Source organism: Rhinatrema bivittatum, chromosome 15, assembly GCF_901001135.1.
Source record: "Rhinatrema bivittatum chromosome 15, aRhiBiv1.1, whole genome shotgun sequence".
NCBI lineage: Eukaryota > Metazoa > Chordata > Amphibia > Gymnophiona > Rhinatrematidae > Rhinatrema > Rhinatrema bivittatum.
In genome coordinates this window covers 30,179,039-30,301,418 of record NC_042629.1, presented here as the reverse complement: position 1 = coordinate 30,301,418, position 122,380 = coordinate 30,179,039, and the positions used below count along the sequence as shown (strand labels likewise).

Genomic DNA, 122,380 nt, shown 5'->3' with positions numbered 1-122,380 from the left:
TTTCGAGTGTTGGCCCAGAGACCCGGCAATTCGTTCCAGAGTTCCAGAGCCTCCAGGCCAAATCCGGACTGTTGCCAGGTATGGCCGCTAACCCAGCAAGATACTAAAAATAGGGGAGTCAAGATGGCCACAGGAACAGACACACACACACACACACACACACTTTGGTGCTAGATGTTTCTTTTCCTTTGTCTTTCCTTATGGCCCCTAAGAGGAAAGGACAAGTTCGGGTTTACCCTTCCGAGCTTCCCTCCTTCATGAGATGGCTTACCTTCGATGAAGTTCCATTGACAGAGCTGGACTTGAGCACCATTGTTGCCGCGGGTGGAAACGAGCCATCTTTGAGCCCGTTCGACAGTCGTCTTCCTCTGGCTCAACGTGAGTGGGACCCCACCGAAGCAATCGGGACCCCGAGTGATGATCTCATTCGAAGCAACCCAACGGAAGGTGCACCTGGCGCGGTGCCCGTGTTGTAAGAGGAGGCTGGCTGTGGGTCTGATCTCAGCATTCCTGACCCACGGGAGAGAGAATTTCTTGCCCCTCACTTACCATCGGAGCAGTTACTGGATGAATTGGGGTGGTATCCTTCTGGTCCCTCTGCTGGGTGTTATGAAATCTTATTTCTGCAATTTGAATGTTAACTTCCTGGGCCAACTGGTCAGGATATATCCTGATCTGGCTAGGTCCACTTATAAGAAAAAAGGAGAAGCTTCCTGGCTTTGCACCATGCGGTGTGGCTCTAGGAGCCTCCTTTTTAGTAAGATATCCATGTAAGTGTATTGTAAAGACTAGATCTGAATGCTATATCTTTTTTGTTCCTGAGCAATTTAAACATTTCTTAGAAAGAAGGACACTTGTTGCTCCATCTGTATCTGCACTCAGGGGTAGACTGTATTATGAGGTTTTGGAATGAGTACTCTTTTGTGCTGTTTCTTACTTTTTTTCTCCTCTTTCCTCTCCTCTCCTTCTACGGTTGGAAGGACTTAAATCAGGAGAGAGTGTTTTCTTTATTATGAAATTGCGGTTTCTCTTGCATATTTTTTTCGGAATATTTCTCTTTGCTGTTTCTGCGCAAAATTGGTCTTTCTATGATTATTTGAAAATGATAAAAGTCTTAAAAAAAATAAAATACTAACAATAGTTCCTCAGTCTCTGAAATCTAACTCAAACTGACCACACATGTTAAGCTCCTAGCCCTCCCAAATACACTGGGATCACCAATCACAGCCAACCTCGGGAGAGGGGCTGTAAAGGACTGAGGTCTCCCACTATGCTGGAAAATCAATGGGCAGGGATCTAGGGCCATCTAGTGGCTGACCAGGGGGTTTGCCACATGTGAAATCAGGGACGTAATGAAGGAATAAACAAAACCCATAACTGCTCAGGAAGAGAAGGAATTGCCTGCCTTACTTTTATCTCCCCGTGCCTTAGTTCTAATCCTGGCTGTGCCACTGATTGTTTGTGTGACCCTGGATAAGTCCATTTGGGCCCCGTGTAAGCATGTTTTCCATAAACACAAAATGGGAGAAAACCTTTAGACCCCTTTATCTCCCTCGGCTTCAACTATTTACACAACTGTGGGACAAAACAATAATAACATTGTTTTCTCTGGCCTTTGGAACCGTTCATGTAGTTCAGGCATTAGAAATGTGCTGCTAATGAATCCACACGAGAGATGGCTGCACACCTGTATCTAATGTGTTAACCTGGAAAGCCCATTCTGATCCTTCCTACATGAAAAGTGCTCATGAGTAAGGCTTGTAATGCAGGGAAGAAGTCCCTATCTACCAACGAGGGTGGGTCACTGTGAATCCTATAAGCATGCCCGTTCTGATGGCTAACAGCATGGAAACACCCTGGTCTACATCATCTGACACTTACAGGAAGATTTTAAAACATTGCTCGGGCAATGCAAATATTAAGAAGCCGCGATGTATGTGAGGGGGTGGAAAAGAGGCGTGGCCAAGAGTTACGTAATTCTGAATTTTAGGAAAGCTGAGCATGGAGTGCCCCAGTCTGTTATTCGCGTAACTTTACTGCTAGTCCTGATGAGGAGCAAGTCTGGAGATCTCAAGTTTTAGGGATTTTCAAGACTGCTGAACTACCATATATACTCAGAGGGGGAGGGGGAATGAGAGAGAGAATGACTATGACACTATATATATCTACCACTGTAAGAGGGGCACTTTCAGCTCAGGATGGGTTTGAATCATAAGAGCCTTATCCAAACCTTTTTTAAACCCACTTACACTAACTGCCATAATCACATCCTCTGGCATTGAATTCCAGAGCTTAATTATGTAATGAGTGAAAAAGAATTTTCTCCGATTTGTTTTAAATGAGCTACTTCCTAACTTCATGGAGTGCCCCACAGTCCTTCTATTGTGTGAGAGAGTAAATAACCGATTTACATTTACCTGTCCAAGTCCTTCGTTCCCTCCCCCCATGGCCAGAGTGCAAGGATCTGTAGCGCACCAATGTAACATTGCTCCCCACCAAAAAAAAACCCACCCTGAGTTGAAAGTGCCCCTCTTACAGTGGTAGATATATATATAGTGTCATATTCTCTCTGTCTTCCCCTTCTGTGAGCAAAGGCGCGTAAAAGCCGCTAAAGCTCCGATGACAATAAGTGCTGGACATTTAACTGAGACACCTTTTCAGATTACGCGCAGAAGGGGTATTTTAAATGATGCGCGCACAATATAAAATTGCAGCATATCCCTGCTCACGTGCTGATTCGCACAGGCATTCTTTCGAAAATGAGCCGGTCAGTAAGAAGAGTGGGAGAAGCTTTCCTACCATTCCACAGGCTTCTCTCACCTGCGGGATAAAACAGAAGCCTGAAGATCACAGCCAAGGAGGGCTTTTGCTCATTTTGTCCTTCCTGGTGATAGGAGGCTTTTAACAATACCGGAATAAAAAAAAAAAGATCAGGTGCCAGCTGCAGCTCACTTCCTGCCAGACTTGGGTGTGTAGTGCAGGTGTGGGAAAAAAAAAAGAAAAGCTGGTTCTGACAAAGCCATTGTTCCCATCTAAACACAATCCCGAGCCTTCACCTCCAGGTCTCTCCTCCCACCTGTGCACTCTTAGCCAGTACTGATGATAGCAGCACCTGCTAAAACGCTTCACTAAGAATAACACGCCCCTTTTACTCTCAGTTGTTTCTCCGGCTTCAACATTAGTGTTAACGCTCCTCCTATATAAGCCTTCCCACCATTCTGAAGCTAAGCGCATCATTGGCGCTGCTGTGCTGATCATCATCAGAACCACCCCCTTTCAACTCGCCAACTGAAATGGGAACCCTGAGAAGCTGGTATCTTTAGGGGCAACTTTCAGACTGTGCACAGAAGTCTGCGGGCACGTTTACCCGCAGACATGATGCACATTTTCATAGGGAAATGGACGCTGGGAGGTCAGTTTTGTTGATCTGTTAGACGTGTCTTCTGCTTTCGACTCAGTGGACCACGTGATGATGCTGAACCAGGTGCATGAAGTTGGTATTGGGGATAACGTGCTGTGCTGGCTTCAGTCTTTCGTAGAGGGTTGATTTTTTTTCAGGTGTACCAAGGGAAAGATAATTCAGGGTGTAAGAGCAACCCAGTGGGGGTACATCAGGCTCAGCTTGTTCACCAGTTTTGTTTAATTTCTTTTTGCAACCTCTTGGTACCAGGCTGAGAGCAGGGGGAGGGTGGGTCATGATCAAATATGTACGGATGATGTGCAATTCATGGCCCAGTGTTCTCAGACTGGACCAGTGCATTGGAAGGGTTAACATCTGGTTTGCAGGCAGTGGATGGATGGTTTACCCCCAGGAATCTCTTTCTTAATGTTGGACAGAGATTCTTTCTTATTTTCATTTCGATTATTAAACTTTAAATACCGCCTCTCAGACAGGTTACACAGGCAGTTTACAAAATAAACATGCAAATATTCAAATGCAAAGCACGTTAACAAACATCAACTGACAAGCCTGAAATAATCTGCATACAATAAAATACAGACAGCGCATCACTGACTTGCTAGCAGTAAAAGCAAAGCTAATTCCGTATTCTTAAAGGTCCATCTGCAATTGTTATAGTTAAGAGCTGCGATTCTGGCCACTATGCGGCCTCCTCTTCACCAGGGGACCCCAGTGATCTCGGTTCCGAACTATTCTCCAGGCTCCCTGCCAGCAGGGGGACCTCCAGGAGCTCTCTTCCCTGGCTATCCCAGCCCCCCTTGCCTGTCTGCACCACCACCCAGACTCCCGCCCTACTTAATCCAGTCTGTCTTTCCCATCCCACTGAGGCCAAACCTTGCTCAGGCCACTGAGCAAGGTTTGGAACAGAAGGCCGGATGGCCACAAGGCAAGACAAAGGCAAGCTGGGGTCAGAAGGCCCAGAAACCACGAGACAAAGCCAGGATTGACTTGAGGAAGCCGCAAGGCAGAGAGGGCCAGAGCAGGGAGCCAAGGACTCGATGCCGAAGCACTGAGGGGATCGAGTCCTTGGCTCCCTGCTCTGGCCTTCTCTGCCTTGCGGCTTCCTCAAGTCAATCCTGGCTTTGTCTCGTGGTTTCTGGGCCTTCTGACCCCAGCTTGCCTTTGTCTTGCCTTGTGGCCATCCGGCCTTCTGTTCCAAACCTTGCTCAGTGGCCTGCGGCCTTCTGACCCTTCCATGCCTTGTGACCTACCATAGACCTCTCTGTTCCCTGACTTGGCCTAGCCCTGAGACTCCCTAGGCCTCTCCCTGTTTCTAGGCCTCTCTCTGCCTTGCCCTCGGGGCCTTCTTCTTTGCCTTTGGGCATTCTATGTTCCATGTTCTGTGTACTCCTTGTCTTGGTTTGTTCTGTCTTGCCCTAGTCCCTACCTCCAGAGTCCCACGTCCACGCATACCTGCACTCAGGTCCAGTCTGTTCCTGCTGTTCCAGTCCACGCTTACCTGCACTCAGATCCTGTCTGTTCCTGCTGTTCCAGTCCACACTTACCTGCATTCACGCCACTCGTACTGCACTCAGATCCTGTCTGTTCCAGCGTTCCAGTTCCCCGTATACCTGCATTCACGCCACTCGTACTGCACCCAGATGCAGTCTGTTCCTGCTGTTTCTGTCCACGCTTACCTGCACTCAGATCCTGTCTGTTCCAGCGTTCAGTTCCAGCCTGTTCCTGTGGTTACCTGCCCTCTGCTTCAGAGCTCCATTCCAGCCTCACTGGATCACCCACACCTAGCCTCCAGCCTTGCCACTCTGCACTGCTCCAGAAGGTGGTGTCCACCATACCTCCTCTACAGGTGCCCTTCACAACAAAAAGCCTGTGAAAATTAGCCAGGTCTTTATTGCTTTTCGAAATTTCAGATAATTACTTTCTGTCCTTATGGCAATCAGTAGAACATTCTTTGGGTCATGCGAAGGGGTTGCCTTGAGGATACCCACAGGTAAGGTTTCAAGGTATAGATGCTAAAATCATTACAGAAGTGCAGAATCTCGGTGTCAGAGAAGGGTAAGGAAGGTACATGTGAAAGTGTGCTGCTGTGGAACTGAAGGAGGTGAAAAGAGAGCTTTGTCTAAAGATTCTTGGATCTCTTAAATCAATCCTCAGGCTCCCTCCTTATTCTGGATTAGAATCCTCTGGGGATGGAACAGCTCCCCTGTGAGGAAAGGCTGAAGAGGTTAGGGCTGTTCAGCTTGGAGAAGAGATGGCTGAGGGGGGATATGATAGAGATGTTTAAGATCATGAGAGGTCTTGAACGAGTAGATGTGAATCGGTTATTTAGACTTTTGAATAATAGAAGGACTTGGGGGCACTCCATGAAGTTAGCAAGTAGCACATTTAAGACTAATTGGATAAATTTCTTTTTCACTCAATGCACAATTAAACTCTGGAATTTGTTGCCAGAGGATGTGGTTAGTGCAGTTAGTGTAGCTGGGTTCTAAAAAGGTTTGGATAAGTTTTTGGAGGAGAAGTCCATTAACTGCTTTTAATCAAGTTGATTTGGGGAATAGCCACTGCTATTAATTGCATCAGTAGCATGGGATCTTCTTAGTGTTTGGGTAATTGCCAGGCTCTTATGGCCTGGATTGGCCACTGTTGGAAACAGGACGCTGGGCTTGATGGACCCTTGGTCTGACCCAGCATGGCAATTTCTTATGATCTTATGTTACTATAAATAGTGGGTTGACTTCCTAATTTATTAAAAAAATTATTTTATTTAAAATTATTTATTGCCTTCCTGATCACAATCTCCCACAGTGATAATTTAAACATCTTGAATTTGTCTACTTCTTCATTTCCCTTCTCCTGATTCCAAGGAAAGGAGAAAATCCTAGGGCGTAGGTGGTGAATATCTCTGGCGAGTGCCTCAGACTCTCCTGTCTTTTTCTCCACCGCTCACATTGGATTCTGGACAAGTATCCTACCTCCTCCAATACTTCTGCGGCACTGGCACTGGCGCTGACCCTCCCGGGTCGAAGGGACCAGATGGGAAAAGATGTCAAAGTCACAAAACGAAGGGTGGAAAACGTCCCTTCCACTGAGATTCCAATCGGGGACATAATCTTCCCTAACCTCCAAGAGATAAATCAATTGGGAAAATCTCTTACATCTCAAAAAAAAAAGTTTTTTCCACACTGACTGGGCCCTATGAGTTTCAATGAAGAGGAACTGAAAAGAAACACATCACTCCCTCTCTGACTTTCCACCCAAAGATCCCCCCCGGGGTTTCTGTCTTACATAGAGGCAGGAAATAACCATTGCAGCACCTCATGTGGGGGAACCATGGCACAGACGGCAGCTTCCTCTCTCCTCCGCATGCCCAGGCCACAATGTCATCGGGACCCCCCAATGGCGCCCTAAAATGAGAATGGAAACAGAGACTCACACGCCCTCCCACCCACACTGAACACACGTTGTGCCTTCTGAGCCTTCTGAGCATATTCTTCAGATCCTTAACCTGCCTTCATGTCTTTTTCTCCGAGTACAAATGGTCGTAGACCCGTTCTGCTCTTCTCTCCTGCCGATTTGTGGAAAACGGTCATGGCCATCTCACGTGATTGCACTCATGACCTAAAGTCCCTTTAGGACTGCAGCAGCGGCACCTTCCTGTCTCATCGTAAGAGGCCCTAACGCCGTGTCCCTCTCTCCAACAGATGCCGGGTCACAGAACACGAGAGGTCCTGGTTTAACATCCTCCTCAGTAGCTTTGCCAGTCTGTTCTGGAAGGGGGCGAGGAGAGTTTAAACTATGATCATTGGGGGTGAGTGGAAAAAAAAAGCCCTGGTAAGTAAAACATTAAAGCCCTCTCCCAGTGCTGCCTCTCACTTTCTGGACTGGTCCAGCCCCTTGGGAGTGCCGGGATTCATCCGGCGGGAGGAAGGAAAACCTCCAGGGCCCCTGGTACGAGAGGAGTCTTTTTGGGGTACCCACAGTCTCACCCTCTCTCTCTCTCTGCTCCACTTGGATGCAGGGATCCCCGTACTCACGTCTGATGATCACCTTCGGCGATGGACCTTTTCAAAGGCCACAGGACACAGAAGATGGCGTTCAACGAAAATCTTTACTGAAGTTTAAAAAATAACATCCAAGCCAATGTGGCAAAAATCATCATAAGAATAAGGAAGATCAAAACCAGAAAGACAGCGGTGTCCTTGTCCGTGCTGCGCTCCTTTCTCCACCTAGGTGGCACTTCTGCATCAGGGTCCATAATTCCCTCTCCTCCGAGGGTTCGGAAATCATCTTCTGTATCCGGCACTAGCTAGTAGGGACCCGTTCTCCAAAAAACAGACCCTGAAACTTTGCTCTTTCTTGTCCTCTGCCAAAATTCACAAAAACAGGCCAAAGTCCTCCCCATTTCAACTGTTTGTAGGGCAGACCCTCACCTGAATCCAGTCCTGTCAGCGAGGGAGATACTTACCCTCCTTCCAGGTTTCTGATCCAAAAAAATCTGAGAAACTCCGCTAATCCCTCCAAAAACGTCTTCCCTCCCACTGTGAAGCAGGAAACACTGCCACACCTCCTGGTCTGTCTGCTGTGGAGCAGGCAAGACCTGTGCTCATGCTCAGAGGGTCAAAATATATCCCCTGAACCAGCCCATCCCCAGAGAGGGATGGGTAAAGCTAGGGGCAGGACCCCAATATGTAAAGCATCCCTCACATGCTGGGGACTAGGTACCTTGCTAGCAGGTGCTACACACTTGCATAGAAATGGGATAAAAGGGCAACATCTGGAAAGCTGTGCACACAACGCTCATAGTATGGGAAATAAAGTCCCGGATCTAGAAGCAGTCAAGGAAGAGGCAACCTGGGATGTAGTGGCTGTCACGAAGAAATGGAACAAGGAAACCTGCAACTGGGATAATAACCTCTTCAGGAAGGCCAGGATTAAGGAGTGACAGACAACAGGTTTACAAGGTAAGGAAGAGGCACTGTGGACTGATCTGGAGAGCGGGATGGAGCATTTATTTGTACGGGTCTGACATACAGACCTCCAGCGCAGGGAGAAGAAAGGGATTGGGATTTAATTGAGGATTATCACTAAATTGCTAGGACGTTGCTATTGCTAGGTGGTTTCGGCCTCCCGGGTGTAGATTGGGACGTCCTGGCTGCCGGGTCTCCTAGAGGCAGGGAGCTCCTGGATTCTCTGCAGGGAGAACTGTTCCAAACGGGAGGGGGTGATGTTGGACCTGGTGCCCATCGATGGGGAAAGTGCTTCGTAGTGAATGCAAGAAACGGCAGAAGGGAGCTTGAGAGCCCGGGCATCTGAAAGGCAGATGAAATCTAATGTGGGAAAAGGGCAAAGTGCTGCACACCAGGAAAAATAATCCCAACTAGGGGCAGCGGAACACCTTTTTGGATGGGAGGGGGGACAAGCAAATCAGCCCAAGCTCCGCCCCCAGCTCCCATTGCTATTTATTTATTTATTTAAGAAATGTATAGGCAGCTTTGTCAGCATTATAGGCAGTTTACACGCATAAATTCACAATTAAAACCAGATAGACGTAAAAAGAAAACCAAAAACATCAATACACATATACTCATAAATAAAACCAACATAAAACAAATATTTACAGTTAATGTCACTGAGGTCAGTATTCAGCACCACTCAGCTGAGTATGGTCCGATTTATGCGGCGGCATCAGAATATCTGGCTGCGTTCAGCGGCCGCTATGAAGTAGTTAGCCAGCTACGTGATGATTGGGAGGGGGTAACTGGCAGGAGCAGCTTATTTGCATGGGGGGGGGGAATCTTCTGGTATATTTATTCTGACAGGCTTACTTTTGATTTTATTTCTCTGTTTTTAATAAAAATTATTTGTCTTCTTCACTTTATGTTTTCAATGTTTTTACCCATTTTATTTTCTGAATTTTCAGTACATTATATTATGCGTATTTATTTTATTTTAAGCATTTTGTATGGCATGCTGGTTCATTATTTAAGTCATTTTCATCATTATTACGTGTGTATTTAGCTGTGCATTGCTTAGAGCTCACATTGCATGAGCGATTAATAGATCCTTAATAAAGATAAAGATATTACATGATAGTGATGCGATATTTTATGCATGGTACATGCTGTTTAACTTGCAATTTCACTTTATTGCGGCTTAGTAAATCTAGGCCTTAGCCGGATAAGTAGCAATATTTAGATTTAGCTGGATAAGTTAGACCTGCTATTGAGCATGTCTAAAGTTAGCCAGATAAATGTATCTGGCTAACTAAAACATTATTCGGGTATATTCAACAGAGTGGTTGCACTGCTGAATATCCTGGATAAATTAGCAAGATATGTTTATCGAGTTAACTTCTCTAGCCAGACAGCCTCACTATCCCCCCAGCAAGCAGCCAGCCTTGACCTCCCCTCACCCCATCCTCAGACTCCCAGCCCCAGCTCCCAGTCAGACATGGATTCCCACCCTCAGCCGGCCTTGTACCCTTCCCCAGTCAGCCTCAGACCTCCAGCCTTAGATTTCCCTAGTTAGTCTCAGACTTTCAGCTCCCAATCTGCCTCCAATTTTGGATCCCTGTCCCATCAGACCTCATATTCCCCAGGCCCCAGCCTCAGACCCACAGCCCCCAGGCAGCTTCCAGCCTCAGCCCCCAACCCCCAGCTCACCTTCAGTCTCTGAACCCCATTCTGGAGACTGCACCTTCAAAAGGATATAAATAGGATGGAGTCAGTCCAGAGGGTGGCTACTAAAATGGTCAGTGGGCTTTCTTCTAAAGCCTATGGGAAAAGACTTAACGATCTAAACATGTATAGGCTAGAGGAAAGGCGAGATAGGGGAGAAATGATTGAGACATTTTAAATATCTGAAAGGCTTCTGTGCACAGTAGACGGGTGTCTTTGAACAAAAAAGAGGCACTAGAACAAGGGGTCATGAGATGAGGGTGGAAGGGGGTAGACTCAGGAGTATTCTTAGGAAATATTTCTTTACAGAGAGTGTTGTGAGTGAACTGTTTAGTGGACCCTTGGGCCGACCTGTGAGAGACTGGGGAGAGGTGTACTATAGTCTCTGGTGCGTAACAGGTCGGGAGGCAGATACCAGGCAGGAGTTGGATGAGAGCTTCACTCTGAAAGCCGGAACTCTCCCGGGAGGAGCCCATAGGAGCCCGGCCGCTGGGATCACGGAAACTGGAGCAGGCAGGCAGGGATCAGGAGATAGGCAGGAACTGAAGCAAGCAGGAACTGAGGCAGGACTGGCTACTGGAACCAGGCAGGAACTGAAGCAGGACTGGCTACTGGAACCAGGCAGGAGCTGAAGCAGGACTGGCTACTGGAACCAGACAGGAGCTGAAGCAGGACTGGCTACTGGAACCAGGCAGGAACTGAGACAGGACTGGCTACTGGAACCAGGCAGGAACTGAAGCAGGACTGGCTGCTGGAACCAGGCAGGAGCTGAAGCAGGACTGGCTACTGGAACCAGACAGGAGCTGAAGCAGGACTGGCTACTGGAACCAGGCAGGAACTGAGACAGGACTGGCTACTGGAACCAGGCAGGAGCTGAAGCAGGACTGGCTACTGGAACTAGGCAGGAACTGAAGCAGGACTGGCTACTGGAACCAGGCAGGAACAGAGACAGGACTGGCTACTGGAACCAGGCAGGAACTGAAGCAGGACTGGCTACTGGAACCAGGCAGGAGCTGAAGCAGGACTGGCTACTGGAACCAGACAGGAGCTGAAGCAGGACTGGCTACTGGAACCTGGAACCAAGCTGGAAGTGAAGCAGAGCAGGTTACAACAAGCAAGCCAGACAAGAGCAAGACTTGGGCACGGAGCGAAGCAAGTCTCAGGCAGGAACGGAGTCACTAACGCAATAGCGCACTCCGGGGCACGGCGCAACAGAGAACCACAAGGAACTCCATTGCAAGGCAAAGTCCTGGGCTCCGTGGCGGCCTTACATAGGCCGCAGCGGCTGATGTCATCGATAGGGCGGAGCTTCCAATAGCGGGAAATGGCCTTCATAAGCGCGGGTTGCGCGCGCATAGGGAGAAGGCGTCCAGGCAGGGCTTCTCGGTGGCGTCCCCCCTGCGGGGATGCCGCGAAACAGGCCGCAGACCCTCGGAGATGGGCCGGGACCAAGGAGGTAAGGGCCTAGTCGCGGCTGCCGCGACTGGGACCGCAACAGAGAGAGTAGTAAATGCCTAGAGCAGTGATGGGATTTGTAAAACTAAATTAATTGGATGGATGGGCAGACTGGGTGGGCCATATAGTCTTTTTCTGCAGTCAATTTTCCAATCCCTAGTCCCTCCTACCAGCATTGGTTCTCAGATTAGCAGTGCTGTTTCAGTACAGATGAATATCAGTAGGCAGGTCCAGAGCTACCAGCTCCTGCACATGGCAGTGACTTCCCCTTCCCCACACACCTGCGAGTCTGGCCGTCTTGATTGTTGGAATTTCTAGGAGACATTTATCTTGTGAACGTAATTGACGTGATGGTTGGTATAATCTTAGGGTGGATCAGAGCCATATAGAAGAAGGATTGTAAATCAGATTGTGGATGACTGACAACACTTTAAGGAGAATACATTGTTTTATTTATAGCCAGTGTAGAGTTTGGAAGATGGGAGTAATATGATCTCTGTGAGTTGTGTTAGAAATGAAACGGGCGGTAGTATTTTGGACTAATTGTAGCAGACAGAGTGCAATATTGGGGAGACCTAGAAAAAGGGAATTACAGTAGTTGAGTCCGGTTAAGATCAATGATTGAAGAACTGGATGGGCAGACTGGATGGATGGGCAGGCTGGATAGGCAGACTGGATTGAAGAACTGGATGGCAGACTGGATGGGCCGTTTGGTCTTCTTCTGCCATCATTTCTATATGTTTCTATATGTAACTGTGTGAAAGTCAGTTGGGAATAAAAAGGGTTTTAGTTTCTTTAGCATATGTACGGACATGATTTGCAATAGGTAGTTTCTGCGTAGGGATTTACAACAACTTGGCTTTAATCTGTTTTCCTAAAAGGAAGTGTATTGGTGTTTAGGGCCTGATGTAATATTTTCAGTATTGCTTTTTCATAGGTTGAGTGCTGGCAATTATGATATGGTAGGCTTACTATTTTGGAATTGTAGTTCAGTTTATTCCTGGCTTTCTGTGGGCCAAATCCACACTTTGCCTGAGCCAGTCCTAGTTGTACCATAGGCCTAATACCATATGGAATCCAGTAAACCTCTTTGATTACTATGAGAAAGGTACTTTATTAAGTCTATTAAACTATTATTATTGAAAGTGTGGTTTTTTGCAGTGTGGTTTTTTGCAGTGTATGCCGATATAATATATATGTTGTGATATTTTTACTTCAGAAGACTGTACTTTAAATGTCTATTTCCCATATGCAATCTGCCTTTTTAGGTTGGGAAAGTTAATACATTTTTAAATACAGGGTGGCCCATGGAAAAGTAGCCCACCTCCAATGCCAGTGACAGGCAGGGAGGCTACTTTTCCATGGGCCACCCTGTGGAAAAGAATGCATATGTTTTAATTATGTGGGGAGAGGAGGAAAGGGGAATGAAAGGCTATAAGGTTTGTGTAGGGCATCTAATACCCTTGTATCAGCCCTGAAAGAGAGTGTATCACACACACAGATTCCCACTATTCACCAACCTCTCATACCCACCCCCGGGGGCAGATCCTGGAGAAAGGTGGGAGGCAGGCAAAAGGGAATGGAGGAGTCCTATTTCTAGACCCAGGAGGTGGGCTAGTGTGGATGCCGAAGACTGAGAACAAGCAGATTGTGATAAATTGCAGGAAGACCTTGTGAGACTGGAAAATTGGGCATCCAAATGGCAGATGAAATTTAATGTGGATAAGTGCAAGGTGATGCATATAGGGAAAAATAACCCATGCTATAATTACACAATGTTGGGTTCCATATTAGGTGCTACAACCCAAGAAAGAGATCTAGGTGTCATAGTGGATAACACATTGAAATCATCGGTTCAGTGTGCTGCGGCAGTCAAAAAAGCAAACAGAATGTTGGGAATTATTAGAAAGGGAATGGTGAATAAAACGGAAAATGTCATAATGCCTCTGTATCGCTCCACGGTGAGACCGCACCTTGAATACTGTGTACAATTCTGGTCGCCGCATCTCAAAAAAGATATAATTGCGATGGAGAAGGTACAGAGAAGGGCTACCAAAATGATAAGGGGAATGGAACAGCTCCCCTATGAGGAAAGACTAAAGAGGTTAGGACTTTTCAGCTTGGAGAAGAGACGACTGAGGGGGGATATGATAGAGGTGTTTAAAATCATGAGAGGTCTAGAACGGGTAGATGTGAATCGGTTATTTACTCTTTCGGATAGTAGAAAGACTAGGGGGCACTCCATGAAGTTAGCATGGGGCACATTTAAAACTAATCGGAGAAAGTTCTTTTTTACTCAATGCACAATTAAACTCTGGAATTTGTTGCCAGAGGATGTGGTTCGTGCAGTTAGTATAGCTGTGTTTAAAAAAGGATTGGATACGTTCTTGGAGGAGAAGTCCATTACCTGCTATTAAGTTCACTTAGAGAATAGCCACTGCCATTAGCAATGGTTACATGGAATAGACTTAGTGTTTGGGTACTTGCCAGGTTCTTATGGCCTGGATTGGCCACTGTTGGAAACAGGATGCTGGGCTTCATGGACCCTTGGTCTGACCCAGTATGGCATGTTCTTATGTTCTTAACAAAAAAAAAATACGCCCCAAAACTCAATGGTTAGAGCAATGGGCTGCAAACAAGGGAAGCCAGGGTTCAAATCCTATTGCCATTCCTTGTGACCTTGGGCAAGTCACTTCATCCTCCACCGCCTTCCTTTCCTTGGTGATTCACCTGCACCAGGCCATTGGGGGGGAGGTGGGGGGGAGCTGAGTGCCATTTCATCCTTTGCCTCAAGCAGCAGATTGCCTTGAGCCACCCCTGAACTCAAACATCCATTTCCTAAAGTGCATGGTGGAGGCATTTTTTACAAGCGCATCTGTGTAGTTTAAAGAAAACAACAATATTTTACATCCATTCATTCATTCGTTTTCCAGATTATGAAACTGCCAGATCATTCCCCCCAGCTCAGCGCAGCTCAGATCCGCTAAACAGGTTTTGCGAGCGAGAGGGAGCCGCGCGCGGGTGGGGGAGGAGGGAGGGCCCAGTAACCCACATGGAAAAACAAGAGCACGTTTAGCTGCACGAAGAAAACTCCGCCCCCTCGCCCAGCCCTCGTCCAATCCTGGCGCCGGACCGGCGTGACGCGGCCCCCGAGCTTCCCTCCAGTGCGGGGCTGCTGGAGCTTGGCGAGCAGCGCGGCTGAGCCCACCCCGGCAGTCCTGCGTTCGCAGCGGCAGAGGCGGCAGCACAGGTGCCGGGGGATGGCGTGTCTGGCTGCTGCTTTCACCGTCGGCTCCCCCGTGGTAAGCCCAGGGGTTCGCTCTCAAGGGGCGCGGTGTAAGCGGGGGGGGGGGTAGATCGGGGTGCAGGGCCGAGGTGTCAAACGTGGCTAGCGCGGATGTGAAGCCCGGGGAAACTGGCAAAGTGAAGGCAAGCCGCCCTCATCCGAGCTGGGGAATAATAAGCAGCAGTCTCGATCCTCTTCGGCAAAAGTGGGTGCCTTGTTTCCAGAGGATCTCTCTTTCTCTCTGTCTCGCATGAGTGACCACAGACAATTTTCGGGGGGGGGGGAACGCATAATAAAAAATATAGGGATGTATGAATGTAAAATCAAAGAAATGTTTACAAAAACAGTCATTCGAATTCAGGGGAGGACAAATGACCCCCTTTCCCCCTGTGTGAGCACAAGCTATCTCTCTGTTTATCTGTCGGCAGGTTTTTTGCTGACCGTGTGCCTGTTCGTCTGTGTACCCCTCTTCACTTTGTCAAACGTTGCTGTTTGCATTTATGCAGTATCCTCGTCACAGAATCCATGATGATACTGGATATTTATCTCTGAACAGGCTACATACAGGATGTCAGGGACAATAATAGATAAAGTGGCAAGGAAGATTTCATTCATAAAAAAATAAACAAACAAAAAAAAAACCAAACAAAACAAGGGCAAAAGGAGGGCATGCAGAAAAACTGCTTCCAAATCGCGTGAGGTAATGTCTCACCCCAGTTGGGTTTTGGACTCATTGTTTGGTGATGCAGGTAGCAGAGTAATCAGCTAACCCAGGAGCGATCCCAGGCAATCAAATGTTTTTGTAAGCAAATTAGTTCCTAGTTTTGGGAGGCTTATGTTTCAAGGTGGTAAGGCTGGTTGTGTGTGTTGTGTGTGTGTGTGTGTGCAGCAGAGGGATAAGTATTGTTTTTGATCCTGTTTTCCCTGTTTAGCAGCATTATGCATTTTGGGACAGAAGCCTTGCTTGCTTTGACCGACAGTTACCTCTTGCCTTGAAAAAAAAAAAAAAGATGCCAGGCTTAGATTTTCGGAGCATGCTCAGTCGTTCCTGTGATGTGACAGCATCTTTGCTGGGTAACAGAGAACCCCTGAAGCTGGATTATCTCATGGATTTGCGGAAAGGAACAAAACAAAGATTTTGACACTGATGAGCAAAGGAAGGTGCAAAGATCTCGGAGGAGAAAACATGTCGCTCATCTGAATTCCTGAATAAACAGTATGAGTTCTCTGTGCATGTTATCCTCTCCAGAAAATGAAATGAAGATATGTCAGACATAGGAAAGTCAGAATCAAAGCTATAAGATTTTATTTCTCATCGGTACGTTATGCATAATGATGGAATAGCGTGTAGGAGCCAGTCCTGGTTGTACATCACTGCATTTCTAGATCTGGCCAGGTCGGGAAGGTTCCTACCTCAGATATTGACTCTCTTCTGGTGTAGGCATACCTCTTTCCATGTAACTCGTACACTGCGGTGAAGTGGCAGTACCCTGAAGGGATTCCACTGGGTCACTGTCTTGTGGCTGGTGCTGCCTCTGTCACCACTCAGCCTGACTTTGTCTTGACAGACCTGTTGGAGGGGTTTGGGGGGATTTTGCCAGAGATCTGGGTTTTCTGGCGACCCGGGTACTGTAGATGGGAGCTAAGCTGGTGGAAATGTTGGAAATGTTGGAATTGCAGCAAACTGTAGAACTCACGGATGAAAAGACTGCAGATTCCAGCAAAAGATCCAAGGCTTGGAGGGTCTGGGGACATTTTTATTCTTAGGCCAGTTCTGCAAGGAAGACTTGAGGCTCTCAAATGTTCCTTGGACTATATTGGTACTCTCGTCGGCCACATTTTTACTAAAGGCAGTTTCCTTCCAGCCTTGGCATGTAAGCTTGTGTTGTACCCATGCACATGAAAGGACCAGAGCTCTCCAGGATTACAAGTGTTGAGCTCTGGATGTCACTAAAAGTTTCTGCGTCATCCCGGCATGTAAAGAAGCATTTCAGGTGGTACTTGCCCCCAAAACTGTACTGGGATGAAAAGGGAGTATAGCGCTACTCAAAACAACTGTTAAATTAATAAGACAGACCTTGCAGGGACTTAGAGCACCTCTGAGAAGTGATAAAATGTTGTTTTGCCATGTGCCAAGCCTAGTGTTGCACAGAAAATATTCATAATTTAAAGTTGTTTTTTTTCCTCCTTTCGAAGGTGCGTAGTGCTGCATGTTAGTGCTACATGATCTTGGGTGGCATTTCAAATTATTTGATGCTTTGACTTGGCAAGGTTGCAATGCCTCTTTACTGAAAGTGGCGCCCAGGGAGTGCACTGTGCTGCAGAGCTCCCAGAGTTTGCCAAGACTACTCTGTTGGAGATGCTTTTTAATCATTAATGCGGTGTGAAAGTTAGCAGCAGAGGTACAGATCCTTTCGTTTTTAATCGAAGAAAACATGGGTGTCATGGGATAGAGGAGTCAGTGGCTTTGATATGCTGTGCTGCCCCAATGCATGATTTCTACTGGTATTTCAGTTTTTTTCTAATTGTACCTAAAGGGATCAAGTTTAACAGAATGTACTGGGACTTAGGGATGGGCTGCGGAGGCCTCATAATACCCAGGTCACAGCTAAACTGGTTTGCTCATCTGAATTTGGATAGGACAAATAATCTGGTTATGTTCGGATATGACCCAGTTCTCCTCCAGCCTGACATTTTTTTTAGGGTGGAAGATGAATAAATCTTTTCATTAACAATTTATCTGAAATGCTAACTTTCTTGTGAATGCAGTGCCCTCGTTTGCCATCTGATCCCCTGCCAGGCGTGCCAGGAAACTGCTGTCATGCAGGCCGTCTGTAGCTTGGAGGGCACCAGCAGGGACTCAATAAGAATTGGCTCGGTGTAGGTCAAGTCCCAAATTATAGAAAAATATATATTTTTTTCTCAATCTTAGAATGTTTGGGTTAGTGTAAGAACCTGTGTCTGAGGGAGCAAATTCAAGCTGGAGCCGGTCCAGGGGGTGGCTACTAAAATGGACAGTGGTCTTTGTTCTAAAGCCTATGGGGATAAGACTTAAAGATCTAAACATGTACACCCTGGAGAGAAAAAGCGAGATAGGGAGAGATATGAGAGAGACTGGGTGACTGGGTGACTCGCCAGAATGATGGCTACTGCCTGGAGTCAATACCCTTATTAAATAAACATACACAGGCTTACGGTGACTCCAACATCGCTCTAAGCTTCAACAGCAAGAGGAAATGTGGAAAAAAGGATTCACACTCACAAAGAGGGGAGTAGCTGGCTTGTTACGGCGGTTACTACCCCAAATCAAATAAGCCTGATACTTCACTTTCAATGCATATACAGCAAAGTTCTCTGATTCAACGGCAGGGGAGAAGAAAAACTGATACTTCACACATCCAGCAGAGCTCTCTGCTTCAACGGCAGGGGAGAAGAAAAACTGATACTTCACGCATATCCAGCATAGCTCTCTGCTTCAACGGCAGGGGAGAAGAAAAGAGGGTTCGCACTCACAAAGCGGGGAGTAGCTGGCTTGTTACGGCGGTTACTACCCCAAACCAAATGTGCCTGATACTTCACTTTCGATGCACATCCAGCATGGCTCTCTGCTTCAACGGCATGGGAGAAGACTTATACGTCACACATATCCAGCATAGCTCCCTGCTTCAACGGCAGGGGAGAAGAAAAACAACCAATAAGGGCTAATAACATAGTCTGGGTAAAACAAATAAGCATGGGTGCAGCTTGCTTATTGCGGCGGCTACTACCCCTAACGAATCAAGCTAGATATTTCACTTGGATGCAGCTCCATCACTGCTCTCTACATTAAAGGTGGGGGTGGAAGGGAAATAGAACCAAGAGCTAAGAGAAACAGATAAGTATGAGAGAAAATATGTGTGAAGCTTGCTGGGCAGACTAGATGGGCCATTTGGTCTTCTTCTGCCGTCATTTCTATGTTTCTATGTTTCTATGTTAAGGTTTCCTTGCACAGGAGGAAAGGAGGCTCTAGGACAAAGGGGTCATGGGATGAGGGGTGAAACGGGGTAAACTCAGGCATCATGTTTACGGAGATGCATGGAACGGCCTCCCAGTGTAGGTAGTGGGGGCAAAAAAACGGTATCCGAATCCAAGATAGCTTGGGTTAAATACAGGGGATCGCGGAGGGAGTGATGGGGATTGTAAAGCTCAATTAGTTGGAGGGATGAGCGGACTAGATAGGCCATACGGTCTTTTTCTGCCGATTATAGGTAATAGGGTAAGGAGCAGTATTGAGTGACGGCTGACCATTCTTGGCAGGGTGAGGTGGCGTCTTCTGATCACTGGTGACCTGTACGAGAGGGGGGGATGGCTAATTACTGGTGATTCCAAGTGTAACACCTTACTACCTTTCACCAACATGTACACAATTTATATTTAATTTAGAAAAATTGTTTAAATGCTTTTTTTATCATTAAACTCTTTTTTTTTTCACTTCACCGCACTTAAGCAGTGAAAAAGGGGGAAAACCCTCGGCGCGCCCCTATGAAATGTCATGTGGTGCTCGGCCATCACAGGGAATGGAAACCCTTTCATAAATGTTGACATTAATAAATGTTATCAGTTTTAAAGACATTTTTCAAAATGGCCCGAAGAAAGGAACTTATCTCTTCAAAAGCTCTTCACAAACGTTTTTGAGGACATTTTGAATAATTTCTTTAAAACTGATAGCATTATAAAGCAATGTCAAAATTTATAAAAGGGTTTTTATTTTTTTCCTGTGATGGCAGCTTAAACAGCTGAGCAACAAATGAATAGTTTAATTTTTTATAGGGATTGCTGTCTGAGGGTTTTTTCCCCTCCTTTTTCATTGCTTAAGTGTGAGCCAAGTGAAAAAGAGTTTGAATAATGATCACAAAATAATAATAAAAAAATGTTTTCTAAATGAAATATAGATGTTGTAAATTTTGGTGTAAGGTGTTTTCCTTGGAATCATGTTGTGTTGTCACATCTTTGGAGTCACATTGGAGAAGGCTGATTGCTGGTGACATGGGTGAGGTGCAGAGTGAGGCGGTGGCTGATCGATAGTAGTGTGGATAAGGGGCAATATGGCATGATGGCTGATCAGTAGTTACGTGGACGAGGGCTCGTGGCTGATCACTGGTGGACTCTGATCACTGGCAGCATGAGCGAGGGGCACTGTGGAGCAGTGGTTGATCACTGGTGACATGGGCGAGGAGAGGCAGTGTGGGGTGATGGCTGATCAGTAGTTACGTGGACAAGGGCTCGTGGCTGATCACTGGTGGACTCTGATCACTGGCAGCATGAGCGAGGGGCACTGTGGAGCAGTGGTTGATCACTGGTGACATGGGCGAGGAGGGGCAGTGTGGGGTGATGGCTGATCAGTAGTTACATGGACGAGGGCTCGTGGCTGATCACTGGTGGACTCTGATCACTGGCAGCATGAGCGAGGGGCACTGTGGAGCAGTGGTTGATCACTGGTGACATGGGCGAGGAGAGGCAGTGTGGGGTGATGGCTGATCAGTAGTTACGTGGACAAGGGCTCGTGGCTGATCACTGGTGGACTCTGATCACTGGCAGCATGAGCGAGGGGCACTGTGGAGCAGTGGTTGATCACTGGTGACATGGGCGAGGGGGGGGGCAGTGTGGGGTGATGGCTGATCAGCAGTAACGTGGACGAGGGCTCGTGGCTGATCACTGGTGGACTCTGGTCACTGGCAGCATGAGCGAGGGGCACTGTGGAGCAGTGGTTGATCACTGGTGACATGGGCGAGGAGGGGCAGTGTTGGGTGATGGCTGATCACTGCAAGGGTGAGTGAGGCATAGTGTGGGATACCAGCTGTTCCTTGTTGGTGTACCCTACTGATAGAGCAGGGGATGAGCAGTGCGCTGGCTGAAAAGCATCCCCAGACTACCACGTTTTCTGGCAAGATCTGGAGGTAGGGAAGAGGGATGTGTCTGTCGTGACAGGGGTTGCATTACAGTGATACGAGCTGAGAGGAAGATGAGTGGTTAGTGTTGAGAAGAGAGGGACTTGTGCTGGGCTTGGACTCGATACAAAGTGTAATGGGTGAACTGCATCTTGGGACGCACCCCCTCATTCTGCTAAATGTCTTTTGTTTTTTTCTGGCCTGCGGAAAGTTCTAGACCATTGCCTTTAGGTATGGATTTATGACATCCCCCATTCTCATCACGCCTGTCCCAAAACGTCCTTCATGATAGCCTTTCGCCGCTGTCTGTTGAGATAGAAGGCGGGGAAGGGCAGTGGAGAGTTTCAGCTGCTTCTGAGGGAAATATTAAGCCCAGGCTCACCGCACAGGAACATTCTCCGGCTGTCTCCTAGAGACAAGTAAGGCAGATTTGAAATTATTTCCTTTTGATGATGCTGGTATTTGCTGGGGTCCCAGGATACAAGAAGAGGCAAATTAAGCCCATCTGCTTCTTATCTTTCATGTCCTCCAGGTCTTTAGTATGTAGCTAGGGTCTCCTGCCTTTATCCCCTCTGCAATTTGCCTTTTTCAGGGGTTGCCAACATTTCCAGCTCTTGAGAAACCCTGCAGCGTGTGTATGTGTTCAGCAAAAGTGAGCTGAAATCCAGAGGGATCTCTGCCAGCCCCGAGAGTCTGATCCTGTTAGCCCAGGGGATAAAGAATCCCTCTCGGTTACAGATGTCAGACTTTGAGAATTTGATGCCTGCCCTTGGAAATAATAAGGGTAAATAACCATTCCCTATTTAGCCATTCCACCCCACTCATGCGCCGTTTCCAAACTGGCGATAGAGATGAGGATACCTCTTAGCCCTGTTACAATGGTTGTTGCTGCCTGGCGTGGAGAGGTGTGTGCAGGAACACTGCATGCCCATCCTGAATATATTTCCATGAGACTGCCTGAATGCAGCACCACCCTCTCCCTTGTGAGCAGGAGTCACTGCTCCTTATGGAAAAATGCTGACTGGACACCCAATGAGGCACGTAAAAGAATCCTATCCGAGCAGCTTGCATTGGTTTCTGTGTGGGCAGAGTCACTAACATATGTGTGCGCCATGGTATGGCAAGTGAAGGTTTTTGTAATTATTATTATTGTAAAAAACAGTAATAATTATTGCGTATGATATGCATTTGAACTGTGGTAAATTGGGCCTAATCAGTGTTAGCAGTGAAGTGTGTGCTTCTTTTGTAAATGCCCTCTAACCTTCCGAAAAAAACTCGACATGGCTCTTCCTCCAAGCCTTCCCCTAACTTGCATATCCAACAATTTTTCTCCACCAGACCGGACAAGGACTCCTAACTAAACCCCCCTCCAAGTTTAGGCATTATATTTATGCCTCTCTTCTTTATATTATTGTATTATCTAATTTATTCAGTTATGCTGTCCTATATCTCCGGCTATCCTAGCCCTCCAAGTTAAAACCTCCTTGTTATATGTATGTTTCGCCTCTTGTTATATGGTTGATTAAGTTATACCCCTTGTTACATGTAAACCGATCTGATATGAATTTTTTTCATGAAGGTCGGTATACAAAAATGTTAAATAAATAAATAAATCAGCGACTTTTCAGCATAGTGTGCGCTCATTTTGTAAATCAGTGACTTTCAGTGTTAGCGGTACAGTGCGAGCTCCTTTGGTAAATCAGTGACTTTTCAGTGTTAGCGGTACAGTGCGAGCTCCTTTGGTAAATCAGTGACTTTCAGTGTTAGCGGTACAGTGTGAGCTCCTTTGGTAAATCAGTGACTTTCAGTGTTAGCGGTACAGTGCGAGCTCCTTTGGTAAATCAGTGACTTTTCAGTGTTAGCGGTACAGTGCGAGCTCCTTTGGTAAAGCAGTGACTTTCAGTGTTAGCGGTACAGTGCGAGCTCCTTTGGTAAAGCAGTGACTTTCAGTGTTAGCGGTACAGTGCGAGCTCCTTTGGTAAATCAGTGACTTTCAGTGTTAGCGGTACAGTGCGAGCTCCTTTGGTAAAGCAGTGACTTTCAGTGTTAGCGGTACAGTGCGAGCTCCTTTGGTAAATCAGTGACTTTCAGTGTTAGCGGTACAGTGCGAGCTCCTTTGGTAAATCAGTGACTTTTCAGTGTTAGCGGTACAGTGCGAGCTCCTTTGGTAAATCAGTGACTTTCAGTGTTAGCGGTACAGTGCGAGCTCCTTTGGTAAATCAGTGACTTTTCAGTGTTAGCGGTACAGTGCGAGCTCCTTTGGTAAATCAGTGACTTTTCAGTGTTAGCGGTACAGTGCGAGCTCCTTTGGTAAAGCAGTGACTTTCAGTGTTAGCGGTACAGTGCGAGCTCCTTTGGTAAAGCAGTGACTTTCAGTGTTAGCGGTACAGTGCGAGCTCCTTTGGTAAAGCAGTGACTTTCAGTGTTAGCGGTACAGTGCGAGCTCCTTTGGTAAAGCAGTGACTTTCAGTGTTAGCGGTACAGTGCGAGCTCCTTTGGTAAAGCAGTGACTTTCAGTGTTAGCGGTACAGTGCGAGCTCCTTTGGTAAATCAGTGACTTTTCAGTGTTAGCGGTACAGTGCGAGCTCCTTTGGTAAAGCAGTGACTTTTCAGTGTTAGCGGTACAGTGCGAGCTCCTTTGGTAAAGCAGTGACTTTCAGTGTTAGCGGTACAGTGCGAGCTCCTTTGGTAAGGCAGTGACTTTCAGTGTTAGCGGTACAGTGCGAGCTCCTTTGGTAAAGCAGTGACTTTCAGTGTTAGCGGTACAGTGCGAGCTCCTTTGGTAAAGCAGTGACTTTCAGTGTTAGCGGTACAGTGCGAGCTCCTTTGGTAAAGCAGTGACTTTCAGTGTTAGCGGTACAGTGCGAGCTCCTTTGGTAAAGCAGTGACTTTCAGTGTTAGCGGTACAGTGCGAGCTCCTTTGGTAAAGCAGTGACTTTTCAGTGTTAGCGGTACAGTGCGAGCTCCTTTGGTAAAGCAGTGACTTTTCAGTGTTAGCGGTACAGTGCGAGCTCCTTTGGTAAAGCAGTGACTTTCAGTGTTAGCGGTACAGTGCGAGCTCCTTTGGTAAAGCAGTGACTTTCAGTGTTAGCGGTACAGTGCGAGCTCCTTTGGTAAAGCAGTGACTTTCAGTGTTAGCGGTACAGTGCGAGCTCCTTTGGTAAAGCAGTGACTTTCAGTGTTAGCGGTACAGTGCGAGCTCCTTTGGTAAAGCAGTGACTTTCAGTGTTAGCGGTACAGTGCGAGCTCCTTTGGTAAAGCAGTGACTTTCAGTGTTAGCGGTACAGTGCGAGCTCCTTTGGTAAATCAGTGACTTTTCAGTGTTAGCGGTACAGAGCGAGCTCCTTTGGTAAATCAGTGACTTTTCAGTGTTAGCGGTACAGTGTGAGCTCCTTTGGTAAATCAGTGACTTTTCAGTGTTAGCGGAACAGTGTGAATGACTTTGATAAATCACAGACTTTTCACTGCTATCAGTGCAATATGTGCTCCTTTTCGTTGTAGTGTGACTGCAGTTCTGTTTTAGTGCAAAAAAATGACAGTGAAAAATGGCAGTGCAGCACTGCACCGACAGCAAATGGCGCACCCCTGGTTTCCGCACGTGCTGGTGCAAGGTTGCTAAAACTCATGAGTCTGTCCTGGATAAGCATATGCAGTGCAAATCCGGTCGAGTTTTCGGGATATGCACAATGAATATTCAGATATTTGCAAGGGTTTGACCTAAACACATCTGGTTACTTTGCACATTTTGGTTATCCTGAAATATAGACCAGGTGGTGACCCTCAGACTGAAGATCTGCTCCCTGACCGTAGCATATAGGAACATTTTTACTTCATTTTGTAAAGTGTCCTCACAAATGTCTGGCGTTAGTCCAATAAGAAGGTATTATAACTTGTTTGCTGGCCTTTATTTCTGCAAAATTTGGCAGATGTTACCTCATATTTGCATAACTGTTTGCCATAAGGTTTTAGTGTGAAAATTTCTGCCCAAAATGCAGAAAGAGACGAAATGCATAGCTCAGTAATATTTTGCTGTTTAAAAAAAATACATAACGAAGACAAAAACTAAATTTAGGAATAGCAAAAGCAGCAAATGGTTTTTTTTTGGATTTTTCCAGGTCTGCCAGTTTTGGCAACATTTTCTCCATTTTAAATTTTATGCGTGTGTTGTGTGTGTGTGAATTTTTCCCAAAGGCGAATAAAGTCCGCTTTGTGCTTTTATGTGGTTTCGCTGCAAAGCTTTCCACACGTCTGCAGCCGTGTGTCGGGTGTGTCCCTGCAGGATTCCGGGGGTGACCTTTCTCCTCTCTTGTGCTTTTTCACTCAGAACACCAGCTGCCCTCTCGCCGCTATGATGGAGCCGAAGTCGGTGTGCGTGTCTGTGGACGAGGTGGTCTCCGGCGGGGCGGGGAACCCGGAGAACCCCCTGCTTAACGGGCACCTGAAGAAGGTGGAGAATAGCTTGCTGGAGGCCCAGCGCTTCTCTTCCCTGCTGCGCAGGCCGGCTGTCAACATCGAGTTCCAGGATCTGTCCTTCTCCATTCCAGAGGGGCCCTGGTGGAGGAAGAAAGGTGAGGAGCATGGCGGCAGGAGCCGGGAAGTTGGGGGGGGGGGGGGGGCAACGCAGAGTCTCTCCGTTCCAGCCTGAAAGCCTCGGCCTTTTTTTTTTTTGGAGCAGGTTTTGGGTTCAGGCTTAGCGAGGGGCGGAGGAAGTGTAGGCCCCGTATCGTGTTCATTGTCTGCAGAAAATGTTGGGGTTTAGAGTCTTTTATTCCTGACCCTGCAGGTCTGAACGGGAAAGGGGGTGGTTAGCCCTGAATTTGTTTTGGGAACAGGTGTGGGCGTTCTTTTTTTTTTTTATTGGGGAGGGGGTGGAATTACTATATTTGCTACTGGGGAAAGGTTTTCGTATTTCCCACTTGTATGACCATTAGGGGTTGTGGCACCGCTTGGCAGTTTTTTCGGCAGCTTCGTATCTTTCCTGCAGTCCTGCCGAGGTCATCGCCTGAGTATTGATTTGGGTGGAAATAAAATAATCCCAGTGCTGCCGGGTCTCTTATGGTCCTTTTTTTAAATTTTGAGATTATAAATTCTGTTCCTGAGCTGCAGTGTAAAGGCCGGGAATTGGCTCAGATAGAGCTGCCTGTGCATCCACTGCCGTTCTCGGGGCTTGCATGTACTACAGTCCAAAACCTCGTTCCCCCCGCTCGGGGATATGTGGCAGGACTTGGTTTCAGGTACATAACTCAAATTTTACATTTGTGGGCCTTCCAGTCCGTGCATACATTTAAACTACTCATTAAAAAAAAAAGGTGCAAATTACAGGGTAGTTCTAACTTCCTACGTCGTTATATTTTAAGAAACAGTTGGAAAGAAGATAATTAGGGACTCTGCCATGGAAAGAACTCTGATGTCTGTGCCAGGGAGAGGATTTGTGAGGGTGCAGCATAGAATGTTCCGGCTTCTTCTTTCATCAGGGCCATGATCTTTCAGTGATCAAAGAGCACTGGATGGAGGACATTTGGAGTGAAGCTTGCCCTGGTTCTGACATAATGCTGAATCTGGTTTCCCTTTTCCCACTTATGACACCAGGGAGGTTAGAGCACTGATTCAAGAACATCGCTGGGACTTATGAGTTCTAACCTCACTCTGCCACCAACTGTCTGCATAATCTTGAGCAAATCTATCTACTTGTTTCTTGGTTTTAATTCAGGATTTTCCACCGACTCTCTGGAACTCTTGGCATTTGTTAGTCATTTTTCTGACTTCATATTTTTGGCTTGCAAACTGCTTGTATAGATCTGTCCTCATCCTGCCCAGCCTAACTCATCTATTTCACATATTATTGGCTACATGCAGATTCCCATTTTAGTTGAAGGATGTCCCTTTGAGTGCCACCACTGTTAACTCAGGAGAATCTGGTGCAATGGATGCAAGTGCAGTTGACAAAGGTGTGTCCAGTAACCATGAATGCAAAAACATCTGATGCCATCGATGTGAGTGCCATTGATGCAAGAGCATTGGGTGCCATCGACTCAGGAGTGTCTGGCACCATTGACGCTTGTGCCATCAATGTAGGCATGTCTGGCGCTGTTGATGTGGGCTAGTGCAGGAGCATTTGGCACTGCCAACATGGGTGCTGTTGATAGAGGAGCGTCTAGCACCATCAATACAAGCACGTCTGGTGCCATCGACATGCATAGCATGTTTAATGCAGCAGAGTCTGAAGCCGTCAAGATATGAATGTCTGTCAACGAAGACTCCATCGGTGCAGGAGCGTCCTGACACAAGTGCTTAAGATCTAATGCATCTATACCATCGATGCATCTACCTCATCGGTATATCATTGATGCATCTGTACCATCAGTGCATCATTGGTGTGTCTGCATCATGGGAGCACTTGATGCATCTGCATCATCAGTGCATCTGTTGTGACCGTCGCTGCCCGACGTCTTCACTACGCCCACCTTACCTCTTTGGCGACTCCTTCTTTGCCTGTTGGAAGTTTGGCTGCCGCGGCGTCATTTTGCCATTCCCCTCCGGCGTCCCCGGACCGGCTGGACGCTGCACATCGCCATGTTTCCCAGCAGCCTAAGGGCGCGCGTGCAGCGCAGCCCCGACTCAAGTACCAGCAGTGGCGTGAACCTCAGGGGCGTCTTCCTGAGGTGACGTCACCCTCACTGGATATTTAAGGTCTCAGAAATCTCTAACGAATCGAGTTAGCAAGGGCTTTCCCCCAGGTATCAATGGATGGGATTCGCTCTCCACATACCTTGCTACTCTGCCTCCTCGGACTTACCAGGGGTACCCGCTCCTCGGGGGCCTCGCTTTCTCTTTGCTTTTCAGATTGCAGTCTGGAATCGGTACTCACTCCTCGAGTGCCCTCGTTCCGGACTTGCTACTGAATACCACTTCTGCCAGGAAGTCATCGCTGCCTACAACACCAGTGAGTTACCATCGCTCTCTCAGAGCTTTCCCTGGAACCAGGTACTCGCTCCTCGAGGGCCTAAACCTTTCCAGCTCCTGGGCTGCTCATGAGACATTGTGTGAGAGTTACCATCAAGGTTCTGTTCCTGAACTCTGCATACTCTGCCTACTCACTATATTCAATTTCTCTACAGCTCAGCCTCCAGGGATCGCTGTTCCAGTATCTGAGGGACTACAGCCCAGCCGGGCATTCCAGCTCACTACTGCCACCTCTGGTGGTTCAGTATACTGTCTAATAAAAGAACTAGTGTGTGTCTGTCTCCACATTCTGAGCCTGACCGGTGGTCCCTCTCGGGATCTTCCCCCGGGGGCGTGGCCATCTGCCACCGGCCCAAGGATCCACCCACAACTACCACGAACACTAACAGCATCTATGCCATTTGTGCATCTGCACTATTGGTGAACTCAATGCCTCTGCTTCATAGATGCTCTTGATACACTATGCATTCTGTCAGCACAGAAGTCATGGATTCCCAATCTGAGAATTCCTCTCTACATCTGGAAACACTGGAACTTATTTCTTGCTTTTGGCAAACACAAGTGGTCCAGATGGCAACTCCTGCATGGAGCCCAGTTCAGGCATTTCAGGATGATTTCTTTCTCAAAAAATGCACAGGTTCATTGCAGTAGAAGGCTGCATTGAATCCTACCACAGTGGGGTGTTCAATTGCGTGCGTTTGGCAGAACCCCATCAATTTCATCTTCTTGACATTCTACGTCCAGGGCATCCTAACTAAAAGGCTCAGCATCATTACAAGATGACAGGCTTATTTCCAGGGGATTCTGACATCAGCAAGGTCCTGGTCTCACTTACCATCTTCTTTGGAGTCATGATTCCCCCTGTATCCCTGACAAACTAAAGAGTAGCTGTTGTGTCCGTCGGTTCCCTCTCTCTGCCCTCCTTACCTCTTTGGCGCCTCCCTCTTCATCCGCGGGAAGATTGGCTGCTGCGGTGTTGTTCAGCCGAAGTCCTCCGGCGTCCCCGGATCGGCTAGACGCTGCCAACCGCCATGTTTCCTGGAGGCCTAGGGGCGCGCGGCGTGGCCCCGACTGAAGTACCGGCGATGGCGCGAACCTCGGGTGCGACCCCGAAGATGACGTCACCAGCAACGGATATATAAGGTCTTGGAATTTGCTAACAGATTGAGTTAGCAAGGGTTGGGTTACACTACCTAAGCTACTCTGCCTCCTTGGACTTACTAGGGGTACCCGCTCCTCGGGGGCCTTGATCTCTCCTTTGTTTTTCAGATGACAGTCTGGAACCGGTACTCGCTCCTCGAGGGCCCTCGTTCTCAGACTTACTCAGTACTCTCTTCTGCCTGGAAGTCATCACTGCCATCTACATCCGTGAGTTACCATCGCTCTCTCAGAGCTTTCCCTGGAACCAGGTACTCGCTCCTCGAGGGCCTATACTTTCCAGCTCCTGGGCTTCTATGAGACATTGAGTGAGTGTTACCATCTGGTTCAGTTCATGAACTCTGCATACCCTGCCTACTCACTATATTTCAGTTTCTCTACAGCTCAGCCTCCAGGGATCGCTGTTCCAGTATCTGAGGGACTGCAGCCCAGCCGGGCATTCCAGCTCACTACTGCCACCTCTGGTGGTTCAGTATACTGTCTAATGAAAGAACTAGTGTGTGTCTGTCTCCATTCTCTGAGCCTGACCGGTGGTCCCTCTCGGGATCTTCCCTCCCTGGGGGCGTGGTCATCTGCCACCGGTCCAAGGATCCACTCACAACTCTCCTAAATAACTACAGATTGCTAATTCCTTGCAACAAATAACTACAGTAGCAAATCACCTGGACCAGATGGTATACATTCCAGAGTGTTGAAAGAACTGAGAAATGAAATTGCAGACCTGCTAATGGAAATATGTAAACTATCAGTAACATCATCTATGGTACCTGAAGACTGGAAGGTTGCCAATGTAATGCCAATTTTTGGAAAGAGATCAAGGGGTGATCCAGGAAATCACAGACCAGTGAGTCTGATGTCTGTGCCAGGCAAAATGGTAGAAGCTGTCATAAAGAACAACATTTCTGAATATATATAGATAGGCATAGTTTAATAGGACAAAGCCATCATGGATTTAGCCAAGGGAAGTCTTGCCTCTCAAATTTGCTACATTTTTTGAGGGCGTAAATAAACATGTGAGCCAGTTGATATAGTGTATCTGGATTTCCAGAAAGTATTTGACAAAGTCCCTCATGAGAGACTTCTTAGGGAATTAAAAAGTCATGGGATAGGGGACAGTGGCCTTATTGTGGATTGAACAACAAAGGGACTACCTTACACCGTGGAAGTATTTTATTAAGAGTGCCCGACTCAAGCTGAGTTTCGCCAAAAAGGCTGCATCAGGGGCTAAAATGGGACCGCCTTCCGATTTGTTTTATTGGACCTTATGGTGGATTGTCAACTGGTTAAAAGAAAGAAAACAGAGAGTAGGGCTAAAGGGTAGATTTTCCCAAGGGAAAAAGGTGAATAGTGGAGTGCCCCAGGGATCTGTTTTGGGACCTCTACTTTTTAATATATTTATAAACAACCTGGAAGTGGAAGCAACAAGTGAGGTGATCAAATTTGCAGATGTCACAAAATTATTCAAATTTGTTAAATTAGAAGAGAATTGTGAGAAATTGAAAGTCGACCTTGCAGAACTGGGAGAGTGAGCATGCAAATGGCAAATAAGATTTTATGTGGACAAGTGCAAAGTATTGCACTTAGGGAAGAGTAACCCAAATTATAGGTACATAATGCAAGGTTCCACATTAGGAGTCACCACTCAGGAAAAGGATCTAGGTGTCAACGTTGAAAATACGTTGAAATCTTCTGCTCAGTGTGCAGCAGCAGCCAAGAAAGCAAATAGACTGCTAGGGATTATTAGGAAAGGAATGGAGAATAAAACGGAGAATATCATAATGTCTCTGTATCGCTCCGTAGTATGATCTCATCTTGAGTGCAGTTCTGATCAGTTCTGATCACCACATCTCAAAAAAGATATAGCAGAATTAGGAATGTTACAGAGAAGGGTGACTAAAATTATAAGGGGGATGGAACAATTCCCCTATGAAGAAAGGCTAAAGAGGTTAGGACTCTTCAGCTTGGTGAAGAGACAGCTGAGGGGAGATATGATAGAGGTCTATAAATTGAGTAGAATGGAACGAGTAAACATTAATCAGTTGTTAACTCTTTCAAAAAGTACAAAAGACCAGGGGACACACAATGAAATTACTAGTTAAGATATTTAAAACTAGTAAGAGAAAATATTTTTTTCACTCAACGCATAATTAAGCTTTGGAATCCCTTGCCAGAGGATGTGGTGAAAGCTGTTAGTGTAGCTGCATTTAAAAAAGGTTTGGACAAGTTCCTGGAGGAAAAGTCCATTAACCTACAAAACCGTACTCGCTGCAGTCACCCTGCTGCGCTCTCCTGAGACATTTGGGGTACTCCCTTTTTCATCTGGGACCTGGGACAAAGCCATTCCTCCTCACCAGCCACAGGCTTTCCCCGCATGTCCCAACACACTAACCAGTCTAAACAAGCCCAACCCATGCAAACAAATCTTTACCCAAACTCCCGGAAGAATATAGTCAGACTCTCAGAAATACCAAAGCGTCCCCCCCCTGATCTCCCTCTTTGACAGGCCCGTTTGCTTGCTCCTGCGTTGTAGTGCCTGACTCAGAGCGGGGCCGGCCTGAAAACGCACATAAAGGGAGTTTACAAGACTCACAGGGTCTCTGAGCCTTTTTAAATGTAGGGTGTGGTTAGTTTTGTTTGCCAAACTCCGCAAATAACTTTCTGCTGGACCTTTGTCCATGTCCCAGCTTTTGGGTGGATCAGACTTTGTGGAAAGCAAAGACCTGTGAAAAGTCCATTACTTCTGCCCTCCTGTTCTCAGCCCTCCTCCCCTGGCTTCCCGAGCTGAGCCCCGGGCCTCCTCAGATAGTCCCAGTGCACAGGCCTAGGCTCTGGGCTTCTGCTCCTTTCATTGTCTCCTGGCAGGCTGGTTTTTACATACATTTGTAGTCCTGCTTTTCATCGGGAAGTCAGAACTACAAATCCATGCATGCAGTGGGGTAAAACCAGGACTGGACTAGCAGCCTGGTCATTGCTGGCCACATTGAATTTTTAATGGTTTTCCTTTTGCCGGCCCTTGAAGTGCTGGAGCCTGCTATGTCTGCCAGCATGAACGTCTACCTGTGTGCTCTTTTGCACCGGGTAACAGCACTGCAGCAGGTGCGCTAGCGTGTGCAGTTGGGGGAGGGATGAACTTCCCACTGAGCAACACTGGAATTATGGATAGGGCAGAATTCTGGGACAGAGTGCGGAAAACCTATTGAATACGAATTAAGGAGAAAACACATTAACTGGCTAATGTTGTACTTGGGGCTTGATGAAACAAATCACAGGCTACACATCAGCCTTCTATAGCAATTTATTTTCACCATTTAAATGCTGCAAATATTGCAAAACCTAGGAGTCTGTCGTTTTATTTGTATATTGTGGTTTGTGGTCGCTCCTGGGTGAGCCCAGGATGCAGTGGATGTGTCCTCAGCAGGCAGCTTTCGCTCTGTTTAAGTACTGCCTCCGCCCGGGAAAGCTGAATGGTGCTGATTGTGATGCACGAGGAAATAAATTGAACCAGTGCTGTAGAACATGGAGCTTAGGCAGATAAGCACCAGGGTGGCAAAAGAAATAAAGGTTTAAAGCGGATTACTGGAAGAATAGAGAGATAAAACGTTATGGTGACACACCAGCAGGCCTGACCTTTGCAACCAGTAGTAAGCATTCAGTTTTCTTTATTCTGATCCCTTTCTGAAGTTTGCATTGTAATAGTAAATGATGGCAGAAAAAGACCAGATTGCGCCATCCAGTCAGCCCAGTTATGATTCTTCCCCTTTGGGTAGATGAGCCCGTACATTTCCATGCTCAAGCCTACTTCAGGTACCCACCCTCCATATCTGTGTCGAGGGGACTATTGGGGCTTGCTTTTGTTGCAGTCTTGTGAAGCAAGTCAAATAACACCCAGCCGAAAGTGAGGTGTAACCCTTTGGCCTAGTCTTCCCATCACCAAGAGCCTTTCTTATGCTATTCTGATGGCGGCCTTACGCACTGCTTGGTGCGGGGAGCTCGCCCATGGCGTAGAGGAAAAGTTGGCTGTGCGTGTCTCCGGAGGTGTTTGAGCAGCCTGGACGGGCGTGTCGGGCTGCTAGGACTGCAGTGTAGGCATGGTGTAGCTGGGGTACTCTTTCGTCACGGTGGAGGTGCATCTCAGGAGGTAGCTGACTGCTGGTGCCTGTGGGTTCTGGGCTCCTTGCTAGGGTCCCTCGCAGTGCCTTCTGCTGCTTGCATTTTGAAGTCTGACAAGGGTGATGGGAAATTTGGGAGTCTTTGGCTCAGGAAGATAATGTTCTGCTTCCCTTTCCACACAGCAAGCTGGGTCACAGCAGGCTTAAATTGTTACTTTTATAGTTTCCTGTTCAGACCTTTTAAAAAGTCTTCTGCATCTGCTTTACGAAATTTCTTGATTCATTGCGTGCAAAACTCAACTACTTTTTCAGTATAATTTTGAGGTCCGAATATCAGATTTCTGAAAACCAAGAACTGGGATGCTGCAGTTTAAAATTCCCCTTGTCTAAGACTTTCAGGATTCTTGCTCAGCCTCATTCTTTGTCAGGGCCTCTGAGCAGCCCAGTTGTACCTGGGGAGCATCTCAACTAAACAGACTCTATTCATTCTTCCCCTCCAGTGTTCCTTCAAGTCTATGGAGGTGAATGACCTGATTAGGAGAGGGATGCCTTTGAAATCTGTGTCAGTGAGTGTTAGGGTTGTGGATCCTTGTGTTGGGGTGAGATCAACTCAAAAATAAGAACATAAGAACATGCCATACTGGGTCAGAGCAAGGGTCCATCAAGCCCAGCATCCTGTCTCCAACAGTGGCCAATCCAGATTACAAGTACTTGGCAAGTTCCCAAACACAACCTATAGAGAAGGCCTTATTGGTCCTCACCGCCAACTGGCGGAGCAGACGGTGCAAAAACTGGACGGGAGCTTTGCCTGTACCAACCCCTTTCCCCTCGGGTTGAGCTTTTGGGTTCTGGGGGCCGGCAGTTCTTAGGTGGCAGCCTCTGGAACGCAGGCTGAAGAGTTGATCTGGGGTCAGGCTGAGGTCAGAGGCAGGCGGTAGGCAAGGATAATGAGAGTCCAGACTGGTAATCCATCCAAAGCTAGGAATGTGGTAGCTAGGTAGAACTGGAGGGACTAAGGCCAGGCTGGAGAAGAAGAGACGAAGGCAAGGCTGGGAAGGAGCAGGATCAGAACTCTGGAGCAGCAGTTCGCACTGCAGTAAGTGTAGTCGACCCATTGCTGAGGCGAACCTGTGTTGCATGGCCTGGGTTGAAATACCCAGCCATGTGATGTCATCAGGGAGCTCCCGAGGAATCTGTTCCTGTCATGGGGCCTCTACAGGGTGGTGCGGGCCTAGGGGAAGGCCCAAAGGCGATGGCGGCATCGTTCCTGGATGCGCAGAGTGGCGGTGCCAGCACTGCTTGGCAGCGCTGGGTGAGTGTGCCGACTCACGGGGGACTGATTAGGAGGGGGATGCCTTTTGTAATCTATGGAGGTGAATGACATAGTTAGGAGGGGGATGCTATTGAAGTTTCATGGTTGAGAGGAGATGACTGAGGGGGGGATATGATAGAGGTCTTTTTAAATCATGAGACATCTAGAACGGGTAGATGTGAATCGGTTATTTACTCTTTCAGATAATAGGAGCACTAGGGGACAATCCATGAAGTTAGCGTGTGGCACATTTAAAACTAATCGGAGAAAGTTCTTTTTCACTCAACACACAATTAAGCTCTGGAATTCATTGCCAGAGGATGTGGTTAATGCAATTAGTGTAAGTGGGTTTAAAAAAGGTTTGGATGTTCCTAGAGAATAAATCCATAAAATGCTATGACAGTAATTAATAAGCAATAGTAGCTTGTGATGTATCTAATGTTTTGGTACTTGCCAGGTACTTGTGACTTGGATTGGTCACTGTTGGAAACAGGATACTGGGCTTGATGAGCTCTTGGTCTGACCCAGTATGGAAATTTCTTATGTAAAGAAGACAAGGACTTTCTTAAGAATATATAAAAATTATGCTTGCACTATTTCAATTTAAATCAAAAGTGAAATTTCACAGTTAAAAGTTTGTAATTTATGTCTTATCTTGATAAATTGTTGATTTTTATACTTGGTACATTTTTTATTTCTATATAATTTAATTATTGTTTAAAAACAAACAATATGAAATGTTTTCAATAAAAAAAAATGTACCTTTTTTTCATAGTTCAAGGTGTGAAACTTTATGCAAACTTATGCAAATTTGGCACATAATTGCCACAGAATTTTGAAAAGTTTGCCACAGAATGTGCTGAAGAATTTTGAAAAATCTGCTGCAGGAAACCAGGAATTCTGATTAGCAGGAGAATTTGAGTTTTGCTGAACAGCAACTTGTCCTAAAAGGAAAAATTCATCAGATGTTTGGCAGTAAAAGCAAACATTGCTCACGTACACAGGAGGAAGTGCTACTGTGGATATTCGGGTGGCACCTCCCTCTTTGACGTGCCCACAAATACCCAGTTCCGCCGAGGCCTTGTTCGCCCCTTCCAGCCCATTCATTTTCTCTCTCAGGCGTGGCAGTGGGTCCCTAGGACTGTAGGGAAATCAGAAGCCACAGAAGCATGTCGTACGACAGTGCCACCTTGTCAGGTGGGAGTCCCTCACACTGGGGCCGATGTAATAAGCTGCACTAAAGCTGCCGTGGGCTTTTGCGTGCGTTGTCCTGCGCTAGTCTTACGCACTGCGTATGTAATAACGTGGTCAGCGCAGGAAATCCTGCTTAAAATCCCGGGGCTGGTTTTGCGCCAGTGCTTGCAAACGGCAAGCACAGGAGGCAGTTAGCTATGCAGGGAGCCGCGCATCGGTTAGTGCAGGTTTCTCTACGCGGATCTTTTAGCGCCTGGGTCCGGGCAGGAGTTAAGGGACAGCGCGAGCATGGAGGCCGGTTTACTCCATTGCTGGCGTCAGTGTGGTCGTGTGTCCGTGCGGCTCTAAGATAATCGTGGATTGCCTGCACTTTTTCCGGACGCCATGGCACGTTCTGCGGGTTGGCTGAGGAAACCTCTGCTGCGTTTCCCGCGCTCACCGGTATCCGCTGGTACAGCTGCCATGCGATCAGAGACGGATCACGAAGGGGGTTAGACATTGCCCGACCCACCTTCAGTACCACTCCCAGACCACTAACTTCTTCACTGATTTATGAGAGGGGGAAGGCTTTCGCCCCCGTGAGTCACTCGTGGGTCACCACATTAATGTGGGTTTCTGCGCGCATCTCATTTGCACCCCTGTCCTTAATTACATCCCGCGGAGGCGCCTGCTTTTTGCCATGCACGCTAAAAATAATGCGCTCAGACAACTAGTGCCAGTTTTACCACGGGTCTTATTACATAGGCCCCCACTGACTATTTATAGCACAACATAGCACTATATCAGCCACAACTCTCTTTCATACAACATACAGTTCACCTGGCATGGCTTTTCTGCCATACAAGGCACTTCTTAACACAGGGTACGCAATAGGTCACAATACAGACTAGAAAGGTAGAAAATATAGAAGATGTATTCACAGGAAAATAAATTTAAGAAAAATGTTGTGTCTGCTTGGCTGCAGGGGTGAGAGGTGTATATGTTGCATGCCCTTACTGTGCTGCATGTTTCACGTTGTGGAGTTCTGAAGGCGGAGGATGGCTCTCGCCTGTTATAACAAAACTGATGATGTGTTCCATAATCCCGGGTGAAGCCAAGCCTAAAAACCTGCGGAAAGGGCTGTCTCTTTGTTTATCCCAAGAAACTCGGGCCGTGATCAGTTTAGTCACCAAAGTCGCAAAATGTCTTTCTGGCAGAAATGTTTCTAAGTCCCAAAGTTAGGTAGAAGGGAAGGCCCAGAAGCCGCTCTCAACTTTCCAGGTTATTTAACGCCCGCCACAAAGCATTCTGGGGTTTGTTCTGTTTATCTCAAAAAAGGAAAAGCAAGGGGTCCACGTCCCAGAATACATTTGGACTGAGACCTAATTAGACAAGACAAGACTATTGCGGCGCAGCGTTTCCTAGCCAGTGGGCTACGGCACGCTGCTGATCCCTTGTGCCACGGAAAGGCCATCGGCACGTGGGCTCTGCTCGCAGCTCCAGGCATCAGCACCAGCAACGACTCTTACATATCCAGGAGCTTCTCCCTGAGCACATTTGTAAACATAGAAACTTGAGGCCGATATTCAAGAGCCTAACAGTTATCCGTCTAAATGAGATACCCAGCTGTATTCGGTCCTCATTAGTCAGAACTCAGCCGGGTGAAAAAGGGGCATTTTGAGGGCGTTGTAGGGAGGGGCTGAGATACTCGGCTCTCCTAGCAGAATATCGGGTGTATCTGGCTCAGAAGCAGGCCTAGCGTTATCCTGCCCTGTGTGGCCGGAGAGCGGGCTACTTAACCGGACATCTTTAATGACATCCAGCTAATAGCGCTGTCAAAAGGGAAAGTATTAAACAAAGAGAGCGGGCCATCCCCTCCCCCCACCAAATATCTTTAAATCTTATCTGATCCCCTCCCCATCCCGGTGTAATCGCAGTGATAACATCTGGCGGCCCCTTCCCCCGACCCTCCCGATTCCCCCCCCCCCCCCCCTTATTACCTCTCATGAGATTGCCGGGAGCACAGGACCCTTTGCCCTGCTCCTGGTGCCTCCAATGCATGGAAACCTTGTCTCTCTCATATGTCCCCTATCTCGCTTTTCCTCTAGGGTGTATGTGTTTAAATCTTTAGATCTATCCCCATATGCTTTACAACAAAGACCACTGACCATTTTGGTAGCCTCCCTCTGGACAGACTCCATCCTGTTTACATCCTTTTGAAGGTCTCCAGAACTGTACACAGTATTCCCAGTGGGGTCTCACCAGGGACCTAGACAGGGGCAGCATCACCTCCCTTTTTCCGCTGACCGTTCCTCTCCCTATGCAGCCAAGCATCTTTCTGACTTTTGCCATTGCCTTATCCATCTGTCTGGCCATCTTGAGATCATCAGGTGTGATCACCCCCAGATCCTGCTTTTTTCTCCTGCCCCTCTTCCTTGGGGTTTTGCAGCCTATGTGCATGACTGCATTTTTTAGCATTAAATCTTAACTCTCAGATCCTAGACCATTCCTCAGGCTTCACTAGATCCCTCCTTATGTTCTCCACACCTTTCTGGCTGTCTTCCCTGTTGAAGTTTTTCATTATCATTGGCAAAGAGACAAACCTTTCCCGATTAATCCTTCCCCAGTGACATTCGTAAAGCCCCGCGTCCCTCACCTTCCTTAGGTACAGCAAGAGCCCCGGAGTGTGGGAATTAACGGCTTGGGTGGCTGGGCCCTGCATTGTGCAGCACACGATATTACACACGGCATCCCTCCCACTTCCCCATGCTGAGTCCTCCCAGGCGGAGGGAGATGGGGAGGGCATGTGCTGAGCACTGGGTGTGACTCACTTTGGAGGAATTCAGGCAGCCAAGGTAACTGAGCGAGCAGCCTGTCCGGGAAAACACTGCACACATTTCTGCCTCCTTCTGTATTTAGAGGGGCATAGTTAGCCGGATGAACGTATCCAGCTAATCTTTGGAGGTATATTCCATAGTGTAGCTGCACTTTATCCGGCTAACTTGAGGACAGCTCTTTGACTCAACCAGACTTGGTCAGATAACTTATCCGGCTAAATCAGCAAATCCCAGTTCCGACCCCAGAACACCCCTAACTTACTGGGTGATACATCAAGCCACGGTAGCGCTCTAATGCGCGTTAAAAAGGCGTACGTCGCGTGCTAGAGCGATATCGTGCAATACGCAAGGTAATTTGTGTGGCCCTGCTCAGGTTTCCTTCCGCTGTTACATCGACCTGCTCTGCATGCACAAATAATGCAAATCCATGCAAAGCAGGTGATTAATAGGCAATTTCATCTTAATATTTTATTGCGGCCGACTGAGAAAGTGGTCAGCTGTGATTAAATAACAACACTTTTTTTTCGAAAATCGATAAACGGGATGTAAGGACCCTAATGTGGGTCCCGCGGCCCCTGCCTTAGATGTAAAGGGCCAGGCAAACGCTAAAAAAAAAAGGGTCTTGGCAAAAATCGAGTGGGGGGGGGGGGGGGGTCAAGGCTGACCTCCGGCTGCACCCGGGGCTGCCACTCGAGGAGGCCCCCGACTCCTGCAAGTAAAAAACAAAAGTTTAATTTTTATGTCCAGCGTCGGGCCGCCCCCCCTCCTCCCCAAAGGTTAAAATAAAATGCATTGGGGTTTCCGAGTGACACCCCCCCCCCCTGGGGTGAACTGCTCCCCCCGGGCACAACCCCTCAGCAAAAGTCAGCGGGGGGGAGCCCCCCAAATGTATGTAAAACCATCACTGGGGGTCAGGGAGCCCTCGCACCCCCTCCTGCACCCCCGCACCTTTAAAATTAGAAGAAAGCTCCACGATGGGGCCCGGGGCGCCCCCTAGCTCCGAGCCCAGTCGGATGCCCATTTGGCGCTGACCTGCCCTTGCCCCTTTCACGTGTCCGGGGCAGGGTCCTTACTGTTGTGGTAGAGGGAGGTCGCCCTGAAACACCGGTGCCTTTTATTTTAAGCCCTGGGAGGGGGAGGGGCAGGGCCGTTGAACGGGAAACATTTCTTTTTTTTTATTTTGAGGAGACGGGTCCTCCTCAGGTGGCAGGTCCGGGTTGATGTGGGGATCACTCTGACCCCCGGCTGAACGTTTTTTTTTTTTTTTTTTGCGGGCTTCTGAAGTGGCCCTTTAAGCTGATGGCGGTCCCTTGAGGTTGGGGGCTGCCATCGCACCTAAAGGGCTGCTAGCCACGTGGGTTTTGCCCCCCCCCCCCCCCCCCCCGGTGTTTGGCTGCAAGACGAAAGAACGCGCGAGAGCCACAATGGTTTTTTTTTGGGGGGGGGGGAGGGGCTCCACTACCCATAGCAACCCCCCCCCCCCCCACACACACACATGATAGTGGGGCCCCTCCTGGTTTAATGCATCCAAGCCTTAAACCTAGGCGGCTACCTTATTAACTGGCTAGAAGTCAGCCGGATAAGTGCCCACGCTTTCACTTAGCTGGATAACTTCTGAGTTATGCGGTTAAATGTTTTTGGATCCGGAGCTCCTTGCGTGTGGGAGCGGGCTGGTCTGTTCACGGCAAGGAACTGAAGGGATGGGACAGAGAGAGAGGACTGGATGTACGGCTTAGGTGATGAGGGGAGTAGAGAAAAATGGAGGAGTCCTCAGGCAGCGAGGAGCAGAGGGAGCAAGGGGGCATCTATGGGCTGAGGTCCCGGGGCAGGCGGGCAGTGTACCCAGCTCGAAAGACAGCGGAGAACGTGAAGGAGAGAGCAACGGGGCCCCGAGGCACTGCAGTGGGGGGGCCAAATAGCGGCCGAAGCCCGAGGAAGCGTCACTGAGAAACCCGCTGACCGTGTGGGACGCCCACAAATGTGAGGTCTTCGTCCAGAGGAAGCGTGCAGACCGCAGGGGGAGGGAGGAACGGACACCGGGGCACACGCGTGTCTTCTCCATGACCGCGCTGCCTGCCCCACGACCTGCCTGTTAATGCAGCGGTGCCTGGGGCTTGAAAAGGTCAGGAAACATTGCTCTAGTCAACCATACCTGCTTCATGTCCTGCCTTTCAGCAGCGTCTTTTGTGTTTTTTTTTACATTTAATAGCGACCAGCATTGTATAATACCGGAAACAAATCTTGTGGTAAGAATATTAAACTTAGAAACACAATGCTAACACATTCCTTCTCTTAAGAAGCACAATTTTATGCTGTCCCAAGTGTTTTATATATAAGAAAGCACAGTATCTCTGGAAAGCAGTATTAGTACCCGGGTACTTTTTGCCAAATTACTGAAAAAAGTGTGGGTACTAGGGAGCTGCAAAAGCTACTGTACCGTACAAAACTCGCTGATCGGTAAAATAATCCTTTCCTTAATGGGATTTTTGTGGTAAAATGGTGCAGCCTGGCTATTTTAAGCAGGTGAAATTTCATCCATGTGGCACCTAGCTTGTAAATACCCTGTTTTGGAAATCAGAAGACATGATATATAAACACACACACACAGGTACTAACCCCTCCTGTCAGATATATAAACACACACACACAGGTACTAACCCCTCCTGTCAGAGTGCCAAACAAGAGGTTTAAAACAGAGAGCGTCACGCTGCACCGTGCACCCTGGCTTATTCCCAGGAACCTGAGTCCAAGGCCGCAGGAGCCCCTGAACAGATCCCGGGTTGTCGGCGGTAGCATCTGCCCTAAATAATTCTGGCAAATCCCGGGAAGAGAAGGCAGCGGTTGCTTTGCCGTCCCTGGGAGCAGGTGCAGTGCCGCAGGATGCCTCCTCCTCCTCCTCCTCCTCCGGTTACTGCCGGTCATTGCTCGGCAGTAACCCCGGCTGGGGAGGCGCCTGCTGTCGGAGGATTGCTCCCATTGGCTGCAGGCTGTTGCTAGGAAAAGGGAGGGAATGGCTAGCGCAGGAGCCCGTGGCTAGCAGCACCGTGCCTGCCTGAGGGAAGCCGTGGGCTTTCTTGCGTTGCTTTCGGTTGCCAAGAGCCCTGCGGTGCCTGTGGAGAGAGAGGGGTAGAGCAGGTGGCACACGGCACACTCAGGCCTGCGGTATTTGTCTGCTCTGGTTACCAGGATCCAAACAGCAAGCGCACATTCGGGTACCGGTAGCAGCAGAGAAAAGATGATTTTTTTTGTCCTCTTCTGTGTCTCTTTTTTTTCCAGTTTGACATTAGTGCAGGAAGGTCAGGGATATCACACCGAGAGATGGTTGAGGGATGAGAGAGATGGGAAGGGCGAGGTGATTGGAGCAAGAAGGAGGGAAGAGGTATGAAAAGTGGGCGAGAGAGACGTGAGAGGGGGGGGGGGGAGGGCTGAGAGGGCGGGCGAGGTAACGCGCCTCTTTTGTATGCGGTGCCTTTCAGAAGCTTCACGCTGGCTACCTCCAGGCACATCTCAATGTGCTTTACCAGATTAATACAAATGAAAGAAACCTGCAGTCACCAATGGGGGGTGTGGCCTGGGGAGCACATTTTTGGTCCCTGGACAGTATGTAGGCCTCCAAAGGGGAGAGGAAAGGATAACGAATGTTATTTCCCGGTTACGGTCTGGTGATACGGTGCACGCACTGTGCACTGTATCACCGAAAGCAATGCAAGAAAGCCCACGGCTTCCCTCAGGCAGGCACGGTGCTGCTAGCCACGGGCTCCTGCACTAGCCAGGTTTACAGCAGCTGCATTTAAGCTCAGGGACTCAGAGTTGCTCCAGACTTTGTGCCTTCTGCCTTGCACTTTTGTAGGAGGTGCTCCCAGCAGCATGTTTAGGTCTGGGAGGGGGAGCAGAATTAACATATATGTAGATTGCATTCTCGGCTCTCTACGTGGTCTTCAAACAGACTGCGCAAACGTGTGCGGGTGGATGTGTGACGGGTTTCAGAGTGAAAGCCCGCACGTTGTCACAGATATGAGCCCTTGGGCTGTGACGTGGTTGTTGCGGCCTAGTGGGCGAACGCACTAAGCCCATGCCAACAGCTGGCAGACACACCCTCACTGGAGCAGGAGCTTCACCTATGCCAGCCCCATTCCCCGCAGGTTGAACCCTTAGGTTCTGGGGGCCGGCAGGGCTCTAACGACTGTCGCTTAAGGAGCGGTCAGAAAGAGTCCAGGTATAGGCAATGGGCAGGGCTGGCAGCGAGAAGACAGGATCTAGGTACAAACCAAGGTCGGGGCATGCAGCCTGTAAGGAGGAGTCAGTGTCCGTAGCAAAGGCCAATATCAGGTGGCAGGCAAGAGAATGATTAGGGTCCATAGCAGAGGTCGGTACCAGGTGACAGGCAAGGACAGGCAAAACAAGGAAGCAAGGATGGACACAAGACCAAGACAAGACAGGACAGTAGGGCAAGGGAAGAGAGAGATGGACAAGGCAGGAGTAAGGCTTAGGAGGCACAATGGGGAACGAGGCAAAGCAGGAGCATGGCAAGGAAACACAGCAGGACACCAAGGCAAGCAAGACAACGGGGCATGAAGGGGTAGCAACACGCACCGCAGATTAGGCAAGAGGACCTGTTGTTGAGGCAAGGGCCTGGAGTGCGGCTGGGGCTTAAATTCCCAGCTACGCCGAGGTCATCAGAGGGGGCCTCTGAAGTCCTTTCCCACCACGGGGCCCTGATAAGTGGGGGGAAATGCGTGCGCACTCACCAAGGAGAAGGCAGGGCATGATTGTTGGTGAGGGGATCCCAGTGGCGCCTTCAGAGCCCAGCGGTGCCGAGGGCCAGTGAGGCTGGTCGCAAGCCTCCTGCACCTGGCCAAAACGTTACAAACGTACTTTGCAAAGCCTGTGAACAAAGAGTACCCGTGGACTTTGTGCCAACGTGGACAGTCGAAGAACTGTCCTCTTAACAGATGGATCTTCCTTGCCACAGAGCTCCTTTACATTTTCCCAGTTGGCCCTAATGGGCTCTTCTCGTTTTCCTGGGCCTTGCGGCACAGTGCAGCTGGTAGCTCACCATTTCTTCAGAGTTAGCCTAGGTTTCTGAGCTCGTTGCTTTGTTTTCTAAGATGCCTTTCTTCCGATGAAATGCTGTTAGCAAAGTCTTGTTTAGGATTTTGGGGGACTCGTGTGTGTGTGGAAGGGGAAGTAGCTCAGGTCTTCCTCAGTTCCATTCCCAGCCCTGGTTCTCACTCTGGGGCCGATGAAATAAAAGGTGAGTAAAAGATGTGCACTAAATGAGTTAACTCCTGATAGAGTAAGCTAATGGTGTGCAAATACACTGAGTGTTAACAAAGGCATGCACACAAGAAAGATGTGCATGCAGCCGTATTACATTGGGCTGAGTAGGATTTGTCGCGTGCAGCTAAAAAAGCCTGGCACTGAAGACTGGAAGAGCCAGGGAGGCGAGTTAGTGGATGGGTGGGGGGGGGGTTGTTGGGTTAGTGGGTGAGGGAGATGGGTGGTTAGGAGGGAGGCTTGGTAGGTGAGTGGCGGTTTTAGTGGCTAGGTGTGTGGGTCCCGGGGCAGAGGATCTCAACTCGGGGGTTTCCAGGGCAGCGTTCCTCTGGCTTGGGGGTCCTGGACTCAGGTACCCAGTTGCTTATGTTTTTTTTAAGTCTTGGACTCCTGGGTGAGAGATCTAATAAAAGTGAGCTCACCTTTCTGGATCTAGTGTTAGTCTCTTCTAGGGTGCTGTGTCAGTGTAGTCCTGGACCTGGGGGTTCTAGGTATGGTGGTGGTCCGTCCTCAGGAACCTCGCCAGCACAGCACCACAGATTGATAGTGGCCAACAGAAATGTGAGTTAACTTTACTTCGCCTCTGACCCAGAAGTTAAATTTCCAGCATTAAAAAAACATACCTCCATGCACTAGGGAGTAATAACTGCCTAATGCCTTCATTAACATGGGATTTACATAGAGGTGCACTAATTTGTGTGCACATTTTTACTTGCTTTTGTGCATCAAAATCCTTATTAAACCATAGGTTTACACGCACAAAAGAAATGCCCACAAACGTGAGTAAAAATGTGCACTCAGCCTAGCGTACCTTCCTACATCGGCCCTGCTGCATCTGGCCTTGTGCAGTCTCTCGATCCCCTCTTGTGGTGTTTACCGGCCAGGGTGCCGCGAGAAGAGCCGGATATGAAACGTTGAGGCGCCGGCAGTCTCTTCATTGTTTCTTTTCTTCCTTGCCTTCAGGATTTCCTCCTGCCAGCAGAGGGTCGGAGAGCTGCATTTATCTCCTGCTGCTGCTGCCTCCCTCTCTGCTAGCTCTCTCGTGCCGGACACGCTGACCTCTTTGTGCTGTTACCATTGCAGGGGTTCCAGGGGCGGGGAGAAAGAGAAGCAACAGCTGAATGTTCCAGGGGCATGGGGGGGGGGGGGGGGGGAGGGGAGGGAAAGATGAATATGCCATAAGATGTTGGGGGTCAGGGAAGGGAAGGTGATGCTATACCAGGGCGGGAGAGGGAAGGGAAGGTGGTGGTGATTTTCAGAAGATTTGACAAAGTTCGTCATGAGAGGCTTCTAGGAAAAATAAAAAGTCATGGGATAGGTGGCGATGTCCTTTCGTGGATTACAAACTGGCTAAAAGACAGGAAACAGAGAGTAGGATTAAATGGGCAATTTTCTCAGTGGAAGGGAGTGGACAGTGGAGTGCCTCAGGGATCTGTACTGGGACCCTTACTTTTCAATATATTTATAAATGATCTGGAAAGAAATACGACAAGTGAGATAATCAAATTTGCAGATGATACAAAATTGTTCAGCGTAGTTAAATCACAAGCAGATTGTGATAAATTGCAGGAAGACCTTGTGAGACTGGAAAATTGGGCATCGAAATGGCAGACGAAATTTAATGTGGATAAGTGCAAGGTGATGCATATAGGGAAAAATAACCCATGCTATAATTACACAATGTTAGGTTCCTTATTAGGTGCTACCACCCAAGAAAGAGATCTAGGCGTCACTGTGGATAACACATTGAAATCGTCGATTCAGTGTGCTACGGCAGTCAAAAAAGCAAACAGAATGTTGGGAATTATTAGAAAGGGAATGGTGAATAAAACGGAAAATGTCATAATGCCTCTGTATCGCTCCATGGTGAGACCGCACCTTGAATACTGTGTACAATTCTGGTCGCCGCATCTCAAAAAAGATATAGTTGCGATGGAGAAGCTACAGAGAAGGGCACCCAAAATGAAAAGGGGAATGGAACAGCTCCTCTATGAGGAAAGACTAAAGAGGTTAGGACTGTTCAGCTTGGAGAAGAGACGGCTGAGGGGGGATATGATAGAGGTGTTTAAAATCATGAGAGGTCTAGAATGGGTAGATGTGAATCGGTTATTTACTCTTTCGGATAATAGAAGGACTAGGGGGCACTCCATGAAGTTAGCATGGGGCACATTTAAAACTAATCGGAGAAAGTTCTTTTTCACTCAATGCACAATTAAACTCTGGAATTTGTTGCCAGAGGATGTGGTTAGTGCAGTTAGTATAGCTGTGTTTAAAAAAGGATTGGATAAGTTCTTGGAGGAGAAGTCCATTACCTGCTATTAATTAAGTTGACTTAGAAATTAGCCACTGCTATTACTAGCAACGGTCACATGGAATAGACTTAGTTTTTGGGTACTTGCCAGGTTCTTATGGCCTGGATTAGCCTCTGTTGGAAACAGGATGCTGAGCCTGATGGACTCTTGGTCTGACCCAGTATGTCAGCTTCTTACGTTCTTATGATGTCAGGGAAGATTAAGATGACGATAGTACCAGATGGGTGGAGGGAGAAGGAAAGGAAGAAGGAGATGATGCCAGGGGTGAGGGGAAGATGATAATGATGCTAGAAGGGTGGTGGGAGAGGAAGAAGGGAAGCGAAAGGGATGGTGCCAAGGGAAGGAAAAGAAGGTGATGATGCCAGGGCAGTGGGGAAGAGGGAAGGGAGGATAAGATGATGATGATGCCAGAGGGTTGAAGGAAGAGGGAAGGGAAGAGAAGTTGATGGTGCCAGGGTTGGGGGGGGGGGGGGAGGAAAGGTGATGATGGTGAAGGTGATGGTGTGTCACTATGAAGTGAACCCTGTGCCGGGTGCCACGACACAAGAAAGCGTGGGAATCCCGGCCCTAGTGCTTGTTTTTATGCCACTGTAGGAGGGTAAGAATAATGTTCTACCGTGTCCGTCTTGCCTTTAGAAATTTTCATTGACCCCAATGCCAGAAGTGTGCCCCAGAAGTGGCTGCGTGCATATTTCTAACATACATAAACATGTCAAGATTGTGTTTGGATGAAAAATTCTTTATAAATTGGAATTGTTACTTTCATTATTTCCTCTGTGCACATAGATGATGTGCGGAGCTTGCTGCCACAGAAAAATATCTCATTTGCTGATGTGATGATTATAACGCGTTAAACACGTGCTCGACTAATTCTTCTTGGGAAATCTTGAGAATTGCAGGATAATTAGCCATCTGCTCTGACATAATTTGTATACATCTCATCTTGTGTTTGCATATACAGCTTCCCACCTCTTTGAAACAACATTACAAGACAGCTGACCTACAGTGGCTGTGTTGGAAGGAGCATGAATGTATAGCAGTGGTTATGTTTATGTTTATTAAGAATTTATATACCACCTGATGGTCAAGGTACTAGGCGATATGCAGCGGGCATACATAATAATAATACATAAAACAATAAAATGTATATAAAAACAACAACCACAGAGGGACAATTTTTTCTATTCACCGCACTGTTAATGGACGTAAAGTCTAACATTAGACCATCATAATAGGCATCATAGTAAGGTATGATGATACCATTTGATACTCAGCCTTATATTTAATCATCGGTCCAAACACCAAAAATTTTTTTAGTCTTTTTATACGTGGTCAGAACGAGTTATATAACTTTTTAAAATAAACTTATCTGTGTATCGTGATTACGGAACTTCTTCTTATCTTGTGAATCTTAAATCCAACTCGCCAGCTCAGATGCCCGAAATGTTATTAGCGATATGTTCAATCATCATATCGCTAAACGTGCCCGACATCGCACAATGTTTCGGACTAGTGTTCAGTCCTTCTTCAAGGGCTAAAATCTACGTCACAAAAAACAAAAATTAGACACTGCAATCATACGAGAGTTGATACTATCTATATCTTCTTGTACTCACTATTCAGATAGCATGGCAGCTCACGGCGTTTTTCTTTGCTTTCTTTTCCGGTAACCTAACACCGCCCAACTTTAAAGATCCCGCGGAAATGACGTCAAAATCTACGTCACATCATACTTACAACGAATGCCATTCAATCATGTTATTTAACCCAACTGGCATTACTGTGTTCATTTTAAAAATCCATTGTTGTTCTCTAAGATTTAAATGATAATTTGGATCTCCCCCGCGTGGACTCACGGGCACAACATCCAGAATTCTCCATCTTAGCTGTTGAAAAGAATGTCCTTTATCCATGCAGTGAAGAACCATAGGGGCTGCCACTTTTTCTGTGGAAATGCAGCTTTTGTGTTCAATTAACCGCGTTCTTATTTGGCGTTTTGTGCGTCCAATGTAATACAAATCACAGGGACAAATAATCAAATATATTACATTGGTAGATAGACAATTCGTAAATTGCCATGATTTGTGTGTGATACCCGCTTTATCAAGCCAAGTTGTTCCTTCTATTGTTTGGACACACATAGAGCAATGATTGCATTGCCAATGACCCTGAGGCCCCGACATGTCATCCTGTGATGGTGATGTTAAAAAAGAATGTACAATGTTGTCAGCTATGTTCTTACCCCGCTTGTAAGCTATTATTGGTGGTTCTGCCAATGATTCATGGAGATTTAACACAGGCCAATGTTTGCGAATCACCATAGCAATTTTGCCTGCTTTGTCGGAATATGGTAAGGTACAAACTAGGTGTTCTTCATTGGTTGATGGTGTCTTTTCTAACAGAAGCCATTGACGTTCAGCATTGAAGGCACGTTTATATGCCAATTTAATGCATTTGGGAGGATATCCTCGGACAAGTAATCTCTTTTTAAGATCCACAGCTTGTACTTGGAATTCCACCTTTGAGTCACATAGTCTGCGCAACCGCAGAAACTGGCCTACTGGTAAGTTCCTTCGAAGATGATAAGGATGATAACTAGAAAAATGCAACAGTGTATTACTGTCACAAGATTTTCTATACAATGACGTCGACAAGCTTCCTCCTTGTTTACTGATAAGAATATCCAAAAAATTAATTACAGTATCATGATATGTGATGGTGAATTGAAGAAATCGATCTAATGTGTTTAACCAAATAAAAAATGATTGTAAACTTTCGGCATCTGAGTGCCACACACAAAAGATGTCATCTATATAGCGAGTCCAATTGGACACTGACTGGAACTCTACCGCAGGATACAGCAATGATTCTTCAAAGTTTTTACATATAAATTAGCCAAACTAGGCGCCATGGTGGCTCCCATGGCTGTTCCGCTAATTTGTTTGTACCAGATAGATTGAAAAATGAAGAAATTTTCACAAAGTGCAAGTTTGGCTATATTTAACACAAACTCTGTGGGGATCCGCTGTGGCCGTGGACGATTGTCTAATTCCTTCCTTAGAATTTCCAAAGTTGCTGATTGGGGAATGGAAGTATAAAGAGCTTTTATATCTAAAGTTACTAATATTGCAGCTTCCACATTTTGAATGTTTTGTAATAAAGACAACATGTGTTTGGTATCTTTACAATATGACAATGCCGTACTGACCATCGGGTTTATCACTGCATCTACCATAGTTGACAGAGGTTCTAGCAAAGACCCTATGGTAGTTACTATAGGCCGGCCCGGAGGATTTATTGCGTCTTTATGTATTTTAGGCACCATATAAATGGTGGGGGACACTGGATGTGTGACCTGCAAAAACCTTCCCTCTCTCGATGTTAGGAAACCTGTTGCAAGTGCCTCATCAATAATGATTTTAATTTGACTTTGAAGGTGTTCAGTTGGATCATGTGTCAATGTTTCGTAACTCATGGGGTCATGGACATGAGATTCAACCATTTCAACATACTTATGGCGATCCATCACCACTATAGACCCTCCCTTGTCGGCTTTTTTGATAATCACCCTGTTCTCCTGTTTTAACGTTTGCAACGCCCTCCACTCATCTTTACTTAAATTGAACTGTGGTATAGTTCTACTTTGTTCAATGGATATGAGATCTCTAAGAACTAATTCCATATAAGTTTTTACAATTGGATCTATGGGACCAGGTGGTAACCAACTTGACTTCGGGTGAACTATTGAACTATCCATATTCTTTGGAAATTTTGAAAAAAATACCACTAACTGTAATTTTCTAAAAAATTTGTATAGATACCGTCGACACTGAAAAGCATCATATGGACTATATGGCACAAAAGACAGTCCCTTATTCAATACCTGCATTTGAGTGGATGTCAATTGAACGGCTGATAAATTTATGACATTTGGTTCCGTCCTTGTGATCTCGTCCACGGTCGTGTTGATTGAATGTCTGGTGCTGATGGTTGTCTGGCCGTACGAAAAAAACGTCTGTTTGACGATCTATTCGTGCGGTAGTTGCCCCGACCTCTCTGATAACCTGGTTGTTGATCCACAACGTTGCCTGCTTGCGCCGAATTCTCATCAGATTCTGACGAGGATGTATCCTCGGATGACCCTGCAAAGGCGACTTTTCTTGGTAATTTATTCTTCTTGCGTTGCCAAGGATAGATCTGTCCAGATGCATAATCCTTCTCATCACGCTTGAGCTTGGTGATCTTGCTTAATTTCAATTCTTGCCGAAATTTTTCTATCGACTGATTAAATTCAGCTAGGTGTTGATCATATATTTCTAATGTTTCTTTCGACTGCAAACTCAATTGTAAGTCTTCACATTCAGTGTTGACTGTGCCCGCTATCTTGTTGGTTGTCTCCACTAATAATAACATAATGTCTAATGAGCACTTATTTAGGATTTGAATCCATCGATGTACAAAGTCCAGATCGTCTGCATATATCGAAGGCTCTAAATTAATTCGGAGCCCTCTCGGGATCATCTCACTTTTAACATACTGAAGTAAAGTTGCTGAATGGAGGTCCAAGCGTATATGGCGTTTTTTAATGTCCAATAAACTCTCCCATGTTTTAATATCAATATCGATGTCATCTTCGTCTAACAATAAATGGCCTTGCAAAGCTTGAGTTACCTGCTGCTCGGAGTAACTGTAGATATTTGACCACATTTTGTCAAGTGAACTGAGTACAATATGTCTAATCACTAATAAACTACTCAGTGCAACTTGTCGATCACCAATTGAAAAACCAGTCCCAATTTACAAATCATCAATCACAGAGGGACAATTTTTTCTATTCACCGCACTGTTAATGGACGTAAAGTCTAACATTAGACCATCATAATAGGCATAATAGGTGATGGATCGCCATAAGTATGTTGAAGTGGTGATGGATCGCCATAAGTATGTTGAAGTGGTGATGGATCGCCATAAGTATGTTGAAGTGGTGATGGATCGCCATAAGTATGTTGAAGTGGTGATGGATCGCCATAAGTATGTTGAAGTGGTGATGGATCGCCATAAGTATGTTGAAGTGGTGATGGATCGCCATAAGTATGTTGAAGTGGTGATGGATCGCCATAAGTATGTTGAAGTGGTGATGGATCGCCATAAGTATGTTGAAGTGGTGATGGATCGCCATAAGTATGTTGAAGTGGTGATGGATCGCCATAAGTATGTTGAAATGGTTGAATCTCATGTCCATGACCCCATGAGTTACGAAACATTGACACATGATCCAACTGAACACCTTCAAAGTCAAATTAAAATCATTATTGATGAGGCACTTGCAACAGGTTTCCTAACATCGAGAGAGGGAAGGTTTTTGCAGGTCACACATCCAGTGTCCCCCACCATTTATATGGTGCCTAAAATACATAAAGACGCAATAAATCCTCCGGGCCGGCCTATAGTAACTACCATAGGGTCTTTGCTAGAACCTCTGTCAACTATGGTAGATGCAGTGATAAACCCGATGGTCAGTACGGCATTGTCATATTGTAAAGATACCAAACACATGTTGTCTTTATTACAAAACATTCAAAATGTGGAAGCTGCAATATTAGTAACTTTAGATATAAAAGCTCTTTATACTTCCATTCCCCAATCAGCAACTTTGGAAATTCTAAGGAAGGAATTAGACAATCGTCCACGGCCACAGCGGATCCCCACAGAGTTTGTGTTAAATATAGCCAAACTTGCACTTTGTGAAAATTTCTTCATTTTTCAATCTATCTGGTACAAACAAATTAGCGGAACAGCCATGGGAGCCACCATGGCGCCTAGTTTGGCTAATTTATATGTAAAAAACTTTGAAGAATCATTGCTGTATCCTGCGGTAGAGTTCCAGTCAGTGTCCAATTGGACTCGCTATATAGATGACATCTTTTGTGTGTGGCACTCAGATGCCGAAAGTTTACAATCATTTTTTATTTGGTTAAACACATTAGATCGATTTCTTCAATTCACCATCACATATCATGATACTGTAATTAATTTTTTGGATATTCTTATCAGTAAACAAGGAGGAAGCTTGTCGACGTCATTGTATAGAAAATCTTGTGACAGTAATACACTGTTGCATTTTTCTAGTTATCATCCTTATCATCTTCGAAGGAACTTACCAGTAGGCCAGTTTCTGCGGTTGCGCAGACTATGTGACTCAAAGGTGGAATTCCAAGTACAAGCTGTGGATCTTAAAAAGAGATTACTTGTCCGAGGATATCCTCCCAAATGCATTAAATTGGCATATAAACGTGCCTTCAATGCTGAACGTCAATGGCTTCTGTTAGAAAAGACACCATCAACCAATGAAGAACACCTAGTTTGTACCTTACCATATTCCGACAAAGCAGGCAAAATTGCTATGGTGATTCGCAAACATTGGCCTGTGTTAAATCTCCATGAATCATTGGCAGAACCACCAATAATAGCTTACAAGCGGGGTAAGAACATAGCTGACAACATTGTACATTCTTTTTTAACATCACCATCACAGGATGACATGTCGGGGCCTCAGGGTCATTGGCAATGCAATCATTGCTCTATGTGTGTCCAAACAATAGAAGGAACAACTTGGCTTGATAAAGCGGGTATCACACACAAATCATGGCAATTTACGAATTGTCTATCTACCAATGTAATATATTTGATTATTTGTCCCTGTGATTTGTATTACATTGGACGCACAAAACGCCAAATAAGAACGCGGTTAATTGAACACAAAAGCTGCATTTCCACAGAAAAAGTGGCAGCCCCTATGGTTCTTCACTGCATGGATAAAGGACATTCTTTTTCAACAGCTAAGATGGAGAATTCTGGATGTTGTGCCCGTGAGTCCACGCGGGGGAGATCCAAATTATCATTTAAATCTTAGAGAACAACAATGGATTTTTAAAATGAACACAGTAATGCCAGTTGGGTTAAATAACATGATTGAATGGCATTCGTTGTAAGTATGATGTGACGTAGATTTTGACGTCATTTCCGCGGGATCTTTAAAGTTGGGCGGTGTTAGGTTACCGGAAAAGAAAGCAAAGAAAAACGCCGTGAGCTGCCATGCTATCTGAATAGTGAGTACAAGAAGATATAGATAGTATCAACTCTCGTATGATTGCAGTGTCTAATTTTTGTTTTTTGTGACGTAGATTTTAGCCCTTGAAGAAGGACTGAACACTAGTCCGAAACATTGTGCGATGTCGGGCACGTTTAGCGATATGATGATTGAACATATCGCTAATAACATTTCGGGCATCTGAGCTGGCGAGTTGGATTTAAGATTCACAAGATAAGAAGAAGTTCCGTAATCACGATACACAGATAAGTTTATTTTAAAAAGTTATATAACTCGTTCTGACCACGTATAAAAAGACTAAAAAAAAATTTTTTGGTGTTTGGACCGATGATTAAATATAAGGCTGAGTATCAAATGGTATCATCATACCTTACTATGATGCCTATTATGATGGTCTAATGTTAGACTTTACGTCCATTAACAGTGCGGTGAATAGAAAAAATTGTCCCTCTGTGATTGATGATTTGTAAATTGGGACTGGTTTTTCAATTGGTGATCGACAAGTTGCACTGAGTAGTTTATTAGTGTATAAAAACAACAAAACATGATAAAACAAATATACAAATAAAATCTGAAACGATGTAGGTAAACATCAGATAAAATTTACAACATAACTAAAAAGTTAGTAAACTAAATCTGCTTTTCAGTGGTATAGGTCTGTCTGTACGCCAGTTTAAAAAAATAAGTCTTTAGTAAAGATTTGAACTGTTTAGGTTAGAAAGCTCTGAGCAATTTTGGTTGCTCTGCAAGCTGTGATACCTTTTTAAATCTAACATAGTAACAAAGTCAGTGACAGTACAGAAAGAACCAAATGGTCCATCCAGTCTGCTTGAGGTAGTAACTGCCTCTCCGTGCAGGTCACCCCCATGCAGAAATATTGCAACTAAAGTTAACAGAGATCACCCCATTTTTTTATTACCGTCCTCTAGTCACTAGGGATCCTCTGTGTTTATCCTACACCCTTTTGAATTCCATTACTGTTCTTGTCTTAATCATCTCTTCTGGGAGGGCATTCCGTCCATCCACCACCCTTTCCATGAAGAAATATTTCCTGACGTTCCTGGGTCTACCCCCTTAGAGTTTCACATTATGACCCCTAGAATAACCCAAAGAGGTTGCAGTCCATGAGCTTTCGAGATCTCACAGGACCCCCTTCTCCAGATGTTACTGCTTAAACTCTCTGCACAAATAAAAGTTAAAATATTTTGAATAGAAATGCACTTCGGAAAGGTCCTGATAATAGTGATAGCCTCCGTCTCCCTCTAAAACAGATGTGTCAATGCGGGAAACCACAAGTGCACTGATGTGGTGGGTTCTGATTTGGATTCCCTCTGTGATGAGCCCAGATGTTGCTTAACGATACAAACTCTGAATGACCATGGTGCTGTTCCGCATGTAGGAGAATTTTGTGTAAAATACAATAACGAATTACTTCAGGTTTGTGACTCTTCAGCATCTAGGTTTTCCTTTAAAATGAGGGATGGCCTGCAAATTAATGAAAAAGATAACTTTCTCTATCTTTCATCTGTTTAAAAAAAACAACCCAAAGACGTTTCCTGGGATTTTATCTGGCAAAATCCAGATTGGAGTGTTAGAGATAAAGCTGAACAAGAGATGTGGATGGGTAGGCTGGCTGAGCGGAACGGTCTTTATCTGTCGTCATGTTCTGTGTTTCTATGAGATTTATTTGCAGGTTGCTTCATATAGCAGTTTGTACTGCTTTGGCTGTGATTTTTTTTTTCCTGGCATCTGGAAGCATTACAAGCCAATGTCTGAACCACCCTCATCTGTGAAGCCTTCAGGTGCTGGCAATAGAGCGAGCAAGCTTTCTGAAATGGCCTATTTTTCCGGTGGTATTTAGAGGGATATTTTGAGGCATGTCTTAATGCCCCAGGGAATGAACTGGACTTGGTTCACTGCAAGTTCAAGACAATTGACCGTATGAAATTAAGCTCCTTACTACTGGAATCTTCTTCTAGGTACAAAGATTGTCCAGAATGTTGATGAACATGGTCTTCAACCGACTTTGGTCTCTTATGGCATTAAACGTTTCTTTTGATTTAATACTCGTCTCCTTATTAATGTTAGATATAAAGGTAAATCTTGGTCTCCCTCTTCTTTTCTTTCCTGCCATTTTATTGGTTAGGTTGAGATGTTCACGATCTTGCTTTCTCAAAACATGTCCTAAGAAATGTAGTTGCCTTTTAGTGATGGCATTTAGTCCTTGCTCTGTGAAGAACACCCTCATTTGGTATGTGTTCTAGCCATGATATTTTCAGCATTCTGCATTACAGGGATCTACAGTGTAGTTAATTAGATACTTGTCTGTTTAACTTTGCCTGGCTTTAAATGTAGAGGGGGGGGGGGGCAAATCCAACAAACACCGAAGTAGTCCTTGCACTCTCAATTATGAGCATCAATACAAGTGCAAGAATGAAGTGAGTTCTTTTAAATGTAGAGGCACAGGATGACTTATACACCGGGAAGGCAGAAAGCTGTGCCTAACGGCTGGCAGAGTGATGCCGCAGGGGCTGGGTGTTGGATTTGGTGGAGCCTGTCAGCTTTGCGTTGTGGCGCTGGTTCGCATTTCCAGATATTCAGTGAATACAGCCCCTCTTTGCATCTCCTCAAGGCAATGTAAAGTGGAAAGCAGTGGAGGCCAGGAAGACCTGCCTGGGTTGTATGCTGTGTTTATTCACTGTGAGGCTGATATTTAGCCAGCCATGTGGGGATGAAGTTAACGGGACTGCCTCGTTCGAGTAACTTTATCCTGATATTCAGCCCAAACAAGTCCATGTCCCAGGAATCCCGCCAGCGCCATCTCTGTTTTGTCCAGCTAAAATTTGAGTGGGTTATGATTTGCTGGGCTATGTCAGCAGCATGGAAATTTCAAGCTGCAAAGTTTGTCCAGCTAAGTCCCAAAGTTAGCTAGTCCCAACCTTTGAGTATCAAGCCCTCTGTGGGTGGCAATTGATGAAACTCTTAGGCAGCAGGTTTAACACAAATGGTAAGAAGTCACAGCCACAAAACATTGTAGAAGCAAATAGTATAACTTAGACACATTTATGAATGATTAAACACAGGCTATTTACATACAGGTCGATACAGTAAAGTGTGCTCCGTCGGAGCGCACTGTCACCCTGCTCTGGACGCGTGTTTTCCCTTACCCCTTATTCAGTAAGGGGAGGAAAACACGCGGCCTACCCACGGCACCTAATAGCGCCCTCAACATGCAAATGCATGTTGATGGCCCTATTAGGTATGCCCGAGCGATCCAGTAAGTAAAATGTGCAGCCAAGCCGCACATTTTACTCTAAGAAATTAGCGCCGCCCAAAGGTCGGCGCTAATTTCTTCCGGCGCCAGGGAAGTGCACAGAAAAGCAGTAAAAACTGCTTTTCTGTGCACCCTCCGACTTAATATCATAGCGATATTAAGTCGGAGGTCCCCAAAAGTAAAAAAAAGTAAAAAAAAAAAAAAAAAAAAAATTTTGAATTCGGCCCGCGGCTTTCGGGCCGAAAACCGGACGCTCAATTTTGCCGGCGTCCGGTTTCCGAGCCCGTGGCTGTCAGCGGGCTCGAGAACCGACGCCGGCAAAATTGAGCGTCGGCTGTCAAACCCGCTGACAGCCGCCGCTCCAGGCCAAAAGGAGGCGCTAGGGACATGCTAGTGTCCCTAGCGCCTCCTTTTCCTCGTTTGCACCGCGTCAGCTCATTTGAATACTGAATCGCTCGCACCGGCCAAGGGCCGGTGCGTGCGCCGGGAGAGCGGGCGTTCGTCCGCTCTCCCACGGACTTTACTGTATCGGGCTGATAATCAGGGACGTTGCCCTGGGGTTGATGGGTCCTTAAAGTATGAATGTCTGAGACCAGATGCTGGGCTAGATGGGCTTTTGTGCTCTGGCCCAATTTGGAAATTATTCTTTTATCTTTTTAAAAATGTAATGAATATTGTTTTGCCTTTTTCTGTTTCTATCGCCATCCGTTTTTCCACTTTTCCCTTCCCTGCCTCATCCAGCATAAGTTCCCCTGAGTGCCTGCGTAGCTTAACTGCTCAGTGGGTTTTTAAATACAGATCTCTCACTGCTCTGATTGTTAGGTAGGCCTCCTTTGAAGGACAACTTCCGTGCACTTGTTGGCTGGCAGAGGCCATCCTAGTAGTGGCAATCATCTTCCCTGCCTCCCTGAGGCTGAGCTCACACCTTCCTTTGATTCCCAGCCATGGGAATCAAAATGCAAACCCCCTGTAATACAGTGCCCCTGTAATACAGTGTTCAGCAGCACAGTATGAGTCACAGAGCTTGCCCTGTTTCGGCAAATCTTATGCTCTTCCATTTCCACAGAAGGGGAAATATATTACGACCCCCCCCCCCCCCCTCCAACCACGCACACAATATTTCGGTCTAGTATTCCAAAGATTGGCATATCCTTGAGATGGAGCATTTCTCTTCAGTGAATAAAGATGATGCATCCTCTTTTACTCAGATTTGGGCTCACTTTTTGAGTTATGCTAAAAGTAATGTAATGAATTGCAATCCTGAGCGATAAGCGTTAATAACCTTATTTGAGAAGGCTTGCAGGATTGTATTCATTCTTCTCCATTACGGTGCCGCCTTCCCGCCATATCTTCTCAATGTAACCGCACAAGACTTGCCTACTTGTTGTCATTAAAATTAGTAACAACACAAAGAAAGTTTGAAAGACGTTATCGCTGAAGGGCACAGGTCTGCCCCCAGAACTTCTGCCCACAACCTTCCACTTCAGAAGAACTGGGGGAAACAGTGACATAAAGTTGGTGGCTGGGCTCCCTTTATGAGGTAGCATGAGGTGTTGAGAAAGAAAGATAGGATGAAAAGAGATACAGAAGAAGGATAAACATGAGGAAAAGAAAACGGAACTTTGTGCGCCCATGGATGCTAGACTGACTGACAGGGTTAGAAACCGGCCGAGTGGGAGGTGACAAAGGGTAGTGATAAATGGAGTTTTCTCTGAGGAGGGGGCTGTTAACTAGAGGTGTGCCTCAGGGATTGGTCCTCGGACCGGTTCTTTTCAACATTTATGCGAGCATCATAACAGAAGGATTATTGGGAAAGGTTTATCTTTTTGCTTATGATACCACAATTGGTAACAGTTGGACAGCCAGGAGGGTGTGGAAAACATAAGGAGAGATCTAGTGATGCTCAAGGAATGATCTAAGGGTTGGTAGCTAAGATTTAATGCTAAAAAAAATGCAGAGTAATGCATTTAGGATGCAAAAGCCCAAGAGAAAGATAAGTATTGGAGGTGAAATTCTTCTAAGCACAAAGGAAGAGTGGGATCTGATGATCTTAAGATGGCCAAACAGTGGATAAAGCACTGGTAAAGGCCAGAAAGCTGCTTGGCTGTATAGGAAGAGGAATGGTCGGTCCCTGGTGAGACCCCACTTGGATTACTGTGTACAGTTCTGGAGAGTGCACCTTGAAAAGGACTCTATGAATGGTACAAAACTTGGTAAGAAATGGAAGAGGACCTGAATGTTGAATGAAGTATGAGATTGTAAGAATCAAAGAGGAAAACAATGTTGTAAGCCTCTAATAGCCTACTAGATGGTGAAGTCCAACACTTGTAAGATGATCTGGATGTGCTCGGACAGATTTGGAAGGCATTAGTGGGAACAGGGTTGAGAGGTTGTTTTATTGCAAGCTAGTAGGAAGTTAGCAAGTAGCACATTTAAAACAAATCATTAAAAATTATTTTTCACTCAACTCACAATTAAGTTCTGAGTTCATTGCCAGTGAATGTGGTTAAGCCAGCCAGTGTAGCCGTGTTTAAAAAAAGGTTGGGATAATTTCCTGGAGGAGAAGTCAATAAACTGCTATTAATCAAGTTGACTTAGGGAATAGCCACTGCTCGTTGCTAGCATCAGTAGCATGGGATCTATTTTATGTTTGGGTACTTGCCAGGTACTTGTGAACTGGACTGGCTACTGTTGCAAACAGGATAGATATTTATTTATTTATTTATTTATTTATTTATTTATTTATTTATTTATTTATTTTTAGTTTTTATATACCGATGTTCCTGTATAATATACATATCACACCGGTTTACAAGGAAATAAAACTGGGCTTGATGGATCCTTGGTTTGACCCAGTATGGAATATCTTATGTTTCTATGAAGTGAATGGTAATTCTAGGTTTGTTAACCTGGATCTGTATGGGTTACTTAGTAGTTGTGTAGCTCCAATCCTTTTGTGAGAGAAGGGAGTTTAAGGGTGCATGGATAGTATGAGTTTGGGAATACATGGGGAATGTTTTATAATTTGATGTACTGTATTTATTTTATTGTGTGTTATGCTTGTATTTATTGAATGATTTATTGTTGTATTGTTTTTTATTATGCATTGTAACATGCATTGAGTACTGTTTTCCCCTAGAAAGGTGTGGCCCAGACCAAAACTAAACTAAATATTTTGTACATCTAGCCCTGTGTTACACACGGGCTGGAAACAAGGGAAGGAATAAGTGTCCTCCACTGCCCTTTCAGTCCTTATGCTTTGTCTTTGCAATTAATATTAGATTGAAAGTTTACAAGCTGTTGCTGTCACTACACACTAGGGATGTGCACGGAAAAATTTTCAGTTTGGTTTGTTCATTCTGTTTGTGTAGCTTAGTAGTTCAGTTCAGGTCCCAAAATTTCATTCATATATTTCATTCAGTCTTTCATTTGTTTTCTATTAAAATCAATGAAGGAAGAAATGCATCCTATTTGGGGCTCTAAAAATTTTTTTTCTATCCAAGTTTAATAAAACATGTATGCAGGCATCAGTAGCAGAGGGAAGAGCAATCCAAAACAGTAGAAGTGGAGCAAAGTGGCCCAGAGAGTGCTTGAGCAGCCCCAAGACCCCATGACAGGTGAAAGCAGCCCAAACAGAGGTTCTGTGGGAGGGGCGAGGCATCACAACCAGTGGCAAGTACCAGCAATGGCTACCAACACTTCAAGGAACCATGAAGGAGCAAAGCAGCCCAAACAGAGGAGAGAACAGTCAAGGCACCAAAAGCGCCAACAGCAGTCGCGTGAACACCCGAAGGCAAGAGAGGCAAAGCAGCCCCAGTAACCCAGAGCAATCATTTCTCCAGTGTCCCATGGCGTCAAGAACACCCGAAGGCGTTGTGAGAGGGGCAAAGCTTCATGAACCGTGAGCAGAAGCTGGAGGGGAATCCGGAGAAGTTCCGGAGTAGTCTTGACATAGATTCCCTGCGGCGTCAAGGGGGCAAGAGGCCGGGGAGACAGGATTGGAGATTGGCTTCTCCTTTACTGTGCCTTCTCTCATGCTTGTAATGGGGGGAGACTCTTTTACCTGTCATTTTTGACGAGCAATTCCACTTGTTTGGTCCGCCTCAAACTCTTGGCATGATCTGCCTAGGACAGAATATTTTTCCGGTTTTTTTCCCTCCTACTCTGGACTTCATTGGCATGCTTGCTGTGCACGTAACTGATCAGTTCCTTGTTAATCCTCATCTTTTTAAAAATAATCACCCGTGTTCACGTTGCAGCAGTCCCAGTGGGGAGAAATGGCCCCTTTCTGCGCATACTTGTGTGCGTAATCTTAAGAGGCAGCTCGAGTAAATGTCCCGTGAGTATTTCCGCTAGGGCTTTAGCGGTTTTACGCACGTCTGCAGGCGGATTTTAAAACATACTCGTACGAGGGGAAAAACATTTTTTCCAATTGGTCCACCAGTTAGTCCAGTTGGTATTGAGGTTTATAAGACCCCTCTTGTTCTTCATCCCAAAAGCCCCCCACCTGACCCCAAACCTTCATGTTTGATCTATTACCTCTTTCGTTATTACAGAGTTTTTCTTTAGTTGCTCAGAATCACCACCATCAAAGAATGTGGTATGATGGAGGCAAATCATATTTTTATTTTTATTTTTTGCTATTTCCTTGACTTTCCTTTGCAACCGTTTTACCCCTTGCTCATCGGTTGGCACAGCTGACTTCCTCACAGGCTTCTTGCTTTGAATATTCTTGAAACAGATTTTATTATTAATCTTTGCCTCTGTGGCGAGCTTCTTCTCAAATTCTTTCTTGGCCTGTTTCACTAGTGTTTTCTCTCTAACTTGCTAGAACTTATGCTCTTTCCTATTTTCTTCATTTGGGTCTACTTTCAATTTTTTTTTTTTGAACAATGCCCTTTTGGCTTTAACTGCCTCTTTCACCTCATCTTTAAATCTTGCTGATAGTCATTTGGTCTTCCTTCAACCCTTTTTAATGCATGGAATACATTTTGTCTGGGCTTCTAGGGTGGAATTGTTAAATAATGTCCCCTCCTCATGCAGACTTTTAATGTTTGCAACCCAGATCAAAGCAAAAATAAAAATCCCAAAATGCAGTAAAATAATAATAATAAAAAAGAAAAACAAGGACCAGGCACTCCAAATGGCAGTAAGTGAAAATAGGAAAATTGAGTGGATCCATAGTCCATTTTGGTCCTAATATGGGACATTAAACAAGGTCCTGCATTAGGACCAAAACCTTTTATCCTTGATTAATTAAATATTCCTATTCTTCTTTAATGTAATTTGGAGTGCTTGACTCCTTTCCCACCCCCCCTCTCTAATGGGAGAATTTTAAAAGAGTTGCTCGTGTTAAAAGGCCCTTATTGTGCGAGTATATGGGCTGAGCGTGAGCAACTAGTATTTCAAAACTGGCAAATTACGTGCATATAAGCACACGCACGTGCAAGAGAGCAGGTAATAAAAAGGGGCGAATAAGGGGCAGATCAGGGACATTACACTCGTAAATCCTGACGTTAAAATCAGCGCAAGTCGGGCTGTTACCTGCACATATTTACTTCTGCTCTAAAAAAAACCACCTCGTTATAGCCAAAAACTGAGTGGGGGAGGGGTCTGGATAAACTGGGGGGAGTGCAGGCTGAAGAACCTGAGAGCTCTTGATGACCTAGAGGTAGACTGGGCAAACTGGTGGACTAAGCGGTCAAACTGGTTATTGCCTTCTTGTGCGCATGTTTTAAAATTGGCTCACGTGTGTGTGTGTGATAAAGATGACACGTCCTAAGGGGAAAATCCACAAAGAATGTTCCCTCGCGCAACCGCTTAGAATTAGGGGCATAGATACACGCGACAGGCGTGTTTTGTGTCAATACACGCGCGCGTACGTGGGCACACACAAGCCGCTCGTTTTAAAGTTACCGTCTCTGTGTTTAATGCCACTCGGCTCCATTGTTCCCTGCCAGGACTGATCCAGTTCCGGGTTTTGCCACATGGTAAAACCAGGACTGGATCAGTCCTGGCAGGGAATAATGGAGCCCGCTGGCAACCTTTCTGCCGAAAACGTTCTTGAGGGATGGGGGATGGGGAAGAACCAAGTGTAATAAAGTCAGGGGCAGAATGTCACTTTCGATTGGAGCCGCTTTTTCCCCATGTCCTCGTGTGCAGAGCCCTATGACGAGTGTTATCCAGGCTGGGGAGGGGGGGGGGGGGGGAGGCAGGTTCCTGAGGGGTTTCTGCTGCTGACCGAGTTTCAGCTCACGGAGGAGCGGCTTGCGATGTGCCTGCAGAGCGCCGCGCACGGCGGTGACCTACATTCCCACGGTGCCATTAATAACTGTGAGCAGAGAGAGAGCACAGAATCCTGCACATCAGACGCTTACCCCATCTTTGGTTTGCAGAGCCTCTCGCTGCAATTTGAAATGAGCTAACAGAAGAGAATTGTTCCAGAAATGCTTATAGTACCAACCATTTTAACCCTCTGTGAGCCACGCGCTCCGACGGCTGGAATCCGGCACAGGTCGGGGGTTCTGAGGTTGCTTCAGGGCAGACATGGAGATGGCTGCCTGTGCCTCTTGTAACCCTTTCATCGCCTCGCCGTGCACCTCTGCCAGCCTTCTGCTATGCAGTACAAGGACTGGTGGGACTAATCTTCCGAGTCCAAGGTGTCTCAGTCCCAAAATCCCACAGGTCGGAGCCAGCCAGTCCCCAGATTCTGGAAAGCAGTCTACAGATGAGGTCTCTTTTTTTTTGGCTTGCCATGTGCCCTCTGAACCGGAATGACTCCCCCTTCTCGCCTTCCAGGTCGTACCTCTGTTACATCTCCGTATATGTTCACAGATGACCTTGCGTTTCTCTCTGTCCCCCAAGGCCGCCTCACTCACAACGTGCCTGCCGTATGCAACCTGATGGCCGAGGCACCTTGTCTGCCCTCCCTGTACTTAACGGGGGCAATTTTGAGTAGCTTGCCAAGGTATATGGGTACCTGTCTAAGTACCGATGCACATACAGAGCGCTTATGTGCTTTGCATCTGCTGTTTCTGCAGGCGGAGGCACGGAGGTGGGGGCTGGGAGGAATAGCATGCCTACATTTGAAAAAACAAATGTGTGTGTGCTGTTTACTCTCCTCACCCACGGGAACGCCGCTTTGTAATCCGGCTAAACGTATGAGCTCTGTGAAAACTGGGGTACACTTTTAGCTGCTGTGAGGGTGGACATTTCTAAGCCAGGGCCAGCTAGCTGAATAACTGCTTGGTCACCCTGATAAATCCCTTTGACAATTGTCCTTGGGTATGGTGCAATTAGATCCTGGGATCCATGAAATCCAGTCCTCAGCCAAAGATGACCAAAGGACCCTCAAGCCTATCTCCTACTGAGTGCCTCGTGGCTCTCTCTGCCAGAGATGGCTTGCCCTAGCGGGTTGGGCTAGTCCGCTAGCAGCCTCAGTGCTGGCCTTTGCAAGACAGGAGGGCTGGAATAGGGAGCGGAGTGGTTCTTTTCTGTCTGCTCCAGTCTCTGCCTCACCCCCTCCCCTCCTGTTCCCTGCCTAGGAGGGGAGAGGCTGGAGCAGGAAGCAGAGGGATGTTACCCGCTGGGCTAGACTCATTGCATAGGCCCTGTGTGCCCATTTCTAGGAAGCGGGAGAGTGCTAGGGTCAGGGTGTGGGGCAGGGAGCAGCCTGCTGGGCTAGGGCTTAGGGATAGAGGGGAGAATGCTGGAGTCATCCCAGGGGGATAAGAGAGACAGAGAATGTGTGTTTGAGAAAGAGTTGTGGAAGAGAGGGAGTGGAAGAGAGAAAGTTGATGTACGCACCCCCCCCCCCCCCCCCAATCCACTCCCAGTCTCAGGGTGACCACAACTGAAAGGTTGCTGTTTGCAGAGAAGTGGATGGGTTGGGAAGAGGTAGGAGGGAAAGGTAACCTGGCCTGGCAGTATCCTGTGAAGTGGGATAAGTGCCGATTGTGTTCATAGAACGAAAAAAAACCAAGATTGTATTAGAAATCTAACCAGCTGAGAAGGAGAAACGTACAGCTGACAGGACACGTTGGACTTGTGGCAAACGGAGAAACGCAGTGAGAGAATAAGCAGTGAAATGGGTTTAGAAGGTGGGCAAGTGGGTCAGCCAGTTGTGTTAAACAGGAGCCACAGGCCCAGAAGTAAGGTGAGGGGGAAGGAGACTTGAGACGTTAGATAGGAGAGGGCCCCTTTCTCACATCTCCCAATGTGGGCAGATATTTTGCCCCATCCGTTGCCAATTGGGCAGCAGGGTGAGAAAACGTCCTAGCTGATACCAGACTTGGCTCTCATTGGATCAGCACTTTTCCCTGCAGGCTAACCATATGCTCATACAGACTGGTAGATGTTTCCTGCCATGCATTCCACACGTGATACATGCAAAAAAGCATGTAATACCCCAGCAGCATCTCACGTGCTGATACATCCTGGAGAATCAAAGGGATATAGGCATCCTCAATACTCACTCGCAGTACCATTATGCAAGCTAACAGTTCCCCTAAAGCCTTTTCTAGTGTATTTCTGGGACCGTGTACTCTGGCAGTGTACAGACTAACGTATACAGCCCGAGCGCCTGACTGGGGGGGAGGGGCTCTATCTATTAGCCACGCCCTCTCCAGTCAGGCACGGCCTTTTCGTTTTTCCTGCAGGGTGCAGCACTTTGGCTTCACCACCGGAGGGAGCCAAGGTTAAGCTTTTCTTTTGTTTTTCAGGGTACAAGACCCTGCTGAAAGGAATCTCTGGGCAGTTCAGCTGCGGTGAACTTGTAGCCATCATGGGACCCTCGGGGGCTGGGAAGTCCACGCTGATGAACATTCTGGCAGGATACAGGTAAACGGGGTCCCCGAGCATCCGTGGGGCCTTAGTTCAGGCAACCTGCCCACTCTGGGTGAGTGACAGACCCAGGAGCAGACAAAGAAGGAAGTTAGAAATCTCTTCATTTGATTGGTGCGATCTGGCAATAACAAAACGTAATGACAAATATCCTTTTCAGGCTTCCTGAATCTGCAGCTTTTATAGAGGTTTTTCCTAAACAGAATTTGTATTGTTTGTTTGTTTGTTTATTTATTTATTTATTTATTTATTTATTGGAGGTTCCCCCTGGAGCTTGCTTCCTTTTGTGTCTCCAAAGTTGCGTGCGCCTGCTCCTTGTACTCGCCACACTTTCACCATCACTGAATCCGCCGAGCGATGAAGGGGCCGAGTCAGGGTCGGTGCTGCTGCCTGACGTAACGCTCAGCGATGTCCGCTGTACCTGCAGCATGGAGGATGGGTCCTTTTCTCCAATCTGAAATACACTGGCCATAGGGGAAGCTGGAAATGCCGGGGGAGGGGTTGGTTTAGCCAAATTCGGGAGACTCTCTCTCCTAATGAGGAAGCTGATTCAGTGCCGAACATACCAAAGGCCCCAGAAGGGCGCAGACGCTGAATACGTTTGTGATTTCAGATGAGTTTGAGAATGTAGCACAGAGAGAGACGAGAGCCCCAGCAGGGGTGGGGGGACAGACGGATGGACATAGAGGCACATTTTCCTCACTTCCATTCCTCTCCACAGCCCTACAGTCCCTCCCCTTCTCTTCCCATCCTCCACCAAATCTTGTCCCTGTAGACATGGAGAACACGAGCCTCTGTCTTCTCCTGTCCTTAGTTTCTGGGCCTTATCTTGTTCTCCTTCTTAATTCTAAAGAGTTTTTTCTTGCCAAGTCCCCCACCACCCATACAAGACAGAAGCTCGCTCTGTGCCTGCTCTTATGAAGCAGAGAGAGCCGGAAGCTGCAAGCAGGATGGAGTACAGGGGCCACCCAGCGAGGAAGATGTTAGACCAGTCCTGGGTTTTGAAATCGAACCCCAGTGGTCCTTTTTCTGGTTGCATTCAGCAGTACAGGTGCCCGGCTGCATCAAGAATAGGATGTCAACAAAAGCAAACAAACCATGGCTGGCCTAAAGTCTCCCTCCAGCCGTAAAAGCACACCAGCGGCTCCTGCTCCTTGACCCCTGGGCTTAATGTTTCCTCTGCTGGTTTATTTTCAGGGAGACGGGCATGAAAGGTAGGATCCTGATCAACGGACAGCCCCGGGACCTGCGCTCCTTCCGGAAGGTGTCCTGCTACATCATGCAGGACGACATGCTGCTTCCCCACCTCACGGTGCAGGAGGCCATGATGGTAAGAGAAACCTTCTCAGGCTCTCTTGAGAATGAAGGCCCTGCCTGTGTTCCCATAGTAACGGAAATATGGACAGCAGGTAGGGTAGGCCGATGACTCCTGATGATACCATGGTGCAGAACCAAGACTGGGTCAGTGGAGCCTTATGGAAAACCCTGTGGTAGATTCATTACTGCAGCTCTCAAGGGCCGTGTACTGGTCTGGTTTTCAGGATAGCCATAGTGAATATTCAGCTGATACGTTTCCACATATTAGGTTAGCGAGACAGATTCATTTGCTGTTTTGATTATACTGAAAATGTAGGCCTGTCCGTGGCCTGGGATGGCGGAGTTATTGCTTGTTTTTCCCAGGGATCTTTCCCCATGGCAGTATCATTTCAGCACTTCTGTTTGCTATGGCAAAATGCCTTTTGCTTTCAGGCCGGATAAGTGCTGCTGACGTCAGTCTGGCATGCATGCTCGCGAGAGTCACGCTGATGCAGCCCTGAGTCTTGGGAGCATAGGACGAGGCATAGAGGGAAGGCTGTACATTTGTAATGCTGCAGAATGCGCCAGATGAGGGTTGCTATGACTGGATTGAGTCTTCAGGGCAAGCGGGTCCAGTTCTGGCTGCGTCCATTGGTAGTCTAGTTTTTTCTTTAGGAGAATCAAAGCTATGAGTCTCAACATAACAGTGGCGGTAAAACCCTGGCTGCATCAGCAAAATAGAGCCTGCAGGGAAGCCCACACCAAATACCATTGAACCAAGCCTAATGTTACCCAAAATAGTGCAGCGCTGGCTGGGTTACCCGCAGATCCCTTCTCAGGTAAACATGCGTCCTCATCGGGGGCCACACGTGTCCAAGGATAGGGGTGGATTGTAGTTTAGTAAAGATGTACCCCAGTGGGTGGTGTCTGAGGTTTTGGAAGAGAAGGAAGAGTAACTTGGCTCCTCGTTGGTGTGGATCTCAAGGAGAGAGTTCCTGGCATAGCCTGTGAGGGACCTCGGGGAGGAATCTGGCTTTGCTGCACCTTTTAAGGTGTTTAATGTCACAGCAGAGAGCCTCTGGGACGGCTGGATAGCTCAGGCACAGCTTAGGCGGGCTCTTCTGGCCAGTCACGGGTTCCAGGCGGGACTAGAACCTGCGGGTTCCAGGTGGGGCTAGAACCAGTGACCTGGTACAGAGGCAGCAGCTCCCCCTCCTGCTGGCCAAGCAGCAGAATTCCTTTCAATCAAACGGGGCCCAGGACTGAGGTGTAAATGATTTTGTGAAAGAGTGTTGGACGTAGGACAGGAGGCTGTGCGTCCTAACCCGAAGAGTTTGTCTGGCTTTGCAGGTCTCAGCTCATCTGAAGCTTCAGGAGAAAAACGAAGGCAGGAAGGAAATGGTATGTACAGCTCCCGTCAACCCCAGAGAGTGGCACTGTCGCTGTACACAGCACCGTACAGTTACAGGGCCCTGATACTCTATTCTGTAAAGGGACAAAGCAATGGACATTATTTATAAAACACCATCAGTGTACACAGCACTGTACATTCACAGACCAATGATTATTTATAAAGTGTCATTGGTGTACGCAGCGCTGTACAGTCCCAGAGCACTGATTAGTCGGTGCAAGACACTTCCTTGCTGGCTTATTTTAAAGGGGGGACTCTGCTGCTGCTGCTGCTGCTGGGAAGTTTCCAGTTTATCTTGACAGCCGCACAGCAGCCCGTGATGTTGGCATGTCTCTTAGGTCAGACAAATCGAGCAGGGCATGCTACGTATCCCTAAACGATTTGGGGAAAACTCAGTGCATGGACGTGAGAAAATGCAAGAACTAAATCTCCTTCCCCTTCCAAGATGCGCTACTGTAGGGCCCGGTTATGCCCCAGCCAGGCAGGCTTTCAGGGGGAGATGGCGCTGCGTAGCCCGGGACTCCAGTGAGCGCAGGTTTACCTCATTCACACCCAAATGGCCGTGGGGGTCACCAGGACACGTTTGGGAAGCCCCAGGGGTTTTGTAGATGGCATGGATAACATCGGCGTTAATCCACAGATGACAAAGCTAGAGACCTTACCCGTGTCCTAATACATTCAAGGGCCATGCTCAGAACTGTGAGGGCAGGTCACCCCCCCCCCCCCCCCGATTCTTACCTGCACCCGTTCTCAAAGGGACAGTATGAGCAGACTCTCCCTTTGTGAACTGCGCCGGAAGAAAAGGAGCTGCAGAGATGTTCTCTGAGTGTTTTTTCTGGCCCCAACAATGCACGTGGCTTTGAAAATGCAAAACTCTGGGCGTTGTTGCTCCTCCTGACCTAGCCCTGCCCCCAGGAGCACCGAGGCTCTTCCACAGTGTGGCTGTTTTTACCTGCATACAAGGGGACAGTTTGGAAAGAGCCCTTGTACCTGCGTCTCTTACCATTTAATTGGGTAAATGGCTTTTGGAAATTGCCCTCTGAAAAGTAACTTTGCATGTGTTAAATATAAAATCATTCTTTTTTTAGCATTTTCCCGCCATCTCACTGTTCTCTGTCTCCCTCTTGCGACTGAACGCCTCTTCTGACTTCTCTTCCTGCTCTTCCCTTCCGTCTTACAGTTTCTCTCCTGTCTACTTTTCCTCTTCATTTCTAACTCTCCTGCCCTGTCTGTCTCCTTTCCATTTTGTCTCTCCATCACTCTCTTTCTTGCTTCTCCCCTCAAACCTCCGTCTCTCCTGCTCTCTTTCCTTTCGCCCTTGTTGTCCTCTTTGATTCAGCTTTTCATCTCCCCCCTCTGCCCCCTCTGCCCCTTCTAAGCCCTCATCCACCTTCTCCCGCTCTCTTGGGGGCCGGAGTATTCGGCCAACTTCACTGGCAAGTGGTGGGCATGTGAGAGAGAGAACGTCTTTTGGAAGAGAGGAGCCCTGGGCTTGTACTGGACTTCAGCCCTAGCAGTAGAAGGGGAGAGATGGACAGAGACAGAGGCTAAAATGAAGCAATGAAGATAGTGTAGCCATATGTCAGAAGTTTAATCTCTCATTATTGTTTGAAAAGATGGCAGCTGCTAGGGGTTTATTTTTGCCTGTCATGATATTGCGTTGATCTTGTTCTAGGTGAAGGAGATTTTGACAGCACTGGGATTGCTGCCGTGTGCCAATACAAGGACTGGGAGCCTGTCCGGGGGGCAGCGGAAGCGTCTTGCCATAGCTCTGGAGTTGGTGAACAACCCTCCGGTCATGTTCTTTGACGAGCCCACTAGGTATGTCTGTATCAAAATAACAGGCGCCCTTATATCCAAAATAATCTCTGGAAGGCCAGAAGAGATTGCAGTTCCCTTATTGCGGCCATCCTAGTGCTGAATAGGCGAATCAGTTTAAAATCCCAAGCTTGGTGGGTTGCACTGCTTTCACTTGGGTTATACTGCTCTGTGTTGAGTTGGATTGCTTGTAACTGGGGGTTGTGAATGCAGTAAATGAAGTGATGGAAACAGGCAGCTTTTGAGATGGATGGCTAGTGCGTAATTGTGGATGAGTGGACAGAGCTATTGAGCTACAATAGTCACAGCAGCCGTACACACAAACCGAAACCTATTTAGAATATGCAGTGGCATCCTGCATTGCTTTGCATCGATTATTAGTCATTAGTCCGTAAGAAGTGACTCACAGACTAGGTGAGATGTACTATTACCTTGGTAAAGGTCCTGGATTCGCGAAACTCTCTAACGATTCCTTTTTTTGTCACCTCTGAGATTGGGTCTAGAGAGACACAGGGGACGGTTGGCGAGCTTTCACAGAGAAGTAATCAGGGAACGGAAGTGGGGTTTGAGAGTGGGAAGGTGTGCGACGAGGTTGAAATGGGTGGGTGGGCCCGGCGGTCTGCGGGGAACCCTAGGGTGCTGCGTTCTCGGTTTTCTCTGATGCAGCCTCCCCTTGCCTTTTGCTTTCCCCAGCGGTCTGGACAGCTCTTCCTGTTTCCAGGTTGTGTCTCTGATGAAGGCCTTGGCTCAGGGAGGACGGAACATTATCTGCACCATTCATCAGCCCAGCGCCAAACTCTTCGAGTTGTTTGATCAGGTGAGGGTTTCCAGTTCTGCACAGGAGGCGATGAGAAAGGGACCCCCCTGCGCTTATCAGGAGCGATGAGCAAAAGAAATCCATTAGTACCCGGGAATGGTATAAAGGGAGCCCTGCGTCGCGTTCCCTGGGCACCGTCCCCGGAGAGAAGGGAACACGAGCCACGTATCTGTCCCTCGCAGGTCTCTCTTCCGTTCTCCGGGTCTCCTCCCCTGAGGGTCCCTCTTCCGTTCTCCGTGCTGCATTGGTATTTTGGCTGTCTCGGGTTGCTGCTGCCCTCCCCTCCTTTGAGGTTTCCTTAGCGTATTCGTGCTGGGTTCCTACGTTGGGTGTCCCTGGGCTCTGCTGTCTCCTTCCAGCCGTCGGTGCTGTATTCATGCTTTGGGCATTTCAGGATTTCTGGTAACGAAAGAGCGCTGGTGCTTCCCAGTTTCCTGGAGTTCCTAGAAGCAGCAACAGATTTCAGCTCAGGGCTGAAGAAGAGAACTGGGCAATAAATGGGGACTCTGCAATGATGTTTGTAACTGTATTATTAAATGGTACAGGGAACTGTTGAACCCAGAACAGCCCGCACCCTTGGGTGACCCAGCTGGGTGTGTGCTTTTTTTTTTTTTTTCAGGACAGCCTGAACTAGTCCTGGTTCTACCCTGCAGCATGCATGGGCTGTCTAAGAAAAGAAGGGACTACAAGTCCCTGCATGCAATGGGGTAAAACTGGGACTGGATTAGCTGAACGCCCTACCTAGTGCAGCGTTTTATCCGGGGCATTAAAGTTCAGCACAGTAAAATGACTTGATGACCCACGGTGGTGGGCAGGCCCTAGCTTTTAATGCCTGAATAGCGCAGCCAATCAGAATGCTGGATTCTCCTGCTAGCATCCTGACCCTCCCATCTTAGGTTGATAAGATGTTTCTGAATTTCCATTTTTCTCTCCCCCCCCCCCCTGCCATTGTCCGCGTGATATCTAGGCAGCTCCATGTAGCGTATTAACGGCTTCTCGCGCCTCATTGCTCTGACAGAAAGGGAAAGTGGATACCTTCACGCTCCCCCCCTGTGTTTCTCTCCTTCAGCTTTATGTGCTAAGCCAGGGACAATGCATCTACCGTGGGAAAGTGTCAAACCTCGTCCCCTACCTGAGAGATCTGGGCCTGAACTGTCCAACCTACCACAATCCGGCAGATTTCAGTAAGTAGCCGACGGGGCTCGCTGCCCAGACTGGGCTGGGAGGGAGAACGTTTGCAAGGGGTAAAGGGGCAGAGCTCCAGAGGCCCGTGCTGCTGAAGTAACGCTCACAGCCCCGGAAGGGAGGGAAAGTCGGGCACGGGTCTTAACCCTTCCCGCCACACTCCCAGAGGAATCTTGGTGTTAATCACTGAATCCAAACTATCGCTCAAACCTCACGTCAAGCAGCTAAGCTCAGAAATCCTATTGGAAAGCGCACATGCTAGGCAGGTGGAAACCGTACCCTTGAGATTTTCTTATTTCAGGGCAATGCTTCAAACCCTGGCGGTCCCAAATATTGACTACTACAGCTCTCTACGGGGCGTCTAAACTTAGATGTTAAACTTATGCGGCTAACTCTGAATATTGGTATTTAGCCGCATGAGTTATACAGCTAGCTCGCTCCGTCCCCGATCTGCCCAGTACACGCCCACTTTTTGTGAGTGTAACTGTTAGCTGTATAAGAGAGTAACCCTGCTAAGCGGCGGCCGCTGAACGTAGATGCACATTCAGCAGCCTCCTAAGTCCCGCCTATTCGTCTAAATTGCGCTGAACGCACTTTGAATATCGGCCCTCTGGGTTTGACCCATTTTAATAATTTTTATGCTGTGCTGGTATGATTTTTTTTTTTTTTAGTACACTTTATTTAACAAATGAAGCACACACTAAAAATCAAATGATACATAAAGCACAGTATGTTGAATTATATAGATTTAGGACTACACAGGTTCTTCTTTGCACAAGCCAACCTCTGCCCTTAAGGGGACAACGTTAGGCGAAGGCGAATCAAGTGCACAAATAATTCCAATATTTACCCCAGATTTGATCGTACGTATCCAGTTTCCCCCGTGGTGAATAAGTGCAGTGTCAGTTAACGGGGGATGCCATTTAAATATAGTAGGGGTTCCTTTCCATAATAACGCTATTGTATGTCGGGCAGCATGAATACAGTGATTAATCTGAATCATATCATTACCTCCCAGATGAACATTAGCATCTCACCAATAACCTAATAATCCCAAACATGGTGTTAAAGAAATATTAGATTGCCTTCTCAATCGAATCCCCTTTCCCTCTCCACATCTTACCAGAAGGATGATACCGAAGGACTCGACCACCACATACGTATATACGTACCCTCCTGTCTGCAACCACGCCAGACGAGCGGAAAAGCAGGCTTGGAGAACGCCATAAAGAACGTAGGATGCCTATACACGCTGTGCAATCACTTGACTCTAAAATCTGCCTTCTTAGCGCAAATAGAAACAGAGGGGTAGATTTTATAATTTTGCGCGAGCGCGTACTATTGTTTATAAGATACGGCTACGCGCGTATCTTATAAAATCCGGGGTCGGCGCGCGCAAGGGGGTGCACATTTGTGCAACTTGCGCGCGCTGAGCCAGGCGTGCGCTGCCTGTTCCCTCCAAGGCCGCTCCGAAATCGGAGCGGCCTCGGAGGGAACTTTCTTTCCACCCCCCCCCCCACCTTTGTTGGGAGATTTACGCCTGCTGAAAACAGGTATAAATCTGCGCGCGCCAGCGGGCTGCTGGCGCGCCATCACCCGACCCAGGGGCTGGTCCGGAGGCCTCGATCACGCCCCCGCGCTGGCGCCCCGGGACTTATGCGCGTCTCGGGGCTGTGCGCGCGCAAATCTAGCCGGATTTACACGCGCAGGGCCTTTAAAATCCGGCCCAGAGTGCGCGCTCGCCCATGTTGAATCCCAGTTCGTATCATCCAGTGTGAGCGGCAGATCATCATTCCATGCATGTATCAGTGAGACCATCCTACCTGGAAAGGTCATCTTCATCAGTTTTATTAATATACTTGCGACATAAGGCTTCCCTCAGTAGAGTGATCACTAGCAAGCCATTCCAATGAACTCGGATTCCGGGAAGGCCATGCCCCCCCGTTTTAATCTGTGGAACGAAGTCCTGAGCTGCAGATAAATGGGTGTACGGTGGTCTAAATGGTACTCTTCAACTAGGTTGTTGAATGCCCTCAATATCCCCCCCTCTCCACAGCTGGCAAACATTCAGCACCCCATTTGTCTGCCAGTTGGCCATATCTGGATAGAAAGAACACTGCTACAGATTTTTTTGCCAGGGACATAATTGGTAACAAATCTTTTCACTCTCCTCCATATCTTAACCGTATGTGCAATACTAGGGCTGCTACATAGAACCTTTCTAGCAAGAACTGGGGCGAAGATAATGTTAACAGTATACAAAACTCCATTCTCTCCGCCTTTCTATCTGGAGCCACCCACACTCGGAATCTGGATCAAACCACTACCAAAGCACCCCAGCCTCGATGCCAATAATAGCACTGAGGGTCCGGTAGTCCCATATCTCTCTGGGATTTTGGCAGGCAGAGGACTGAAAGGCGATTACGCACCACCTTGTTATGCCAAATAAAATTTCCCAGCTGGCCATTTAAAGAATTATAAATATACTGAGCGATCCAACATGGAACATGCTGGAGAGGTATAACAATCTGGGCATTATGCACATCTTAATTGGATAAATTGTGCCTGACTAGGAGACATGCAGGTCACCCAGTCTTTGAGATCTTTCCGGATAATAAATCTTTTAGATTAGGGGAGATTTTGATACCTAAATAAGCAAAGCTGCTAGCAGCCTGACGAAACTGCCGCAAAGTTCCAGGTATATGGGTCCATCCCCCGAAAAAAAGAAGTATTTCTGACTTAGTATAATTCATCTGATATCCAGACATGCTCCCATATTCTTCCAATAAGCGCATTAAGAGCGGACCCGCACTATCCAATTGGGTCAAATATATTAGAATATTGTCTGCATCCAGAGAAATTTTATATTGGAATCCTTCAATATGTGGATGCCCACAAATTGCCTGGGCCAACGGCTCAATAGCTATAGCAAATAATAGAGGTGACAGTGGGCATCCGTGTCATGTTCTGGTTGTCACCCCAAAGGCCTCAGTTAATCGACCATTAAGTAAAATATAGGTCTTAGGGGATGTGTAGAGGGCACATATCCATTTATTAAATTCTTCTGGGAATCCGAATTTTTGCAGCATTAGAAAGAGATATCGCCATTGAATGCAATCGAATGCTTTGTTAGTATCAAGGGGCCAAGATCGCTCCAGGTATTTTATGTGTAAATTAAAAAGTCTTCTGGTGTTATGAATAGACCACCGTCCTTTGATGAACCCTGCCTAGTCCTTTGCAGTAATATGTGGCAACACATCCTCTGTCCATTGCTGCAAAATCTTTGCTAGAATTTGAACATCTGAATTGAGAAGATATGCAGATCTATATGACTCTAGATCCAGCACATCTCCCTTCGGCGTTTCATTTAGGTCCCTTGCAGAATGTGGTGAATTCCTAAGAAAATTGAAAAGATCTCGCAATCTGGGCAAAAAAACCCGACACTAAACTTTTTAGAAAAATCTACGAAATAACCATCCGGTCCGGGTCTTCTACCCACTGCCAACCCACTCATTGCTTTTTGAATTTCCAGTTCAGTAAGGCCCTGCTTCATTTCTTCAGTTAACAAGGGGAGCTTCAGATTACTGAGAAACGTTTTCAGGGTTGGAAAAAGAAGACTCCCGATCTGCATTGGTATAAAACGTCCTCGCCACTTCTTCCATCCCTTTCCAATCCGACTCAATGCGTCCCGAAGCTGACCTTAGTTTAAATGTCTGGGTTTGCGTCTGTCTCTTCCGTACTGCTCCCGTCTTATCCCCATTTTCATGGTATTTCTGTTTTGTATATCTTAGTGCATGCTCAGTTTTGCCCACTCGCAGGGCATGAAGGTGGTCTCGCAAACCCTGCAATTGGCTTTGCCGAGACGCACCTTCTCCATCTCCTGCATCTCTTGTTCAAGGCGAGCCTGCGTCACCAAGTTTAATCTTTTTAAATTACCAGAATAACTAATTATAACCCCCCCCCCCCCAGTACAGATTTTAGTTTTCATATTGTACATCTCTTCTGAATGTTTATTTAGAAGCCGCTCAGGACTTTGGAGACTGCGGCACACCAAATTTTTAGATGAATAAATAGTGAGAATTGTATAGGAGAAGCTGTGTGTGGTGGCTCCCTCTAGTGGGAAGTAGATGGAAGGGCGTATGCAAAGAAGTTAGGCTTACTAAAGAGGACCAGTTGGTAAGGAGCAAGGCTTGCATGCTGTCTCCCTGATTAGACCCAGATGAAAAGTCATTAGGTGGTAGACTGCATGATGGTAAAGAGTAAGGATTGGGACTGCACATGACGAATCCAGACCAGATTTGGAGAGGATCAATAGAGAAAATTGATTCTCAAATGCAAAAAAAAACAAGTTTCATTACTTGGAAGTGGCAAGAGTGCCACCTAGTGTTTAAATTGCATAGCAAGGGATGAATTTGAGATCTTGGCACCCAGCTTGCTTTATAATGGCAGAGAGGATCCTTGATGCAAGGATGTGAGGGGAGAGCCTGAGATGGGGGCTGGCATTGCTGTAGTGCATCAGGACTGGGAAGAACGGATGTGTTCTAAGGACCTTATCTCATGCCATTTGCTCTGTTACTAGATGCAAGGAATTAATTTCCAGCAACTTCTGGAAGGGGAAAAACTTTCCATTGAAAAATTCCTACCACAGAAATCTTGGGCAAGAAGCACTGTGGGACACTTCCGAACACATGGGCCCCGCAGTGCTTATTCGTAGGCAGTCTTTCTGTCAGTTTTTTCCATTCCAGAAGCTCCCGGAACTTAAATCCTCAGACAAAAGATGTGCCATTTGAAAACTCTGGCTGTGGGACATAAGAACATGCCATACTGACTCAGACCAAGGGTCCACCAAGGTCAGTATCCTGTTTCCAACACAGGCCAAACCAGGCTACAAGAACCTGGCAATTATCCAAACACTAAGAAGATCCCATGCTACTGATGCAATTAATAGCAGAGGCCATTCCCTAAGTCAACTTGATTAATACGGTAGCAGGTAATGGACTTCTCCTCCAAGAACTTATCCAAACCTTTTTTGAACCCAGCTACACTAACTGCACTAACCACATCCTCTGGCAATGTGCCACATGCTAACTTCATGGAATGCCCCCTAGTCTTTCTATTATCCGAAAGAGTAAATAACCGATTGACATCTATTCGTTCAAGATCTCTCATGATCTTAAACACCTCTATCATATCCCCCCCCCCCCCCCCCAGCCGTCTCTTCTCCAAGTTGAACAGCCCTAACCTCTTTAGTCTTTCCTCATAGGGGAGTTGTTCCATTCCCCTTATCATTTTGGTCGCCCTTCTCTGTACCTTCTCCATTGCAACTATATCTTTTTTGAGATGCGGCGACCAGAATTGTACACAGTATTCAAGGTGCGGTCTCACCATGGAGCGATACAGAGGCATTATGACATTTTCCGTTTTATTCACCATTCCCTTTCTAATAATTCCCAACATTCTGTTTGCTTTTTTGACTGCCGCAGCACACTGTACCGACGATTTCAGCTGACTCATTTTGAAAAGGATGCCCCATGCAGGATTTCCCTATGAAAATGCAGCTGACCCTTGTGTACATTTGCTCCTGCTTTGCACTTATGGAAAGGATGCACAGGGCTTTCAAAATGAAAACCCTATAAGTGCTTTGCCCCCTCCCTGCCCTCTCTCCGTCCCTTCTTCCTGGGGGTAATATTACCAGCATGGGCACTTTTACCTGCAGATGTGGGGAAAGGGCACAGTTTTCAACGGGGATTTTTCTGTGAGTAAATGACTGTTCCCCTGCTTAAAAAGCTTTGAAAATGACCTTCCCATGAGCAGACTTGAATTTGCAGTTTGCAATTCTTTTGGCTGAAACTCAAGTCTGGCCCTAAACGTTTTGTGGACTTAATCAGGATGTCGGTAGAACTATCAGGATGCCCAATGATGTACAAACTAATACGCAGAAGTCCATAAGCACTGCTATTTATCTGGCTAAGTTCAGACTTAGCCGGACAAATTGCACGGTTTCAGTATCTGGCTGCACTCACCAGTCCGAGGTAGAGTTGTTTGTCTGGCTCACTTAATCAGATAAATGCTGATTCTCACTGTTTTCCAGCTAAGTTAGTTGGACAACTTTAGGATTTATCTGGCTAAGTTTGACTTAGCCGGGTATATTCAGCGGTGCAAACATGGCGCTGAATATTCAGTATAAGCGAGCTGGACAAGATTATCTGGCTGATTTAGTTGGACACCCCCATGGCTGAATATTGACCTCATAAATTATTGCCTCTGCTCCAAGGAGCTTACAATGCGGCACACAGATTGCAGCCCTAAGAGTGTGCAGGTTACCTGCTGCAGTTGTGCTTATAAGGGTGTTAACTCTCACTCTCTGACCCTTTATCTAGTAATGGAGGTGGCATCAGGCGAGTATGGAGACCTCAACCCTCGGCTGGTGAAATCCGTACAAGAGAGGATATGTGATGTGCAGTTTGTGGACTGTAAGAGGGATGCTGGCACTGAGAGTGATGTGAACCCATTCATGTGGCACAAGTCCTCAGAAGAGGTAACGCTGTCCTGCCGGGGGTCAGACAGTGGTGGAATGGAATGGAGTGTGTTTATCCCTGTCCCAACTCTTCCTGTCTTGGCTTCTTACCACTGATCTAAATGTGTCATCCTTGGCAGCTTCATCAAATAGTTCCTTTTGTTAGCCTATGGGGACTGCCATCTTTTCTCCCTGCTTTCCAGACTTCTCCACTTCCTGTGCAGTTGTGATGTCACTTCCCCTGTTCTGGAATCTCAAGCAAGCTAAGGGGCTTTGTCTCTGTTTCCATGGAACAGCTGCATTTAGGGGCTGACATCTCCCTCCCTTTAACTCCCCCCCCCCCTAACCAGAATGTTAAAGAGAGCAGTTATAAGAGAGACTTTGCCATGTTTTTGAATATATTTTTAAACCCCACCACAGTCCGTTCTGCCAGCAGAGACCAATTGTTGGTGTTGTTGCAGTGGGATCAGGGAGACTTGTCCTTACAATGAGGAGGGAGATGCTGAAAGATAGGGTGGGGAGGGATAGGTACCTAGTGCTTACCCCTTCTCTTCTGTCCCCTCCAGGAGTCCTCCACAGAAGGGTGTCACAGCTTCTCGGCCAGCTGTCTCACTCAGTTCTGTATCCTCTTCAAGAGGACCTGCCTCAGCATCATGAGAGACTCGGTAAGTTGGCAGGCCCTACTAGGGGGGGGGGGGTGTTATTCTATCCAGCAGCTGAAATAAAGCTTAGGATAAAGTGGGACCAAGAGCTTACAGAATGTGAGGTGTGGATGTGTGTAATGAGACACTGACATGAGTGAGGCATGGACGTGTGTAATGAGACACTGACATGAGTTGAGGCATGGACGTGTGTAATGAGACACTGACATGGGTGAGGCATGGACGGGTGTAATGAGACACTGACATGGGTGAGGCATGGACGTGTGTAATGAGACACTGACATGGGTGAGGCATGGACGTGTGTAATGAGACACTGACATGGGTGAGGCATGGACGGGTGTAATGAGACACTGACATGGGTGAGGCATGGACGGGTGTAATGAGACACTGACATGGGTGAGGCATGGACGTGTGTAATGAGACACTGACATGGGTGAGGCATGGACGTGTGTAATGAGACACTGACATGGGTGAGGCATGGACGGGTGTAATGAGACACTGACATGGGTGAGGCATGGACGTGTGTAATGAGACACTGACATGGGTGAGGCATGGACGTGTGTAATGAGACACTGACATGGGTGAGGCATGGACGTGTGTAATGGGACACTGACATGGGTGAGGCATGGACGGGTGTAATGAGACACTGACATGGGTGAGGCATGGACGTGTGTAATGAGACACTGACATGGGTGAGGCATGGACGTGTGTAATGAGACACTGACATGGGTGAGGCATGGACGGGTGTAATGATACACTGACATGGGTGAGGCATGGACGTGTGTAATGGGACACTGACATGGGTGAGGCATGGACGTGTGTAATGAGACACTGACATGGGTGAGGCATGGACGGGTGTACTGGGCCAGTGGTATTTAGTGAGCCCGGTGTGTAACGAGGTGTGAATATATACTGAGATGGGTGTGAGGTGAAGCTGGTATGTAGAGAGAGGCCAGAGCCTTTGGGGACCAGATCTCAGCGGGGGGTTCCCTCTCTGACCTTCCCCCCCTTCTCGCGCGGCAGTACTAGGGGCCGCACGGTGACACGGATAGCTGGGCTGTAAGAAAACCCCGAGGTTCCCTGGCGGCGGTGCTCGAGCGAGGGCTAGTGACAGCCGAGGGGCAGAGGGGTGAGCCGCTGTCTGTGCTTGACTGCAGGTGCTGACGCATCTACGCATCACCTCGCACATCGGCATCGGCCTCCTGATTGGCCTGCTCTACTTGGGGATCGGCAACGAAGCCAAGAAGGTCCTGAGTAACTCTGGCTTCCTCTTCTTCTCCATGCTCTTCCTCATGTTTGCAGCGCTCATGCCGACTGTCCTCACGTGTAAGTAGACGGGGGTTATTCCCGTCGCCTGTACCGGCGACATTAAGGGCAGTGGGGCAGGAATGTTTACATTCGCGTTAAGGACTCGCCAAAAAGTGCCGGGGACAGGAAAGGGAGATGAGGGGGAGGGGGTTTTTGATCGGTCGGGCTTGGCATAGCTTTTTGTTTCCGATTCCCTGCTCTCTGCCTCGTAGGGAAGCACAGCCGTGTCTGTCGGTGCGAGACATGTACTGCTAAAGCTGGGGCAATGTGCGCCTCAAAACAAAAGGTTTTATTTTTGAAAATTGTTTTGCACCTGCTCCACAATTAACGTAACTTAATGGGTGCGGATTCTCCTGGGAGCTATGCATTTGTTCGTGATGGATAGTAATGAATTCTGGATTCGTGTATTCCTTCTTAATGGCCTCCCGTCGGTCGCCTGACATCTCTTTGGCCGTTGGAGTAGCAGTCAATGCCTCTCTGCGACTGCACGTGAGCAGGGCTGGCCGTAAGGGGGACGGGGGGGTGCAACCGTTGCTTAGGGGACTCAGCGGAGGCACGAGTTGATCCCTGGAGGACCCCCTTCCATTCCCCTCCCCACCCTCCTTACACGCACAGAGTGCCCCCAGGGCTGTAGGATTGTGCTTCGGGATCGCAGCTTTCTCCCACCAGCGGACCAAGTGACGGTCTTCGCTTTCCTTTCTGCGCAGTTCCTCTGGAGATGGGCGTCTTTCTGCGAGAGCACCTGAACTACTGGTACAGCCTCAAGGCGTATTACTTGGCCAAGACCATGGCTGACGTCCCTTTTCAGGTGGGTGCTAATGAGCAAGTACTGCGGAGGTGTCCCCCTGGTCAGTGTAGCTGCCGCAGTGCAGGGAGCGGGGCTGGCGTGTAATTCCTGAAGAAGATGGTCATTCTCTCAGGCTGGGATTTTGTCAGATTGTGTAACAAAGTTTCTCTAATCCTGATCTTGTACATTAAGAACACCTTGCATTCAAGGTCACGGGGACAGCTTTAAGCGTCAGGCAAAACCCCACGGTCCGATTTGCGCATTTTTTAATGTACAGAATTGTTTTTGCCTAGCACCAAATGGATGAGTTGGACAAAACGTGCACTATTTTATAAGCGTGCGATAAAATGATTTGTGGCAAAATTGCATTTTTTTACACAATTGTCATATTTTAAGAAGGGACTTTTTTTTTTTTTTTTTTTTACATGAGCCTTACATTTGATGCGCAGTCAGAATTCATTAAAGCCCTCAAGCGCTTGCAACTTCCCAGGCTTAGCTGTGGTTTTATTGCCTTATTCAGTTCTTAAATTTAACCCTTAGTCTCTGGTCTTGGGACTGCCCCACTTTGCCTGTCTGCTGCGTAATGAGGACACAGTATGAGCTGTGAAGATAACACTGTTACAAGCAGACCTGTCTGTTGAGGACACAGGAGTCTTTTAAAGAACAGAATATATTAGTGGTGGCATCAGATGAGAGATGGAACATTAGAAAGGGAATGCCTGGGTGGAAATGTGCTTTAATCAATCATTCCCTGTACGTAACCAGATCAGTCCAGACTTCTGGGTTTTGCCTCCCTGCCAGCAGATGGCAACAGAGAAAGTTTCACTGACACTGTACATAACCCAGTGTGCCACCTGCAGTCCCTCAGTATTTCTCTGTCTCCAGCAGATGGTAGTGTAAAACCTGCAGTCTGGAAAGGAGAAAAATAAAAAGATTAAAAGACAAAATTTCTGGATCCTCCCAGGGGATTGTGAAGTCCTGGTGGGGCCACCCTCCCTGCTTTGAGGTGGAGAAGCAAGGGGTTGGTGACCCTTCTGATAGCTCAGTCCGGAGGTCCGTGGGGTGGACATCTGGTGGTCCAGATCCCTCATCCCCCACAAGACAGTGGTGGAACCTGCTGGCAGTTCTGCACTGCAAGCCCAAAGGAGCAGGGAAGTATCCTTTTTGTACGGTTTGTCCTGGGATGGATCGCTAAAGTTTGACAAAGGATATAACCAGTGGTCTGGTTCTTTTCTGATCTGCCATGCAGCCTGCGCTCCCTGAACCAAACCTTTGCACCAAAGGAAAGTATTGGTTTCTATGTATCTTTATTTATTCTCAGAGAGTAAAAATAAAAAAAAAAAGAGAGAAAAAAAGGAACTAGTTAGAGGAATCTGTGCAGCAGTGGGATTCCTAGGGGAAGCTACCTATGCAACTCTGGGAGCTCAGCGATGGGGTTTTTCAGCAGCTTCTCTGCCTGCGGAGGAGACCGGGTGTTGGCTCCGTGGTGCTGAGGGACTGTTCCCCTGCTTGCCATTGAGGTGCTGGTGGTACCGCGGGTGCGGGGAGGAACAGCGTGTGTGTGCGGCAAAAGCGGCATAGCGTTCGGGAGTCTGCGTCGAGCATGTCCGCATCGGTACAACGAGCCTCGCGGATTTCCCCGTCTGCGTGGAAACGGCGGCCATTTTCGATTCCCTAGCAGCATCGGTGGGAGAGGCGAGGAATCCCCTCCTCAACTATCGCCGGTGGTTCCCTGTCCCACGGAGGTGCAGAGAGGCACTTGCACCAAGGAAGAGTCTCTGGTTCTAGTAGAGGTCTTCTTCTGGTTTTAATTTGTTCATGCTCAAAGCTTGTTTAGCGGAACAAGCAGGAGGGTTGCTGGCTCTCAGCCCCAGTCTCCATGGATTCTCGGCCTGAGCTGTTGAGAAACTCTTCAGGCTTTCCATGATTTTTGGTGCTGGATGTTGAATGGATCCGGGCCTAAACGCACTAGGATGGTAGGCCGCAGCAGCGGTTTCTTTTCCCGCGTGCGTAGGCATGTTCGCACATTCTCATTGCATGGTGGTTGTATGGGGACCTGTGCACGTAAGGCTGCAGCCTAGATTTCAGTGTATATTTGTGCAGGTACTTGAGCGTGTATTTGCATAGGTACTTTTGCGCGTAAGGCCGCAACCTAGACGAACGCGTATTTGAGCGCATGAAACTGTAACCTAAACTTAAGTTCGTATTTGCGCAGGTACTTGTGCGTGTACGACTGCGACCTAGTCTTGAGCATGTATTTGCATGCTTCCTGGAGGGGTGTGCATGTACCCCTGGGTGGCATTGGTGTACGTGCAGGAGGCCATCTAGAGCCAAGATTAAGGAGAGCTAGGCGCGGGGACGTACAAGTCCAAGCGCCTTGCTATCTGTGAGGCTTGCTGTCTGAGAGCAATTCAGTCCTCACTCTCTCTCCATTTGTGTCAGCGCTGTTTAGATGCTCAAAACAATTTGACTACTACAGCTTTTACCCATGTTGGGACATCCCCTCGACCTATGGTGTCTCTGGAGGGGAGTGGGCAGAAGCATCCCCGAGGGAGAGAGGTTGGAGAGAGCAAGGTTGGGCCTATGGGCTCCGCTATAGATCCATCCTCCTTCTCCTAGGTGGAATGTTTCCAAGGCCTGCAGACCTTTCTGCAGGGATGCCCAGTGAAGGCAAAGCAACCTACTATGTAGGGATCACGTGCTCGGGCCTCCCATTTGTCAGTCACAGTGGGCAAACACCGCATGGAGGCTGTCCCTGGTAATTTTAAAGGGATGGGGATCATGAGATATTGGAGGATTCCAATGGGGAATTGGCTTTCTCACCTCTAGAAGAGGGGAAATTGCATATGATTGAGAGCTGCTTCGGACTCGAACAGATTTTTTCTTTTTTTCACAGAGATGACTTGCTGAGTTTGTTGGCTCAGACCCTGAACACGCTTAGTGTGGCCGGAGGTCAATTTTAAGTTAAGCATCCTGTTTCTTTCCCCCCTGTATCCAATTCAAGAGATATTGGATTTAAAGAAAGTAAGTGCAGCTCTCAAGTTTCCCCATTTCTGTATGGAAACTCTGAGGTCCGTCAAAGTGGGGTAGGCAAGGGAGAGTTCTTGGCTTCTCTTGCCTTAATAGAGGCACATAGCCATCAGGCCGGAGTGCCAGAGATTCCTGAGGTTCATGGTCCTAAGTGAACATTTTTGGTTTTGAGCTCTTCCCTTCAGCTAGCGCCGGCTCCACGTACCTTCATCAAAGTGATGGTGGTGGGGGCGGTCGCATTGCAAAAGGAGGGTCTGTTGGTGCATCCGTATCTGGACGACTGGCTCATTCATGTGAAATCAGAGGACCTCTGTCGACAATCAGTACAAAAGGTACCAATGCGCTTGAAGTCTCTAGGATGGGTGGTAAACCTCTTTCAAACTCGAGTGTCTAGGAGCTCAGTTCAACATGCCGGCGGAGAACATGTTTCTCATGGAGAGAGAGTGCTGACATTTCAGAGTCAGATTAGGCTTCTGCTAGAGCTTTCGGTGCCCAGGATCTTGGACTGTTTACAGGTCCTAGGTTCTATGGCATCGACACTGGAATTAATTCATTGGGCATTCGTGCATATGTGGCCTGTGCAGGGGACTCTTCTCTCCTGCTGGAATCCGTTATTGGAAGAGTTTCATCTTCCTCTTCCATTAGAGGGGGAAGCCAGGGACAGTCTTTTGTGGTGGCTTACTCGCTCCAGTCTTGAGCATGGTGCGGAATTCGAGGTTCCGAATTGAGTAATAGTCACCACCGATGCAAGCCTCTCCAGAAGGAAGACGGTGTGGCAAGATCAGTCAGCGCAGGGCCAATGTTCGAAAAAGGAGGCCTCATGGTCTATCAATCAGTTAGAGACAGGTGGTGTATTTCGCATTGCTTGCCTGTCTGCCAAGGTTTCCTGGCCATCCAGTAAGGATCCTATTAGGCAATGCGAACAACGATGGCCTAAACAGTTGCCAAGGTGGAACCAAGAATCAGGCAGTGGTATGAGAGGCCTGGGAGTTGATTCTTTGAGCAGAGCAGCATTTGGAACAGCTGGCAGTGTCTCACATCGCTGGATTGAAAACATTCAGGTGGATTTTCTTAGTTAGAGAAAGTTAAACCCCCAGGGAATGGAGCTGTCAGAGGCAGTGATGTGTCTCATTCATGGAAGATGGGGGTACTTGACCAAAGAGAACACCAAGGCATCGCGGTTTTACAGCCACTAAACAGAACACGATATGGAAGGAATATGAGCTCTGGGGCTGCCATAGACTTGAGGGATTCTTCTTTGTCTTCCCTCCGTGGCCTCTGGTGGACAAGAGATTACGGCGGATAGAGAAATACCTGGGCAACGTGATCCTGGTAGCTCCAGAGTGGCCACATCGACCATGCTTCCCAAATCTGATCAACATGGCCATAGATGGGCCCCTGAGGTTTGGACATTGGTCGACTCTTTTCAACTAGGGCCCAATATTTTTGGGTCAGGCAGCTCACTTCTGTCTCACAGCTTAGCTTCTGAGAGGAGACGACTGAGATGGAGGGGATATTCTGAAGCGGTTATTTCCACCTTATTGCAGTCTAGCGACCTTATACATCCTTGACATATGTGCGAATTTGGAGGATCTTCGAGGCCCGGTCTGCTGTTGCCAGTGTGCAGCCTCAACCTGTTCAGGCTATGGTGTCGCATATTTTGATTTTTCTACAGAAAGGGTCTGGACAAGGGACTGGCCTTTAACTCTGAGAATCCAGGTAGTGACACTGGGTTGTCTCCAGGGTAAGGTGCAAGGGTATGCTTTGTCCGCACATCTGGATGTTATTCAATTCCTTCGGGGAGCTAAGAACTTTTGTCCTCAGGTGCGGAACATTTGTCCGTCTTGGAATCTGAAATTAGTCCTTAGAGGATTGTGTGAGTCTCAGTTTGAATCACTAAAGAGAGCTACAGTTAAGGACTTGACTCTTAAAGTGGTTTTCTTGGTAGCTATTTTTTTAGCCAGGAGAATTTCAGCACTCCAGATGCTGTGTTTTCGAGATCCCTTCCTACAGATGTCTGATTCGGGGGTATCTTTATGCATGGTGCCGCCTTTTCTGCCTGAGGTAGTCTCGGCATTCCACCTTAGTTAGACAATGGAGCTTCCAGCTTTTCTGGATTTGGATTCCTCTCCGCCTCACGCAGGAGAGCTTAGGTTCTTAGATGGATGGTATGCATTACTGAGGTATCGAAAGGTCACTTATGTTTTCTGTAGAATCCATCACCTCTTTGTACTGTGGAGTGATCCAAAGAAGGGAAGTAAGGCATCTAAGGTTACAATTGTATGGTGGCTCAAGGAAGCGATTGGGTTTAGGGGCACACTTGACACTTTCCAGGCTATTTCTTGGGCTGAGTCACAGCAGGTATCTCCATATGAAATTCGCTGGGTGGCTACTGGGAAGTTGTTGCACACATTTGCTAGGCATTATCGCTTGGATGTCGGGGTTCGGGCTTCCATGTGCTTTGGTGAGAGAAGTCTACGAGCAGAACTCTCTAGGTCCCATCTGATTTAAGAGGAGCTTAGGTACATCCCAGGAGTCTGGACTGATCTGGGTACGTACAGGGAAAAGAAAATTGGTTCTTACCTGCTAATTTTCGTTCCTGTAGTACCACAGATCAGTCCAGAGACCTGCCCATTTACTGGGGGAGGGTCTGCCACTCGTACTATTGCTTTGTATATAGTGCAGAGTTGTTGAAGGTTTTCAGTGCTGATTGCTTATGTTAAATTTGGGAAACAGGTTTTCCATTGTCTTTTTGGGCAACTTCACTTTCTGGCTCGTTGGCGGGGAGGGAGTTTGCTTAGAAGTTGGCTTAGAAATTTATGGTTGTTGCTGTCATCTTGGCTTGGGTACAGGTTGGTACTGAGGAACTGCAGGTGGCACACTGGGTTCTGTACAGTGTCAGTGAAACTTTCTCTGTCTCCATCTGCTGGCAGGGAGGCAAAACCCAGGAGTCTGGACCGATCTGTGGTTATAGGAACAAAAATTAGCAGGTAAGAACCAATTTTACATTTTTTCCCATTAGAAAGTCTAGGTTTTAAGTGCGTATTGCAAGAAAAGTTACAGCGTTTGTTATGCACTTAGATCATTGTATTTAAACTCGGCACCCCCTACTTGGCATATCTTTCTATGCAGGACAACTGTCTGCTCTGCCTGTCCTCAACAGGTCATGCTCCAAAATTAATAAGAATGGGAAACGTACATACTCGCGCTTTCCATACTCTGTGCCCTTCTGAACGCCAGTCTCTGAATTACAAATATTCTCTGACTTTAAATAAAGATGGGTGGCACTGAAGTGTAAATAACATCTAGGCAGGTAATATTTGTTCAGTTCGTGTTACTTGCATTTCCTTACCCTGCCCATTTTTCAGTGGAGGGTCTGATGGCTTTCCCTTTCTTCTTTCAGATCATGTTTCCTGTAGCTTACTGTAGCATTGTGTACTGGATGACCTCACAGCCCTGCGATGCACTGAGGTTCATCCTGTTCTCAGCCCTCGGGACAATGACCTCCCTCGTGGCGCAGTCTTTGGGGCTCCTGATTGGTGCGGCCTCCACATCTTTGCAGGTTTGTGCATATGCGTGTTAATGACAAGGGCTCCGCAGGCTGCTTGCTGCTCCTGTTTCTTCAGGAGAAGTTACAGAGATCCATCAAGCACTGCCTGCCGGCTCTCAGCAGGGGGATCCAGTGGGAAGGGGATAAAAAAACACGCTGCAGATGTGGTCGCTTCCGCAGCGCAGTGAAAAAATGTCCTTCCTGGCTCCAAATAAATCTGAAGGGAGGGATTACTGCAAGCTCTGGATTCTGATTGGTCCAAATGGGGGCTCTCCTGAAGTGCTGACACTGCACAGAGTCATGAGCAAATACATCTTTTCTTTTCTTTTTTTTTTGTTGTAAGCTGTTTTCAGTGATTCTGCCTTTGCTGCACAGTCTAACGTGACCTTTCAGAAAGCTCCAGAGACGGCCAGCCTGGTGTCCCAGTGCCTGTGGAGGGCTCGATGGGGGGGTCCCTTCCTGATGGATAGTGAGTGCAGGCCCTGCCGTTGCAGCTGCTGCTGCGACCACATAGACTCCAAAAAGGAAACCTTGGGGAGATGTCCTTGCTGGTCCTTTTTTTGCTGCCTCCCGTAACACCGTCCCTCTGAGCTCTGCAGTCCAGGGAAGCAATTTTGTGGGCCTCCCCCCCCCCCCAAGAAGCCCTCCAAAATCTGTGCAGAGGGGTCTGGGCAGCCCACTTGCCACTCTGAAGACCATGGCATGGCAGGGCGAACATAAATAACCCAGAAACTGCAGCCAAGGGGCTCCAGGCCCTGCTGGGCTCTGACAGGCCCTCGAGGCTCCCTGCTGCACCCCCCACGATCGGATGGAAGTTTACCCTCCTTGGAAATAAAAACATAAGAACATAAGAAATTGCCATGCTGGGTCAGACCAAGGGTCCATCAAGCCCAACATCCTGTTTCCAACAGAGGCCAAAACCAGGCCACAAGAACCTGGCAAGTACCCAAACACTAAGAAGATCACATGCTACTGATGCAATTAATAGCAGTGCCTATTCCCTAAGTACATTTGATTAATAGCAGTTAATGGACTTCTCCTCCAAGAACTTATCCAAACCTTTTTTGAATGCAGCTACACTAACTGCACTAACCACATCCTCTGGCAACAAATTCCAGAGCTTTATTGAGCGTTGAGTGAAAAAGAATTTTCTCCGATTAGTCTGAAATGTGCTACTTGCTAACTTCATGGAATGCCCCCTAGTCCTTCTATTATTCGAAAGTGTAAATAACCGAGTCACATCTACTCGTTCTAGACCTCTCATGATTTTAAACACCTCTATCATATCCCCCCTCAGCCGTCTCTTCTTCAAGCTGTGTAGAGTATGGAGGCAAAGAAGACACTTGAGGCAGCTTTCATCGCAGGCAGGAAGAGAAGGGAAGGCGTGAGCCCTCAGGAGGCTCTTCCTTTTATTGTACATTCATACAAAGGCAGATGATGTGTCATTACATGATTGGCTACTTTCCCATAGCAACAGACGAGTCCCTACACTATTGGTTTTGGCTCAGGGGGTGTGCACGGATCATATCATTGGCTGCTGAAATCTATACCTCCTGACTTTGTCCTGCCTCTGACTAGGGAACACCCAGCCCCTCCCCCAGGAATTCAGGGCTAAGCACAAGCCAGAGAAATACATGATGTCAGGTATCCTTTCCTAGGCAGAGAGGCTTAAGCACAAGTGATGCTTTTATTCAGGCAAATGTCAGGGAGAAGGGAAGTTAGTGTTTAACCCTGATGAAATGGCTTGCTGGCAAGCGCATATTTCCCACATCTCACCCTTTCTGTTTTTGTTTAAGCAGCTCAGTAAAGCTTTAGACCCTTACTGAAATCTGTTATGTCTTGGTAAGGGCTGGAAATAGGGGAAGGGGGATTATGGAGAGAAGAAAGCTGATTCGGCGTGGTGTGCCAGCCACCGATGAGCTCCTGAATCTCCATATCACCCAGAGCTGGTGCAAGTGGTGTGCCAACGCTGCAGGGCTCATGATTCCCTATTAGGCATCTTACAAGACATCTTTGTATTCGGGCTGAGAGCAAGGTTTCAATATGGATATGAGGTTGGGTATGCACTGAATACAGCATCACAGGCAAATAATTAAGACAATTATGGTCATTATAATAGAAATCACCCTTTTGAGACCAGAAATATCAGGGAGCCAGGACCATAGCCAGTCCCATGGAGAAGTTGGTATTCTGTCTGAAAATGGTGCATCAGCAACCATGGTTTCTATCTGCTCTATGGTATGTGTGAGGTTTGCTTTATAAACTGATATGTACACACAGCAATGAGATCCAATTAATGCACAAACACCACCCTTTAAGGCTAAAATGGTTTCTAAGGTATAGCTGTTCTGTAATGCTACTTCTCTAATCTGAGAGATTTCTGTTGTGAGTAGTTTTAATACATGGACTGTCTGATTAAATATGGCAGTCGTCCAGTTAGCTAGGATGTGTAAGTCTCTGTAATTCATAGCTGTCCCCATTGGAGGAAACAGGCTTCTAGCTATCTGAGTTTCTGTATACTTTTCTATGGGATTATTTATCGCCTCCCTTTTGTTACGGAGCCTTGCTTTGGGTAAATTTTTGACTGCATAGTATGAGGGGAGGATGTAGCCTAAAGTGCATCTGTCTCTCCATATGGGGGGAATGTGCATATATGCTCTACGCCCACATAACATCCATATGTTTCCTAACAGATAGTGGACATGTCATTGGTTATCATTTGGGCTATATAACTACAAAAGGTAAATCCTTCATCCCCTCTATACTTTCTGTACCTGCTTGGGTCTCCCACTGCACATCCTGAAATCTGCCAATTGCATACATATATGTGGTATAATTATGTAAGTGTTCAGTGATTAATACAAAGGTTCGGTTACAATATGGATATTTCCCACCTGAAGTCCCTTTCCCATCCCCTGTATCATAGTCCCAACAAAGAGCGGCAGTCTCTTGAATACGGCTACCAATGTGTAGTATGGTATTATTAACTGGAGAGTTAATGAAAACCTCTCTGTAAAGGATAATTAGTCCATACTGTAAGGTTAAATGGTACAGCATGCATCAGTAGTTCTCCGCAGGTATGGGTTGGCATGTGTGTGCAGATCCAACAGTCTGTTCGATTCAACAGGTGTGAAAAGTTCTGTGCAGAGGATGTACATGTTGTTCTGTCAGAGTCCTTGTTCTGAAATCGCCATAGCTGGAGAAATAAGGCAAAGGAAGAGGGTACAGAACACAATTGTTAATGAGTTGGCATTCAGGCAAGAAAAGACGGCTAATAAGTTCTCTGGAGTTTTCTCAAGGCCTTGCTGTTCTAAGAGTTGTGCAGATTGGTTGGATAGGGCCTTGATCTGTCCCCAGGTCATGTGGCGCTGCTTTTTGCAAGGAGTCCGGTCTCTGTCCTTCTGAGGGCTGTGGAGGCTCAGGGAGAAGTTGGGGATCGGGTCCTGTAGACCTGGACACCTTTCCATCTTTCCACGGCTTGATACCTGTGGAAGCAAGCAGAGAAACATATCCTCGTCCCTTTGATAAGGGGACGGGACCGTACCAGACATTAAATATTCTATACAAAACTGATGGCTGTGGGTGACTAACCCTAGTCCCATAATGATTACTCATGGCTGTGGTCTTATGTTTGATATGTTTGGATGATGTAAAGTGATTTAAAACAATACTTTGTTCTTGTTCAGCCAGTCCTTCTTAGGGGAAAATCCAGGGGCAATTATCCCTCCTTTTTGTTTTTGTTTTCAAGAGCTCTTAAGGGTATGATTGGCTCTCTCCACAATGGCTTGCCCTGTGGTGTTGTAGGGGATGCCAAATAAGTATTTAATGTTCAATTATTGACAAAATTCATGTAAAGGAATGGCTGCAGTAAATAGAGCCATTATCAGTTTTCCGAACAGAGGGTAACCCCATTATCAAGAAAGTTTTTATGCAGTGATCAATTTTCATTCAGTAAAATAGCAATAAATGTAAATTAATCATTTAAAGGAAAAGTCATTTGCAGTAAGCAGAATCAAATGACAAGTATATCATACATTATATTAAACATATGTTACACAAGACTGACATATATTCATTCATCTTGCAAATATTCATTTACACAAAACTGACACATATTCATCCATCCTGCAAATATTCATTCATAGTCTTCTTGGCATCAAGACAGACAACAGATAACACATAATATGAGCTAAAAATCTTATCAAAAAGTTATCAAAAACAAATTTAGATCAAGGATCAAAAGTCAAAAGGTGTTAGAAAAATTTTTGAAAATAAACTGCAAAGTGTTCACCTTCACATCTCCTCATGGCAGGAAGGCTGTAAATCTGGAAAATATTAAAAACTGGCATACAGCAAAAAATTACTAAGGTAAGGATTAAAGTAAAATTCTTACTTTTTTAACCTTGAAGAAATCAATTCTATTATTCAATTTAATAAAATCAATTTGGATATGCAAGAAAAGGCTTGGGAGGGATTGCTTTAGATGTAGCAACCTCTGTCAGTAAAAATTAGAAGGTTCAGAATTCTGTATAAATTTTGTGAAAAAGAAAATAAAACTGAAGTGTCCTTAATACAGAAGGTCTGTAGGCCTGAAAAATAAAAACTATTTTACAACAGAATTATTAAAACAATAATATAATATAACTGGAAGAATAACATAGCGCCTCCTAGTGGAGACCCCATCATTACTTTATAGATTGCAACTATTGTTCCAGGTTGCAATCAATAATACTCTGAGCTTACTTTCAATGTGGAATATCAGAATAGAATTTCTTCATATAATTATTAGAATAGGAAATTAAACACGCTGTTCGCGCTGCTCTGTCTGCTGCACGCTAAAGTGACTGTAACTACTATTAATCTGTCTGAGTTATAACATATATAAACTAGCGAGAGAAACTGCAGTACTAAGTCCAGTTTTTTTTCTTTTCAAAAGTTCTCCCTCCCTCCCCCATGAGTGGCAAGCAAGAGTTACAGTAAAGGGGGGGGAGGAGCAGTGTTTCTCAAAAGAAAAGAACTGCACCCAAGGAGTTAATCCTTCAGTCAATAGGAACTTAAAGATAGCTTTGTTTAACAATTGATAACATCGACCATAGACAATGGCTGGCGAGGATTTGCTGATTCCATGCAGACAGATACTATTTTTCTTTACCTTTGTCCTGAAAGGGAGAATCACAGTAAAAATATAAGTTCTGTACGCTAGCAATTCAAACTATAAACTTAAAGCTCAGAGAAATGGAGTCATTTTAAATGTGAGCCAAATAAACTTTGCAAAAGGGAAACTTTCACATGTAATTTACACAGAATATTATTCAAATTTCAGTACAGTTTTAACATAAGGCTGTGCATACACTTTGTGGGGGAAAATACTCTCAAAGTATGCAGATTTTCTGTAACTGAATTCAAAGACTAATAGAAACCATTTTTTCCAAATTTGTACTGTTTGTTAAGAGAAACCATTTTAAATCAGTTTTTTCTTTATTCTGTTGTTGGAAGTAATACACTTTTGATAGTTTAGGGAGTGAATTTTCAGAGTACTTTAAAATATTCTTTAAGTAACTATTAAATATGTCCACTGGGGTAACCAGATGGACTAATGGAAAATTTAGTATTCTTAAATTCAATTTCCTATTCTGGTTTTCTATCATTTCTAACTTCCCATCATGTTCTTGAACTGATTTTATCAGATTCACCTGCGTCTCTTTTATTTCAGCCATTTTTACATCTACCACAGTTATATTCTTCTCTAAACTTTCTATACTTCCTTGCATACAGACATTCTTATTCAATACTTCTTGCACATTCGAAGTTAGATTATTTATAGATTTCTGCATTTTCATAATCATCAATCCCAATTCCTCCAAAGTAAGCTTCTTAGGAATAAACTCTTTTATTTCTTGTAGTTTACTTCCCGATACCAAATCTCCAGGTTGTGACAGAGACTCAGTTCCTCCTCCAAGATCAGGGCCTTCCCTAGACACCCCGGACTTTTGATTTTCACTGTCCTCCGAGTTTTTTGTTGGGTTTCCAACTTCTCTATGGGTGTCAGGTGATGTTCCAGCTGTTATTGAAACTTGCTCGAGTTCTTTAAAGGGAGGGGCCGGTTTCTGCGGGGCACCGGGGGTTAGAGATATTTCACTGGCCAAAGCAGAAAGTTCCTGCTCCTGAGCAATACTGCTAGCGGCCCCTTCCGGTGTTCTTTCTGAGGGAGTTTGAAAACAGTCCGGTATGGTAGACTGGTGTAACTTAATAGGGGTAGAGGTCATAGATGCATCTCTTAATTTTGCCTTCCTCTTAGAGTGAGGCATGGTAATTAGCAGTAAATAATCACACTGTACCCACAGGCAAGTAACCGTCGCTGGTTTCAAATTAAACAATGAAACTATTTACTTATCTTGTTATCGTTTGTTAAGGCCGCGACTTCTCTTTTCCGACCAAGTCCAATAGCGCCCAATACGTCCGATCCGGACGGAGCCGGACAGAGCCGAGCGCGCCCCTTCACCGCGCGCGGCTTAACCGTCGCGCCGGCGGCGTCGCGCCGGAGTAGAGAAGATGTTATACTCTACCCGGCTCCTCCTTCTCCGACGTCACCAGCGGCAGCAGATCCGGAAACAAGCAGGAATGGATGCAAAACGGGCCTCTCAGCCAGGCAGGACCCGAAGAAAGGTGCGGCAGCGTCTACCGGGGCAGAGAGGATGTTATACTCTACCCGGCTCCTCCTTCTCCGACGTCACCAGCGGCAGCAGATCCGGAAACAAGCAGGAATGGATGCAAAACGGGCCTCTCAGCCAGGCAGGACCCGAAGAAACTATAAACTTAAAGCTCAGAGAAATGGAGTCATTTTAAATGTGAGCCAAATAAACTTTGCAAAAGGGAAACTTTCACATGTAATTTACACAGAATATTATTCAAATTTCAGTACAGTTTTAACATAAGGCTGTGCATACACTTTGTGGGGGAAAATACTCTCAAAGTATGCAGATTTTCTGTAACTGAATTCAAAGACTAATAGAAACCATTTTTTCCAAATTTGTACTGTTTGTTAAGAGAAACCATTTTTTTTTCAAATCTGTACTGTTTGTTAAGAGAAACCATTTTTTTTTTCATAGTGATATTTTCTTTGCTTGTAACGCAGGAGTCTAATTAAATCCTTTTTTTCATATTGATATTTTCTTTGCTTGTAACGCAGGAGTGCAGCTGCTTGGGCCAAGGTCTTATACGCTGATTTCTTTGAAGACCTGGGGGCATAGCCACTGCTCATGGCACTCAACTCTATTGCTGCCACACCTAGTTCTTTGTTTCTTTCTGTAATGGGAAAGGCTTGAATCCCTTTCAATAATTCCTCCCTTGTGAGATTTCCATGTTCTAGATGAAATCCCATGCTGACCGCGGCACATAAATTGTTACCGGGAGCAGTGGTTTGAGATGGTAATTTACCTGGACAAATTGATGATGCAGAATTAATGACTGTCTCAGGCAATGGCAAATGAGGGTACAGGGAGTGGTTGGTGGGGGAAGGGGGTTGCAGGCAAGATGGAGGAAGGCTAGTTTTTCTGACCTCAGTGTTTTCAGTTTCCTGGGGCCTTTTCTCTGAGGTGGACGCAGAGGAAGCCACAGGAGCCATGTGAGTGTGTGTCCCCAGATGTTCTATTTCATTTTCTGTCCCCCTTTGTTCATGGTTCTTTTCTGTGATGGGGAAGGCTTGAAGTCCTTCTAATAATTCTTTTTCTGTAAGGTTTTCTTTCTGCTGAAGTTCAATGCTAATCACCCCACCCAGGCCAGGTTGTGGCTCTATTGTTCTCAAGGGTTGCTTTTCTAAAGAGGTGTGAATGGGCTTGGGTGTGGGTATGGAGAGCTGATACAAAGAATTTGCTGTCTCTGAGGGAGACTGAGCATAAGATGGGGGAAGGGTATTCTGATTGAGTCTGCCTGCTTCTAAAAGCACATGGTTTGAAACTGCTGTCTTTAAACTTTTTTTTTCTATGTGTTCGATGGCCTCTGTACATTTTTGCCAGATTAATCTTTGCTTTATGGGAGCTCTGGGAGCCATATGAAGACAATTGCCGATTGAAATCCATTCCTGGGTATTTAGAGTTCCCGCCTCCATGGAATACCAAGGGCAACGGCAAGCTATTTCAAGTCCCCCAGGCTGACTTGCGCTATTTTCTTCTGGTGATGAAATAATGATTATTGATGATTTGCTGCAGCTCCCTGGCATGTAGCCTCTGCTGTACAGTCAAATCACTACCCATGCTTACGAGTGTGGGGAACAAACTTGCTGAGAAATACTTTAAAAATTACTAAGAAGTACTTTTTTTTTGTTTTTAAAATATTACGATTGCAAATCTGTTGAACGGTACGTACCTTAAGCTATGACCAGCCGAAATAAGCATGGAGTTTATCATCACTGTCGGGCTCACCAGATGTAGAGTATGGAGGCAAAGAAGACACTTGAGGCAGCTTTCATCGCAGGCAGGAAGAGAAGGGAAGGCGTGAGCCCTCACGAGGCTCTTCCTTTTATTGTACATTCATACAAAGGCAGATGATGTGTCATTACATGATTGGCTACTTTCCCATAGCAACAGACGAGTCCCTACACTATTGGTTTTGGCTCAGGGGGTGTGCACGGATCATATCATTGGCTGCTGAATTCTATACCTCCTGACTTTGTCCTGCCTCTGACTAGGGAACACCCAGCCCCTCCCCCAGGAATTCAGGGCTAAGCACAAGCCAGAGAAATACATGATGTCAGGTATCCTTTCCTAGGCAGAGAGGCTTAAGCACAAGTGATGCTTTTATTCAGGCAAATGTCAGGGAGAAGGGAAGTTAGTGTTTAAACCCTGATGAAATGGCTTGCTGGCAAGCGCATATTTCCCACAAAGCTGAACAGTCCTAACCTCTTTAGTCTTTCCTCATAGGGGAGCTGTTCCATCCCCTTTTGGTTGCCCTTCTCTGTACCTTCTCCATCGCAACTATATCTTTTTTGAGATGATATAGTAAATCAGTCATTCTCTTTCTAGCCCTGACCATTGCTTTTCTGCTTCCCGTTTACAGGTGGCGACGTTTGTGGGCCCAGTGACTGCCATCCCTGTCCTCCTGTTCTCCGGCTTCTTTGTCAGCTTCGACACCATTCCCGCTTACCTGCAGTGGATGTCCTACATGTCATACGTCAGGTACTGTGTCGTGCCCGCGTGCAACCAGGGACACCCCTAAAGCAGGACTTCAGCCGGAAACCACATCCAGGCATCTGAGGTTTCACTGCCCTGCCCTGCTGCCAGTCAAAAGCCTCTGCCCCTTCATCAGAAAGCCTGGACAGCGTGAGATCCTGCATTAGGGAGGGGTCCCACATACTTTTACACTCTCTCCCTCCCTCCATCCATGGGCACACACCTAGCACACCTCTCCCACCTATCCCCCTACTTCTCCCCACATAAACACTCTCATAACCCACATACTCCTATACCAACACTTCCATACCCCTCTACTACAACATACTTACTCACTCCCCCAATCATACCCCCACCTATACTGCCCACATCTTCCACTTTCTCCAAACAGATGCTCACAACCCCACAGCCACCCCCCCCCCCACACACAGATCCACAAGCCATGCATTCCTACACTCGCACACCAACTCCACATACTTCTATATCCCTGTCCCAGATACACGTATTCACTCTCACGTTCTGTAGACACCCATCCCCACTCTCCATATACTGCACACACACAAACACGAACCCATAGCCCACCCTCCACATGCTTCTACGAGCTCCTCATAAACCTACCCTACACCTCCACTACCTGCCACTCACATACCAGACACCCATTCCTACCTACATCTGCACGCCCACTGCCACATACTTGTACACTCCCATACATAGGTCTCCCCGTGCATATACACCCTTCCCCAAATTCTTAGCATGGCCACTCCCCTGTCATTTATCACCTCCCCCCCACATACTCCATACACGTCGCACACATACCCCTACATCCCTCCACCACCCTGTCTCCCTGCTCCCCACGCCAACACTTAGCCACCCACCCGCACCCAAACCCACAATCCTACACTCACAGCCCCACTGTACATTTACCTGCCCCGGTCATCCCTGTATTTCTAAAGGGAAACTCTGCAGGGATTTTGTCTTTGAAAATGGGCACGGAGGTACCTGCGGGCCTACAAGCTTCTCTCAGGCCTTCCAAATTGCCCCATTGGTGTGTAGAGACTGGAACTGGGAGCACTTTCATGTCAGTCCTGGATGCTAACCCCCATGAACCAATGATTATTTGATAGCGTCGGGGGGTGGGGGGCAGGGCAGGAGCCGTTATCCTTCTCTGGACTTAGTTGAAGCCCTTTCATATCTGCTGTACCGATCTGAGAGTGAGGGGGTAGGAGGGGCTCAGTTGTAGAGGCTGGGGCTGACCCCTCGGAGCCCTTTCATATCTGCTCTGGATGCTAAGCCTCAAGAGCCCGTGATGCTTTACAGTGGCCATTACCCTCCCCTAGTGTCGGCCTGGCTGGGGATTCACTTCAAGGGCTCGTCCTCCCTCACCGAGCATTTTCTAACTACTAGAGCTTCCCGATTCTCTGGGCTGAAAGGCAACAGATCATTTAAATTTCCATTTCCACTGGCTGGAGCTTAACCTTTTTTTTTTTTTTTTTTTGAGAAACATGGTACGTGTCTTTATGAACTAGCAGTAACCTTAGTCTGCAGCTTTAAGTGTGGAAATTTCCAAAGTGAAGTCATGCCCACTAGGTTGCATTTCTTAGTAATTAGGGATTGTAGGAGTTATGGCGATAGCGTCGTTCATCTGTTCACCTGTTCCTCCAGACTGGAGTCAGATGGCTGCCTACCATCACCTTCAAAAGGGAGCATCCTGTGTGTGCCCCGTGCGTACACGATATGTACCAGGGGCTTTAAAAGTGTCCATGTGCTTTGAAAGCATACATTATTGATGTTTATTGGACATAAATTTTGCGGATGTCTGGTTGTATGTATGCACTTTGTCTTGTTGAACTGATGCCTATTAGATGCAAAAACCTTGATTACGTTTAATTGTACATTGTTTTGTAGCCTCATTGGGAAAGGTGATTCCTAAATCTGAAATAAATACACAAGTAAAATGCACCACGGACTTTAAGGACATGCAGGGTTTGTGCTTCATGTATGCAGCGTGTCATGGACACGCAGCGCAGGCTAGAACAGCACTCGGTGTGTGTGTCTCGTGTGTGCAGCCTATGCATGTACGTTCTGTGTGTGCGGGGTGCGCCCCATGTGTGCAGAATACATACCACAGGCTTTAAAAGCAAGCAGTTTTTGTGCCGTTTGCCTGTGGCTTCTGTGCTGTTCAGCAGAGATCGCTAGCAGTGTTCCCTCAAATGTTTCAAAAACTTGGTGCATAAAAATGTTCTTTTTTGTGCAACTGTTCATAAGCCAAGTTAAAATTTGTGCACTGTGAGCCAATATAATGCAAATAATATCGGGATTTCTTGTGCGTGCTGTGTTTAGCGGTGTGTAGGTGGGGTTCACGACCTCTAGGGCTTAGAGGGAACAGCGGCTGCTAGCAGAGGATCCCTAATGCACTGTCTCCTGTGGCATCGCCTGCCCCTGAATTCTGGTTCTCGCCTCTTTCCAGGTACGGTTTCGAGGGAGTGATCCTCTCCATCTACGGCCTGGACCGGGAAGACCTGCACTGTGACCAGGACGAGACGTGCCACTTCCAGAAGTCAGAGGCCATCCTGCGGGAGCTGGACGTGGAGAACGCCCGGTTGTACCTGGATTTCGTGGTGCTGGGCATCTTTTTCATCTCTCTGCGCCTCATTGCTTATTTTGTTCTCAAATATAAAATCCAAGCAGAGAGGTAAAAAAAAACCTAACAAACAAACAAAAAACCATAAACATTCCAAACAGACTTAACTCCAGTACACATGAAGGAGAACAGAGAGGGGACCCCTACTATCTCTCCATTGCCAGGACCCAGGAGGACTTGCATAGGGCTTGTGACTGTATAGTACTCTCAGTAAGAAGCCCAGCCTCTTTTCCACCACACTTTGTAGCTTTAAATAGAAATTGCTAGAAGAGAGGTTTAGCATAAGGAATGTAAAGCTTTGGAACAAAAGACTTGCATGAAGATTGGTCACAGGGGACTGTGTGGTTTGACTAGTGTGGTTCCCAGAGGTTGGGTCCTTGGCTTGCTCACGTGTCCCTCTGGTTTGCGAGCAAGAGTGGAAAGAAGACGGATCTAGGACGACCTCTGCTCCTTGAGTTCTTGCTGTGAATCGAGAGCATTGCCTCTGAAGTATTGGGTGCAGGCCTCTGTGCAGTATTTTTTCTGCTCGGTTTGTTTTGTTTTCTGCCCCCCACCCCCCAACTCCCACCCAAAAAACATTCTTAAACGTCTGTGAAAGAGTGCTCAGGCAACTGGCCAAGCTGCACTTGGCCTTCCATTATTTGCACACTCAGTTTTTGGTCAGCATGCAATTTCCAGATTACGTTCACTCATCTGAAAAGTAAGTGTGCAAATGGCCAGGATGTGTGTACTACTTGGCCTGTCCTTTAGGTGTTCGATTTGCTCCCTTTTGAAACAGAAGCCAGGGCCTGTGAGTGGAAGGGTCTTCTGTACCATGCACACAACGAGAGTGCTAATCATGGTGTATTGGATGCTCTGAATGCTTTAAGAGCTGCCTGCTTTCAGAGTAGGCACGGATTTCTTCAGCCAGAGACAAACCCAGTCGTCCTGGAGAATAACAAGCCTCGAGTACCTGGTCTAGAAAGCTGAAGTGATATTTTTAGGTAGAATAAATGGTTTAGCAGTTGTTGGGTGAACAGGAATAATGTGGAGACAGCCAAAGGGGCTGCTCGTGTTTAGAATAAACCCACATCTATATAAAAGGGGTCTTTCTAATCATGATAGCCATTTTGTAAAGTTATGAAGGGTATAGAATACCTCAGAGGGTGCAGTGACTTTAGTCTGACTGGTTATGAATGAGGAAAGGGATTTCTAGAACTCTCATGAGGGAAAACATCATGAACTAGTTACAAAAATGCCTTCTCCCTCTTGCACAGACGGTGAAACCTTTATCAAATGGGTAACCCTTATGTGTTCTGTGGGCCAGTGCCTGTGGCACTTTATTGAAAGAGATGTTCCACGAACTCCTCCGGTGACCCTCTCGGTTTGCAGTTGGCCGACTGCCTGTGTGATGTCACCATCGACCTCCCCAAAAGCCCCGGCCTCTGGCGACGTTCCTCACGTGGGATTGGTCAGGAGCTGCTGCTGCATCACTGCATTCCAGTCCCAGAGCCGGGCTTTACATGTGGGGGAACCGGAGGAAAGGGGACGTCTTCAAGGAGCCCCTGTGGATGGAAAAGGCCGCAGGTAGTTTGCAAGTTAGCGTTAAGCGTGCCGTGAAAAGCGCCTGTGGCCTTCCGCACCTGCTGTTTGGGCGGGTGGCCCACGGGGGAGGGGTAAAGTAGCGTACCTGCTTTTTGAAAATGCCGTGAATGCATGCTTTCTTACTGCCCCAGCCTAAACGCCCCTGCCCCGCTCCCCCGGGCTGAAAGCGCATGCTCCGTGGAAGCCCGCATGCACTTTAAGCCGGCTAGAGGAGAGCAATCATCCGTCAGGCCAGTGTGCCCGGGTAAATGCCTTTGCCCGCTTATGTAAGAGCTGCGGAAGCAAAGGGTTTTATGTGGTAGATCAGGAGCACCCATAAACACTATTATAAACCGAAACCCTTCCCCCAAGTGATTTTGGCATGGGGAGGGCAGTTTTTCAAAGCCATTTACCCGCGTGCATGGGCCTTGTTGAAAATTGCTCTCTGCTGCCTGTCTAAAAGTGAGTGTGCACAGATTTAGTTGGGTTAAAAAGAGAGTCGCCGGGGTTAGGTCGGGGAGGAAAACAGCACATATACTGTCAGTTCTCAAATCTACCCGCCCCATTTTGCTCCCACTCAGCCACCCACATAAATAATCAATGCAAACTCCATACACTCTCTTAGGCGTGCACATCACATTATCCAGTTTTCAGGGAGAAGTGGCTCGGAGGAGCAGCCTGGCGGTTAGCCCAGCGGGCTGAGAGCCACTGAAGCCAGGATTCAGATCCCACTTTTGCTCCTTGTGATCTCGGTTGCCTCAGGTACAAATTCAGGGGGGCATTCACTTAGCCGCATTAGGTGTTTACCGTGTGGTAAATGCAAGAAAGTGAGGTACTTTAAATACTGCTCGTTATTTCAGTCCCCCCTCAGATGTCACAGGCATGGTAATGAGCCGCTTTGCCAGTGCATGCAAAGCAGCTCATTACTAGGCAATTCCATGCTAATAAGATACCGGAGCTTGCCTGAAAAATCGCAAGCTGTGTTATTTTGCCCCCGGGGCCATGAATTAAAGGGGCTGAGCAGCCAAAAATGTGCTTCCCCCTCCCCATCCCACTCCACCACCTCCTGAAGTGGCCCCAATATTATTGAAAAAAATAGAATAATTCAAAGGCGAGATCTCTTCTCTCCCTTCTTCCAAAATCCATCCCCTTCCCACAGCTGGCGAGTCCCAAACCCTCTCTTCACGTGCCACGCAATCCCTGCAATGTCTGAAAGTGAGCAGAACGGAGGTGCGCTACAAATGCCCCCATCCTTTACAGCTGTGCAGGCTGTTTGAAAACAGCTTCCATCCCAAAAGCTTTGTGCAAAGCTTAGCAAACTAAGGGGGTCTAGTTTTAAAGGGCCAGATTTACGCGGGTTAAGTCTGATCTTGCCTGAATCTGGACCTCGAGGCGACGGTTTTTGCAAATATTCTGCATCATTTCTATAGCCACGGTCTTTAATGGGAAAAATCTTTGCAGGAATAATGGAAATGTTGCCAGTTCGGCACATAAACAGGAGAAGGTCGATGGGTGCAGTGTAGAAGGGTTGGATGTGGGTTTTTTTTCACTTGTTCCATTGCATGTTTTCCCGTTCCACGCTGTGAGGAAAAAGCTTAAGGACTTAGCTGCAGTGAGGTAACTTCTTACAAGTGGACTTTCCAGCATGCACCAAGCCAGCCTGACTTTCCAGCAGAAGATGCATGCACAAGTTAACTTTGAAGATCCGGGGGCTAAGTGTAAATGGCTGCTGTTTATGCTCATAACTCAGGTTATGTGTGTAAATGGTTAACGTCTCCTTCTTCTCTTCCCCCTTCCCCCAGTAATATCCTCTTGTAAAATGTATGCATGCAGCAATTAATATTCCTCGCCTATTTGCACTGCCTCACTATCCACGTCAAGCACGCAGGGCCGAGCCACGCACGTATGTTACACTCCTAATTCCTCTTCAAGGTTTTGAAGCTTGCCCCCCCCCCCTCCCCCCCCCAAGCCTGCCGAAATGATTTAGGATTTTACTGCGAGGATCATCACCATCTCTCTAACCGGGGTGGGGGGCAGAGGCACAAGGGAAACCCAAGGAGGCAAATGTGTGCTGTCCCGGGGGTGCATTGCCGAAATGGCTCGCGGAAAAGAAATTCTGGTCAAGATGTTATCGTAAACTTCGAAGAAAAGCAAAGGCCAGAGACTGAGTCCATACCTTTTGTGAGGCCCCAATGAATGTTAAAATGCAGCTTTTACCACCCTGTGGCAATGTCTCAGGGGAGCGACTCCCGTCCCTTTCTCTTTCCTTGGTGGGCTAGTGCTTCCCGGTAGAGAAATGTTCTATTTTAAAGTAAGTGTCCTGAGATCTATTCTAGGGTAGCCGAAACGTATTTTTAGCCTGGTTTGTAACAATTCATGAAACTCCTTCGACCCTCCTGTGCTCCGTTTTCCTTGGGAGTCCGAACATTTTGTTTTCTTTTGTATATTTGGGAGGTGCTTTTTGTACACTGAGATAAAACGCAAGAATCAATGCAAGTGACGTGTGTAATCCACGTGCAGCGGCTGTGCACTTTGTATGTATCTGCTCTGTCACTGTTCTCCCCCAGCTGCCTTTGCGCTCCGGGACCTCTGGTGAGTACTCCATAAAATTGCCTCCTTGCACGCTCTGGTATATTTGCACTGTTACAGATTATATACATCCTCATTTTTTTTCCCCCCAAGTTCTTTATGTCCTTTGCAGCTCTGACTCTGTGGGACGTGTGGACATCTGAAAGAAAAGGTTTCAGATGGGAGGAGGCATTTTACTGATACATTAAAAGCTGCTGGCCCTGCTTTGTACATTTTTTTGGTATACTTAATCCCAGTAGGGGATTTGTTACTGTTCGTGCATTTTTTTTCCCAAAAATTAGGAACTGTTTTTGGAACCTAGATGATGTGTTTATTATGATAATGGAACTGAAGCCAATAAAGCTGTATTATTTTCAGGTATCTGTGCACACCATGAGTGTCATTAAGTAACATGGCCAGGAAAAGGCTTTTGATAGAGTCCCTCTATTACCCTGGTGCCCGGCTGTAGCCGTGTCCTCCAGACCCTTTTATCATGTAAACCAGTGGGATTAGAGTGTGTTAGGAGGAGTAAAACGTCCACAGGCAACACGTGCCATTGTGAAGTAGTAGTAAGAGTAAGCTCATCATGCCGTCTAACACTTGATTAAAAAGATTTTGCTACTGTGTAGCACTGTCTGCACCTACGGAGATTTGACTCTTCTAACACTGCCCGTGTCGGGGACCTACAGTGCTTTCATTATAATTTGCTCACCTGCTTTAACATGTAAGATATGCCTGCCTGATAATAACGTAAATTGAATAAAAACCTCTTACTGCTACTTCACAACGGCACTCGTGCCTGTGGATGTTTTACTCCTCCTATCACACCCTTGCCTTGCCGGATTCATCCTTTGTTGTGTTTTTGATCTCCACTTGGTTTGGTGGTTAACCAATGGGATTATACACTAGGATAGCCAGAGACAGAGGGGTAGTAAGAAAACCCTCATGAGTTTGTGATGGGAAAGGGAAGGGAAGCAGATATGACCAGGGGTGGCATCAGGTTAGAAGGAGAAGGGATGGAAAGAGGCTCTGATGTGCCTTTGATGGGAGAGAGAGAGAAGGCAGTGGATAGGGGTTGATGTCCACAGATGGTCAGGCTTGTATGGCTGACAGCTGGGAGATATCCTCAGCTTGAGCAGTGAAGATGGAAACACTGGATAGGCCAGTTGGTCATTTTCTACTCTGTCACAACTGGGATAGAATAAAATGAACATCCTCGCACCACTGACAGGAGTATGCCTCAAAATTAGCTGATACAACAGAACGAGAATGAGATAAACCATAACAGGAACCAGCACCGCTGGCAGCGAAAGCCAATTTATTTATTTTGCTCCTTTCCTTCTGGGCAGACATTTAGGAGACAACATTGACGAGTACAAAAGATGACAGATGAAGCCATGACAAGCGTAGCTACTGACTGCAAAGCAGTCCCTTCACATTAATACCCTCCTAATGCTGCTCGTGGAGGTTCATGCATCTTGGGAAGATCTAAGGTTAGCGGAGGGCTTTGCCAGATGAAACATGATTTTGTTGGTGCTGTTTTGGGTTTTGGGATTCTCCATGGTCACCATTCCTTCAAGTATGGCAAAATGCATTTTACAGCAGGCATTCATCTGCAAAGACAAAACAAGGCCGTTGAGGGATCTCCGTGCACTCTTGAGAAGGTGCATGGAATGGATTCACTTCTGCTGCATTTACAGCCCTGCAAACCTCAGCTACCCCTGGCCCCCTAGGCCAGGACTGACCCATCTTCTGGCTACAGGAAAAGACTACAAAGACTGGAAGCAGAAGGATTGGGTGAACAAAAGCAGGACGGAGGTAGCATGGCAGGGGCTGGATTCTGGTGAGAGTGAATGGGAAGTGTTCCTACAATCCCTTTTATCTCCATAAATTGCTTGCCAGTCATTCACCTCATGTTCCTCTTCAGGTTTTCTCGTCACCAACCCTCCTGTTTTTCCATATGTCTCCTCTCTAGCTGCATGCAACCAAATTACTGTAATCCACCACCCTATGGGGACCCATCTCCAGTGCTGCTAGCCACCATTTGCTCCCATTCCTACTTCCACTTCTTTCCACAATAAGGTACCTGCTCTTTTCCTCACCTCCCTGCATTGGTGACTGGGGCTCTCATTTCTCCACCATCCATCTACAGTTGGTCACAGATGTATTGCATACATACACATACAGAAGGAAATATATGGGCTACTGTATATACTTTCACACAGTAATGCAGAGTTCTAATAACTATATTGATCCTACAGAAAACTGGGATCTTCGTAGGTTGCAATACAATTTATTCAGATGTGAAGAAGAGACCTATGTGGTCTTAAAACCCGTACAACATTTCACTGTAAATCAAATCGCCCATCAGATGCTGCTCAATGTAAAATTCTAAAAACTAAAGCCAAACGAAAAAACAAGCTGACGAGATCCAAGTAAGCTACTGACTAGGCTTTTACAGTCCTTATTAACCTGCTTCACTAGTCCAGACAAGTGGGTTAATCCCCCCTGCCAGCAGATGGAGACAGAACACACACTTTTCTGTGTGACATCATCATTACTGCTTAGTTGTAAAGCTCAGGGAAAACCAGTATTCTCAGCCTCCAGCAGATGGAGACAGAACACACACTTTTCTGTGTGACATCATCATTACTGCTTAGTTGTAAAGCTCAGGGAAAACCAGTATTCTCAGCCTCCAGCAGATGGCAGGATGCACTGGCGGTGCAGCAGGACTTTCCACTGGGCCTGCCTCCCATTTTGGAAAATTGTGGGCAGCATATGTTCTTTTCTTAACAAGTGACACAGGGCCAGACACCTGGTTTGCCTAAGATAGCGAGCCCGCTATGAGGGCTCAGAGCCCCAGAGGCTTCTGAGCCCCAGGTTTTGTAGAGCCCGGAGGGTGACTGGTAAATTAAAAAAAAAGGGAAATGGTCCGAAGAGAGGATTCTTGGAAACACTCCCTACCTCCTCTTCGTGACTTATTTGTAAAGCCTCTTTGTAATAGGGATGTGCAGCGGGGGCCTGATCGTTTGCGCTTTCGGGTTCGTGTGGCCACGGGAAAATCTCATTTTCCTGCGGATAAGCATTTTTTTTTTTAAGTAAAAAATTGATTTTCGGCTTAGTGTGCGCTAACAAAAATAAAAGTTTTTTTGTTAGTATGCGCTAATGGGAGCGCGCACTAAGCCGAAAAATCGGGGAAAATGTGATCGTTTTTCGATTTTACCGATATATAACGAATTAAGAAATATCGTACGATAATTTAATTTGTTATAAAAACAATTCACATCCCTACGTTGTAAAGACTGAATTAAAAAAAAAAAAAAAAAGAAGCAGTTTGAAGACGTGAGTAGCACTCGGAGATGCTGGGGAGAAGCTTGCTTACTGCTTGGGTTGGTGTCTTTGGCAGAGGTCTTTTCTCAGCTGGCTCCAGTCTCACGTTCCTGTGCTGTTTTTTTCAGAGGAGTAAAAACTCTGCCCACTCGGAGAAATCAGACCATGGTCTCCGTCCTGGAGCTTGCGTGCTCTGCTAGTTCCTCGGGTCCCCTTTGCACTGTGATGGTAACTTTAAAACTAGTGTGCAGGTGCCCATGCACGCACGTATGAGCGCGTGAGTGTTCATACGCAGGAATTTGAAATTGTGCAGGCAATTGCACGCATATGATTTAAAACACGCCTACCACGCACATACATGCTCCTAATTTTAGGCAGTTACTCAAGCAAACGTAATTTGCGTATCTTCCTTAGGACTGTCGGCTTCAACGTGCGCAGGTAAGTGCTCGCATTAAGAGCATTCCCAGCTTTACCAATTAGTTCACCAGTTTGCTCAGTCAGTCTCAAGGTCATCCAGCTTCCTCTGGTTCTTCAGCCTGCACTCCTCCCTAGTTTACCCAGACCCCTCACCCTGTCATTTTACGTCTTAAAAAAGATTTCTGCAGACTTGCAGCTCAGCAGTAGCAATAATAAATATACACGGCTAACAAGTCACTGTGTGCTGTGGCCGCTGGATTTAAAAACTCAATTTGCATGCATAGCTTTTGGGCCTGTCCTGGAACGCCCTTGATCAGCCCTAACTCTGCCCCTTTTTTCTTTTACTTGCGCACGTGCATATACACGCGTAATTTGTGGCTTTTACAATATGAATATATGAGCTTTTTAACACGAGCAACTCTTTTAAAATTCAGCCCTGGGTGCATTCGGAAGAAGGGGTTCCCAAGGAGACATCACGGAAGGATTTTTGGACTGCTTCACATGCAGAGTGCGGGCTAGTGGATGCCTCTGAGACAGCAGTTTTGGCAAGAGCGGCCGCCATTTTGGATTCTTCTCTGGGTCACTCACTTTGTCTCATTCTCAGGCTCTGGTAATGGGCTTTGGGGATTCCCTGGTGTAGCTCTAGTGGGATATATTATTAAGGACTCTGATCAGTGCCAGATCTTGGATTTCTTAAGGGAATTTTCTCTGGAATTTTAGATTTTTCCACCAGGCCTTTTAGTCGATTCAGAAGTCTAATGGAGGAGGAGACCTACAGATTTTGGCCTTTGCTCTAAATTGTCACATGGGGACCAAGTCCCCAACTAAGTGAGCCAGATTGCCTTTGGAAATGAAGCAAGAGAAGCCTGGTGATCCGTATTTCATTGGAAGAGGGTAAGGTTGCCAAACATAGGGAGAATGACAGGATTAACTTTTACATTTGGGATGAGCTTGCTTCTCTGATTGGGTGGTATCATCACTTAGAATCTCTGTGGATATACTGCTTTCAGAATGGGGTCCCTAGAGAGTGGTCTCAGAGGAGTAAAACATTTTAATAAACTGGATCCCCTTTTTCAAGAAGTTGTACAACTTTTTATTTCAGATGCCTTGGGTAGGTGCACTAGTTTATACAGTTACCAGCACTAAGAACCATAATCCTAGTAGAGGGTAGTACATCCCTCAAAGAACCTCAAGATAGGAAGATTGAGCTTCTGTTGAAACGTATTACTTCAGCCACCATTTGCTGCACAGCTCTATCTATGCAGATTGCTATTTGTGGCAGTTTGGTGGCATGGGCGCTCTTGCATTGGATGCCTTGTATAATCTTGCCAGAATTTCTTCTAGATCGATAGTTTCAGCTATTGCAGCTAAAAAAAACTTCTCTGGTTTTGCCACTGGGCAGAAGTTGTGTGGTCTAGGTCCCACCTGAGTAAGCTTCCTTTTAAAAGTAAGTTGCTGTATGATGAGGATATAGAACAACTAGATAAGATCCTTGAGGATCCTAACCCTTAGAGACTCCCTAAAGACAAAGATCAATCATCTTATTGGCCCAACAGAGGACGTGGTCAATTTTGGAACTCCATAGACCTGGAAAGTAGTCCTATTTTATTCCTTCAAGACCAAGGGAAAGAACCAGCCCTTTCGGGGACCAAGAAGCTAAGGACTGACTCAGTTAGATTCTCGGGAGTCAGGCCTACTTCCCAGTGAAGCACAGTGGGCTCACTCTATGGTGTTATCCATAGGCAGTCATCTACAACAGTTTTACTATATCATGTCAGACTAGTGGGTGTTAGAGGATATTTATTTTGGTTACACTCTGGAGCTCCTCTGGAGCGCACTGTACTGTATTCGCCTGCTAGACAGGTATATAAGAGGGGTGAGATTGGGCCAGTAGGCCCACAAATAATATATTTTTTTCTCTTGCAGCCATTTAACTGGCTATATATTACATGTATCTGGGTTATTTTAGACCTATGAGGATCGATAGATCTACACAGATAAACTTAGCCAGACAGCAGTGTTTAAGTTCCACCTTGGAATGCCTTTTTTTATGGATAAATTTAAAGTGGATAATGTTTTATTTGGCTAAAACTTATCCAGGCAACGGGGAGCAGGACGACATCTTTAAACTCCTGAGGTTTGTCCAGCTAAGCTAAATCCTGAACATAGCCAGACAAGCCATTTTGAATATTAATCTCTAAGGTAATTTGTCAGTGTTTTACCTTCCTTCACCACAGGGCGATAGCACCAGACACCCCCCAGAATACTTGAATCAAAACAGCAGCCTCTTATCTTGCATGCCGACTCTGAAATGCCCACAAAACCCACATTCTTTTCTCATCTTTGGCTTGACTGCACACTGACTCGTAACTGCAAAACAAACACTGAAATACAGTCAGCCTTTCATGACTCACTTCCACAGATTCTCTCTGTTGTATTTATCTCAGGAACGGAAAGTGGCGAATGGGGTAGGGTGTTCAATCCTGAGACGAAACTGCGGGTTCAATGCAGTAATAACATAATGAAATGTCATCACACATTCAGCAGCACCATGAACCAACATCACAATTAATTATCCAACATCAGTTATAATCGGCAATCGTCAAATATTCATAATCATCAGTCAATATCATTAATCAAACATCACGAAATATTTTCAGTCATCAATTACTTAAAATCAACAGCACTATCGTTCGTCGTTGTCATGAAACACTAGAGGTACAGACTTAAAATAAAGATTAACCATTAGCCAAGCCCTTTCTCCAAGAAAATAAAAGATGGGTGGGACACAACGGTGCTGGCCTGGCCCACTAGATCAACAAAGGATCTCTCCTCCACATGGGGCCCTGATGGGTTACACACATCCCTTGTCCTCAGGCATGTAAGCATCTGCTATGCAGAAAACGTGAGTGCAGTCATACCGCCTTTCTGTGTACAAAAGTATGCTTACAAAACAAAGTGAAAACATTTACCGCCCCACAAATACAGAGAAGGTATCTTGAAGATCTCTTTCAAACAACCCCGCGCGGCCCCATATACACGTGTACATACATGGCAGCACGGAGATCAAATACAGTATTTTATAACCTGTGCATATCAGCTGCGCGCAGATCATAAACTAGGCCTATGTCTACACATGTATGTTGGGCTATGTGCGAAAACCTACAATCCATTGAAAGCGCGTACTTTTCCTGCCTATTTTATAAGCATATGCACATATATTTTACGCACAAAAAATAAAATAACTTGCTCATGTACAACCAAGATTTAGATTTCATATTTTAAAAGATGTGCACATAATTGAAATTACCAGTTTGCTGATTTATCTCCACCAGTTAACCCAGTCCTTCAGGTCATCGAAACCCTCCTAGTTTTTCACCCCTCCCCCAGTTCACCCAGACCTCCCACCCAACAATAGCAGACAACAGACAAATCTGATATCAATTGTGCTAGATAAATAGCAGGCATAAAGTCTTGCAATTAAATTGCCAAATGTATTTGCAATAAGAGTCTTATAAAATAGTAAATTACATGGTAAGCAACTCTTAGCTCCTCTCCAGAACACCCATGGACTGCCCCTTATTTACACATGTAAAAATGTGTACAAAACAAAAAATATGAGCATATTTTTGATGGTTATAAAATAGTAGGGATGTGCATTCGTTTGTGACGAAATAGGAAATATAGACGATATTTCTTATTTCGTTGCAGTTTGGGAGGTCGACGAAAAGATAGGAAACCCCACAATTTCATGTGGTTTTTCTTATCGTTTTTGGGGGGGAAGGGCACATAACCCCCCCCCCCCCAACCCTTCAAATTTAATTAATTGTGACCCCCCTCAAAACTTACCGAAAGTCCCTGGTGGTCCAGCGGGGGCCGTTGGCTGCCACTAATCAAAATGGCGCCGATGACTCTCTGCCTTTACCATGTGACAGGGGCTATCAGTGCCATTGGTCGGCCCCTGTCACATGGTAGGAGGAATGGATGGCCCGCAACATTTTTTAAAGATGGCACCGGCCATCCATTGCTCCTACCATGTGATAGTATGCCTGGGTTTCACAGACTTTGCACTAACATGGCCAGTTTGAAAATTGCCATACCAGGGATGGCCAACTCTAGTTCTCAAGAGCCACAGCACTAGAGTTGGCCTGGTTTTCAGAACACCCACACTGAATATGCGTGACAGAGTTTTATTTATTTATTTTATTTATTTACTTGTAAAGCGTATAACCCGCTGATCCCAAAGTCTCAGCGAAGAACAGAATAATATACATAATTCCATAGTCATAAAATGGAGGCAATGCATGCAAATCCATCTCATGCACATTCAGTGTGGATATCCTGAAAATCAGGCCTGTTTGTGACTCTTATGGTATAGACTATATGCCCCTCACTTCTGTTACCAGCCCAAAGAGTGTTCGTCTTTCCTTCCAGCCTCAGTTTTTCTAACAGGAAGACACGAAATTAGAAGTTGTTCCACCCTGGCCTGAAACTGTTGATCCTGGGAGGTAAAGATAGATTAAAATTTGGATTTCGGATCTAATTGCTCACCTTTCCAAAGTAGTGCTCAAGGCAGTTACAACTCAGGCAAAGTAAGTAGATCCCTGTCTCAGAGAGGACTTATCATCTAAGTTGGTAACCTGGGGCAACATGACTTGTCCGAGGTCATAAGGCCCATCGGTGGGAGAAACGGAATTTGAACCTGGTTCTGCTGCTCTGACCACCAGATTGCCCGCCTCCATAGCCTGCTGGAGTGATCTGACACCCTGTAATGCTAGAGCCTCCCCATCTAAGCTCATTGCCATAGACTGTCCAAAGGAGAGTGCTCATGCTGTGCTGGAGGAGCTTCAAAGGAGGTAGGGAGTGCTGTTACAGAAGGAGATTGGAGGGGGGGGGGGGAGAGGAAGGGATGCTGGTGCTGATTTGGGTAGACATCAGCCTGCTGGCGGGAAGAGAATGGGAGAGAGGGTAGAGGATAGGCAAAGGGTGGGGGGACAGGACGGGATAGAAGGTAAGGTTTGTCTTTTTGCGGACGACACTAAGATCTGCAACAGAGTGGACACGCCGGAAGGAGTGGAGAGAATGAGACGGGATTTAAGGAAGCTGGAAGAGTGGTCGAAGATATGGCAGCTGAAATTCAATGCCAAGAAGTGCAAAGTCATGCATTTGGGGAGTGGAAATCCGAATGAACTGTATTCGATGGGGGGGGAAAGGCTGATGTGCACGGAGCAGGAGAGAGACCTTGGGGTGATAGTGTCTAATGATATGAAGTCGGCGAAACAATGCGACAAGGCGATTGCAAAAGCCAGAAGAATGCTGGGATGCATAGAGAGAGGAATATCGAGTAAGAAAAGGGAAGTGATAATCCCCTTGTACAGGTCCTTGGTGAGGCCTCACCTGGAGTACTGTGTTCAGTTCTGGAGACCGTATCTACAAAGAGACAAGGACAAGTTGGAGGCGGTACAGAGAAGGGCGACCAGGAAGGTGGAGGGTCTTCATCGGTTGACATACGAGGAGAGATTGAAGAATCTAAATATGTACACCCTGGAGGAAAGGAGGAGCAGGGGTGATATGATTCAAACTTTCAGATACTTGAAAAACTTTAACGATCCAAAGACAATGACAAACCTTTTCCAACAGAAAAAAATCAGCAGAACCAGAGGTCACGAGCTGAGGCTCCAAGGAGGAAGACTAAGAACCAATGTCAGGAAGAATTTCTTCACGAGAGAGTGGTGGATGCCTGGAATGCCCTTCCGGAGGAAGTGGTGAAGTCCAAAACTGTGAAGCACTTCAAAGGGGCATGGGATAAATATTGTGGATCCATCAGGTCCAGAGGACGCATATAAAGAGCAGGTAGTAAAATACTGCACGGAGCGGCAGTAGCCAAAGAGGCATTCACGGAGCGGGATGCCAGTGGCCAGTGGTAGGTGTCCACCTTCATGGAGCGGAAGGATGTAGGGCTGTCATCTCCCAATTAAATAAAAAACAAAAACAAAAAACAAAACAGGGATGGGATCCATCAGGTCTAGAGGACACATATAAAGAGCAGGTAGTAAAATACTGCACGGAGCGGCAGTAGCCACAGAGGCATTCACGGAGCGGGATGCCAGTGGCCAGTGGTAGGTGTCCATATAAAGAGCAGGTAGTAAAATACTGCACAGAGCGGCAGTAGCCACAGAGGCATTCACGGAGCGGGATGCCAGTGGCCAGTGGTAGGTGTCCACCTTCACGGAGCGGAAGGATGGAGGGCTGTCATCTCCCAATTAAATAAATAATAAAAAAAACCCAGGGATGGGATCCATCAGTTCTAGAGGACGCATATAAAGAGCAGGTAGTAAAACACTGCATGGAGCGGCAGTAGCCACAGAGGCATTAACGGAGCGGGATGCCAGTGGCCGGTGGTAGGTGTCCACCTTCACAGAGTAGAAGGATGAAGGGCATCCATGTCCCAATTAAAAAAGAAAAGAAAAAAAGAAAAAAAAACAGGGATGGGTTCATGGGCTTATAGGTATTACCAATTATTAGGCTTTTCAATATTTGATGATAGTTAATGTGACTTTCAAGGCATTCTTCACTTTCGGTGCATGTCCGGCATGACTCCTTGCTTCAATGACAGGGGAAAAGAAAAACTGATACTTCACACATTTCCAGCATTGCCCTCTGCTTCATGGCAGAGGGCAATGCTGGCCGCTTACCCAACTAATCAAACTTAATATTTCACTTGGAAGCAGCTCCAGCACTGCTCTCTACATTAATGGTGGGGGTGAAAAGGGAATTAGAACATAAGGTTACTAAGAGCCAAGAGAAACAGTTAAGTATGAGAACAAATGTGTGAAGCTTGCTGGGCAGACTGGATGGACCGGTTGGTCTTCTTCTGCCGTCATTTCTATGTTTCTATGCTGGGTGGGGGAAAGCGAGAGGGGGATGCTGGGCGGAAGAGGAGGAATGGGATTCTGGTACCGGGTAGGGGGTGAGGGAAGAGAGAGGGAATGCGAGGTACATTATTAATGCTGTACCTCACCTTGAGTCTTTTTGGAAAAATTGGGTTAAAGATAAAATGTGATTCGATTTGAAATGATATATAGAGAGAGGAGGGAATGCTGCGGGGGGGGGGGGGGGGGGGAGAGAAAGACAGGAAGATGTTGACTGGGGTGAGGGGGCATGCTGGGCAGAGCATGGGGGCGGGGAATGGAGAGGGAAGGATGCTGCTGGGCAGGGGAGGGAGAAGCCGGGCGGAAGAAAGAGAGGGAGATGCTGCTGTGAAGAAGCAGAAGAGGAGGAGGATTCTGGGAAGGGGGTGGGGGATACTGGGGAGGGAGAGAATGGGATGCTGCTGGGTGCGGGGAGGGAGAAGTGGAAGTCAAATAGGGAGAAAGAGGGTGCTGGGTGGGGGAAGAAAGAGAGGAGGATGCTGAATGGAGGGAAATAAAGAGAGAGAGGGACACATTGCTGGATGGACTGGGGGGTTGTAGATAGAGAGAGAGACCAGGACTCCCTCCCCCAGGGGCTTTTAATGCTGCCCGCCTTCCAATCCTCACAAGTCGCAAAAATCAACCCACATCAAATGACATTGTCCTTTTATTTCTTGTTTTGGGTATCTCTCATTCAACTTAAAAAATCCCCCCAAACCAATGAGGTAATCATGAATTTTCGCTTACAATCAAGATTATCTTTTTACAAACAACTCGTTCATAAACAGTGTATCACAAAAAGAAAAATTTGATTAGGAGGGGGGTGGTTGTTTCATAAATTTGCTGCGGACCCATCCAGGTGATCCTCGTTATAATTTTAATCATAAACAAACCACCAACCCTCCACACCTAATATATTTATTTAATGCAAAAACATTTTTTAAAAAAATTTTGAATGTTTTTTTGTGTTTTTTTGTAATTTTTGTAAAAAGTCAATCTTTATCAAAAGAAAACAGTTTGCCACCAAACACTCCAAAACTGCTTTGTATGATTTCATTGATCATTGATTGACCGCAAGATACTTAGCTTCATACGGCTTGATTCAAACGCTGAGCCCTCCGTTCACAATAGCGTTTTTTACCCCACCAAGGCCAAATTTTGAAATGATTCTTTATCAGGGGAACCGCTTGACCACCACACATCCATAGTAACCTTGGGTCCAGCCAGAAAAAAATCACTGCTTCATTTCTTCTTTAACTGCACTTACCTATTCTCCATTTACTCCTTCCCCTCTCTGTAACTCAGAAAAGGCCTGGTATAGTTCCATTCTTGCTGACACGTATCTTCTATACTTTGAAAAGTGATTACAGTTTAGAGAAGTGCATCCATTTTTAACAAATGCATTTTCAGTTCCTTCCATATAGAATGAACCAAAAATAGCCTCCGACAAAAATGCCCAAAACGTTTGGGGTATTTCTGTACTTGTTACATTTTTTTTTTTTTTTTTAAAAAAAGGGCTTCTGATGGCCCAGCTGCAAGGGCTAGCTTTGGGGCCTGCCTGGAGCAGGCTGGGACTGGGTCCTTGACAAATAGCAGGAGCTGGGGAGCTCTCACTCCGACACCCCTCCTCCTTCCTGTCTCCAGTTTTGGGGGCAGGAGCAATGCCCAGTCGTTCCTGTCCACATCCAGCACTTTAAAAATTGTGCCATCGGCCTGAGCACTTTAAGTATCCAAGGACTAATATTTGGACAAGGCTGACACAGAAAGATACTTCTTTTGCTACTTACTAATGTTTGCTCTTGCTTTCTATGAACCACCCAGTTCTCTAACTAAAGTCTGTACCCCACTAGCAAATACACATGAAGGAGCAGTGCAAACGTCCCTCGCTCGCACTGTGTGACACACACTATCCCCACCAGGGTAGAGGAGCAGCAGGACTTAACACACAGAGAAAAATATGTTTGTTTTTAGCTGTAAATTATCAGTAAATAAATATTGGCCTATTAGTAGTAGTACTTAACAGATGAATGAGCTGTTATAGCTATAGATAGTGCACAAACAGCTCTTAAAGCAGAAATACTTGCAAAAAGAGTTTTTGATAATTATGTTAATGGCTTAAACAGTCACTAATATTCTCCTTTGTTTCTTTTTTTTATACTTCATTCCTGAAGAAATATTAGTTTCTGAAGTATCTAAAAGCTTCTTTGATGTAGCAACTCTCATTGTTATGAATCTAAGGGAAAACTGCTTTATTGATCATCATCCATATTCAATGCAGGCATCAGAGTGACACGGGTAAAGCATGAATACAGCACAGATAGCTAAACAGTGGATCTTCATCAGATCCCCCGCAGGTTTCACACTGACACATGTAAAGCAAGAATACAGCACAGACAAGTAAACAGCAGACGTTCAACAGAGAGCCCCATGCAGGCATCACACTGACACAGGCAAAGCATGAATACAGCACAGACAGCTAAACAGCAGTTCTTCATCAGATCCCCATGAAGGCATCACACTGACACAGGCAAAGCATGAATACAGCACAGACAGCTAAACAGCAGTTCTTCATCAGATCCCCATGCAGGTATCACATTGACATAGGTAAAGCATAGAAATAAAGGATAGAAAATAATAAAAATATATAGGAGGTCCATATTCAAAAGCAATTTAGATGGATAATATCAAATGTGGTATATTCAGCCACTTAGCTATATTATAGCCAAATGAGTAGTTATGTGGCTATAATTTAGATGGAAGAGCTGTAGCTAGCCTATGGCCGATATGGCCTCAGCCATAGGCACTATCCAGCAGGGCGCCATCTCTCTCACCCCATACAACTTTGGGTTGTCAAGAGCTGAGATGCTGAGGGGAGAGGAGCTGCTGCCCTCAGGGCTATCATTTGGGGGCGGTGCTGCCGCCCTCCCTTGTGGTTCCAAAAGAAGCATTGGTCCTCCCATTCCCCCCCGGCAGTTAGATGCGTGGTCTGTGGAGCTGCAGAAAGCAGCATCGGTCTCCTACCTCTGGAAGCCAAGAGGACCGCGGTCTGCACTGCAGCCAGGGCCTCCTCCAGCCCCCCACTCACTCCACGTCCGGTGTTAGGAAGAACATGGCCTGGGGGTGGGGAGGGGGCTGAAGAAGAAACATTGGCTTCCTACTCCTCCCCCCTGCCAATCAGGAGGAGCAAGGTCATTGTTGTGTGGTGAGAAAGAGAGAGCACAGGATCACATTTGTGTATGTATGAGAGCATATATGTGAGAGAGAGCAAAGGAGTGAATGTGTGTGTATGAGAGCATATATGTGAGAGAGAGCAAAGGAGTGAATGTGTGTGTATGATTGAGCATACGTGTGAGAGAGAGCAAAGGAGTGAATGTGTGTGTATGAGAGCATATATGTGAGAGAGAGCAAAGGAGTGAATGTGTGTGTATGATTGAGCATACGTGTGAGAGAGAGCAAAGGAGTGAATGTGTGTGTATGATTGAGCATACGTGTGAGAGAGAGCAAAGGAGTGAATGTGTGTGTATGATTGAGCATACGTGTGAGAGAGAGCAAAGGAGTGAATGTGTGTGTATGATTGAGCATACGTGTGAGAGAGAGCAAAGGAGTGAACGTGTACGTGTATATGATTGAGCATATGTGTGAGAGAGAGCAAAGGAGTGAACGTGTACGTGTATATGATTGAGCATATGTGTGAGAGAGAGCAAAGGAGTGAACGTGTACGTGTATATGATTGAGCATATGTGTGAGAGAGAGCAAAAGAGTGAACGTGTGCATGTATATGATTGAGCATATGTGTTGGAGAGAGCAACGGAGTGAATGTGTGTGTATGATTGAGCATGTATGTGTGACTGAGGACTTTTTTTGAGATTTGTGCACAATTTGTTCAGTCAAAATCTACCTGGAGAAAAAGCAAGTGGAAGAGGCCATGCACACTTTTGTACCTCAGGCAAGTCCCAAAGCGAAAGTACTTGCAAAGCCCACGAGTAATAAGTACAGATGACTTCTGTCCCAGTGTGGTCAGTTTTGGTCAATTTTCAAAGCCATTTAGGAAAGGAAATACCACATTACCCAGGTAAAATGGCCAAGCTGGGAAACCTCCACTCTCAGAGCGGCTAAAGGTCTGCGCCAGCTTCCACAGTGCACACACTGAGCCACAGGAAACAGAGGCGTTCCTGTTTAGATTGGGGAAGTAAAACAGATTTTTAAACTTGCCTGTGCAGTTTCGCGTCGTCCCCCCCCCCCCCCCCCCCCGCTTGTCTGCCCACAGAAACGGCAGATGCAAAGCACCCGAACGCTTTTAGCAGCGCACTTTGCACTTGCAAATTCTCAAAGGGAAACAAAGGGGTAGTTAAGAACATAAGAAAATGCCATACTGGGTCAGACCAAGGGTCCATCAAGCCCAGCATCCTGTTTCCAACAGTGGCCAATCCAGGCCATAAGAGCCTGGCAAGTACCCAAAAACTAAGTCTATTCCATGTAACCATTGCTAATGGCAGTGGCTATTCTCTAAGTGAACTTAATAGCAGGTAATGGACTTCTCCTCCAAGAACTTATCCAATCCTTTTTTAAACACAGCTACACTAACTGCACTAACCACATCCTCTGGCAACAAATTCCAGAGTTTAATTGTGCGTTGAGTGAAAAAGAACTTTCTCTGATTTTAAATGTGCTACTTGGTAGCTTCATGGAGTGCCCCCTAATCTTTCTATTATCTGAAAGAGTAAATAACTGATTCACATTTACCTGTTCTAGACCTCTTATGATCTTAAAGACCTCTATCATATCCCATCTCAGCCGTCTCTTCTCCAAGTTGAACAGCCCTAACCTCTTCAGCCTTTCCTCATAGGGGAGCTGTTCCATCCCCTTTATCATTTTGGTTGCCCTTCTCTGTACTTTCTCCATTGCAATTATATCTTTTTTGAGATGCGGCAACCAGATGTCTACTTTGGATAGATTTACTTTGCTTTATCTCATTTTATAGCCTGCTCTCTCTTAAAATAACGCTCTAAGGGCCAGATTTTCAAAAGCATTTACTCGAGCAAAACTGGTTTTTGCTCGAGTAAATACACTTTACTCAAGTAAGTGGGCTTTTCAAAATTGCTACAATATATGCCATTGAATTGTCCATAGGATTTACTCAAGTAAGTGCACTTTACTCGAGTAAATAGCTTTTCAAAATTGCTACGATAGTATGTCACATTTACATGCGTAACTCCTTTGAAAATTACCCCCTAAGTGGATAACAGTAGCTGTACAGCACATACATAATCATATACCATAGAGCGTGTGAGTTAAAAGCTATCAGAAAATTGCGCCCTAAATCTTATCTGGTATAATTTTGGGTGCAGACCCTGCACCGTCTGAGCTTCCTCTCTTCAGTCCCTGTGCTTTTGGAGGGATGGCCTCCAGAATTGGACACAGTACTACAGGCGAAGGCTCAACATTGCCGTTACCATCTACTGATTCTCTCTCTTCCTGCGCAGCCCGGCATCCCTCCAGATCTACCCACTGCCTGTCGCATCGATTTTATTTGTTTGTATAGGATTATGCATGTGCTGTACAGCTACTGTTATCCACTTAGAGCGTTATTTTACGAGAGAGCAGGCTATAAAAAGAGATAAAGCAAAGTAAATCTATCCAAAGTAGACAAATCTCAACTGGGAGACTGGATGGGTCATTTTGGTCTTTATCTGCTGTCATTTTACTGTGTGTTACTGTGTGTTACTGTGGATAGACAGGAGACTCCCATGCTGTGACATATGTTGCTTTAGATGGGCTATGGAGTCAGCTTTGTATTCATTTAGGAGGCAATTTTCAGAAGGGTTTTCATTAAAGAGTGGTTGACCTGTAGATAAATGCTTTCTGAAAATTACTCTTTCCTTTATGAGGGAAAAAGGAGAGCCACCAGGGATTGGGTTAGAGGGGGCCCCTAAAGAACAAGCAGGGATTTCATTTTGAAATCCTTGCACAATCTTTACTCTGTGTATGTGCACCTGCAGGATAAAGACTCCCTTTGACACAGCCTACCACCAGATTTTCAAAGGGAAACGCCATGCAAGCCTATTTTCTGTTTGAAAATAGACTTGTATGTCTGCAGGTACTACAGAATACCTGCAAACTGCCTCTGGGGACTTGAGTAGTTCCAAAAGCCTTTTGTTAAGGTACAGAGTACTCAGCAATGTTCCTGTTATCTTTTAATGCTTTCTCAGATATCTTTTGTCTAACAGTTGTCTTTGTTCCTTGTGTGTTGTATTTCTAATAATTGCTAATTTTCCATGTGTAACCCCTTTGAAAACGTGCTGATTGGATTGTACTTCAATGTGGCATTATTCTTCCTAAGAATAGTGATATTAAAATCTCTTACTTGTGGGGTAAATGGTGTCAGAGAGGGGATTTCTGTAGCTGGTGTGGTTCACTTGGCAGGTGACCCCAGCTTTCTGCTCTTCCCAAAGTCTCTCTGGAATCTCTAAGCAGGAAGTTTTGGTGAAAGTGCCATCCTCCTGGTTCTCAGTTATTTTTTTTTCTTTTGGGGAGATCCAACAGATCAAAGATTGGGAGCCAGGAAATGTTCAGATCCTCTGGATAAAATCTCAGAGACTGGTAAATCAGCAACAAATATCTTGAAGAGCCATTTCTTGAGTCAACCGATAGGTGAATTTTAGGAGCAGCTATGTAAGCATTAAAAGAACGAACCATTAGATGTGAATTATAGATAGACTAAAATCCTGAAACAGTCTGGGTAAACAAGAATATATCTATATTTCAACTATCCTGTTGCCTTAAGACAGGTGGACAAATTACAGCCCGCCGGCAAAAACCATCCCGTTGGATCCTTTGTTTTGGCCCGCAGAACTGACTTTACATTAATATGATATTTGGCATGCCGAGGCGCTAACTCCAGAGCTGCCCGCACAACTGTTGCGCAGAGCACCCGTGAGACAGGCCTGCAAGGTAAGGCTAACTGGCCTGTAGTTTTCAGCCTCTCTGCTACCACTTTTGTGAAGCGGGACCACAACTGCCTTCCTCCTGTCCTGTGAACAGGTCCTTCAGCAGACTTCTTGGAGCTCCCTACGTATCCTGGTATGAGTCTCATCTGACCCCCATGGCCTTGTCCACTTTTGGTTTTCCTATTTCCACCCAAACGCTGTCTTCTATAAATGGGGATATATCTATCTACCTCACTCTCTTGTACTCCTTGATAGCCAGCAACGGTCCTTCTCCAATGTCTTCCTTAGTGAAAACTGAAGTATTTGTGGACTATTTCTGCTAATACTTCATCTTTCTCCACATCTTACTCCTTGCCTCCTTTCACTTCTTCACTGCCCGCCGGTTGGTCCCCCCATTGTCACATGTCAGTGAAGGGCCCAATCGGCTGTCAGTGAGGGAACGGCCCTGCCAGAGGAGGTAAGGATTTTCTGACGGGTTCCCGGGTGGGAATGGGGGGATTTGGAGAGCTGGGGAGTTCCATTACCCAATTAGATTTTTTTAAGGGGCGAGAAGGGCTTGGGGGAGGATCCACCCCAGACTGCCTGGATGGAACCTGATCCCCAAACCTAGACTTGGACCTGGTCCTACTGGCGACTTCATTTTAAAGAGGAGGAGGACACCCAGACCTTCTTTTAATGTAAGAGGGAGGGAGGACCTACCAGGCCAGCCCACTGGACCCGGCCCGGCCCAATCCATCCGATCTAACTGTCTTGGCCCAGCCAGAGCACATTAGGCCCATGGGGGAGATCAGGGAACTTGGGGGTTTGGGATTTTTCTTGGCACAAGTTGATATGCAAATAGATCGTGAGTCAAAAGCACGCATTTAAAATTCAACACGCTTTTTTTTTTTCTTTTTTTTAACTTCTGGTCTATTTGCATGTCATTAGCTTCCTGCATCCCATAGGGGCCACATGTTTTTAGTGCACATGAAAAATAAAACCTACAGTAAAATCTGACTCTGATTTTTGTGTGGGTTTTATTACATTGGCCCCCTCCAAATTTCATTGCCTGCCCCTGGCTTTAAGAGAGATGGAGCAATCCAGAGGAACAGATCTGCCGTTTACGGCCTCTGGTCATAAATTCTGTGAGGACCTGAACTTCACAGGTCTAAACTAAGCGTGATCATCTCATTCAGGGCCCGATGAAATAAAATGTGAGAAAAAATGCAAACATATTTAGTTATCAGGTATTGATTAGCACAGATGTGAATTTACTAAGAGGAAATATTCCCATAAACTATTTTATATTTAAAAAGGGCCAAAAAACCCTGGTTATTTTTATT

At 46.5% G+C, this 122,380-nt stretch overlaps 1 protein-coding gene across 1 annotated transcript; it reads left to right on the top strand.

The window, feature by feature from the left end:
- The first annotated feature begins 14,726 nt into the window (after positions 1-14,726).
- On the top strand, positions 14,727-103,834 carry ABCG1 (ATP binding cassette subfamily G member 1). Its single transcript, XM_029578619.1, has 15 exons — positions 14,727-14,855; positions 25,091-25,334; positions 65,013-65,130; positions 66,331-66,463; positions 67,780-67,830; positions 69,516-69,661; positions 70,352-70,475; positions 71,545-71,659; positions 78,041-78,198; positions 78,744-78,842; positions 79,997-80,165; positions 80,855-80,955; positions 87,368-87,526; positions 96,569-96,687; positions 99,149-103,834. Exons 1-15 carry the CDS (start codon positions 14,814-14,816, stop codon positions 99,375-99,377), a joined length of 2,007 nt encoding a protein of 668 aa, XP_029434479.1. The 5' UTR covers positions 14,727-14,813; the 3' UTR covers positions 99,378-103,834.
- The last annotated feature ends 18,546 nt before the right edge of the window (positions 103,835-122,380 follow it).

Bases quoted from the DNA above. Each gene is read 5' to 3' on its own strand.
- ABCG1 (XM_029578619.1), top strand. From the start codon at position 14,814: ATGGCGTGTCTGGCTGCTGCTTTCACCGTCGGCTCCCCCGTG. The intron at 78,199-78,743 runs GTAACGCTGTCC...TGTCCCCTCCAG, and splicing joins GGCACAAGTCCTCAGAAGAG to GAGTCCTCCACAGAAGGGTG. The intron at 96,688-99,148 runs GTACTGTGTCGT...GCCTCTTTCCAG, and splicing joins TCCTACATGTCATACGTCAG to GTACGGTTTCGAGGGAGTGA.